Source organism: Pinus tabuliformis, chromosome 4_2 (assembly GCF_031772625.1).
Source record: "Pinus tabuliformis cultivar Carrire ecotype Pingquan chromosome 4_2, CPIR1, whole genome shotgun sequence".
NCBI classification, from domain to species: Eukaryota; Viridiplantae; Streptophyta; class Pinopsida; order Pinales; family Pinaceae; genus Pinus; species Pinus tabuliformis.
Window position 1 is genome coordinate 965953964 of NC_142304.1, and position 144179 is coordinate 966098142.

Below are 144179 nucleotides of genomic sequence, written 5' to 3' on the forward strand. Positions count from 1 at the left end.
TTTAAGTGACCAAATCGCTCATGCCAAAGTTTGCTCACTTCATCATTATGAGCAACAAATACTGAGGGAAGATTTGATGACCCAAAGTTGTGAAACTTATACAACCTTGTGGAATCATCAGCAAGACCAGTAGCTAGAATCTGTTTAGGATCTTTTAGATCCTTGATTACAACATCATGAGGTGAAAATTCAACAATTTTACCTTCACCTGAATGAGTTATCTGATAGACAGATAGAAGGTTGCAGGATAAGGTTGGAACACATAATACATCATTAAACTGACCATTGTCTAGATGAACAGTTCCAGTCCCTACAACATTAAGAGATCTATCATCACCAACATATATATTTTTGGTGTTACAATCATTTAAAGAAGAAAACATGGCTTGGTTTTTGGCCATGTGATAAGAGGCTCCAGAATCAATGAGCCACTCATGAGAATGAGAAGAAGAAGAAGATACATTTAATGCATAACCAGACTGAGATGATTGACAACGACATGCAGAAAGTGCCATTCCGGAAGTTGAAGTTGAAGTAGGCTCCACATGGATGTTATGTTTCTTCATTGCGGCTTCCAAGGCTTCCATCTTCTTAAAGCATTTAGATTCTAAGTGGCCATCTCGATTACAAAAGTTACAATGTCTATCAGTCTTCTTCCATTTGTTTTTATTGGTCTTATCATTTTGCTGAAATGATCTTTCATTTTGAGGCTGAGTTGGTTTAGGACCATTCTTTTGAGGATATGACTTCTTAGGATTCTTTGAATTTGGTTGCTGCTGGGCGGCTAACGCTTTCGTGGAAGAGTTTCCAAGATTAAGAAGACCAAGGTGTAAGAGTTTTTCTTGTTCTCTTATTAAGGAATCACAAAAGGAGTCAAAGGAAGGGGCCTTGTAGTCTTTTCCTTGACAAATGAAAGCTTCCCTTGTAGAATGGAAAGTGGAAACAAATACAGAGTAGGCTGGTCCCAACTTAGTAAGGATGGAATAAATAAGGTTACCATCTTCTTTCTTAACTTTAACACCTTCCAAGAGATATCTAAGGGTCTTGAATTTGGACAAGAAATCTTCAATGCAAGAAAAATTATTAGGATCCAAAGTAAGCAACTCATTTTCAAGTTGATGGGCTCTAATTTCATTTTTAATCCCAAAAACTTTAGCGAGTTTTTCTAATGCTTCATGAGGAGTCTCAAGTTCTGCAATGTGGAATCTAAGATCAGGAGAAATAGACATCCCTATCAAACCACGTGCTTGATCTTGTCTATTTTCCCATTTTGCAGCCTTGTCTTCATCTTTTGGTTTCTTCTCTTGGTCTGTGGCTATTCTGAAGAGACCTTTACTTCTAAGTAAATCTTCCATGTAGGCTACCCATTGGAAGTAGTTAGTGCTGTCAAGAATGACTTGGCATGGACTTTCCATTTTTTTTTAAAACTGAAGCTGAAGATGCTGAAAGTAAGTGTTCCAATGGATAGATCTCGAAAAAATAGGCGGTTTTAAAAAAAACGGCTCTGAAAAAGGCTTCCGGATGAAGAAGTTATGGCTTTTTGAAAAAAAATTGTTGACGTTGCCGGCAAAGTGCGCGAATGTGCGGGAATGAAAAAATCCGCCCCCACAAAATGGAGACTTGAACCCAAGACCTCTACTCTCTTAAAATAGCTTTGAACCAATTGATCTATACAAAAAATTTGAGAGAGAGAGAGAGAGAGAGAGAGAGAGAGAGAGGGGGGGGCCTTGGTTTGCGTGCTTGCCTTGAGAAAGCTCTTTTTCCCTACAAAACACAAAACACAAAACCCAACACGAATATGCAAAGAAAAACGAACCTTGCAGCTCGAAGTTAGCTTTAGCCAAAAAACTAGAAATTTAAAAAAAAAAAATCTCAAAGTTAGCTTTAGCCGAAAAACTAAATATTTTTCTCAATGTTTCTGATTTTCGGAGATCACACTAAGGTGCAGGGAAAAGAGCATACGCATGAGAAAAATCCTTCCTTTCTGTTTCTGATTTGCCCAGATCGCACAGAGTCGCAGGGCAAAGAGCATACGCAGAAATGAAAGGTATAGATCTGGTTAAAAAAAAAGGCTAAATAAACCGAAACCGAAATAAGCAGAGAGAAAATAACATTAAACTGCAAAAAACACTGTATACCTCCTGATCTGAAAAATGACACAGCTAGGGCTACCGGAAACCTTTTCGCGTGAAACGAAAGGGGTTCCTCACTGGAACAGATGCTCCGAATGCAACAGAGCAGTCCTCTCAGCCCGAAAGCAGTCAGAAACAGCAGATCTAGGAAACGACAGCCGCATGCAGTTCTATCGGCTTCAGATTTGGATCACCAACGGACGCGGCCCTCAAATAGCTCCGATACCATGTAGGAATTTACAGGGTAAGTTCCTCAGAAAGAACACCAAAAGGACACCGCTCACAACCAGATCACAGATCAATACGCCAGTATTTTTGACGTGGTTAAAACCCTCAAAGAGGGAAACAGTCCACGGCCTGTCCCAACGTGGGTACTACAGGCAATTTATTAATCAAAGAATGAAAATTTACATAAGCTTCTCTCATGCACGGATTACCTGAACAATGACCCTCCATGTGCTTTAAATAGAACTCATGGACCAATCGGGTGTCAAGCCACGGATCAAGTGTCGGTAATACCGAGGAGAGAATGAACTGTCGGATCACTACATATCGTGACCGTCGGATTGTAAGTTACAATATGTACAACGGTAAAGAAACACACTTTACCTAACTCTATACCTAACTCTAAACTAGATGAAGTTGTACTTAACTATTTCCTATGTGTCGGAATATCCTAACAAAACCAATAACAGGGAAGGTTGTGTACAACTGAGATGTGGTGTCCAAAGAGGTGAAAGATGTTATTAAACATGAAGTCCCATCAAAGGAACCTTAGAAGATAGAGTTTGAGCTAAAGGAGGAAGAATCAAACTCTACAGAAGAAGAGGAATCAGAAGATGAAGAGACACAAAGTCTGGTTGTGAGAAGATCAGTTCGAGAAAGAAGGCAACTAGAAAGGTATAGTCCATCTACTTTCTGTTCAAATTTTGCTTTATCTATTACTGATGATGATCCCAGAACTGTGAAGGAACCAATAGATTCAAAGGATGGAAAATTCTGGAAAGAGGCCATGGTTGATGAAATGGCATCTTTGCACAGAAATGAGGATTGGTATTTGGTGGAGTTGTCGGTTGGAAGGAAACCCATTGGCAGCCAATGGTTGTCCAAGAAGAAGACAAAGGCAGAAGGAAAGGTGGAGAAATACAAATCTTGATTGGTAGCAAAAGGTTATTCCTAGGTGCCGGGAATTGATTTTGGTGATATTTTTTCTCCTGTTGCCAAGGTAGCTTCTATTTGATTGCTTTTATCTATTGCTGCTACTTTTTATTTTTAGGTAGAACAGATGGACGTGAAGACAAAATTTCTTCATGGGGATTTGGAAGAGGAGATCTACATGAAGCAACCTGAAGGTTTTGCGGTGAAGGGTAAGAAAGAACTAGTATGCAAGTTAAAGAAGTCTCTATATGTGTTAAAACAATCACCAAAGAAGTGGTATCAGAAAATTGATACATTTATGCAGGGACTTGGCTTCACCAAAAGCAAAGAAGATCATTGTGCGTATTTTAAATTAATTGGTGATTGTGTTATTTATCTGGTCTTATATGTGGATGATGTGTTGCTGGTTGGAAATGACAAAGAAATTATCAAGGATTTGAAGACACAATTGTCCTCCAAATTCGACATGAAAGATCTTGGTGCTGCAAACTATATTTTGGGCATGGAAATTAAAAGAAATTAGGCAAAGAGGAAGCTCTGGTTAAGCTAGAGGAAGTATGTTGAGACAATACTATAGAGGTTTAATATGCAAGATAGTAAACTAGTGAAGGTTCCTATTCCAGTAGGTGTAAAGTTATCTGTTAAACAGTGTCCCAAGACACAAGAAGAGGAAGAGGACATGTCTTGTGTTCCATATGCAAGTGCAGTCGGTAGCCTGATGTATGCAATAGTATGTACTAGACCAGACATTGCACATGCAGTGCGAATATTTAATAGGTTTATGCCAAAGCCAGGAAAGGATCATTGGATAGTATTGAAGTGAGTTTTCAAGCATTTGCATGGCACTAATGATTATGGTTTGTGTTACCAAGGAAGACTAGGATTGGATAGAGTTTTTGATATCCGTGGCTTTGTTAATGCAGACTGGGCTAGAGATCTGGATCATAGAAGATCTACAAGTGGGTATGCATTTAACCTATTTGGAGGTGCAGTCAGTTGGATGAGTAAGAAAAAATTTGTAGTTTCATTTTCAACTACAGAGGCAGAATACATGGCAGCCACTCATGCAAGGAAGGAAGCAGTTTGGTTGCAGATATTGTGTTCAAGTATGGGGTTAGTACAGGGAGCTCTAAGGATAGACTGTGACAACCAAAGTGAACTTTTCTTGGCAAAGAACCCTACTTATTATTCAAAGACAAAGAACATTGATGTTCAGTATCACTTTGTGATGGATATGATAGAAAACAAAAAGGTGTTGCTGGTAAATATGGACACTTTGAAGAATACTCCAGATGTGTTGACAAAATTTGTGAGCTCTAAGAAGTTCTCTTGGTGTAGATAAACAATAGGCATTTTAGGGTTGGATAAATGACTAAGCTCTCCTATGGCCCCCTATGAAAAGAAAACAACAAGCGAGAGAATGTTGGGTTGTGTTATATTATTTCCATGACTATCCCATGTAGTTAACTTGGGGTGTTAGAGTGGGGGCGGAGCCCCCCCTTCGTTTTGCCGATTGCACGGGGGGGTGACAGGGGGTTTTAAGGGGGTGGGTAGCCCACCTCTACGAGGTCTAGGGCAGCGCCCCGAGAATTTATTTTTGGACCCTATATTAGGTTGGGCGGACCTACCTATGGTTTTGTGCATTGTTTTCGCACATGGTTTTGGATGCGATGTTTTTGGTCCATGGTTTTGGATGCGATGTTTTTTTTCCATGGTATTGGATGCTTTGGCATGTAAAATATGTATTGTAACATTGAAAGGAACACAATGAAAAATCCAGCTAGTAGTCCTGTTTTTGGGATCTAGGGGAAAATCTCTATGTATATGTGTTTTATGTGTTATGCTCTCACATTTGTTTATTTTTTGTTCTTACAATTCGTATGCAGGTAATTTTTGTACTAGGTTAAAACCTACAACATTACCAGACCTGCGACAACCATTGGAGATTGAAATAGATGTCTCGACTATGTTAGTGGTGCAATTCTTACTCAACAGGGGCATCTAATGGCTTACCATAGTGAGACACTTTCAAACACAATCTGAAAGTATCCCACATATGACAAAGAAATGTATTCCAATGTGTAGGTATTCCGTCAATGGAATCATTACATTATGCGGAAGGAAATGATCATCCACATAGACCACCGAACCCTACAGTTCATACAGGAAAAAGGGAAGTTGCACAACGATCGCCATTATAAATGGTCCAAATACCTGCAATAGTTCCATTTGAACATTAAGTATAAGAAGGGAAGCACCAATAATGTTACATACTACCTCATTAAACCACCAGTCATGTCATTGATCATTGTGCTTGAATCCTGTGTGCACGAGACTTTGGGGTGGCCACATCTGTACAGGAGTTATCGAGAATTTGTCTGCACATACCAGACACTCCTGGAAGGTAATAAAGTTCCAAATTTTCATTGCCAAGATGCACTATTATGCCACTTGGGACACATCTATGCTCAATTAAGAGGGTGTGCCAACATTATTTGGGAGGCGCACTATAGTCGGGTCATTGGAAGTTTTGGAGTAGAGAAAATAGTGGCCGTATTGAAGAAATATTTTTATTGGTTGAACCTTCATCAGGGTGTGGGGATGTACATTAGATCCTAAACCACTTGCACTATTTCAAAACCAACCATCATAAAGCAAGGCCTATATACTCCTCTTCCTACTAGTCAAACTTGGGAATATGTCTCCATGGATTACATGTCGGGCCTTCCTTCTACTAAGCACAAAAATGACTATTTTTTTGTGGTCATCGACATATTCTCTAAGATGGCCATCATGGAGGCCTACAAGAAGAGTATCACAGTAGAGGCCACTAGGAAAATCTTCTTTGAGTGAGTGTGGGTACACTTAGGGATCCCACAGTCCATTATCTCAGATTGAGATAGAAAATTCCTAAGTGAATTTTGGTCAAGTCTATCATCGATGTTGGACACCAAACTTACTAAGTCTACCAATTTCCACCCCATAACTGATGGCCAAGTGGAGGTCGTCAACAAGACGATCGTACGCATTTTGTACATGTAAACTCGAAGCATCCACGCACATGGGATGAAAGCCTCCCCTATGTCCAACACAACTACAACATAGCTCTCCATATCTCAACGAGCCAATGCCCCTTTCAGGTGGGGCTAGGATTTAAGCTATTATGTCCCATTGATGTGGCCATACCGTTTACAACTACTCAGGTATATTTAACTCGCATTTTAGTCCGAAGAACAAATTCATTGAGTGCATTGAACAAACCCAACAGAAAGTCCACGATATGCTGGATAGATCCATTGCTAAGTATAGGTAGCACCATGATCAACATCGAGTGCCACACAAGTTCAAGGTGGGTGACAAATTTTGGCTACATTTATAGAAGGAGCACCTTGATGGACCCCACTGTAAGCTTCACCCAATTCGATATGGGCCATACACCATCACCAAGGCTATGGGGGAAAATGCCTTTGATCTCATTATTCCACCATTCCTTGGTCTTCACCTAGTGTTCAATGTAGATTACCTTCATCCATACTCTCCACCATTGATGGACACATCTGACATTGCAGAACAACTAACACCAACAGAGGTAAACTCAAACTGCATGGAACAGGTCACAAATGATATGATCATTGACACACAAATAAAAAATACTCACCAAAACAAGATATAGCTATATCGAGTTGTTAAAGCAAACCAACTCCTTCACCAGGGCAAGTGGTTCACCAGGGACCAGGTTCAACAAAAATTTCCTCACCTCATGGAGGCACTTCATGCAATGGGCACCATTGCTTACTAAGGAGGGATGCATGATCTAGGTGGATATTAGTGGTCACCAACCTATTTTGCTTAGACCTCTAGTCAGTTTCATCTATTTCCTTATTTATTGCAACATTTACTATTTTTAGTAGTTTTTTGGGTCAAGAACTTCTGGAGCAGTTTTGACCCCCTAAACGATGTTTCTTTGAGGTCCGCAGTAGGGCCATAGCGTTAAGCATGGGTAGTGCATGTCGCAAATCCTATAGTACTATATGAGATTTTTCCAACAAGGTATATTACGTGCCAAACAAAGATAATATGACCAAGCTATGACCCGAGGAAATTGGTTGCCCAACTAACCCCAACAGGGCCCACAAACATTTGGTGTTTCATCTCTTGGGGCTAGGGTTTTCATTGATTAGGTTTTTCCCTTGTCCTTCAATAGTAAATAGTCCCTTGCTCCTCATTATAACATAAATCAGAGGCATGTAGCTGCCACATCTCTTCTCAGAGATAAGCTACCATCACCTAAGCTATTTTATTTCCATTCTCTTTGTAAGCATATTTCAATTATTTTGATATTAATGAAATGAAGCATTATTTTTGCTGCATCTTTTTATTTATGGTTATATTCGTAACTTGTTGCGTTTCTATTTAAGTTTGGATCAATCACCATTTTTCTTCTTGCGACATTTGGCCTTAAAATATTTATACTGGGGCGAATCTTTGGTGATGAACTTTATATGGTAGACCGATTCCACATAGATAGTAAATTTGTCATATAACTGGTCAAATTTCTCTTCAAGCCCTTTCCAACTCTAAGTTTTAGCTTTCATAGCCATGCCCAGGATGGTCTCTAGGTTCCAATTAAGATCAATTATTCGAGTGTATAGGTTTTCCCGAGCCCATGGGAAGCCAACATCTGGAATCCAATTTAATTCTGTATCAACGTCCTATGTGATAGTTTGGCGATGAATCTCTATCATGCGGTCCTCCATGTGCTTTATTTAATCTTTAATTACCTACGAGATTATGGAATGAAAGGTGAAGTTTTCTTGATGGACAACAATCTCTACTTGTGTCTCGGGGCAAATGTTTGCCTGCCTCCATTGGGAAAGGCTACAACCTCTTTTCCTTTTGTTGCTCCAGTGTTATTATTCTCTTCTTCATTCAATTGCTATTTCTTACTATCAATACTGATTTTTTCTTCTGAAAATTAAAGAAGATATAATGCAGAGTATAAGACATGAAAGACGATGAACACTAGAACATAAACTAAAGTAGACTACAAAATATTTATAGGACATATACCTCAACATCAACAATGTCAATGTCATATTTCTCTAGAAAATTAGGAAGCACGAATGAGTTTTCTTCAGTTAGGCAATAGTGGCCACTATGTGGCTAGATAACCTTTATAAATAAATAAAATAAAATGTCACCATAGAAAAGAACACCTTACGAACTTAGTATTCAACCGTTACGAAAAGCTTCGACACAATCATGCCAACTAAGTTACATGCTAAGAAGCTTAGGTTGTAGATAACTTGTGAAAACAAATGGAAATAAAAAGACAACATAATAAATAATGTATGACAGTTCATTAGAGAATTGCATCATAGAAAACAAATTCTCCTGTGGTTACCATACATGTGGGTGGGTAACATTCCCCACTATGCCATGATCCTTAAGGTAAACTCATAGAGTAAACATGTAAATGCATATGAGTTTTTGCCTTTTATTTTCTTCCATCTCCTCCTTTTCCCTTGTCCTTTCCATGAATTCTTCAAACACAAGCTGTAAGAGAGATATTGAATGAAATAAGTACAAAATAAATCCTAAAACTTACATACTTTTACCATTCTGAATCCAAATTTTTTCCTAAGGAAACCTTGTTGATAAAGCCATAAGATGCTTCCAAACATTCCAGGATGTCATGGTAAACCAATTTGTGTAGACAATTGTGCCTTGCCAAAAGGAGGTTCAAACCAGGAACCTATTGGCACAGAAATGACCCAACAACATTAGTGGAAATCGATTAGGCTAATCCCTTGGGCGAAGATGTTTTCTTCACATAACATCAGGATATGATTAAGTTATACTCATATTCTATTAATAACTATATTTTAGGTAACAAATATCTTCCATGTTTTGGATTTATAGTTGGAGATATAACTATTACTAACCTTGAGGTTTGATTTAGATACTGCAACCAAATCACATGATTTAGCAATAAAACCTTTAAGCTTGTCAAGATTCCATGCTGATGTTTTTGTGAACTGAAACAATAACATTTATATATTATAAATATGTACCTTAGCACTCCACTTATTATATTATAAACACAAATTATATACGTTTCTCGCCTTCATGACACCTTTTATCCTCGCTTTATCACTATGATATTGTCACCAATGTTTTGAAATCAAAGTCAAATTTAAATAAAATGTATCATGAACATGTAACAACCTTATAACAATAATTAGCTAGCCTGATAGTAAGTATAATTAAATTTGTAATTAAATTCCATAATTAAAACAATGATTGTTTCATAGTTCAATACTTCCTTCTCTAGCTGTTCTACAACATCATCAAACAATTTTTTAGGTGTCAAACTAGATGTGTTTTATGAAACAACCAAATAGGCTAGGCAATACTTAACCTTCAATGATTGGAAGGAAAATATATTTCAAAATTATGTAAAATGGTATGGATAAGAACACTATAAAAAAGAAATGTTGATGTGAAAAATGCCAAGAAACATATGAGTGTTACTAAAAGCATTTAAACAATGTAACAACATGTCAAAACATGCCACAATAATCACAAGATTATTGGCTATGACCATACCAAATGCCATGTGTTCCTCTATTAACTTTCAGAATTCATCATGGTTCTTACACTCCTTCGATTATAAGTGTTCCTATATTATAGAAGGATTTATGTTACTAGTCTAATATATCTATATATATATATATATATATATATATATATATATATATATATATATATCTATATATATTGCATAAAAAAAACCATGAAATACAAGATGGATAACAAATTCCCTAGTTTTGGACTTGTCCTTTGATTCCTCTTTTCTTATTCCTATCATTTCTCCAAATCACAGGTATTCTCCCACCAGTATAAAACCATCAACAAGGGTTAAAGCAAGAAGAACAAATTGAACATAGAAAATGAGATTAAGGGTTCACAGCCACCTGTAAAGTTTCCAATTCATCTATCTTATCCAACCATGAATATCTCGCCATCATCTTCTAGCCGATCTTGTACTTTTTTGCATTGAGTATTGGCTTGAAAAGAAAAAAGAAAACCTTCATTCTTAAATGTTTTAACTTAAAGGCACAAGAAATCACACTTTACCAAGACATCCACAAGGTGCGTGCCTTTATGAAATCAATAAACTATAAATATGGCTTATATTCAATGATATTCCTTTTCTTCTCTTCTCATGGCTTGTCCCGCTCTTAAACTCCAAAATACGTTTAATTTGAAAAATAAAAATGATGGTGCAACTTTGGTGCAATAGAAACATCCTAGATAAATATTTGCAATCAAATATTGGGAAATATACATGCATTTAAGATATATACAAATTAAAATAACAATACACTTTCAAATGTTGTTATTTTTTGGGGCAAGTACAAATTTGAAGTAATCTTGAGAGGTATTTTTGGTTTCTCTACTCATTCGCTTATTCATATATATAGTATTATAGTAACTAGCATAGTTGACATTATTTAATGCTCATTAGAAAGTTAATGCTAGGAAATATATGTCATTTAATGATTCCAAGGATTTTTTTTTTTTGTAATAATCAACCATGCACCCATTCAAAAAAATCTGAACAATTCACATACTAACCTCTCCATTCCAATTAAGAATAACAACTAAACTAATAGAAGGAAACAAGATTAGAATTTATAACTAAACTAACACAAGGAAATGAGATTATAATTTATAACTAAATAGTCTTTATTAGATCTAATAGAGTTTGAGAGGAAGTGGTTGAGTAATTATCTTAACCATCATACAATAATAATTCAATGCAAAGGAACTTAAAATTATAACACAAGCCTTATAATCTAACATCTTTTGGTAGTCTCCAAGGATAAAATAAATGGTGATATAGGAGCTAAAATATTGTTTCTTATACCCATAAGGTGAAGAAAAAAAACAATATAAAGCTTAAACTAATATATAAATATGCTATAATTTCCCTATCTGTTTATGGTACTTTCTAACATGACAGAAAGAAGTCTTCAAATTTATAGTTAGTTCTTGTTCAATATGAATTTTCTTATATGGTTTATTCCATCTCACGATTTACCCCCATCTATAGCTCCACTTCGGCAAGCAAATAAATGTAATTTTTTCTCATAACTACATGTAGATTTGAAAAAATTGATAGGACTAGAATAATTTATTGGTCACATCAATATACATATTAACCGGTAGTATTATATAATAAAAGGCTAATGAAATAAATCTTTAGCACTATATCTCTTATTAGCTAAAATTGGAGCAATTTTTTTGCTCCTTCCCTCAAAGGAGCCCCACCATATTCACATGGTCATTACGGATGAAGTAATCAATAAGTAGATCCCATGGTCATATTTGTTTTGGGAATTTCATGAGAATGGATTGTGTATAGGAGGGCTCATCCTATTATTGAATGAACATTGCTTTATGTAGTCGAAAATTAGGTTAGGCCGCGGGAAAAACAACTATGTCGAGCTTCTCTCATTAAAGATTTTAATGAGTTGGGGTCAAGAAAAAAATTCCAACCCTCACAAATATTTGGGCATTCATTGAATTTCATTAACTGGTTCAATGTTACACAAAGATGTCATAACCACACACGTTTACCTATACTTGAAGAAGTTTTGTAGTTAAAATTCCTATTTGACCATGTTTCTTGCTATCACATCTACAAGGAGAGAAATTATAAATCCAATATCATATCTAAGGAAGGAACTCGACAACATATCGACTCCTGGTAAGTTTTAGAGAATATTGATTGATAGGTCCAGGAATATAAAAACCAACATATCTCTGTAGATTGATCTTTCAACAGTTCAATAACAACTTTTTGGTTTTGTTTTATCCATTGAAGAATCAATCAATGAAAGAGAATCATCAAGGGGGTGTTGTTATTAAATTTTGATATGATATTCTTTAGAATATTTATTGAGATCATCAAAACCTGACATAACCACCAGCAAGGATGAAGTCACTCGACTACTTGACAAGTCCCTAAATTATCGAATGATGAATCATCGAATTTGAGTGGCTTAGAAAGATCTATTAGTAGAGATGCACAACTATCATTATCAATGAAAACACTACCAACTCCATTAATTTAAACAGATTAGGAATGTAGTAGATGGGACTCTTGATGAGTAATAGATCAGGATGAATTGAACATAGGATTTCCTTGAAAATTTAGAGTTATAAGATCTTCTTCTTAATCATTCCAAAATGAGCAATGAAACAAATCATGAACAATGGGTTCCACCTTCTCATTTCTAACTGTAAATCAACATCGTTCCATACTAGATTGTAATTAAAACCAATAAGATAAGGATCTAAATAATTTAGAGAAATGATTGCTATAATAGATTCATCAAACACATCAAGGTATAATGAATAGGGTATTACAATTCATTTTAATTCAAGATTTAGATATTGACCATTGATATTAGTATGCAAAAGAAAAGGATCAATATGGAAACTATCTTCGCCCTTTTTCACCTTTATTGGTGTGGTATAACTATCTTGTACTTAATTTTTGGGCGAGTCGAGGGAATTTAAAACCATCATTAATGAAACAATTTAATAAATCAAATCAAGATTCCGAGGGTTATAAGATTTCAAAGAAGGAGATTGAAAAGAATCTCTTGATGTAGTGATAATTCCTATCAAATCAAATTGTAGACACATCTTAGGCTCATTAAGATCTTGATAATATGGATCTAATTATGGTGGAATAAGAGGGTCATAAATATGATTTTCAAGTTTCCCAACTTCAACGCCAATACATGAGATCACTCTATTCTATAAAATAAGAGGAGGAGAAGGAACAAAAGGGGAATGTGATTCCTCCTTTGAGACTTGAGGTGCCTCATGACTAAGATGAGTTTGGAAAAAAAATTCTAGAATTAAAGTGGAGTATGGCTGAGATTCAGATTGTTCCAATAAAGCTCGAACTAAATAATAAAACTTTTCAGTCATGAAATTCCAATCAACATATTATTCATAAAACTCATAACAAATATGAATAAACCGATCCATAAATTCTTCTAATGATTTATCAGATTTCATTCTAGGTCGATTAATCCTTTTATAAGATTATTGATAATTTTACATGTTAAAGGCTTAATGAATCCACTTGAAACATTGTTCAAATAAATAAATAGAAATATATGGTAAGGTATGACACCATTGTTTAGCATGACCTTTAAATGTGAGGATGAACAATATGCAAGAAACATCTTCATAATTCACTTTATAAGAATTACAAAACTTAAGAAATTGAAGTGTATGTTCAAGTATTATGTTCCACTGTTACCATTTAACCTTAAATGTGACAAGTCATGAATTATTCTTGCAGGAATCATAAGATTTACTATATTGGAGAAACACCCTAAGATTATGATTTGGGAAGAATCCGTTTAAGATGAAATGTTCAAAACGTACTTCATGGGTCCAGCTTGTCATCTGGCACTCGTTTTAGTATGAAATCAATTGATGGTGTTGGATACCTCTAACAGTAGGGGGACTCCTTAATATGAATTCCCAACTAGACCCCAAATAATTTGGTGTAGGAACCCCATTCAGATAATAATCCTAGTCGTCGTAATATTGATCTTAAATATTGGCGTTAGTTCCAATAAACAACATAAGATAGCATGCACATAACCTTTGAAACAAGAAACTGAGTTAGCCTTTTGAAACACACAATTGTAATGTATATAAGGAACTTTCATGGACATGAAAAAAGAGAGTGAGACTTTAGAAGAAATGTAATAGTATTATCCTCATAAAGGCACAAACAAGCATAGAGAGAATTATCAGTCAACCTATGAAATAGTTCACAAAGGAACAACACTCATGAAAGAAAATAAGAATGCACATTTAAAGATGTATACCGAAGCCAACAAAATAGTTCATTCTCCTTAGTATATATAAACACAGAAAAACATTTTAAACATGAAATAATAGTCTTACAACATTCATGATACATTCTTTAAAGCGCGTCACCTATGAGATATTTAAAAGATTAATTGAACATTTCAAGATACACAATTACAATGATGCAACACTAGTCCCAATAGTGGAACATTAAGATACCACTTGCTCCTCCAAGGAATGATATTCTCTCCTATCCTAAACTAGAGAAGTGAAGGCTCCCACTCTCAAAGTCCTTTTACTTGAGGCATCAGGACATATTTATAACAAGTAAGGTGACCTTTCACCTCCCCATGTGACTCTTAACCTTCCTCATGACACTTGAGCTACCTAGTGACCTTTGAGCCCCAAAGTGAATCCCGAGCTCCAAAGTGACTCATGAGCTCCCTAATAACTCTTTATATTCCACATGTGACTCTATTATGCAACTATATCACAAAACATAAGAAAATATAGATCAATGAATTAAAAACTAGCCTCCTCGAGTGGGGAACCTCTTTTACATTACATAAATGAGAAATTCTTGGATGATACAAATAAAAATACCTCCTTGGTATATAGAGGAGTCTAAGGGGTCACAATGTAATGAGAGCCTACATAACAATAATAATATAAGCACACAACAATAAAAATAGTGGGCTTCTATGGGAACAAAATTAACAATGGGGGCTACATGGACATAACAATAAAAAAAAAAAATAAGGGAGCTACGCTAGTATTATAGGGACCTAACATTCCCCTATCCTTAAAAAAATTGTTGTCCTTAACACTTGAGTAGTTTTGGATGCTTCTATATAAAATTCTTATCCTCCCATGTGGAATCTTCAACATGTAAGTTCTTCCACTTAAGGAGATACTCTGAAATTGATCGATTTCATAGCTATTGGGTTATTGTTTCCTTGACTGCTTCAGGCCCAATATGATCTTTCCTTCCTTGTTAAGTTCTATCAATATTGTTTGAATTGTGATCTTGTCACCGATAACCTTCTTTAAGCACGAAACATGGAAAATTGGGTGTACTCGAGAAGATGCAGGCAACTCCAATTTTTATGCCATAATACCAATATTTTGTAACAATGTGTAAGGACCATAGTACTTGGGTGATAATTGATTATCCTTCTTAGCTTACTTGAGGAAAATTTGTTTTTATGGTTGTAGCCATAAAAATAACCAATCCCCCATGCCAAAACTTCTTTCACTATGATGTTGATTTTCCCATTGTTTCATTTGATTATGCGTGAGAATGAGGTTATCATTTAAGAGTTGGAGAACGTGTTTTTGATGCTTGATGTGATATTACACTTCTTGAACCTTAAAATTTTCTCTTAAAAATGATGTGATGGAAGGTGGATGATCTCCATATAGTTCCATAAACGGGGTCATTTTTTCTATAGTATGGAAGGAAGTGTTATTTCACCATTTAGCAATAGGTAAACACTTAACCCATTGTGTTTGTTTATCATATACAAAGCAAAGAAGACATCATTCCAAACATTTTTTTCACTATCTCAATTTTTGTGTGAAATTGAGGATGATAAGATCAGTTATGAGCTAATTGAGTACCAAGACAAGAAAATAATTCCCCCTAAAAATTTTCCATGAAAATGGGAGCTCTATCACTTTCAATAATCTTTGGGTTTCCACATAGATTTTGCATTATTGATATAAATGTGGTAGTAACTATATTGGATTTGAAAGGTTGAGATAATGCACAATATTGTACATGCCTAGTTAATTTACAAACTACCACCATGATGACACTCTTACTTTGGACTTGGGTCAACCTATTATAAAATTCATTGAGACCTCCTCCCAACACTAAGTTCGAATAGCTAAAGGTTGTAACAAACCTGAGCTCTTAATTGCCTCAAATTTATTTGGTTGGAAAACAAAAAATTCTACCACAAACTTTTGGATATCATATTTAAGGCCATCACAAAAAAAAATCCTTCTTGACCTTGTGGCAAGTTTTCTGAAATTGTGAGTGCCCTCATGAAGGAGAGGTATGAAATTCCATTTTTTTTTTTGAGTTGGGAAATCTTACATAGATAGAAGTTATCTTTGTACCATAATGAGCCATTTTCTAGATAAATTTATGAGACATATTGGGATATTTCTACACCTTTTGATTGAGTGTCCACACCTTTTTTCCATTCTTCCATTCCTGTGTTGCTTCAGTTATCTAGATAGGTTGGATAACAAAAATTACATAGAGAATTTCTTCCACATCCTTATTCCTTCTTGAGAGTGCATTCACAACACCACTTGCTTGTGTTTTTCATATATGATTTCAAAGGCATAACCCAACATCTTAGTGACCCATTTTCTCTGCTTTTCTAAAGATAATATTTGTTCCAAAAGGTATTTAATACTATCATGATCTGTTTTAACCTTCAAATGTTGCCCCATTAGGTAAGGGTGCCATTTATTTAGGGCATGTAGTATTTCCAACATTTCCTTCTCATAAATAGTTTTATGTAAATAGTTTCCAATGATTGGATGACTTTCAAAAGCAATATGTCTTCCTTCTTGCATTAAAAAAACACCAATTCCATTTCCAGAGGGATCACATTCCACCATAAAGGTTTTTGTGAAGTTTGGAGTAGCTAAAACTAGAGCAAGGCACATTGCCTCTTTAAGATGTTTAAAGGACTTAGTTGCTTCGCAAGTCCAAAAAAATGCACCTTTCTTTAGTAATGTTGTTAGAGGTGATGTTATTTTCCAATAATTATTAAAAAAATTATGATAATACCTTGTCAACCTGAGAAATCCTCGAAGATGCTTTAGGGTTATGGGGATTTTCCATTACTTGATGCCTTTAATTTTGTTAGGATTAACCTTAACACCCTCATGAGATACAATATGACCCAGGTATTCCAGCTCTTGTACACCACAGAAACATTTGGACCTTTTTGCATATAATTATTTCTCCTCGAATAGTTTGAGTACCCTATCAACATGTTGAACATGATCCTCCTAAGACTTGTTTTATATTAGTATATCATAAAAAAATACTATAAGGACTTTTCTAAGAAAGGGTTTGAAAATGGAATTCATCAAACCTTGAAACGTGGAAGGTGCATTAGTAAGGCCAAAATGCATGACCAAATATTTGTAATGACCTTCATGAGTTATGAAGGTTGTTTTCAAAATGTCTTTATTATTCATTCTAATTTGATGATATCCTGAACGAAAATCCAACTTGGTGAAGTAAACTACTCCATGTAATTCATCCACAAATTCAACAATTATAGGAATGTGAAATTTATCTTTAATAGTGAGCTTGTTGGCCTCCCTATAATCTATACATATACACCATGATCCATCCTTCTTGCGTACCAATACCATTAGAGTAGAAAAATAACTTTGGCTAGGTTGAATTATACCTGCCACTAGCATTTTTGCAACCATATGTTCAATTTCACACTTTTGGGCATAGGGACATTTGTAAGATCTGATGTTGCGAGGTTTGCTTCCTAGAATCAAGTGAATAACATGATCATGATCACGAATAGGTGGAAGGCCTTTAGGAGTCTCAAATACCTTGGAATGATTTTCCAATATTCTTTAGAGATTTAGAGAAGTGAATGATTTCGATCTTTAAACATCTAGTGAGAATAATTATGCAAGTATGCTTCATTATTATTTCTTCAAAAGATTTGTGATTCAATTAGAGCTTATTATATTCTCCAATTTCCCTGCAATTCCCCTTAATTCGATTTCTTATCCTTCCCAAGAAAATTTCAAGAACAATTCCTGAAAATTAAAAACTATCATCCCCAAATATTGTAATCATTGGACTCCTAATGCAACATCTACATGACCCATTGGAATGGGAATCATTGGAATACAAAAGTCATATTCCCCCATGTTTATATTGATATTATGACACTTCCCTTTATAGTTCCTCCATTTATAACCATCTCTTGACACTTTGGTGCTAGATATAAAAATAAATTGGATTCTTTGACTATCTTACAATGAATAAAATTATGGGTACTACTAGAATCGATCAACACTATTACCTCTTTTGTTGTTGATATATCATTTTATCTTGTGAGTTTGAGGGTTGGTAACTCCTACCAATGCATTACAATATATGATCAAATTCACTTCTTCTTTTCTGGGTTGGTTCTTGGTGTAGATCCTCTTCTTTTGGTGTTTCTTGTTCCTTTTCTTCCTCTTCTTCACAATCTATGTAAAATAATTTATTCTCAACACAATTATGACCCTTAGTTTATTTGTTGTCACAACTGTATCAAAGCCCTTTTTCTATTCTTTCCTCCATTTATTGTGGTGTCAACCTTGTAGGTTGTAGGAGGCTAGGAGCATAAACATTTCCATCTTTATAGCTGTTAGTGGTGGACTTCCTATTTTCCATAATTTTTCTTCCAACTTTTCTTTCCACCTTGAGTGCCTTTTCTAATGAATTAGGTTCGCTATGGAAAACCTCATGTTGGATGCTATCCTTTAAAGTCCCTATGAAGACATCAATCATTTTCTCCTGTGGAATGTCATTCACCTTGATATTCATTCTTTGGAAGTCCTCAATGTGCTCCGCTATTGAACCATTTGGTTTGACATTTATCAATTGGATAATGAAGGTATTGCTCTTCGTATCCTCATAATGTGCTACCAATTCTTCTGCAAAAAGTTTCCAAGTGACAACTTATTTACGAGAAAGAAGTCATCAATATCACACAAACTATTTTTTTTATAAATATAAAGATGTAATGCGTAGATTTTTTGCGTGAAAATTTGTCAACCCTTCTTGACATTCATCACCTCCATGTCTACTTTAAAAACTCCCATGTCTTCCTTTAAACCATCCTTCAAACCTTCCATGTTGCCTATTATCTTTTTCCTATAAACCATCTATCTTAGATTCTGTTTCATTTTTTGTTACTCTTTGCAAGAGCAGAATTTGTTGCACAGTGTCTCGTAATTTTGATATATCATGTGGCATGTCTTCCTCTTCTTCATGTGTCATAGTAGAGATTTCTCATTGCTTATTAGGTGCGTCTATTTTTATCCCAACATTTTGGAATCCGACAATGATATCTATGCTTCACTATGCCCTTTGAATCACTTCAAACTATTTTTTCAAACAAAAAATGTGCAAAATTTTTAAAAATACACACCTTTTTCTTTCCTTTTAGGATCTTGATATTGAAATTGTTGTATTTCAATAATTTCATCTCTCCAAGGTCTAAAAGTTTGTATTGTAGTATCCCTTTCAGTCTACTTTCCAATGCCATAATTCACATCAATATTGGATTCTTCAATACAAAGTTATTCTAAATCTTCCACGATGACGTGATTATGGACTAGTTCAATAGAGTGAACTTGTACATAATTCCACGTCTCAATGTTTCAACATTTATCCCTTAAATTGATATAGAACAAACTAGATTCTGTTTAATTTCAGTAATTTTTCACGAAATTTAAATATGATGTTTGTAGAGAAAGTTATTATGATTTTCCCTAGGTCTACTGTTTGAGACTAAATTCTGGAGCATGCAAAAATCCTAACTTCTTCGGACTATATCTTATAAAATATAGCAAACCAAGATCTGAAAACTTTATAAAAAAAACACCAACATTTCGGATCCACATGGTTAAATTTTTAATTTCTGAAGCATCATATAAAAAATGTTATATCGAAAATTCCAAGGGGACCTCTTTGAAGTAGCCAAACCTTAGAATCCAAAGCTCTGACACCAAATCTTATGAAACCATATCACAAAATAGAAGAAAATATAGATCAACAAATTGAAAATTAGCCTCTTTGAAGGGGGAAATTCTTTCACATTACATAAATGAACAATTCTTGAATGACACAAATGAAAATAACTCCTTGGTATATATAGGAGTCTAAAGTGTTACAATATAATTGGAACCTACATAAGAATAATAATGTAAGGGAAAAACAATAACAATAGTGAAATTTTATGGGCACAACCATAACAATATGGGGGTTACATGGAAACAACAACAATAATAAGGGGCTAAGATAATAATAAAAAAAGGGAGATACAATAGTATTATGAGGACCTAACAAACTCTTGGACTTCCAGTCACATTTTAAGACGTTATTTTTTTCAAAATACAAAAATACATATGACAAAATCGTGGCAATAGCCATAAGACAAAACAAGCATGCTTCACTTAGACTTGAGGAAATTGTGTCTCGGTGACTATGACAATAGCCCTCTAGTGAAATATTAATACTAAGATTTGTATTATTCTACTATATATTTGATCTTTTGTGGCAGGTCTGGATTGTATCTAATCTTCCACTGTAATGAATTTGGATATATAGTTTTGGAACGTGTTTGTATACTCTCCCACAACATGACCAACTTCATATGCAACTTTGTTGGCACAACTACATATTGTAGGATAAAATCCTTTGTCACTTCTAAGTCACCCTGCATGGTTTACAATTCAATCTGGTTCAAGAATTCCTCTATCTATTGTCTGATAGCATTCGTACTATTAACCACCCTTATAGCACAAACATAAGGTATTTTCTGCATCTGCATCAAGTCATCCAATCCATTTTACAATTGTACATATCTTAACATGGTGTTGGTTACATAGTTTTTGAGCTATTCATAGACCTATATGAACATTCTTATTTCTTCCTTATCCATCTTAGCATCTTGCCCTCCTTTCTAATCGACCCTACAGGTATATTGATATACTTAGCACCTGATACTTGGATCACATCTGTAGTTGCAAAATTTGTCTTCTAGACTCTCACACGCTCCTGTGATCCTTTTTTAACATCATAAAAAGGCACATTTCCTTATGCATAAGAATCATTTCCTAATACACCTATTTCATCTTCCAATGGCTTGACCTCCTCTAGTTTGAGCAATTGAATATCATTCCATGTTAGAACTCCTAGAAGACAACATTTGATTCTCAAGAAAGATATGATCAATATGTAACTTCGTAGTAGCTAATTCCTTCCTAAAATAATCTCATTCTTGCATTAGTAGGACTGTATTCTTTTGTGCAGCTACTAGAAAGGAAACATTTGCTGAGACAACTACTTTTAGATTATTACTGGTGTTTGGCACAATAATATTTTATATATTGATGGAAATAGGATGAACTAGATCATTTGTGTAATACCTTCTCCTTTCTTGTATAATTTGATGCTTCAGCTCATCGAAGGTGAAATTGGATATGTTCATCAGCCTATCATCAAGTAAAGGAAGAATCACCATTTCACTCAAAGGAATATAGCTATTCTTTAGAGGGGGTGGAGGTAGCATGCTCAAATTTTCTGTAATTGGATCAATATCTACCTCGTCTTCATTTGTATATTGGGCCTACAAGTCCTCCTCTAAATTTCTTGCAAATTCTTCCTCTTGATTCCTTCTACTTTCTTCTTCAACAAATAACTTCTATTGTTTTTCTTCTTCCCTTTACCTTTCTAGAGGTTCTTCATATCACTTCCTATTTCTTCCTCCTCTTTTGTCTTATGTATCTCTTCTTTCTTCTTCAATAGGTCCTCATGCTTCTTCTTTTCTAGCTCTTCTTTTTGTTTACTCTCCTCCCATTGTTATTTTTTCATTGCTTCTCCAAATTCCTTCCTTTGCTTTGCCACCTCAATTGCACCCGTAGTAAGTGGATCATTCTTGAACTTCCTTCTCTGCTCCTCTTTAGGATCATGCCTCTTCTTCCTCTTTGGCACAACATTAACTAGAGTAAGAACTTCTTGTTGGTCCCTTCTTGAGCAATATATGGTAAATATTCTATATGACAAGGGTGTGCCTCTTTACCCGTTCCACATGCTCTCAAAGCATTATACCAATTCTTGATAGCTTCTTCATCTTCCCAAGAGTTTGATAAAATGTATCTTGGCAAACTGTCACTTCCATACACCTCTAGGGTCATAACAAAGGAATATCATCTCATCGAATTTTATGCAATTAAGTTCCACACCCGTTTCTTCTTTTTCTACCTTTAGATTCTTCAACTCATACGACCCTACCTATAGAGGAAAGGTAATATGACAATAGTGATCTTAGTTGATAACCAATCTCTTGCATCACAATTTTATCAGTCATGTACTTCAACATGAGATGAGGAGGCTTATAAGATACAAACACACCAATGTATGTGCCTTCAGGAGAAGCAAACTAATATGCAATCTTGCTAACATCTTCTTTGGCCCAATATATCATGCAAGGTTCACTCACTTCAAAGATCATCATATAAAGCATGGAAATGAAGGGCAAGGATATATTTTAATATATTCCCTTACAATCGACATATGATAATATCTTGCAATAGATGTTGATAGAGAGTTGTTGTCTGGTCCATTTCCACTCTAGACCTTGAAACTCATTTCGGGCACAAATTCCATCAAGTTCATATGTAGACATATAATATTTAGGTTGCTCACCTTGTGAAACCCTTTTTGTCTTAGACATATTCAACTATAATGTACAGGCTAGTATCTATGAATAATTAAAGATACATTCTTCTTAAGATATTGGATATGCCATGTAAATTCATCCTTATTCATAGAACACTATGTCCTCTCACACGTACAATTTGCAACACATAGCCATGAGGTATTGGTAGACCTTCCTTAATGGCTTCATTCTATAAATTCATTAGGATTCTAGTGAAGTTTCCCTAGTTCTTGCCACCATAACTTGAGAAAATCCTTAGTGGAAAATTGCACATGATAATCTACATAGAATTTTGTATTTGAGTACTCTTCTAGTTTCAACTATTTATAGTGAGAGTGAAGGTCATGTGGTTTATAGGAGGTGAGGTCTTGCCCACTTGCACTAGTTATAATCATGTTCTTAGAGTTTAGATGTTGCAATATCCACCATTTCACTTTTGCACAAGGGAGAACTAGATACCTACAAGTAACCAAATTGAATTTGGACTTATGATCTTATTGTATGCTTCTTTGTTCTCCAAGTCCTTTGGGACCTCTTTCTCAATAAAAAATTGTTTATCATTTTCCACGTAACAATGGTGGACTTATCAATGAAGCACTTGGTATCTTACGTAATGGGAAGTTTCGCTCTAAAACTATTGATGACACCTTTGACAATACTTCTCATAACCTCCCTATTAGAATCTTTACGTGTGATGAGAGCCATTGTGTTAATGAAGGATGAGAGACTAATATGACCTATTTTTGTAGTACCTGGAAGTGGCAATCCACTCATGGAATTAAAAATAAGAATTAAATTTCTTTTTAATATAAAGAAATAAATAATAAGTAACATATTTCCAAAAAAACTGTAAAATAAAATTTTATCGCATACACCATAAAAAAAAATTGGAAAAAAAAAAGAAAACTATAAAACTAAGTAAATAAAAATAGACAAATAAAAAAGACATTAACAGAAGACTATTAGAAAAAAAATAAAAATTAAAAAACAAACTAGATTAAAAAAAAATTTAAAACTAACAAAAAAAATGAAAAACTACTCAAATTAAGATTAAAAAAATTTAAAAAAAAAAGGCTAAAAAAAACCTTAAGTATGCTCAAGTTAAAAAAAAAACCAATTAAAAATTAAAATTTAAAAAATATATATTTTTTATATTGAAAAAGAAATGCACATTTTCCTTTTTTAAATAAACATTTAATATTTTTTTAGATATATAAATATATAAAAAATAAAATAAAACTTGAGCCATTTTTATTTTAAAAAAATTAACAATTTAATTTTTCTTTTTTAATATTTATTTTTATTTTAGAAAAACATTATGCGAATGTTTAAAATAATTGTTTTTATTAACCATTTATTTTTATTTTTTAAATATTTATTTTTATTTAAAAAAAACATTATGCGAATGCTTAAAATAATTGTTTTTTTAAAATGCATAATTTTTGTATTTTTTTTTCCTTTAAATTTGGCCAACCTTGCTTGCAGCTCCGTTTCCCAGGGCCACGCCCCATGGGAAAAAAAAATTAAAATTATGTATTAAAAAAAAATGCTTATTAAAAAAAAATCTCATAATTTTTTTTGTTTTTCAAATTATATATATATATATATATATATTATTTTTTAAAATAAAAATGAGCAATTTTTTTTAAACAAATATATATTTTTAAAATAATTTTAAATGTTTATTTAAAAGAAAAAAAAATTAAGCACAATTTTTGTTGTTGTTTCTATTTTAAATAAAAATTATATATATTTTCTTAAAAAAAATGTTTATTTGTTTTAAATTTTAAATGTTTTTCTTTAATAAAAAATATATATAGTTTTATGAAAAATTTTAAATGTTTTTTTTTTAAATCATATATATATATTAATTTTAAATGTTTTTTTTAAATTATATATATATATATATATATATATATATTTTTTAAATGTTTTTGGTCTTTTTTTTTAATTTGAAAGTATATATATATATATATATATATATATATATATATATTAAATGTTTTTGGTCTTCCTTTTTTTTTAATTTGAAAGTGTATATGTATCTTTTCTAATTTTAATTGGTTTTTGGATATATATATATATATATATATATATATATATATATATATATATATAGTTTGAGTATATTTTTGTTTTTTATTTTCAATTTTTTTAAATGTTCTTAATCTTAATTTTAGTAGTTTTTTAATTTATTTTTTTGTTTTTTTTGGTTAATTTTTTATTTATTTTTTTAAAATGTAGTTTGTTTCTAATCTTCTTCTGTTCTTTTTATTTTGTTAATGCTTTTTAAAATATTTCTATGTTACTTAATTTTATAGTTTTTTTAAGTTCCATTTTTTTTTTCCAAATTCTTTTATGGTTTAGGAGATATATTTTTTCTTCTCTTTTTACATTTTCTATTTTTTTGGTCATATATATATATATATATATATATATATATATATATATATAAAGTAATCAACATTTAAATAAAGAAAAATAAAACAACTAGAAAATTTGTTAAGTAATCATGATTTAAAAAAAATTGAACATAAAATTTTTTAAAGTGTCAAAAAATGTGACATTTAAAAAAAAAGACCCACACTTAATACATTAAAGTGTCAAAAATAAGCACTCTAAAAAAAACGTTGATGTTGCATGAACACGTTTCAAAATCGGCATAAAAATCACTAACATTTAATATATATATATATATATATATATATATATATATACTTTTGATACATAAGATAATTTGAAGTGTCAAAAACATGCTCCGAAAAAAAAGAGGGTCACTTTTTTGCTACCTCTATGAAATGGGTAATTGTATCAATTCCCATTTCATAGTTTACATTGTTCAAAGTAACTAAGAACCCTGATTCTTTTAAATTCAAGGTATTCATGCCATTGCTGCCTGAGGAAGTACCTATTGAGGGTGACTTGTTGATTGGGTACCATTTTTGAAGATGGAAGATTGGGATTGGGCTATCATGAGAAATTTCCGCAATTGGAACCGAGTAAATACTTGGAAACAATGTACAATGTGGAGACGGGCATTACAAGACTTGAATTGATGAAGTGGGTGGCTGGTATTGAGTGCGCAAGGTTTCTTAATATGTTGTATGTCCCACATTTTAGCCGTAGTATTATTAATACCATTTTTGTGCACCAGTTGTTGGCGCTGGTTCATGACGGGTGCCTCTAGTTGGGAGGGCCCATCCCAATTGATGATATGTTGATCTGCAGAATCACAACACTACCATATCAAGGCATGGACCCCGCAAATGCTTTTGTGGGGAAGTCACAAGAGAAAATGCTCACGAACGAAATGAAAATTGACTTCAGGTTGGTGAAGAAGTCGCGGGGATATGCCATTAGTTTTATCTTGGATGAAGATGTGTGGTTTGCTGGACAGATATTGGTAGGAAAAATCATGAGAAAGTGTCATGCCAATGAAGTACTGACACCAATAATATCCTCAGCTATGCAGTGCAACCAAGGGGTCCAATTCAATTGGGAAAAGTACATCTCTCAAGAATTCTTAGATGATTTCCGCGAAGCACAGGAAGAAGGAAAAGGGTTCCACTATGCATGGTTGCTATTATTAGTCGTGCTAATAGATTGGAGAATGCCAGAGGATTCCCAGTTCCCAATGATAGATCCAGAGTTGTGCGAGGCTACCAAATTTGCCTCATTGTGGGCAATGAAGGACCCTTCCTATATCATTGAAAACAAGATGTTCTGGGTACTGTTTGAAACAGAATTGTGTATGGTGATTAACCAAAAACCATGGTTGTCTCTCACTCTGTTCAAAGAATATCAGTGCATTACAAATTTTAAGGCTGATTTCCATCATGTATACATTCGAGCGAGGCATGACCTAACGAAGAAATGGACGGCGTTGCCGTTTTTGGTCACCGAAGACAGTATCATGCAGTTAGTCCTTCAATGGTGGATTGACTGGCTCCTTCCAATGGATATTGTCCAAGGTATCACAAGGACTAATAAAGAAGGCATAGAAGGCACCAATAAAGCGATGTAGAAGGAAAAGAAGAAGGTAACCATCAACCTAGAGAAAAATATTTTGCAGGAACCAGAGGGCGAGCATGACAAAGAGCAGCATACCAAAGAACTGGATTAGGGTATGGAAGCCGCCATTGTAGATGCGGAGAATGTTGATTCTCCCTTTATTCTTAAACGACAACAAAATCCAAGTATAGGAGGCACACACAAGAAGCACAAGTGTAATAAATTTGCTAGTGCCGAGGCTATTGTCCTCACTGAGGGGGACCTTGATGAAATTGGAGATCCTGTTAGGACGTGACAGAAGAAATTTGGGGCCATATTGAAGATTAGTATTAGTCTATTTGACAAAGGTCTAAGCGAGTCTCACAGAGTTGCAGGTTCAGGAAAGCCAAGTTCAAGCGACCATGGCTCAAGCAAGTGTGAAGCCAACAACATTAGGTAGTGTGCACTCACTCCTCACTCAGAACTCTGCATTGTACCCTTGCCTGATGGATATTTACATTTGAATGGTGCTGCTAAATAGGAGAGTTCCTAGTTGCCCAAAGATGTAAGTATTAACCTCGTGGCGCTCCTCCTATCCACATTACATGAGCTACATGAGGGTGTAGCATATGAGCTTAAGGTGGGAGAGAAACAAGCTCTCATAGTGATCAAGGATGCGCATATCACCAGTCAACAGATGTGTGATGAAAAGCACAAATCTCCCCAGGACTGTGATGATGTAGTTGCAAGAAGGGCACAACTGGAGTAGGCCATTTCTAGAGTATACAGTGAGCTCCCCAAGCTCCAGATTTAGTCAGAGGTTTCTAATAAAGAAAAAGTGCAGCGGCAGGAAGATGCCTTTAGGGAATCAAAGGTGTAGGTGCATATAGTTTTCTTTGATCTCTAGCTCCAAATTACTGAGCTTCAATTGAAGCTACAACCCACCACACCATAGGAGATCAGAGAGTAGTGTGAGGCTTCCATTAGAATAGATAGCGCAAAGCTATGATTCTGAATCGAGGCAATTACTCAAATAGCATTTCATTGGTCAAATAAGTTTTCTATTTTCAGATCCTGTATCTTTTGCCAGGAATTAGCTAGGGGATTTATCTGGGGAATATCTGAATGCCAAATTCATTTTCTCTACGAACGGGCTGCCGCTTTTGATGAAAAAAGGTATGGTCTTGACCCATTAGTCCTCTCTGATCGAATCCAAACTAAATCTAAAGAATTGGTAGAAATTCTTTAATCGGTCAGAATGTTCGTCCATAGTTCCTTCGGATAGGCAAGTTAAACTTTGAATTGTTTTAATTCTCAAATCTTCAATCACTGTTATTGGTAAACGTCCCAGAGCAATATATTCATAATCCACCGCTTTGGTCCGCTCAACCATCTCTCCAAGATGGAAGAGTTCATGTGTAACAAAATGAATGGTGGAGTAAAGGTGTATACCATAGTATGTACGGATTGTATTGGCAATATAATGAATATTTCCATTATTCAGTTGGATAAAGAACAATCTAGTCAATTGTATTGTTCATTTCATTAAAAACAGTTCTGTATGACAAATTTTTTCTGCTTTTCTTGGCTAGCTCCGAAGGGTATCTATCCAGTAGTGGATCCTTTAGATTCAACATCGACTATGCTCCAACCTTGGATCGTAGGCGAAGAACATTACGAAACTGCACAAGGGGTTTAGCAAACTTTACAACATTATAAGGAACTTCAAGACATTATAGCTACCTTCATCCTTATCTTTTCGAATAATATGATCCACAACTCTTTTTCGAGATCCACGTGCTAGTACGTGACGATTTACTATACTAGCAGTTGCAAGAGTAAAATTTCTTTCCCGTTCTAACATAGAACACATTACATTAAAATAACCATCTCCTACCCAAATAGAACGAACAATAACAAAGAATAAGTAAACTAAAGGTTTGGTTGATATAACGTCTTAATACAATATTATCGATAAGTGAATTATGATCTATACGGAAAGATACCCATTTTATAAAAAAATTAATATAATATGACCGCCCAACCAACCGCGAAAACTCCGGGCTAAGCTGATACAAAGCGGATGGAGACAAGTTATGCCTGAGAGCATTTGCTGAAATATGTTCATATTGCTAGAAGAGCCAAAAGCTCAACGGGTCAGGTCCTATTGCAATTACTTGAAATGCATTTGGATAATATGTTTTTCCCTATTCGTGTGATATCAGTTCCCTAGAAAAGAACTAATATAGACGATTTATAGGAATTACCTTGTCGAGATCTCAATAGATGAATCAATCCAAACCTCAGATTTCAATTAGTCCTTGATGATTTTATCAAATCCCCAAAAGGTTCTCTGGGTAATAACCTTTTCATTTTCGCTGTGGAGACAAGGTATGTTCATTATACCTTTTATGACTTATTTGGGAATAAAGAATTCATGGAGTGGATGGAACATCACCGGAGAAACTGTAATTAATCCCGGTATTTGGAGTTATGAAGGTGTGGTCGGGGCACATATCATGATCTTTACATGGAAATGAAAGAATCGAGAGTAATTGATGAACAAAAAATATCAGAATCAAAAGTGGCTCTCGTCTATGGTCAGATCAATGAACCACCGGGAGCTCTCTTTTTATGATTACATTGGTAATAATCTAGCTAAGTGGGGGTTATTCAGAGCAGGTGCAATGGACAATGGAGATGGAATAGTTGTTGGTTGGTTAGGACACCCTATCTTCAAAGATAAGGAGGGAAATGAGCTTTTGTACCTACAGTCAAGGAGTGTAGCTAGTTGTTTGCAAAGACTCTCAAACTATGGGCCTCATTGCAGGACGACCCACAGGTGAAGAAGATTGAAGTTGTCATTCGGGATAAGTAGTTCTATCATGAGATAATGGAAATGACGCACACCTTAGCCCCTACACAATGGTTCACCCAGTTGAAAGAGCGGACATCCCTGCAAGGACAGACGGAGGAGTTACGGAAGAAGATGCAGATCATCATTGCACGAATGCCGCCATGGGAAGAAGAAGCAGGGCATCTCTCACAGACTTTGGAAGGCACGCTCAAGAGTATGCAGCAGATGCAGTGAACCAACGTCTTAGTAGCCGACGAGCCATTTATGGAAAATTTGGTCAAGGAAGTTTGATAGAAAGTCATTCAATGCAAGGAGGTGCTTCACCCATTTAATTCTTCATTCGCCATCGTAAAAGCAAAGATCCAGAGCATACCAACGGAGTGACTCGAGGGGGAGTCACATAATTGTATTGGGGGGTTGTTGGGATGGGGTCCCCTAATCAATTTTGTTAAAATATTGTAAGTCCCTGGATTTTGAGGACCAAAGCATGAGTAACACAGGTAAAATATGAGTCAAGGGGTTTTAGGAAGGTCAAAACACCTAATATTTTGGTATTATTTTTAGATCCACCCATGGTTTTTGGACCAGAGTATTGTAATAGAAAAGAGTATATAAAAGGGTGTCATAGCGAGTCTAAGGAAATCAATTAGATAAGTACTTGATGGATGAAATAAATTTGATCCTCTAATTGTAGATATTTCTGTGTTTGGGTGAAGAGGAAGGCTCCTGCAACTAAGTGCACGGAGACCTTGGTAAGTTCGCAACTGAGTGAGCAACCCCCTGTAGCTGTGTGCACATGGTCTGGAAAGTTGTATAAGGAATATCTCAACTAATACAAATATATTTGAAGCAATTATTTCTCTATTTTTATGCGCTTGTGTATTTTATGTATTTACGTGTAACTAAATAATATTTATTTGTATTTTATCTTAATTACTCTGCGAACATCTGGATCAACTATTAGATGTTATTTCATGTATGATTAGATGGTTATGCGAAGCTTGTAACTCTCTTTATCTAAAAATCACTTGAGTTTCATGAATAAGGGTTCGTGGAGGTCAGATCAAAATTAAAACTGTAGGAAATGACTTAAACCACATCACATAGCCTTCTAGATGCAAAAAACTGGTTCTAGAATCCCCTAATACCACCTCGGGTGAGACTGCATTCTGTGCTACGTAGGTTGTTGCCAAAAGGGATGGTAGGGTAGGGTTTTTTTGCTTAGCACAACTAACTCTGAACCTAGGTCCAAGCCCCTTCAAGCCAAAAAGTGCCAGTTTCATCGCTCATATAATATGGTCATTTTTATGATGTTGATAAGGTTCTTATTCGTGGATTCAGTAAGACCATTCCCCTGTAGAAAGTAATTATATGAATTTTTAAATATAATAACATTTTCCAATGCAAAATCATAAGTTATTAACAATGAAAAGTATGTTACATTTGTTGGCATTTTGGCACAGGTGTGGCGCTTTGATACAGGTGTTGTCCTTGATGGCAACTCTCTTTGATAACAGACCTCCGTTCAGACTACAGAATAGAGAGAAATCTAATATACGTCGGTTAATCAAGTCCAAGTTGCGTATACACGCTGGTTATATGCATGCTAAGTCACGTATACGCAGGAGAGATATATCGAAGGCGCGTATACACGCAGATGAATGAACATAAAAGGGCGTATATGTCGGGAAGTTTCCTTTTGGTCCATGGTAGTTAGTCCTCGGTACTTGTGCCCATGTCTTTGGACCAAAGTACCTCGACAGACGTGTAGATCTCTAGTTTTTGAAGTTGATGGTTTTGGATTTCTATGGTTTTGGCCCTTGGTATTGAACAAGGCCTAAGGCTATATAAGGAGAAGGAAATCATTAGGCAAAGGCATCTGAAATGTCTTGAATATCTGATGAAGTATTAGATCCAGTATACAGGGTTATGGGTTGATGATGCATTGCTTGATCTGAGCTAAGGAGAGATCTCACCGGAGAGATTGGGATCAAATAATTTGAAATGCACTATTATGATATGGTTGATTATGCGTATTTCTAGATCTGCATACTGACGCAATGTTATGTTCTGGGTCTAATTGATGTCTGGTACAGCTGCAAGTTGATAGAATTTATTTTTAGATCTGTACGCATGTTGGCTTCGGTAAAAGCACGTGTATACGCGGGTTTCTCTCATTGAAGTAGCGTATATATTTTGGAGCTTGATTTTTGAGTTACAGTTGGGTCTGACTGTTATTGCAGAGTTCTGTAGTCTGCTCTGTGTTCTGGTAACTGGTGTTTGATAGGGTTTCAGTGGTTCAGTGATGCTTTGTGCTTCAATGATTTGTTGTGAAAGTTGAATGAATTGTGGTCTTCAGATTGTAACGTTGTGCTTCAGGAATATCCAGTCTGAAAATGTATGAAAGGTGGTACCTGAAAGAAAGAAGATTGTAGGCCAGCACCTACGTACTAGTATCTTGGCTAGTACAAGAGCAAAGGGGGTTGGAGCTCCCTTCCAAGGAAGGTTGGAGAACGAGAGAAGGTTGTAGCCTTCTGCAGGTTGTAGCCTGCGTACTGGTATAAGGCTGCACCAGTACAAAAAGATTGTAAACTGAAGTTTCATATTAAAGAAAGATAGAGACAACTTGCAGCAGGTGGTTTTCACCCACATTGGGTTTCCACCTTATATCTTGGTGTTCATGTGTGTGGCTTTTGATCTGTTCTGTTATACTGCACCTGTTTACTGTTAATGTGGTGAATAATGTCCTGATGCACTTAACTGAAGAATAAGCTAACTAAATTATGAGTTTTCTTCTTATACGCTGTTTTATTTAGTCACAGTAGCGTGTACACGCTGGTTCACTTAACTGAAGTAGCGTATATGTTTCTGAGCATTGAAAAAGTTGATTGATCTGATAATACTGATTCACCCCCCCCCCCTCTCAGTATTATTTCCAACAATTGGTATCAGAGCAGGTCCTTCAGAGAAGCTTGATCGCTTGAAGGTAGATCGTTCATCATGAGCAACTACGAGAGAGAAGCATCAATCAGGCCACCGATTTTTGATGGGACAAACTTCAATTATTGGAAGGTAAGAGTTACTGCATATCTTCAATCTCTTGGTACAGAAGTTTGGGACCTTGTAGAAACAGGCTATGCTTTTCCTTCAGCTACTCCTACAGATCCAGCTGAGAAAAAGAAGTATGAAACAAATGCAAAAGCAGTCAGTACTCTATTAGGAAGTATATCCCAAACAGAATTCATGAAGGTAATGCACTTCAAATCAGCAAAAGAGATATGGGACAAAATGGTCACGAGCTATGAAGGAGATGAACAGGTAAAACAAGCTAAACTTCAAACTCTCAGGATTCAATATGAGACTCTCAAGATGTATAATGATGAAAGTGTTGCCAATTATTTTCTTCGGGTAGATGAGATTGTTAATTGTATGAAAAATTTGGGTGAAGAAATAAAAGAGGCTATAGTAGTTCAAAAGATTCTAAGATCATTATCCCCCAAGTTTGAATCTAAAGTATCTGCAATAGAAGAAAAGGAAAATCTCCGTGTTCTCACTATGTCTCAGCTACATGGAATTCTAACTGCTTATGAAATGAGAAAGGGAGGTCCATCAGACAGAAGGGAAGCTGCTTTTAAGGCATCAAGAAAAGAAGATTACTATGAAGCAAGTCATGTTCCAGAAGAAGAGGAAGAAGAATCAAATTTTGTCAGAAATCTTCAAAGGGGTTCTGGAAGGTTCAGAGGTAAGCTACCTTTCAAATGCTTTGCTTGTGGAAGAGTAGGTCATTATGCTGCAAAATGTCCTTATAAGGATAAAGGAAAAGAACCTGCTAGATGGAACAAGAAACAAAGTACAAATAAGAAAAGCTACTACACCCATGAAGATAGTGATGGTTTATCAAACAGTGATGAAGATGAACAAGGTAATAAATATAAGCTGTTAATGGCATTTGAAGATGATGATTATGAGGATGCTGTAGATGTGGATAATCTCTATAATGAAATTACTAGACTCAAGAGATGCATAGAAGAAAAGAATGTGATCATTGATACTTTGCAATTTCAAATTGATGAAAAGGAAAAACATCTTGAAAAACTAGAAGGTGAGATTGTTGGTCTCAGAAAAGAAATTGAGAAAACAAAAGCTATTAATCTTAAGTTTGTCAAAGGATCTGAAACTTTGGATGAGATTATCAATGTGCAGCGGTCTCCTCTAAACAAGACAGGTTTGGGCTATAATGGAGAAACCTCTCAAGCATCCACCTCAAAAAGTTATCTTGATGCAGCAAGAAGAAATGAGCAGAAGAACAATGAAGATAATCAGGTAAAGCAGGGACGAATTACAAACATAAACTATCAGGGACAATCCAACTTAAGGGTGAACAAAAGCTACAACCAGCCACAGGTAAAATCCTCTCAGTTTGGTTCAAGAATAAATGAAAATAGAAATTACAATCAGTTGGCTGGTAGATTCAATAACCGCAGAAGCTTCTTCAATGGACAATGCTTCTCTTGCCATAACTTTGGTCACAAAGCAGCTCAATGTGTTGCATATAAAACAATCATGACTAGGGAAGCTCAAAAACAAAGAAGTATGACAGGGACTACAAAAAGGACCTATAACAACTTTTCGGTTCTTGAAAATGAAGTTGAATGTTCTATTTGCAATAATTTTGGTCATGAAGACTCTGAATGCAGGAGCAGGTTTCAGGAGAAAAAGGAACAAGCCACAAGCACCAAAACATGGAGAATAAAGGAACCTCAAACAGAAAGATGTGGGATAGCATTTTATGCAGAAGGACAGGAAAATCTATGGTACATTGACAGTGGATGTTCGAAACATATGACAGGTGATAAAGAAAAACTTGAATCTTATTCTACTTTAGAAAAGGGAAAGAAAGTTTCTTTTGGAAATGATACTCCTGCAACTATAAAAGGAAAAGGTATTGCTCCTTTGAAAGAAAAGGTCAAGGCTGGAAATGTTTTGTATGTTGATGGATTGAAGCATAATCTACTAAGTGTCAGCCAGATGTGTGATCAAAAAACCGAGGTTATTTTCAGATCGAATGGATGTCTTGTTCGTGATCTTGATACAGGTAAAACAGTTCTCAAAGGCAAAAGAACTCCAAATAATCTGTACATATTTGAAGAAGGACAACAACAATGCTATCTTAGCAAGGATGAAGAGCACTGGTTATGGCATCGAAGGTTGGGATATCTAAGCTTCTCACAAATAAGGAAAGCATGCAAATATCAGGCAGTTCGCGATCTTCCAGATATCAAAATTCCAGACAACACCATATGCAAATCTTGTCAGTTTGGAAAGCAAACCAGAACTAACTTTCCAGAGAAGGAAGGATCAGCTAGCTTGCCTCTTGAGCTAGTCCATACAGATGTATGTGGTCCATTTAGGAAAAGGACACCTCGAGGAGAAGAATATCTGATATTATTCATTGATGATTTCTCAAGGTTTGTTTGGTTAGGGCTTATGAAGCACAAAGATGAAGCATTCGAAAAATTCAAATCCTTCAAAGCATTGGTTGAAAATGAATCAGGACACAAAATTAAGTGCCTCAGATCTGACAGAGGTGGGGAGTTCACCTCAAATGAATTTTTCGATTTCTACGATGAACATGGGATAAGAAGAGAATTCTCTACAGCTAGAACTCCTCAGCAAAATGGGGTTGTGGAAAGAATGAACAGAACTATCCAACAAATGGCTCGTGCTATGCTCGATGAATCAGGTACTCCTGCAACCTTCTGGGGTGAAGCTGCACATGCTGCTGTTATTATCCTTAACAAAACAAATGTCCGAGTAAACAGCACTCAAACACCTCATGAGATTTGGAGTGGTAAAACTCCTTCCGTGAAGCACTTCAAAATCTTTGGGAGCAAATGTTATATTAAGAATACTGATGAGCAACTTGGCAAACTTGAACCAAGAGCAGATGAGGGCATTCTTCTTGGTTATTCTCCACATAGCAAAGCATACAAGTGCTACAATAAAAGACTTGGCAGAATTGTTGACAGTATTGATGTAGTGGTTGATGAGAAGGGATATATTCCTAGGCAAGTTCATCATGAAGACATTGAAGAAGATGAAGGCTACTCTCAAAGGCGGAATGATGAAGAAGAAGAACCTCAAGAAGAAGAAGAATCTCAAGAAGAACCAGAGGAGCAGACAAGAATAGAAGAGAAGACTCCATCCAGATATGTTCAAAAGAATCATCCAGAAACTCAGATTATGGGGCAGAAAGAAGCAGGAGTACAAACAAGAAGGACACTTGCAGAAGCTTCAAGCTACTTGGCATTACTCTCCTCCACTGAACCACAAAATGTGAAAGAGGCATGCAAAGATGAATGTTGGGTCAAAGCAATGGATGAAGAACTTGAGCAAATCGAAAAGAACAACACTTGGGAATTAGTTCCTAGACCAAAAGATAAGAATGTGATAGGTACAAAATGGGTCTTCAAGAATAAATTAAACGAAAATGGAGAAGTAATTAGAAACAAGGCCAGACTTGTTTGTAAAGGGTATGCTCAGCAAGAAGGAATAGATTTTGAAGAGACCTTTGCTCCTGTGGCAAGACTTGAGGCCATCCGAATGTTCCTTGCTCTCTCAAGCTTTCAAAACTTCAAGGTTTTTCAAATGGACGTGAAATCAGCCTTTCTGAATGGAGACTTAGAAGAAGAAGTATATATTGAGCAGCCAGATGGTTTCATTCTTGGGAATGATCCAAACCTTGTATGCAGATTGAAAAAGGCTCTCTATGGACTCAAACAAGCTCCAAGGGCTTGGTACTATCGGTTGGACAAATATCTTCACCAACAAGGCTTTTCAAAAGGATCAGCAGATAGCAATCTCTATATAAAAGTTGAAAATAACAAATTGCTAATTCTTGTTGTTTATGTAGATGATATTATCTTTGGCAGCAATGAAGAGACTATGAGTCAAAACTTTGCCTCGGTTATGCAAAAAGAATTCGAAATGTCGCTACTTGGAGAATTGACATATTTTCTTGGATTGCAAATTCAACAAAATGAAGGAGGTATCTTCTTGTCTCAAACCAAATACCTCAAGCAGATCTTGAAGAAGTATGGCATGGAAGAGTCAAAGCCAGTATGTACACCCATGATTACAGGATGCAGCCTCAGTGCAAATGATGAATCAACAGCAGTTCAACAACCCACTTATAGATCCATGATTGGGAGTTTACTCTATTTGACAGGTACCCGACCAGATATTACACATGCAGTAGGAATTGTTGGAAGATTTCAAGCCAACCCAAAGGAAACTCATCTTCAGGCAGTCAAAAGAATCTTCAAGTATCTTCAAGGGACCCAAAACTATGGCTTATGGTATCCTAGAAATACAGATCTCACTCTTCATGCTTACACAGATGCAGATTGGGCTGGAAGTGTGGATGATAGGAAAAGCACAAGTGGTGGTGCTTTCTTCATGGGTTCCAAATTAGTATCTTGGTTCAGCAAGAAACAGAGTTCGATTGCCTTATCTACAGCTGAAGCAGAATATGTGGCTGCAGCATCTTGTTGCACACAACTTCTTTGGATGATGCAGACCTTGCAGGACTTTCAAATCACTTGCACTCCACCAGTTTCTATCTTATGTGATAATACAAGTGCAATCAGCATTCCCAAGAATCCAGTCATGCACTCAAAGACCAAGCACATACCAATCAAGTACCATTTTCTTCGGGAACAAGTGCTTGAGCAGAAGGTCAAGTTGGAGTATGTTCCTTCTAAGGAACAAGTTGCTGATATTCTCACAAAACCACTGCCCAGGGAAACTTTTGAATATCTCAGACAAAAGCTGGGAGTAGTTGATGCTTTATCCTGCTGTTGAAGTTTGTTTACAGAAAAGTTGGTATACGCAGGTTACGGAAGGGATATCCGCGTATATACGTCGTTTTATGCGGGGTAAGTCGCGTGTCTGTTGGATGCTTGTTGCAGAAAGTATATCCGCGTACATACGCAGTTTCATGCAGGAGAAATCGCGTATATAAAGTTCTGAACAGCAAGGGCAAACTCTGGAGTTCTAAACAGCAATGGGTATGTCAGAATTCTTCAGGCACAGTTTCAGGGGGTGCAACAGGCACAGGTTCAGGGGGAGCAGCTTAACAGTCTCATAAAGCATTGTTGGCATTCAGATGTTTTGGTTGTTGATTTCAGGAAAAGGAACTCAGAAAGAAATCCTGGTTGCTGATCTAAAAAGATGTTTATCATATGCTGCTGGTGACTTTCATAAGTCTTGGTCTAGATCTGTTGTCTCTATGTCATGTATCTCTCTTATGATATCTCTTTTATGGTGTCAAGGTCATGTAACGGCCTCTGTTGGTTTCCCCACTATGCCTGGGATGATTGTTGTAATATAATTGGTTGTTTCTGATGTGTCCCCTCTTGGTAGGGAGTATGGATGTATGTATTGAATCTTTTAGTAAGGTTCCTTATGGTGTAGATGTCTTGGTTCTTGTTGAAGAACATCTTTTACAGGTACAGATCTGGCCTACAGTCAGGGGGAGCATGATTCAGCACAGCCAAGCAGAGGTATCAGCATGTACTCAGGGGGAGCATAGCCCTTTGCCCTTGATGACAAAGGGGGAGAATGATTCTAAGGAGATTCTAAGGATCTTGAGGTTGCCATCAAGTCCAAAGGGGGAGATTGTTGGCATTTTGGCACAGGTGTGGCGCTTTGATACAGGTGTTGTCCTTGATGGCAACTCTCTTTGATAACAGACCTCCGTTCAGACTACAGAATAAAGAGAAATCTAATATACGCCGGTTAATCAAGTCCAAGTTGCGTATACACGCTGGTTATATGCATGCTAAGTCGCGTATACGCAGGAGAGATATATCGAAGGCGCGTATACACGTAGATGAATGAACATAAAAGGGCGTATATGTCGGGAAGTTTCCTTTTGGTCCATGGTAGTTAGTCCTCGGTACTTGTGCCCATGTCTTTGGACCAAAGTACCTCGACAGACGTGTAGATCTCTAGTTTTTGAAGTTGATGGTTTTGGATTTCTATGGTTTTGGCCCTTGGTATTGAACAAGGCCTAAGGCTATATAAGGAGAAGGAAATCATTAGGCAAAGGCATCTGAAATGTCTTGAATATCTGATGAAGTATTAGATCCAGTATATAGGGTTATGGGTTGATGATGCATTGCTTGATCTGAGCTAAGGAGAGATCTCACCGGAGAGATCGGGATCAAATAATTTGAAATGCACTATTATGATATGGTTGATTATGCATATTTCTAGATCTGCATACTGACGCAATGTTATGTTCTGGGTCTAACTGATGTCTGGTACAGCTGCAAGTTGATAGAATTTATTTTTAGATCTGTACGCATGTTGGCTTCGGTAAAAGCGCGTGTATACGCGGGTTTCTCTCATTGAAGTAGCGTATATATTTTGGAGCTTGATTTTTGAGTTACAGTTGGGTCTGACTGTTATTGCAGAGTTCTGTAGTCTGCTCTGTGTTCTGGTAACTGGTGTTTGACAGGGTTTCAGTGGTTCAGTGATGCTTTGTGCTTCAATGATTTGTTGTGAAAGTTGAATGAATTGTGGTCTTCAGATTGTAACGTTGTGCTTCAGGAATATCCAGTCTGAAAATGTATGAAAGGTGGTACCTGAAAGAAAGAAGATTGTAGGCCAGCACCTACGTACTAGTATCTTGGCTAGTACAAGAGCAAAGGGGGTTGGAGCTCCCTTCCAAGGAAGGTTGGAGAACGAGAGAAGGTTGTAGCCTTCTGCAGGTTGTAGCCTGCGTACTGGTATAAGGCTGCACCAGTACAAAAAGATTGTAAACTGAAGTTTCATATTAAAGAAAGATAGAGACAACTTGCAGCAGGTGGTTTTCACCCACATTGGGTTTCCACCTTATATCTTGGTGTTCATGTGTGTGGCTTTTGATCTGTTCTGTTATACTGCACCTGTTTACTGTTAATGTGGTGAATAATGTCCTGATGCACTTAACTGAAGAATAAGCTAACTAAATTATGAGTTTTCTTCTTATACGCTGTTTTATTTAGTCACAGTAGCGTGTATACGCTGGTTCACTTAACTAAAGTAGCGTATATGTTTCTGAGCATTGAAAAAGTTGATTGATCTGATAATACTGATTCACCCCCCCCTCTCAGTATTATTTCCAACAACATTGTAAAAAACAGGTGACGTAGGAATGACAAACCTGAAAATGGTGTTTTGTTGCAGAAAGCTGATGACTTCTTGATCGTTCACTTGTTTTAGCAGAACTGTCTCTGTCCATCACATGAAATAGTCTGTAGCAGTTAAAATGTAGCGATGTTGCCTTAATGAGTGCAGGAAAAGTTACCCAATGATATCTAAGCCCCACTGTTGAAAAGGTTCTTTCATTGCAATGGGCTGCAATGGGGCTACTGAATTCTGGTTTCTTTCGGCATATCTTTGATAGACAGGATACTTGTGAGCATAAGAATGAGCATATTTGAATAATGTAGGCCAGTAGAAGTCAGCCCCCATAAGCTTATGTGTTGTAGTGTTGCCTGCAAAGTGTTCCCCGAATGGTCCGTCGTGGAGATCATGGAATACATTTTTTGAATGGTGTGCCTCCAAACACCTAAGAAGTACTCTGTTGTGGTGATTTTTGAACAACACTCCATGCACCAACTGATAAGATAATGCTTTAATCCAGAGTTCCCCCTTCTGTTGTGTGGAAAAGTGAGAGGGCATTGTGGCATGCTCAAGGTATTAGTGCACATTCGTGTACCAAGAGTTCATTCTTGCATTAGGGGAGGTTCACTCAATGTTATACATCGCAATCTCTTACTCCCATCCTAAGATCTGTTCTTATTCCTCTTTTGTATTTACTACTTTTACTGCTATAACATCCCTAGTGAAAATTCCATGTAAAAATATATAAATACCATGAATGATCGGACACGTATTCCACACTGAATGGTGGGTAGGACATCCTAGTGGGTGTTCATTTTGTTGTTATGGCTAAGGCATTAAAGAGGCAAAAAGGTATTTTGGCACATTTATTTATGAAAATAATGGAAATTAGGAAAAAAAGGAGGTGGAAGGTCATGTAGGTTTTAACCCCGTACAGAAATTACTTGCATATGAATTCTAAGGCACAAAAAATAAGCAATGCGAGAGCATAACACATGAAACACATATACATAGAGATTTTCCCCTGGATCCAAAAATCGGGACTACCAGCTTCATTTTTCATTATGTTCCTTTCAATGTTGCAATACATATTCATACATGTCGAAGCATTCAATACCATGGACCAAAAGCCATCACGTCCAAAACCATGGAGCAGAAACCATCGCATCCAAAAACATGTGCGAAAATCATGCACAAAACCATAGGTGGGTCCAAAACCAAAATTTTCTAGGGCGCTACCCTGAACTCCATAGAATGGTGTTACATCCACCCCTCAAACCCCTTGTGACCCCATCGCTATGCAATCGACACAACGAAGGGGGGGCTTTGCCCCTCCCTCTAACCCCCTGGTTAACTATGTAGGCTAGTCGTGGAAAGAATATAACACAACCCAACAAGTCGTAGATTTCATGTGAGGAGGAAATTGAAAGAAAATAATGGAAAATGAAGAAAATAGAGGCCTCATTAATAAAAAGACTTCTAAGGATCAATGGGAAAGCTTGGTCGGTGAGGACTTGGTTAGTTCAATGTTGGAATTCTCTTCTATTCTCTCTCTCTCTCTCATACTCTTGGATACTTAGAGTTTTCTTGGAGCAATCTTGGAGGGTGTGGTATACTTAGATTTTTGGAGAAATTAGGCAAAGGAAGAGTAGGAAAGTGGAAGAGGGCATCGATATCAAAAACTACAACAGTTTTTTCTTGCAGGTATCAAATTGCATGTACATTTTCCTCATTATTTTTGGCATGCATGGTACATGCATGTGGTTTCTTGGTTATGATCTGTCATTGGCACAGAGGGTGGCCAAGATTGACAGTGGATTGCCTAGCCTTTTCATTTCCTGGATAGCCACGGTGATTATGGGTTTACTTGCATTGTTTTTTTTTAATTGGTTCTCATGTTCCTTAGTTTGGGTTGAGTTATTATTCCTAGAAGTCTTGGTTGAACAAGCGATATGGAAGCCTTGTAACATCTTGGGTTGAGTTATTAGTCCTTGAAGAGCTAGTTGGATAAAAGATTTGGAAGCCCTTGGTGGGTTGAGTTACTAGTCCTGGAAGCCTTGGTTGGACAAATTCTCTGGAAGCCCTGTATAAGTCGTGGATTGATTTACTATTTATAGAAGCATCAGTTGGACAAATGCTCTGAAATCCCTGGAAGGCTTGGATCTAGACCAATTCGATGATGGTTTTGGTGATGTCTGACCATGATGTGGAATCACTATTTGATGGGTTATGGTGGATGGCCTCTGGAAGCTCTAGATGAGTTTTGATTGATGTGTTTTATGAGAACCCACATTCACGCTTGGAATATGGCATGGGGGTGAATGAAACGCGATTTGGCTCATCCATTCTATTGTCGGGTCATACGTGGTAGTCCCATATTTAGTTGGTTCATTGCAGTCACTAATGAGAAATCATTTCCCTTGATTTTCATGTGTAAAGATACTGATGTATTTATGGAATTGATGGTTGTTATGTTTATTGTATTTTTGTTCCTATTATACTGGTTATATGAACATTTTATGGTAGCATTTATGTATGGATCTCACCATGTTTTGCATATATGTGATGGATAATGTGTCTATGTCGTAATATATGATAATGCATCAAATGGCATGAGGGAACAATAGTTCATAGCGATCCTTAGATAAGTATGAGATCCCTATACTTAAATATGTTATTTACAACTTTAGATTACATGTCGATGATATGTTTGACAAAATTCCTTTCATGGATAGTAGGGGTCTAGACAAGGTCTTGAACAAGTATTTGCTTTAGTACTATCATTTCCATGTTAATTTATTGATATAAAGAAATGGATCAATTTTGAATAGTGATTTGGGCTCTAGGCCCGAAAAAATGGCTCAAATTTGGGAGTCGGTGGCACAACACTGACAATTCTAGTCCACAGTCACTAGTAGGTAGGCCTATGAGAGCAAATTTAAGTTGTTGGTCACTCCCTTGCCCATAGCATGAGAGCACCTGTGGCTTAAGAGAGCTAAAACAACATTGGGACTGAGAGACATGTTGTTTGAGTGGATGAATTATCTTTTAAGGGTTCTGTTTATGATATTGGATGTTTTTATGTGATGTTCTATAGGTTTCACTTCCTTAATATGACTTAGGAGGTAGAATCATATCATAGTTCTCTCTCGTCACATGTTTACCCCGACTAGCCAGTTGCTTGGGTAGATGTGGGAGGAGGGTGTTATAAAGTGGTATCAGAGCATGGTTGTGCTCTCCTCGGGCTGTGTGTTGGTCATGCATTCATATTGGTTGCATATGTGTTCCGTATGCATGTAGTACATACTCTTTTTTCATTTTGCATGGTTTTGACCATGGTTGTAGTGATGTCACCATGTGAAGGTTGAAGGTGTTTTCGTTGAGTATGACTTCATGTGTGTACGGTTGATTATGAAGTTGTCATGCATGTATGGTCCTGGTTATGGTTGTGCATGAGTAGTAGGTCAAACATGCCTTGTGAAGTAATTATATGAAATTTAGGTCATCATGGTGCTATTGGTTGTTATGATGCTAATGTGTTGGCTGACATAGAATAGGAGATGCAGATCATTAAAGTGAAGTTGCAACATTGTACATGCCTTTTGATGTTATGGTTGCATACATGATAGATGATAGTTGATTATCATAGCCATATGCATATGTGTTGGATAGTCAAGGATGGTAGTAACATGTGGTTGTATGCATTGTTATTTTTGTTTTATGTTAGATAACTCAATGACTATGTTATATGTTGTTGATGATAAAGTTATATGTTAATTGATTGTTGTTATATGTTAGTTAACTTGATAGTTAGGGTTATTTCATTGAGATATTGATGTTGTAATTTGGATTGGTCATATGCGTGATGGTTATGTTCATTGCATTGAAGATCTTGATGTTATATGTATTGTGTTAACATGGTTTGACCTATGCATATGGTTATGGTTGTGATATTTAGGTATGAGACGACATATTTGCGATATGGTGTCATACTAATATATATTGATTGTACATATGTGATTGTTATGCATGAATGAAAAATGCTTATGAGCTTATGATGTGAACATCTTAGTTAGTTACTTCTGTCGATATCATGATTTAGGTTTGAGTTGATATGTTGAGAAGTTGTATCGTGCTAACCTCGATAGATTATGCAGACAAGATAGCCTCCGCTAAAAGACACTAAGGTATGAGTTCGCTTATGTCGTATATTTGGTGCTTGGTTGTTTGATTATGATGTCTATTTGGTGTTTGACTATTTGGTTCCTAGTTGATTTATTTAACATGGTATGTTTGCAAGTGGGTTGAATGTTCGATTAATTTCATAATATGAATATGCATTCCAATGATCTTGTTTTAAGATGATTGTACTAATACATGTGTTGAGATAGTTGATAGGTACTTGAGTGTAGTAGGTGATAGTTGTCGAATTATTTCTAACGACTATGAGTTGACGATGGATTATGGCATGTTTATTAGTCTTGGTAAAGGTTGATTTCAATTGATAGATATGATTGTCTTGATATTTGGAACATGTGGTTGACATGTGTGAAGAGTTGCAGGAAACATGCTTGATATTAATAGGACAAGGTAATGGTTTATGTGTTTATATAACTAACACTTGGGGGATGTGACAACACATAGTAAGCCTTGAATTGGAGCAAAGTAAAAAGGTAAAAGGAAGGAGTTCGAAAATAATTACTTTGCTATGTTTGGAAACCCTAATTCCAAATGAATGATTGCTTTTCCTACAAGAAGTCTTCTTAACCTTAATCTCATACGACATTATGATAGATATATTTACTTTTTCATTAGAATATGGCTACTATATCAGCATGTGCAATAATATTTGTAGAGGAAGTTTGTTTTTGAAGAATTACATCATGGAAAGAATCATAAAGCATTAGAAGGATTAGAGTATCCACCATCAGTTGTATGTCATTAGCAGAAGCCATCAAGAAAATATAGAAGAATTTGGACCATACAACACTCCACCATTCATGCAGTTACATTTTGGCATTCAAATCATCAGGGAAGTTTACTAGCTAGAAAGGATCACAAGGATCATTGATAGTGATTATAAAGGTTCTTCACTATATAGAAGAATCTTCGTAACATGACAAAAAATATATCTCTACAAAAATTATAAAAGCTATAATCAAAGAATCTTGTAGGCATGAAGATAATAGAGCTGCAACATGAAAATATAATTGAAACTTCTCATCTTAGAGAAGGAATCTCATCTCAAACATCGTTGTAGACATCATCCTCAAAGTTGAAACTCATTCAAATATACTATATGGAAAGCATAAAGGAAGAGGCATGTATATCTGTAAGAATGTCTCATTAGGAAGTAAAATTCATGTCTTCAAGTAATAATACAAGAAGAGTCTATTGTAGAAATATGCTTGAGAACACAAGCAGATATGTTTGGAAAGAACACTTCTGTTCAATTACTCGACAAAATGAAGCATGATGAATATGAAATAATTCTTCCATATACATAGAAGCATGACAATTGAGAAAGATGATATGTTTTTGAACTCTTCCATATAATTATTTGGTATATAGAAAAATGATGGATGGGAATAGAACATGATGATATTGATCCACATATGATTTGGTCTCTTGAAGAATGAAAGATGAACAACTTCGAAAAAAGTCGCATAAATCATGACAAATATGATCTTAAGTCTTTTTCATTAGTTCAATCCACATTGACTGATGCTTGAAAGGTAGAAAGAATGAAGTAAAATTCTGGTATGAAGGTGGACCATACAAAGGGATGTTGATCTCAGAGGGAGCTACTTGCAGAACATGAGGTAGAAATTCTGACTATAGATTAACCTGATAATGTGATATAACTAAAGCAAAATACTTTAATCTACTTCTACAATCAAACCTGTGGAAGCTTAATAGATTTGAGCAAGATCAAGCAAAACACATATAATCAGAACAAGAATCAATGCACATGAAACACAAAAGAATACTTAGGGAAAAGCCTCAGCTAAAAACCCTGCTATCTGTATTATCATACAAGGTGGAAATATCTCATAATTACACAAAACCTTAGCTCCCGTAGCCAGCTAGCTATTAGTACAATCCTCCTGGATGCTCATAGGCAAACAATGCTTCTCACAAACCTTCTCCTCTACCCTCCGTTGGAACTCAGAAATGTCATATTTTCATCCACCCTTTCCTTACATTTCATCATCCCATTAACCTTTTATCATATCATTTTCATAAATACATTTGGGTTTCACCTTCTTATTTTCCATTTTATTCATTTTTGTATTACAAGTGAATTTATGATTAATTATTAGAAAATATACATATCTTTATCTCAAGAATATGTGAGTTTTGTGATGTGTAGTAAATATGTGAAGAATTAATATCTCCTCCACCATATTAAGGAGATAATTATGCAATCCTATTCCTAAGGAGAAAATCATGGAGGCATATCTTATCCTATTCCTAAGGAGAAAATCATGGAGGCATATCTTATCCAATTCCTAAGGAGAAGATCATGGAGGATTTGGTTGGCATATCTTATCCAAGATATTTGAGAGATTTATTGAGAGATTTGTGGGATCATATTTTGTAATAATGGGAAAGTAGTTAAAAATGCTTGAGAGATTTGTGGGATCATGTTCTGGGAATGTAGTGGATGATCATTAGGAGTTTGTTACTCATCCCATTGTATAAATAAGAGTACAATCTCCTCCATTTGTAATCTGGAAGTTTTTGTAATCCTAGAATTTTGGAGTTTATAATTGAGATTTTGAAATAAAGGGTTATACTTCAATTTTTCTTCTACATCTGAGTCTCCATTGAAGTGGTGTGCTGGTGGAGTTATGGAGGGCTCCCATGGCATCACTTGCATGCCTATTTGTTTATTTTAGGTATAACTTATTTTATGTTTTTGTTTGATTTCAACTTTCAAGTTTTGTTAAATGATCTAATATTGGAAGAATCTTATTTGAAGGTGTTCTTGTAAGAGAACCGTAAGATGTCATACAATTATTAGATCTAGTTTTATTTCATTTCAGCTTTTCATTAGATGTTCTAATGTTGGAAGAGATCTTGTAGAATATGTTCTTGTAAGAGAATCATAGATCTCAAACAATTGTTAGATCTAATTTTGATTAGTCATTGAAAGAGATTTTAATGAATATGTTCCTATAAGGGGACTTTAAGATCTTGGACAAATTAGGAATCTTTCTAGATTTATATATTTTAGATAAGCACTTCTAAGTTTACCTTCCCGGGTTGACATTAAATTAATCTCTAATTTGCATCCGCATTTTAGACCACACATTTTGGCGTCGTTGCTGGGGAAGTGCAACTAGAAGGATTTAGTCTTTATTTTATGCATTTGTTTTTATGGACTAATTTGTGGAACTTGGTGACAGCAGGTTCATAAAGGAGTTCAAAGTTTGGAGCATTTCTATTTTTACACATAGATAATTTAAATTCAGTTTTTATTTTAAACCCCCCATTTCTCACTAATCCATCTATGGATGAGGGCTTTGACAATGTTGAACGGGTACTTCTTGGAGAGCAAGGACAATCACCTTGAGCCAACTCTAAGACAGGATTCTCACATACTTGAAAAACATAATGTAAAATTTTTAAATCTTGATGTGAGCATGTTCAAATTTTTAGTCTGTAGATGGCTTCACTGGAAGCATGCTTTTACTTAGAAAATAAAACATCTTCTAAGTTAATGTAGAATAGATTAGAAGAATAAAAATGAGATCTCATTAGAAGTCATTAGAAGTCATTAACATTAGAAGTTTTTAGTCTTGTTTTCAAAAAAATAAATCATCATGAATAAATTCAGTGGCACATCTTTGCATCTCTATGTCTTGTTTTTGTATCACGGGTGAGCCAGGAGCCTGATTATCATAAAGCCTTGCCTTCCGAGAGTCTAAACACCCCCATGACATTGCAGAAAGAGTGTAGATAATGCAAGGTTTTGTCGCAAATCTTAGTTTTGTTTTATCCATCCATGCTAACCTGCATAAATAAAAAAAATATCTAGAGATAAGTATGCTCTCTTCCTGTGATTTGTACGATATGGAAGATCAGAAAATCTATTGATTTATTCCAATAAAAATACTCTTGCTGGAGAACTAATCTGCAATGTGACAATAAAGAATTTTGTGAATGAGAAAAAGATCATCTTCAAAATGAAACCCCTTAAAAACGTCAGTTTTGAAAAGCCGTTTGTGATCAAACCAAGGAAAATATAGACAAACGAAGACATCGGTTTTTTCCATAATAAAATGAATTATATAACCCAGAAATCGTTTTCTTAAATTCCTAACGGTCTAAGAGGAAAATCATGATTCTTCGGGACCCTATTTTGGTAACTGCATTAAGAAAAAAACGGTTTTTACAATTAATATGCAGAGGAATTCAAAGTTACATAAAAGCCCGATTTTTCATCAATTCTAGAGGATTTTGTGTGTTTTTTAGGATATTAAAACAAAAACCATTTTAGTGTTAATTTATTTTTAGAAATTATATTAGTTTTAATTAATTTCCTTAAAAAAAAAAAAATTAATTTTGTTATTAAAAAAAAAAAATTGAATTTCATTCTTTTGTGTTTTTTTATTTAAAAAATAGATAAAAAAATAAATAAAAATAAAAAAATAAAAAAAAATCTCACAAAATTCATGCAGGTCTGAAAATAAAAAAATGGAACACTTGGAAACAAATTTTGAGGATCGATTTATCAAACATTTGGAGGATTCTATAAATAATGATTATATTGTTTCGATAGCTTCATGTTGGCATTAAACTCATAACAAATTTATGTTGAATACTTTTATATGACATACTAATATGTAGAACACAACAAATCTTTCTAATGCCAATCTTTTTGCCGAGCATATTTCATCTGACACCAACATGGAGTATTACTTTTCATGATTATTTTAAGAATGGATTGATTTTAATATCATGATTAAGTCAATTTCAACACTTTGATTGTCCTTAATATGTTTTATTTGGTCTGAAATTTTTGCGTAAGAATCATGAAGAAAATGGCCATTTCTTCTTGGACACACTTATGTTTTCTTTCTGCCAAGTTTTTTTTTACAGGTTACAGGATAATCAAGTGATCATAAGGAGATTACATTGTAATGACAATTGGTCTTCCAAAGACTAAATTCATGAAAGATTCTAAAGACAAATCCAACTCCACAACCATTAATTTGCACCTCCCTTTTTGAAGCAGATTTTGAATTCCACCAATTGTAAATCCATAAAGCATGACATTTCCAAATCCATTTTTCACAGCAAGAGTTCATCTTCATACACCATGCATTTCCTTACATCCAGTTTTCCTTTTGAATAAAACTCCTTTCCTTTCCATGATTACATTGCCTTGTTTTCCTCACCATGCTGATCCACACTGCTTGTTTGTGAGTTCTTTCCATTTATAGTCCTACCAAATCTTTTTGTAAAAACTCGCGTTGATTGATGTGGGATTCCTTAAGGCCCACCTTTCAACAAGTCTTTCCCATCGACATCAGCATCTTATCGGGAAATAGACTAGAGTTCCTTTTGAGTACCAAGAGGCTTGCATGCCTTAATGGCAAGTTCTCTCACTGACGATCATGGAATACATCAATGTCCCTTGATCTTCAGATCTTGCAAGTGGCTCGACCTCGACACATCCATTCGCACTTCGCAAGATGTACTCCGGTACCTTGGCACTCATTGACATCAATGGTGAGTTGCCTCGCATTGGTTAACGGCATGCATCAATGGCCAGTAATCCAATGATTTCTATTCATGCTCGACATCGACACATTCATTCGCATGTTTAGAATTGTAGCATCAGGTTTGTAGCGGGTGAAGACTATACACTTTTTCATGACTCCCTCAGCAGTTACAACAGTATGAATTCTGATCTATGAGAGTACCACAGTTCCACTTTCAGCATTTATCTTTTCCATGATTCAACATCAGCAGTTCAGATTCCTTCATTTCTCAGGATTCAGTAACAACAACATCAGTCACATTTTCCTGATCCAATAGTAGCAGCAACTAAATTCCTCTTACATAGTTCATCATTCTTGGGTAAGTAGAGGTATGTTGTTTTCTAATCTTTAATCATGCAATTCCTTATATGCTAACTTGAATATTTTGGAAAATTCCCTCACCATGCTACATTTCCTTTCATGAGCCATGTTAAGTTGCATGAGGACATGCAACTAATTCAATTGGGGGGGGGGAAATATATTCACTACATATTCACTTCCATGATTCCATTTCTTCACCACTATCACTCCATTTACCATTCACCAAAATTTATTTTCCAATGATACTTTGTTGCACTTTGCTTCAAACGCAATCTTGGCATGCTTCATTAATATTAAAAAAGGGCTTTTCTTATGCACATTGATAGATTATGATTTCCAGTGAGTTTTTACATTATTATTGAAGAAAACAGAATAGAAAACGAAATGAATGTTGTTAACACAAGAACCAACATTCTTTGTATTCATGGTTGTCACACAAGAACCAACCATAAGAAAATGTAAGTTGTTCACATATCATGCAAACATTCATTATTAAAGACATCATCATGTAAAGCCAAAGTTGTTCAAGATGCCAAATGTTCTTAAAGATACCAATGCATGGTTGCATGAGGACATGCAAAAAGTTCAGTTGGGGAGGATGTTGGAACTAAGAAATGTCATATTTTCATCCACCTTTTCCTTACATTTCATCATCACATTAACCTTTTATCATATCATTTTCATAAATACATTTGGGTTTCACCTTCTTATTTTCCATTTTATTCATTTTTGTATTACAAGTCAATTTATGATTAATTATTAGAAAAAATACATATTTTTATCTCAAGAATATGTGAGTTTTGTGATGTGTAGGAATTATGTGAAGAATTAATATGTCCTCCACCATATTAAGGAGATAATTATGCAATCCTATTCCTAAGGAGAAAATCATGGAGGCATATCTTATCCTATTCCTAAGGAGAAAATCATGGCGGCATATCTTATCCAATTCATAAGGAGAAGATCATGGAGGATTTGGTTGGCATATCTTATCCAAGATATGTGAGAGATTTATTGAGAGATTTGTGGGATCATATTTTGAAATAATGGGAAAGTAGTTAAAAATGCTTGAGAGATTTGTGGGATCATGTTCTGGGAATGTAGTGGATGATCGTTATGAGTTTGTTACTCATCCCATTGTATAAATAGGAGTACAATCTCCTCCATTTGTAATCTGGAAGTTTTTGTAATCTTAGAATTTTGGAGTTTGTAATTAAGATTTTGAAATAAAGGGTTATACTTCAATTTTGCTTCTACATCTGAGTCTCCACTGAAGTGGTGTGCTGGTGGAGTTATGGAGGGCCCCCATGGCCTCACTTGCATGCCTATTTGTTTATTTTAGGTATAACTTATTTTATGTTTTTGTTTGATTTCATCTTTCAAGTTTTGTTAAATGATCTAATATTGGAAGAATCTTATTTGAAGGTGTTCTTGTAAGAGAACCATAAGATCTCATACAATTATTAGATCTAGTTTTATTTCATTTCAGCTTTTTATTAGATGTTCTAATGTTGGAAGAGATCTTGTAGAATATGTTCTTGTAAGAGAATCATAGATCTCAAAAAATTGTTAGATCTAAGTTTGATTAGTCATTGAAAGAGATTTTAATGAATATCTTCCTGTAAGGGTACTTTAAGATCTTGGACAAATTAGGAATCTTTCTAGATCTATATATTTTAGATAAGCACTTCTAAGTTTACCTTCCCGGGTTGACATTAAATTAATCTCTAATTTGCATCCACATTTTAGACCAGACACCCTCCAAGCCTCCTATTTCCTTGCACTATTTCTCCTAGGTGATCATACTGTTACCAAGTGTAACACTGATCACTCACACTGATCTCACAACTTGTAAAACTACGCAATCCTCAAGGAATTTTCCCTTGACAGCATGGATGAGTTTCCTTTATATGAAAACACATGCAACTAACAGTAACATGTCCTCAAACAGTTTGTTTGATCATAATGATGTACCTTATAAGCCTGCCAAAAAAGAAAATGAGTTTGTTGTTCATAGACACAATGTAGGGAGTCCAGCCCATCCAAAGTACATAAATCTACCCACTCACTTGTCTTCTGCCCAATGTTATGAGCATTGCACCCTAATGAAACAATTTTCTGATATTTTTGATTGGGAGTACAATGATATTAAGACCTACGACACCAACATCATTCAACATAAGATTCCACTGGAGAAGAACACCATCCCTTTTAAGCAGAAATTAAGACCTATCAGCCATCTCTTATTACCTCTAATTGAAAAAGAAATCAAGAAGCTGTTGGATTCCAAGATTATAGTTCCCCTAAGGTATTCAAAGTAGATAGCTAACCTTGTGGTAGTAAGAAAGAAGAATGGAGAAATCAGGCTTTGTGTTGACTTAAGGAATCTAAACAAATGCTCTAAAAAAGACAACTACCCCCTGCCTAAGATGGAACACTTGTTGCAAAAAGTTTCAGGGGCTAGAGTCATGTCCTTCTTAAATGGATTTTCAGGTTACAATCAGATTGTTGTACATCCAAAAGCTCAAAAAAATACTACCTTCACTAATCCTTGGGGCACTTTCATGTACTCCAAGATGCCTTTTGGACTAATGAATGTTGGCTCTGCTTTTCAGAGGGCCATGGACTTGACCTTTATGGGAGAGAAGGACAAGTTTTTCCTTATTTACCTTGATGACATAACAGTCTTTTCCAGCAGTCACGAGGACCATTTGTAGCATTTGAAGAAGGTGTTTTTAAAGTGTAGACAGATTGTAAAACCAAAGAAGTCACAATTTTCTCTAGAAGAAGGCAAACTTTTGGGAAATATTGTTTCTGTTGAAGGTGTGAAGGTTGATCCAGCAAGAGTTCAAACAATTCAGACATTATCCATCCCAAGGTCAAAAAGGGACATTCAATCTTTCCTGGGTAAGATTAACTTTGTCAGGAGGTTTATTCCAAACTTTGCATAGCTAGTGAAGCACATCACTTCCTGTTGCACAAAAGTTGTCACCTTGACATTCTACAATCTGTGTGAGTCCATTACCACTCATACTTTCCTCCTTTGCAAGTTTTAAGCCTCAGTTCCTCATATCAAGCCTTGAAAATAAGAGAAAGCCCTCAAAAGTCTATAAAACTCTGGTTTCGCACATTCTCTTACCATTACTCGCGGTCCCGCACCTAAAGGTCATGTCCCCTACATACCTGACGCTCCGTATCTGTGTTATGGGTGCAAACCCCTGTAAAAGTAAAAAAGGCGCAAGTATATTCTCAAAAACTCACTTTGAGTCATTTCTAGAAGCTTCTGGAAGGAATCTTGAGGTGGCAAGTTCACTCCCTTAAGGTTCATGCATCACATACCTTAAGGAGCTAACCCCTTGATGTGATGAGCATATCACTTGGAAGGAGGACTCTATCCCTTCATAGGTGGACCTGTAATCTCCTTCCTCTGCACTATAAAATGAAGCATTGGGCCAGTTACTTTGGAGGAAAAAATCTGAATATTTTTGAGGTGAAATGTTGTTGGAACTTAGTCTTCTTAATTGAGCTTTTATGAGGAGAGATTACATACCTCTATTATCTCATTTGGAAGAGTGTAAGGCATGTAAAAGTAAAGGAGATTCCTATTTCGGACCCTGGGAAGAGCTTTTTCAACATCAAGGCACCAAAGGTTGTAAGGTTCTTCTACTTCAAAGTTGATACAAATAAGTTTGTTTTTCTCAATAAGCTATGTTTTATGGTTTATTTTATGGTTTCCTTGATCAACATAATGAACATGATTTACGATATTAGCTATGCAAGTGTTATTTGATGTTTTCTTGTTTGTGTTTGTAGGTTCTCAAAAGGAAACTCTTTTGGACGGTTGAAGGATGGCTACTACAAACTAGTGTTGGACTTAAGGTAGGGTCTAAACACCTCTATAGTTTTTATTAATTAATCACAATATGTTTAGAGAAATATAGATTTGCTTGTCTTCTTGTTGCTAGATATTGTTTGATACTAGGGAGATCAGCCTTGTTCACAAGATCAATTTATCCAGCCAACACTTCCATGCTGAAGAAAGAATCAGAAATAAAATGGACAGATGGTGCAAGAAGCTCTTTTGAAGCCATCAAAAAAGCTATTATGGAAGCTCCCACTCTAATGAGTCCAGATTATACTAGGGAGTTTTATATCTTCTCTTTTGCCTCTTATATACACTTGCAGCAGTTCTATTGCAGAAAAATGATGAAGGGGTAGAGCACCTTGTGGCCTTTTTTAGCAAAAGTCTGAGGGATGTTGAACTAAGGTATGACCTTATTGAAAAACAAGCTTATGCTCTCATAAAATCTTTAAAGGCATTCAGGATTTATATTTTTCATTCCAATGTGATTGCATATGTACCTTCAGCCTTAGTAAAAGATGTTTTAACTCAGCCAAATATTGATGGAAAGAGAGCTAAATGGATTGCAAAATTCATAGAGTTCAACATAGAGGTGAAGCCAACCAAGCTTGTCAAAGGCCAAGGCTTGGCTAAGCTTATTGCTGAGGAAAATTGCAGTTTGTTAGACATCAATTACATGGGTTCAAATTCAGGTGGTGAGGGACAGAGGAAGCAGCACAAGAGCAAGAGAAGAATCGGTCTTTGGCTGAAAATCTAGCCACCTATGAATGGTATTCCATTGTAGCTCATCTTTTGCAGAAGCTAAAAGTCTCTCTAAGGCATAGCTCAAGTCAAGCCAGGGCCATTAAGCTTAGATCATCCAAACTCTACATTAACGAAAACATGTTTTATTGGATAGACCCATCAAGGATCCTCTTGAGATGTCTACACAAAGGACAATCTGTGGAAGTCATGCACCAATTCCATTCTAGCATCTATGGAGGGCATTATTATTGGAAAACCATAGCCGGGTATTATTGTCCTACTATGGTCTCTAATGTGTTTTCTTTTGTGAAGTCTTATGACAAATGTCAAATTCTTACATGACGACAACTGCTAAATTCTCTACCTTTGAAGATAGTGCATGCCAATGGTTCCTTCCAGCAGTGGGGCTTGGACTTCGTAGGTGAGATCAATCCACAGTCCAATGGCCATCACAAATGGATCACGGTAGCCACTAATTATTTCACCAAATGGATTGAGCCTATACCCAATAAAATGCTAATCATTAGGTTATCATAAAGTTCTTGAATGAGAATATTTTCACTAGATTTGGTTGCCCAACCAAACTAGTCATTGATAATGCAGCAACGTTTAGGGTAGAAGAATTGGTGGACATGTGTGAAGCAATGGGCATTCAATTGGTGCATTCTACCTCATATTATCCTCAAGGCAATGCCCTGGCAGAATCATCTAACAAGAGTCTTGTAAGGATAATCAAAAAAATGTTGGAGGACAACAAAAAGAGCTAGGATTCCAAGTTGAATTTTTCACTATGGGATGACAGAGTTACCAACAAGAAGTCCATAGGAAATTCTCCATTTAAGCTGGTTTATGGCATTGCAACTATTTTTCCTATCCAGCTGATTCTCCCTGTGGCCAAATGTTTGCAAGAAGAATAGGAAGAAGAGAATGACATAGCAAGGAGAATAAGTAACTTGGTTGAATTACAATAGATCAGAGAACAACTGGTTGAGAAGTCAAGAATTCATTAGAAAAAGATCAAAGAAACCTTTGATAGAAAGGAAAAAATGGACAATTTTCAGGTTGGCGACTAGGTTCTCAAATGGGATGCATTGAAGGAAAAGAAGGGAAACCATGGTAAATTTGACACCTTATGGATGTGATCGTTTATCATTGCTAAAGTTCAAATGAACAATACTTTCATTCTGCACAATTTGGAGGGAGAAGGTGTTTTTGATGGCCCAGTCAATGGGCGGTTTTTGTAGCTTTATTTCATATGAGGCTTTAAGGCCTTAATATTGTCATTGGTTTTTTCAGATTTTTGTTTTCTATGCATATAAACTCCATGCCCAATGGAACACTAGGAGATAAGTTTGTTTTGGTTGTTTCTGGAAAGGCAGTAGTCTGTAGTTCTTGAAACCTCACAGGGAGGCTTTCATCCCCTGAAGGAGCTAGTGTTAGCCCTGAGGTGCTGATCCAAATATATCTAAAATGGATCCAAGAACTCTCTGTTTAAAAATCATTTAAAAGATCAAAATAATCCCAAGAGAAAACCCTCCAAAAGGCGGAAAAACACTATTGGGAAACTAAAACATAGAGAAAATAGTGAAAAATAGAGCAATGGAGGCTTGAACAATGAATGCACAATAGCCATCAAATCTGACCGATCAACGGTCTAGATCTGATCAGGATATCACAATCGACACAGGAAGATGGAGGATATCGGCGCATATCATATATGTGTTGTGATGGAAATCAACAGAGTCAACGAGGACCATCGATCAAGTGCGCATATTGATGGCCCACGTTGCATCACAGAATCGCAATCGGCCAACACAACAGAGCACTCACTAAATGGCCGAGGTCATTGCGATAGGCAATTGCGATCAATCGTATCATGATATCGCATTAGAGCTTCACAGAGGAGAGGGACATACATACATACATACATACATACATACATACATACATACATACATACATACATACATACATACATACATACATACATACATACATACATATATATATATATATATATATATATATATATATATATGCGATGTCATTAACCGGACCCGGTGGGAATATAAACACTATTGTAAAGGATTTGAGATCCTCTAAATAACATTTTTATATATTTTCATATATTTCATTATTTAACGAAATACAGAGGGAAAACACCGATGCGATAAAACACGGACCTGAAGAGGTTTGGAAATGAAAATGTATATTGTTTCAAGTTCGGAGGAAGCAATTTTTATGTTATTTTCATTGTTTTAAATATATTTCCAAAATACAAAGGGAAGCCTTGGAACAAGGCCGAAGTGACTTGCGACAACAATTGAGGACATACTTGATAGGAGAATAGACTAGATTTAAGGACTTTTGAAGTCCAAATGAACAATGTTTTTTGGGCAGATTTTCACAGTTTGAATGCATTTCTTTGTGTTAATAGAAAGTGGTTCAAAGGCCCGATGCACGCATCTATGGAAGAATAGGTGGCCACCTCCTCTTAAGGTGTTATACAATGATTATTTAATGCTAGATGAGGGATTCAAGTGGATAGAGGCCAGGAAACGGAAAGCCAGAAAGGGGAAAACAACAGCACGGCGCAGCCAAACCCACAGAAATGGTCATGGAACATCATTGGCACGAGCACACTATCTTCTAACTACTTGATTCCATAATCAGACAAACATGAAAGAAGAATCAATGCACACGAAACACATAAGAATACTCAAGGGAAAGCCTCACCTAAAAACCCCACTATCTGTATTATCATACAAGGTGGAAATATCTCAGAATTACACAAAGCCTTAGCTCCCACGGGTAGCCAACTATCAGTACAATCCTCCTGAATTCTCATAGGTAAACAAGGCTTCTCACAAACCTTGTCCTCTACCCTCCAAGCCTCCTATTTCCTTGCGTTGTTTCTCCTAGGTGATCGTACTGTTACCAAGTGTAACACTAATGACTCACACTGATCTCACACCCTGTAAAACTGCGGAATCCTCAAGGAACCTTCCCTTTCCTGCATGGATGAGTTTCCTTTATAGGAAAACACATGGAACTGATAGTAACCTGTCCTTGACATTTAGCTCAACTAGGCCTTTCTCTGAATATACATGCATGAGTTTCTGATGAGAGAATCTTCAGTTATCTGGAGTACACTAGTTGGATGCATGCATGCATTAACTGACTTAAGTCACAATTAGTTCCTCAAATAGTTTGGAACTAATTTAACTAGACTTAACTTAGTAAACTGAGCTAACTAATTACAACTCAAATACAACTCATCCTTATCTCCTTAATTAAGGGACAATCTCCTCAATTTAAGGGATAATTGTTGCATGACTTCACAAAGACTTCTAGCTAGAATTTCCCCAATTAATTAACCCAAGATGAATTAATTAATTATTTTTCAAGCAACTAGTGAGACTAAATCGAATTTTAATTCTCAATTTTAATTCAAGGACAAATTAAAATTGTAATATTCTGGATTCTATTTTTAACATTTCTTGTTGCTATTTTCAACACATGACATCTTAAAGGATATCATAAATGGGTAATTCTGATTTTGATAATTTGGTATTGATGATTCATTTGAGATATTACTCAGCTGCTTGGAAGAACATGTTGCGGAGGTATAGATTAGAAAGATAACAATTGATATTATATATCTACAATTACTTGATTTAAACTCAATTATTTATGAGATCGATTGAGTGGAAAACATTATTTTTCATGTAAGATTATTAATGACATAAATATGTACATTAGGAATGTAGGAAAGGTAACAAGTCACAAGATAGCCTATTGGTCATGTTGGATCCATTGACAATAACTTTCCTAATGTATAGAGGGAGCTATGATTAGCTCTGAATTAATTGGTTTGGAAATATCCTATTCATTATGAAGGTAGTGATTAATAGAAAGTGATGGAAAAAGTTGAAGGCCAGAGCCCTATCATAAAGGAAGAGCAAGAAAAATTTTAACTCCACAATGAATATGAAGGTCAAAGCTCAGATATGATATGATGATAAGAGAGAGGATCCCTTGCAGCTACTACTATGATCTCCATGGAAGAAAAGGTTGTTGGCATTTTGGCATAGGTGTGGCGCTACGGTACAGGTGTTGTCCTTGATGGCAACTCTCTTTGATGACAGATCTCAGTCCAGACTACAAGAATGAAGAGAAATTTCATATACGCAGGTTCATTAAGCCCAAGTTGCGTATACACGCTGGTACGCTATATACTAAGTCGCGGATACGCAGGATAGCTATATACAAAGTCGCGTATACACGCAGTTTCATGAACAAAAAAGTGCGTACATGTCGAGAAGCTTTCCTTTGGTCCGTGGTAGTTAGTCCTCGGTACTTGAGCCTATGTTTTTGGACCAAGGTATCTCGACAGTCGTGTTGATCCCGAGTTTTGAAGTTGATGGTATTGGGTTACTATGGTTTTGGACCGTGGTATTATGAAGGGCCTAAGGCTATATAAGGAGAAGAAGATCATTAGGCAAGTGCACTGAAAAAGTCTTGAATATTTGAAAAAGAAAGAGATCTAGTATGCAGGTTCTGGGTTGCTTGATCTAAGCTAAGGAGAGATCACACCGGTTGATGGAAGACTAGATCTAAGGATAGATCGGGATCAAATGGTTTGAAATGAACTATCGGTATATGGTTGATTACGCATATTTTTAGATCTGCATACTGACGCAATGTTATGTTCTGGGTATGACTGATGTCTGGTACAACTGCAAGTTATGAGAAATTATTTTTAGATCTGTACGCAGGTTTTCTTTGGTAAAAGCGCGTGTATACGCGGGTTGGTTTCATTGAAGTAGCGTATATCTTTTGAAGCTTAATTTTTTGGGTTGCAGTTGGGTCTGACTGTTATTGCAGAAGTTTGTAGTCTGCTCTGTGTTCTGGTGACTGGGTGTTGACAGGGTTTCAGTGGTTCAGTGATTCAAAGATTGATGATGCTAGTATGATCTGTTATGAAAATTGATGAATTGTGGTCTTCAGATTGTAATGTTGTGCTTCAGGAATATCTAGTCTGAAAATTGATGAAAAGTGGTTCCTGAAAGAAAGAAGATTGTAGGCCAGCACCTACGTACTAGTATCTTAGCTAGTACAAGAGCAAAGGGGGTTGGAGCTCCCTTCCAGGAGAGTCTGGAAAATGAGAGAAGGTTGAGCCTTCTGCAGGTTGTAGCCTGCGTACTGGTATAAGGCTGCACCAGTACAAAAGATTGTAAACTGAAGTTTCTTATTAAAGAAAGATAGAGACGACTTGCAGCAGGTGGTTTTCACCCACATTGGGTTTCCACCTTATATCATGGTGTTCATGTGTGTGGCTTTTGTGTGATGATCTGTTCTGTTATACTGCATCTGTTTACTTTTAATATGGTTAATAATGTCCTGATGCATTTACTGAAGATAAACTAACTGAATCATAAGATTTCTGGTTATACGCTGGTTGCTTTAGACACAGTAGCGTGTACACGCTGGTTCACTTAACTGAAGTAGCGTATATGTTTCTGAGTATTGAAAAAGTTTTATTGATCTGATAATACTGATTCACCCCCCCCCTCTCAGTATTATTTCCAACAATTGGTATCAGAGCAGGTCCTTCAGAGAAGCTTGATCGCTTGAAGGTAGATCGTTCATCATGAGCAACTACGAGAGAGAAGCATCAATCAGGCCACCAGTTTTTGATGGGACAAACTTCAATTATTGGAAGGTAAGAGTTACTGCCTATCTTCAATCTCTTGGTACAGAAGTTTGGGACATCGTAGAGACAGGCTACACTTTTCCTTCAGCTACTCCTACAGATCCAGCCGAGAAAAAGAAGTATGAAACAAATGCAAAAGCAGTCAGTACTCTATTAGGATGTATATCCCAATCGGAATTCATGAAGGTAATGCACTATAAATCCGCAAAAGAAATATGGGACAAAATTGTCACGAGCTATGAAGGAGACGAACAGGTAAAGCGTGCTAAACTTCAAACTCTCAGGATTAAGTATGAGACTCTCAGAATGTATAATGATGAAAGTGTGGCTAACTATTTCCTTAGGGTAGATGAGATTGTTAATTGCATGAAAAACTTGGGTGAAGAAATAAAAGAGGCTATTGTGGTTGAAAAGGTTCTAAGATCATTGTCCCCCAAATTTGAATCTAAAGTGTCTGCAATAGAAGAAAAGAAAATCTACGAATTCTTACTATGTCTCAGCTTCACGGAATTCTAACTGCTTATGAAATGAGAAAAGGAGGTCCATCAGACAGAAGAGAAGCTGCTTTCAAGGCTTCAGGCAAAGAAGATTATTATGAAGCAAGTCACGTGCCAGAAGATGAAGAAGAAGAATCAAATTTTGTCAGAAATCTTCAAAGGGGTTCTGGAAGGTTCAGAGGTAAGTTACCTTTTAAATGCTTTGCTTGTGGAAGAGTAGGTCATTATGCTGCCAAATGTCCTCACAAAGATAAGAATGACAAGGGAAAGGAACCTGTTAAATGGAACAAGAAACAGAATGAAAAGAAGAAAAGCTATTACACTCATGAAGATAGTGATGGTCTTTCAAATAGTGACGAAGATGAACAGGGTAATAGATATAAACTTTTAATGGCTTTTGAAGATGATGACTACATGGATGCTATAGATGTAGAAGGCTTTTGTGAAGAAATGAATAATCTCAAAGTTTGCTTAGAAGAGAAAAGTGCTATTATTGATTCTCTACAATGTCAACTGGCAGAAAAGGAAAAACATCTTGAAAAATTGGAATGTGAGATTGTTTGTCTTAGAAAGGAGATTGAGAAAACAAAAGCGATTAATCTTAAATTTGTTAAAGGATCTGAAACCTTGGATGAGATTATCAATGTGCAGCGTTCTCCTCTGATCAAGACAGGTCTGGGATATAATGGAGAAACATCTCAAGCTTCTACCTCTAAAAGTTATCTTGATGCAGCAAGGAGGAGCGAGCAAAGACCAAATAAAAGTCATCAGGTGAATCAGGGACAGTTTACCTCAAGAACAAATAAAGACTATCAAGAAATTCGGGGACAAGCTGCCTTAAGGACAAACAGAAGCTACAATCAGCCACAGGTAAAATCTTCCCAATTTGCCCCAAGAATGGATGTCAATAGAAGCTACAATCGGTTGGATGATAGATCTGATTATCGCAGAAATTTCTTTAATGGCCAATGTTTTTCTTGCCATAACTTCGGTCACAAAGCAGCTCAATGTGTTGCCTACAAGACAATCATGACTAGAGAAGCTCAAAAGCAAAGAAGTATGACTGGAACCATGAAAAGGACTTATAACAACTTTTCGGTTCTTGAAAATGAAGTTGAATGCTCTATTTGTAATAACTTTGGTCATGAAGACTCTGAATGCAGGAGCAGGTTCTGGAAGACAACTCAGAAGGAACAAACCTCAAATGTCAGAACATGGAGAATAAAGGAACCGCAACCAGAAAGATGTGGGATAGCCTTTTATGCAGAAGGTCAAGAAAGTCTATGGTACATTGACAGCGGATGTTCGAAGCATATGACAGGGGACAAAGAAAAACTTGAATCATATACCGCATTAGAAAAGGGAAAGAAAGTTTCTTTTGGAAACGATATCTCTGCAGCCATAAAAGGAAAAGGCGTTGCTCCGTTGAAAGAGAAGGTCAAAGCTGGAAATGTTTTGTATGTTGATGGATTGAAGCATAATCTTCTGAGTGTCAGTCAGATGTGCGATCAAGGAACAGAGGTAATATTTAGATCAAATGGATGTTGTGTTCGTGATCTTGATACAGGTGAAACAGTGATCAAAGGAAGAAGGACTCCAAATAATCTATACATATTTGAAGAAAGACAACAACAATGCTATTTGAGCAAGAATGATGAACACTGGCTATGGCATCGGAGGTTGGGGCATCTAAGCTTTCCACAAATAAGGAAAGCATGCAAATATCAGGCAGTTCGTGATCTTCCAGATATCAAAATTCCAGACAACACCATATGCAAATCATGTCAGTTTGGAAAGCAAACCAGAACTAATTTTCCTGAGAAGGAAGGATCAGCTAGCATGCCTCTTGAGCTAGTACATACAGATACATGTGGTCCATTCAGAAAAAGAACACCTCGAGGAGAAGAATATTTGATATTATTCATTGACGATTTCTCCAGGTTTGTCTGGTTAGGACTTATGAAGCACAAAGATGAAGCATTCGAAAAATTCAAATCCTTCAAAGCCTTGGCTGAAAATGAATCAGGACACAAAATTAAGTGCCTCAGATCTGACAGAGGTGGGGAGTTTACCTCGAATGAATTTTTCGATTTCTGTGAAGAACATGGGATAAGAAGAGAATTCTCTACAGCTAGAACTCCTCAGCAAAATGGAGTTGTGGAAAGAATGAACAGAACAATCCAACAAATGGCTCGTGCTATGCTTGATGAATCAGGTACTCCCGCAACTTTCTGGGGTGAAGCTGCACATGCTGCGGTTATTATTCTCAACAAAACAAATGTCCGAGTAAACAGCACTCAAACTCCTCATGAGCTCTGGTGTGGTAAGACTCCTTCGGTGAAGCACTTCAAAATCTTTGGGAGCAAATGTTATATTAAGAATACTGATGAGCAACTTGGCAAACTTGAACCAAGAGCAGATGAAGGCATTCTTCTTGGTTATTCTCCACATAGCAAAGCATACAAGTGCTACAATAAAAGACTTGGCAGAATTGTTGACAGCATTGATGTTGTGGTTGATGAGAAGGGATACATTCCTAGGCAAGTTCATCATGAAGACATCGAAGAAGATGAAGGCTACCCTCAAAGACAGAATGATGAAGAAGAACCTCAAGAAGAACCAGAGGAGCAGACAAGAATAGAAGAGAAGACTCCATCCAGATATGTTCAGAAGAATCATCCAGAATCTCAGATTGTGGGGCAGAAAGAAGCAGGAGTACAAACAAGAAGAACAATTGCAGAAGCTTCAAGCTATTTGGCATTACTCTCTTCCACTGAACCACAAAATGTGAAAGAGGCATGCAAAGATGAATGTTGGGTCAAAGCAATGGATGAAGAACTTGAGCAGATCGAAAAGAACAACACTTGGGAATTGGTTCCTAGACCAAAAGATAAGAATGTCATAGGGACAAAATGGGTCTTCAAAAATAAATTGAATGAAAATGGAGAAGTAATTAGAAACAAGGCCAGACTTGTTTGTAAAGGGTATGCGCAGCAAGAAGGAATAGATTTTGAAGAGACCTTTGCTCCTGTTGCAAGACTTGAGGCCATCCGAATGTTCCTTGCTCTCTCAAGCTTTCAAAACTTCAAGGTATTTCAAATGGACGTGAAATCAGCCTTTCTGAATGGAGACTTAGAAGAAGAAGTATATATTGAGCAGCCAGATGGTTTCATTCTTGGGAATGATCCAAACCTTGTATGCAGATTGAAAAAGGCTCTCTATGGTCTCAAACAAGCTCCAAGGGCTTGGTACTATCGTTTGGACAAATATCTTCACCAACAAGGTTTTTCAAAAGGATCAGCAGATAGCAATCTCTATATGAAAGTTGAAAATAACAAATTGCTAATACTTGTTGTGTATGTAGATGATATTATCTTTGGCAGCAATGAAGAGGCTATGAGTCAAAACTTTGCCTTGGTTATGCAGAAAGAATTTGAAATGTCATTACTTGGAGAATTGACATACTTTCTTGGATTGCAAATCCAACAAAATGAAGGAGGTATTTTCTTGTCTCAAACCAAGTACCTCAAGCAGATCTTGAAGAAGTATGGCATGGAAGATTCAAAGCCAGTATGTACCCCCATGGTTACAGGATGCAGCCTCAGTACAAATGATGAATCAGCAGCAGTTCATCAACCAACTTATAGATCCATGATTGGGAGTTTGCTTTATTTGACAGGTACCCGACCAGACATTATGCATGCAGTAGGAATTGTTGGAAGATTTCAAGCCAACCCAAAGGAAACTCATCTTCAGGCAGTCAAAAGAATCTTCAAGTATCTTCAAGGGACTCAAAACTATGGCTTATGGTATCCTAGAGATACAGATCTCACTCTTCATGCTTACACAGATGCAGATTGGGCCGGAAGTGTGGATGACAGGAAAAGCACAAGTGGTGGTGCATTCTTCATGGGTTCCAGATTAGTATCTTGGTTCAGCAAGAAACAGAGTTCGATTGCTTTATCTACAGCTGAAGCAGAATATGTGGCTGCGGCATCTTGTTGCACACAACTTCTTTGGATGATGCAGACCTTGCAGGATTTTCAAATCACTTGCACTCCACCTGTCTCTATCTTATGTGATAATACAAGTGCAATCAGCATTTCAAAGAATCCAGTCATGCATTCAAAGACCAAGCACATACCAATCAAGTATCACTTCCTCCGGGAACAAGTGCTTGAACAAAAGGTCAAGTTGGAGTATGTTTCTTCTAAAGAACAAGTTGCTGATATTCTCACAAAACCACTGCCCAGGGAGACTTTTGAATATCTCAGACAAAAGCTGGGAGTAGTTGATGCTTCATCCTGCTGTTGAAGCTTGTCTGTTCTAAAGAAAAGTTGGTGTACGCGTGTTGTATAAGGGATATCCGCGTACATACGCTGATTTATGCAGGTGAAGTCGCGTATATGGAGTTCTGAACAGCAAGGGCAGATTCTGGTTGGAGAAGGTCTGAGATGGGTATGCCAGAGTCCTTCAGGCACAGTTTCAGGGGGTGCAGCAGGCACAGTTTCAGGGGGAGCAGCTTAAAGTCTAATAAAGCATTGTTGGCATTTAGATGCTTTTGGTTCTAGTTCACAACTGTTGTTGGTTTCAGGAGAAGGAGCACAGAAGGAAATCTTGGTTGCTGATCTAAAAGATGATTATCAGATGCTGCTGGTGACTTTCATAAGTCTTGGTCTAGATCTTTTCGTCTCTATGTCATGTATCTCTTTTGTGATATCTCTTTTATGATGTCAAGGTCATGTAACGGCCTATGTTGGTTTCCCCACTATGCCTGGGATGAATGATGTAATGTAATTGGTTGTTATATGTAAATTTCTGATGTATCCCCTCTTGGTTGGGAGTATGGATGTATGTATTGAGTCTTTTGGTGATAGGAAGGTCCTTTATGATGTATAAGTCTTGGTTCTTTTTGAAGAACATCTTTTGCAGATCTTGCCTACAGTCAGGGGGAGCATGTTCAGCACAGCAGAGCAGAGATATCAGCATGTTCTCAGGGGGAGCACAGCCCTTTGCCCTTGATGACAAAGGGGGAGAATGATTCTAAGGATCTTGGGGTTGCCATCAAGTCCAAAGGGGGAGATTGTTGGCATTTTGGCACAGGTGTGGCGCTACGGTACAGGTGTTGTCCTTGATGGCAACTCTCTTTGATGACAGATCTCAGTCCAGACTACAAGAATGAAGAGAAATTTCATATACGCAGGTTCATTAAGCCCAAGTTGCGTATACACGCTGGTACGCTATATACTAAGTCGCGGATACGCAGGCTCGCTATATACGAAGTCGCGTATACACGCAGTTTCATGAACAGAAAAGAGCGTACATGTCGAGAAGCTTTCCTTTGGTCCGTGGTAGTTAGTCCTCGGTACTTGAGCCTATGTTTTTGGACCAAGGTATCTCGACAGTCGTGTTGATCCCGAGTTTTGAAGTTGATGGTATTGTGTTACTATGGTTTTGGACCGTGGTATTGTGAAGGGCCTAAGGCTATATAAGGAGAAGAAGATCATTAGGCAAGTGCATTGAAAAAGTCTTGAATATCTGATAAAGAAAGAGATCTAGTATGCAGGTTCTGGGTTGCTTGATCTAAGCTAAGGAGAGATCACACCGGTTGATGGAAGACTAGATCTAAGGATAGATCGGGATCAAATGGTTTGAAATGAACTATCGGTATATGGTTGATTACGCATATTTTTAGATCTGCATACTGACGCAATGTTATGTTCTGGGTATGACTGATGTCTGGTACAGCTGCAAGTTATGAGAAATTATTTTTAGATCTGTACGCAGGTTGTCTTTGGTAAAAGCGCGTGTATACGCGGGTTGGTTTCATTGAAGTAGCGTATATCTTTTGAAGCTTAATTTTTGGGTTGCAGTTGGGTCTGACTGTTATTGCAGAGTTCTGTAGTCTGCTCTGTGTTCTGGTGACTGGGTGTTGACAGGGTTTCAGTGGTTCAGTGATTCAAAGATTGATGATGCTAGTATTGGTTGTTATGAAAATTGAATGAATTGTGGTCTTCAGATTGTAATGTTGTGCTTCAGGAATATCCAGTCTGAAAATTGATGAAAAGTGGTACCTGAAGGAAAGAAGATTGTAGGCCAGCACCTACGTACTAGTATCTTAGCTAGTACAAGAGCAAAGGGGGTTGGAGCTCCCTTCCAGGAGAGTTTGGAAAACGAGAGAAGGTTGTAGCCTTCTGCAGGTTGTAGCCTGCGTACTGGTATAAGGCTGCACCAGTACAAAAGATTGTAAACTGAAGTTTCTTATTAAAGAAAGATAGAGACGACTTGCAGCAGGTGGTTTTCACCCACATTGGGTTTCCACCTTATATCATGGTGTTCATGTGTGTGGCTTTTGTGTGATGATCTGTTCTGTTATACTGCACCTGTTTACTTTTAATATGGTTAATAATGTCCTGATGCATTTACTGAAGATAAACTAACTGAATCATAAGATTTCTGGTTATACGCTGGTTGCTTTAGACACAGTAGCGTGTACACGCTGGTTCACTTAACTGAAGTAGCGTATATGTTTCTGAGTATTGAAAAAGTTTTATTGATCTGATAATACTGATTCACCCCCCCCTCTCAGTATTATTTCCAACAATTGGTATCAGAGCAGGTCCTTCAGAGAAGCTTGATCGCTTGAAGGTAGATCGTTCATCATGAGCAACTACGAGAGAGAAGCATCAATCAGGCCACCGTTTTTTGATGGGACAAACTTCAATTATTGGAAGGTAAGAGTTACTGCCTATCTTCAATCTCTTGGTACAGAAGTTTGGGACATCGTAGAGACAGGCTACACTTTTCCTTCAGCTACTCCTACAGATCCAGCCGAGAAAAAGAAGTATGAAACAAATGCGAAAGCAGTCAGTACTCTATTAGGATGTATATCCCAATCGGAATTCATGAAGGTAATGCACTATAAATCCGCAAAAGAAATATGGGACAAAATTGTCACGAGCTATGAAGGAGACGAACAGGTAAAGCGTGCTAAACTTCAAACTCTCAGGATTAAGTATGAGACTCTCAGAATGTATAATGATGAAAGTGTGGCTAACTATTTCCTTAGGGTAGATGAGATTGTTAATTGCATGAAAAACTTGGGTGAAGAAATAAAAGAGGCTATTGTGGTTGAAAAGGTTCTAAGATCATTGTCCCCCAAATTTGAATCTAAAGTGTCTGCAATAGAAGAAAAAGAAAATCTACGAATTCTTACTATGTCTCAGCTTCACGGAATTCTAACTGCTTATGAAATGAGAAAAGGAGGTCCATCAGACAGAAGAGAAGCTGCTTTCAAGGCTTCAGGCAAAGAAGATTATTATGAAGCAAGTCACGTGCCAGAAGATGAAGAAGAAGAATCAAATTTTGTCAGAAATCTTCAAAGGGGTTCTGGAAGGTTCAGAGGTAAGTTACCTTTTAAATGCTTTGCTTGTGGAAGAGTAGGTCATTATGCTGCCAAATGTCCTCACAAAGATAAGAATGACAAGGGAAAGGAACCTGTTAAATGGAACAAGAAACAGAATGAAAAGAAGAAAAGCTATTACACTCATGAAGATAGTGATGGTCTTTCAAATAGTGACGAAGATGAACAGGGTAATAGATATAAACTTTTAATGGCTTTTGAAGATGATGACTACATGGATGCTATAGATGTAGAAGGCTTTTGTGAAGAAATGAATAATCTCAAAGTTTGCTTAGAAGAGAAAAGTGCTATTATTGATTCTCTACAATGTCAACTGGCAGAAAAGGAAAAACATCTTGAAAAATTGGAATGTGAGATTGTTTGTCTTAGAAAGGAGATTGAGAAAACAAAAGCGATTAATCTTAAATTTGTTAAAGGATCTGAAACCTTGGATGAGATTATCAATGTGCAGCGTTCTCCTCTGATCAAGACAGGTCTGGGATATAATGGAGAAACATCTCAAGCTTCTACCTCTAAAAGTTATCTTGATGCAGCAAGGAGGAGCGAGCAAAGACCAAATAAAAGTCATCAGGTGAATCAGGGACAGTTTACCTCAAGAACAAATAAAGACTATCAAGAAATTCGGGGACAAGCTGCCTTAAGGACAAACAGAAGCTACAATCAGCCACAGGTAAAATCTTCCCAATTTGCCCCAAGAATGGATGTCAATAGAAGCTACAATCGGTTGGATGATAGATCTGATTATCGCAGAAATTTCTTTAATGGCCAATGTTTTTCTTGCCATAACTTCGGTCACAAAGCAGCTCAATGTGTTGCCTACAAGACAATCATGACTAGAGAAGCTCAAAAGCAAAGAAGTATGACTGGAACCATGAAAAGGACTTATAACAACTTTTCGGTTCTTGAAAATGAAGTTGAATGCTCTATTTGTAATAACTTTGGTCATGAAGACTCTGAATGCAGGAGCAGGTTCTGGAAGACAACTCAGAAGGAACAAACCTCAAATGTCAGAACATGGAGAATAAAGGAACCGCAACCAGAAAGATGTGGGATAGCCTTTTATGCAGAAGGTCAAGAAAGTCTATGGTACATTGACAGCGGATGTTCGAAGCATATGACAGGGGACAAAGAAAAACTTGAATCATATACCGCATTAGAAAAGGGAAAGAAAGTTTCTTTTGGAAACGATATCTCTGCAGCCATAAAAGGAAAAGGCGTTGCTCCGTTGAAAGAGAAGGTCAAAGCTGGAAATGTTTTGTATGTTGATGGATTGAAGCATAATCTTCTGAGTGTCAGTCAGATGTGCGATCAAGGAACAGAGGTAATATTTAGATCAAATGGATGTTGTGTTCGTGATCTTGATACAGGTGAAACAGTGATCAAAGGAAGAAGGACTCCAAATAATCTATACATATTTGAAGAAAGACAACAACAATGCTATTTGAGCAAGATGATGAACACTGGCTATGGCATCGGAGGTTGGGGCATCTAAGCTTTCCACAAATAAGGAAAGCATGCAAATATCAGGCAGTTCGTGATCTTCCAGATATCAAAATTCCAGACAACACCATATGCAAATCATGTCAGTTTGGAAAGCAAACCAGAACTAATTTTCCTGAGAAGGAAGGATCAGCTAGCATGCCTCTTGAGCTAGTACATACAGATACATGTGGTCCATTCAGAAAAAGAACACCTCGAGGAGAAGAATATTTGATATTATTCATTGACGATTTCTCCAGGTTTGTCTGGTTAGGACTTATGAAGCACAAAGATGAAGCATTCGAAAAATTCAAATCCTTCAAAGCCTTGGCTGAAAATGAATCAGGACACAAAATTAAGTGCCTCAGATCTGACAGAGGTGGGGAGTTTACCTCGAATGAATTTTTCGATTTCTGTGAAGAACATGGGATAAGAAGAGAATTCTCTACAGCTAGAACTCCTCAGCAAAATGGAGTTGTGGAAAGAATGAACAGAACAATCCAACAAATGGCTCGTGCTATGCTTGATGAATCAGGTACTCCCGCAACTTTCTGGGGTGAAGCTGCACATGCTGCGGTTATTATTCTCAACAAAACAAATGTCCGAGTAAACAGCACTCAAACTCCTCATGAGCTCTGGTGTGGTAAGACTCCTTCGGTGAAGCACTTCAAAATCTTTGGGAGCAAATGTTATATTAAGAATACTGATGAGCAACTTGGCAAACTTGAACCAAGAGCAGATGAAGGCATTCTTCTTGGTTATTCTCCACATAGCAAAGCATACAAGTGCTACAATAAAAGACTTGGCAGAATTGTTGACAGCATTGATGTTGTGGTTGATGAGAAGGGATACATTCCTAGGCAAGTTCATCATGAAGACATCGAAGAAGATGAAGGCTACCCTCAAAGACAGAATGATGAAGAAGAACCTCAAGAAGAAGAAGAACCTCAAGAAGAACCAGAGGAGCAGACAAGAATAGAAGAGAAGACTCCATCCAGATATGTTCAGAAGAATCATCCAGAATCTCAGATTGTGGGGCAGAAAGAAGCAGGAGTACAAACAAGAAGAACAATTGCAGAAGCTTCAAGCTATTTGGCATTACTCTCTTCCACTGAACCACAAAATGTGAAAGAGGCATGCAAAGATGAATGTTGGGTCAAAGCAATGGATGAAGAACTTGAGCAGATCGAAAAGAACAACACTTGGGAATTGGTTCCTAGACCAAAAGATAAGAATGTCATAGGGACAAAATGGGTCTTCAAAAATAAATTGAATGAAAATGGAGAAGTAATTAGAAACAAGGCCAGACTTGTTTGTAAAGGGTATGCGCAGCAAGAAGGAATAGATTTTGAAGAGACCTTTGCTCCTGTTGCAAGACTTGAGGCCATCCGAATGTTCCTTGCTCTCTCAAGCTTTCAAAACTTCAAGGTATTTCAAATGGACGTGAAATCAGCCTTTCTGAATGGAGACTTAGAAGAAGAAGTATATATTGAGCAGCCAGATGGTTTCATTCTTGGGAATGATCCAAACCTTGTATGCAGATTGAAAAAGGCTCTCTATGGTCTCAAACAAGCTCCAAGGGCTTGGTACTATCGTTTGGACAAATATCTTCACCAACAAGGTTTTTCAAAAGGATCAGCAGATAGCAATCTCTATATGAAAGTTGAAAATAACAAATTGCTAATACTTGTTGTGTATGTAGATGATATTATCTTTGGCAGCAATGAAGAGGCTATGAGTCAAAACTTTGCCTTGGTTATGCAGAAAGAATTTGAAATGTCATTACTTGGAGAATTGACATACTTTCTTGGATTGCAAATCCAACAAAATGAAGGAGGTATTTTCTTGTCTCAAACCAAGTACCTCAAGCAGATCTTGAAGAAGTATGGCATGGAAGATTCAAAGCCAGTATGTACCCCCATGGTTACAGGATGCAGCCTCAGTGCAAATGATGAATCAGCAGCAGTTCATCAACCAACTTATAGATCCATGATTGGGAGTTTGCTTTATTTGACAGGTACCCGACCAGACATTATGCATGCAGTAGGAATTGTTGGAAGATTTCAAGCCAACCCAAAGGAAACTCATCTTCAGGCAGTCAAAAGAATCTTCAAGTATCTTCAAGGGACTCAAAACTATGGCTTATGGTATCCTAGAGATACAGATCTCACTCTTCATGCTTACACAGATGCAGATTGGGCCGGAAGTGTGGATGACAGGAAAAGCACAAGTGGTGGTGCATTCTTCATGGGTTCCAGATTAGTATCTTGGTTCAGCAAGAAACAGAGTTCGATTGCTTTATCTACAGCTGAAGCAGAATATGTGGCTGCGGCATCTTGTTGCACACAACTTCTTTGGATGATGCAGACCTTGCAGGATTTTCAAATCACTTGCACTCCACCTGTCTCTATCTTATGTGATAATACAAGTGCAATCAGCATTTCAAAGAATCCAGTCATGCATTCAAAGACCAAGCACATACCAATCAAGTATCACTTCCTCCGGGAACAAGTGCTTGAACAAAAGGTCAAGTTGGAGTATGTTTCTTCTAAAGAACAAGTTGCTGATATTCTCACAAAACCACTGCCCAGGGAGACTTTTGAATATCTCAGACAAAAGCTGGGAGTAGTTGATGCTTCATCCTGCTGTTGAAGCTTGTCTGTTCTAAAGAAAAGTTGGTGTACGCGTGTTGTATAAGGGATATCCGCGTACATACGCTGATTTATGCAGGTGAAGTCGCGTATATGGAGTTCTGAACAGCAAGGGCAGACTCTGGTTGGAGAAGGTCTGAGATGGGTATGCCAGAGTCCTTCAGGCACAGTTTCAGGGGGTGCAGCAGGCACAGTTTCAGGGGGAGCAGCTTAAAGTCTAATAAAGCATTGTTGGCATTTAGATGCTTTTGGTTCTAGTTCACAACTGTTGTTGGTTTCAGGAGAAGGAGCACAGAAGGAAATCTTGGTTGCTGATCTAAAAGATGATTATCAGATGCTGCTGGTGACTTTCATAAGTCTTGGTCTAGATTTTTCGTCTCTATGTCATGTATCTCTTTTGTGATATCTCTTTTATGGTGTCAAGGTCATGTAACGGCCTATGTTGGTTTCCCCACTATGCCTGGGATGAATGATGTAATGTAATTGGTTGTTATATGTAAATTTCTGATGTATCCCCTCTTGGTTGGGAGTATGGATGTATGTATTGAGTCTTTTGGTGATAGGAAGGTCCTTTATGATGTATAAGTCTTGGTTCTTTTGAAGAACATCTTTTGCAGATCTTGCCTACAGTCAGGGGGAGCATGTTCAGCACAGCAGAGCAGAGATATCAGCATGTTCTCAGGGGGAGCACAGCCCTTTGCCCTTGATGACAAAGGGGGAGAATGATTCTAAGGATCTTGGGGTTGCCATCAAGTCCAAAGGGGGAGATTGTTGGCATTTTGGCACAGGTGTGGCGCTACGGTACAGGTGTTGTCCTTGATGGCAACTCTCTTTGATGACAGATCTCAGTCCAGACTACAAGAATGAAGAGAAATTTCATATACGCAGGTTCATTAAGCCCAAGTTGCGTATACACGCTGGTACGCTATATACTAAGTCGCGGATACGCAGGCTCGCTATATACGAAGTCGCGTATACACGCAGTTTCATGAACAGAAAAGAGCGTACATGTCGAGAAGCTTTCCTTTGGTCCGTGGTAGTTAGTCCTCGGTACTTGAGCCTATGTTTTTGGACCAAGGTATCTCGACAGTCGTGTTGATCCCGAGTTTTGAAGTTGATGGTATTGTGTTACTATGGTTTTGGACCGTGGTATTGTGAAGGGCCTAAGGCTATATAAGGAGAAGAAGATCATTAGGCAAGTGCATTGAAAAAGTCTTGAATATCTGAAAGAGATCTAGTATGCAGGTTCTGGGTTGCTTGATCTAAGCTAAGGAGAGATCACACCGGTTGATGGAAGACTAGATCTAAGGATAGATCGGGATCAAATGGTTTGAAATGAACTATCGGTATATGGTTGATTACGCATATTTTTAGATCTGCATACTGACGCAATGTTATGTTCTGGGTATGACTGATGTCTGGTACAGCTGCAAGTTATGAGAAATTATTTTTAGATCTGTACGCAGGTTGTCTTTGGTAAAAGCGCGTGTATACGCGGGTTGGTTTCATTGAAGTAGCGTATATCTTTTGAAGCTTAATTTTTGGGTTGCAGTTGGGTCTGACTGTTATTGCAGAGTTCTGTAGTCTGCTCTGTGTTCTGGTGACTGGGTGTTGACAGGGTTTCAGTGGTTCAGTGATTCAAAGATTGATGATGCTAGTATGATCTGTTATGAAAATTGAATGAATTGTGGTCTTCAGATTGTAATGTTGTGCTTCAGGAATATCCAGTCTGAAAATTGATGAAAAGTGGTACCTGAAGGAAAGAAGATTGTAGGCCAGCACCTACGTACTAGTATCTTAGCTAGTACAAGAGCAAAGGGGGTTGGAGCTCCCTTCCAGGAGAGTTTGGAAAACGAGAGAAGGTTGTAGCCTTCTGCAGGTTGTAGCCTGCGTACTGGTATAAGGCTGCACCAGTACAAAAGATTGTAAACTGAAGTTTCTTATTAAAGAAAGATAGAGACGACTTGCAGCAGGTGGTTTTCACCCACATTGGGTTTCCACCTTATATCATGGTGTTCATGTGTGTGGCTTTTGTGTGATGATCTGTTCTGTTATACTGCACCTGTTTACTTTTAATATGGTTAATAATGTCCTGATGCATTTACTGAAGATAAACTAACTGAATCATAAGATTTCTGGTTATACGCTGGTTGCTTTAGACACAGTAGCGTGTACACGCTGGTTCACTTAACTGAAGTAGCGTATATGTTTCTGAGTATTGAAAAAGTTTTATTGATCTGATAATACTGATTCACCCCCCCCTCTCAGTATTATTTCCAACAATTGGTATCAGAGCAGGTCCTTCAGAGAAGCTTGATCGCTTGAAGGTAGATCGTTCATCATGAGCAACTACGAGAGAGAAGCATCAATCAGGCCACCGGTTTTTGATGGGACAAACTTCAATTATTGGAAGGTAAGAGTTACTGCCTATCTTCAATCTCTTGGTACAGAAGTTTGGGACATCGTAGAGACAGGCTACACTTTTCCTTCAGCTACTCCTACAGATCCAGCCGAGAAAAAGAAGTATGAAACAAATGCGAAAGCAGTCAGTACTCTATTAGGATGTATATCCCAATCGGAATTCATGAAGGTAATGCACTATAAATCCGCAAAAGAAATATGGGACAAAATTGTCACGAGCTATGAAGGAGACGAACAGGTAAAGCGTGCTAAACTTCAAACTCTCAGGATTAAGTATGAGACTCTCAGAATGTATAATGATGAAAGTGTGGCTAACTATTTCCTTAGGGTAGATGAGATTGTTAATTGCATGAAAAACTTGGGTGAAGAAATAAAAGAGGCTATTGTGGTTGAAAAGGTTCTAAGATCATTGTCCCCCAAATTTGAATCTAAAGTGTCTGCAATAGAAGAAAAAGAAAATCTACGAATTCTTACTATGTCTCAGCTTCACGGAATTCTAACTGCTTATGAAATGAGAAAAGGAGGTCCATCAGACAGAAGAGAAGCTGCTTTCAAGGCTTCAGGCAAAGAAGATTATTATGAAGCAAGTCACGTGCCAGAAGATGAAGAAGAAGAATCAAATTTTGTCAGAAATCTTCAAAGGGGTTCTGGAAGGTTCAGAGGTAAGTTACCTTTTAAATGCTTTGCTTGTGGAAGAGTAGGTCATTATGCTGCCAAATGTCCTCACAAAGATAAGAATGACAAGGGAAAGGAACCTGTTAAATGGAACAAGAAACAGAATGAAAAGAAGAAAAGCTATTACACTCATGAAGATAGTGATGGTCTTTCAAATAGTGACGAAGATGAACAGGGTTATAGATATAAACTTTTAATGGCTTTTGAAGATGATGACTACATGGATGCTATAGATGTAGAAGGCTTTTGTGAAGAAATGAATAATCTCAAAGTTTGCTTAGAAGAGAAAAGTGCTATTATTGATTCTCTACAATGTCAACTGGCAGAAAAGGAAAAACATCTTGAAAAATTGGAATGTGAGATTGTTTGTCTTAGAAAGGAGATTGAGAAAACAAAAGCGATTAATCTTAAATTTGTTAAAGGATCTGAAACCTTGGATGAGATTATCAATGTGCAGCGTTCTCCTCTGATCAAGACAGGTCTGGGATATAATGGAGAAACATCTCAAGCTTCTACCTCTAAAAGTTATCTTGATGCAGCAAGGAGGAGCGAGCAAAGACCAAATAAAAGTCATCAGGTGAATCAGGGACAGTTTACCTCAAGAACAAATAAAGACTATCAAGAAATTCGGGGACAAGCTGCCTTAAGGACAAACAGAAGCTACAATCAGCCACAGGTAAAATCTTCCCAATTTGCCCCAAGAATGGATGTCAATAGAAGCTACAATCGGTTGGATGATAGATCTGATTATCGCAGAAATTTCTTTAATGGCCAATGTTTTTCTTGCCATAACTTCGGTCACAAAGCAGCTCAATGTGTTGCCTACAAGACAATCATGACTAGAGAAGCTCAAAAGCAAAGAAGTATGACTGGAACCATGAAAAGGACTTATAACAACTTTTCGGTTCTTGAAAATGAAGTTGAATGCTCTATTTGTAATAACTTTGGTCATGAAGACTCTGAATGCAGGAGCAGGTTCTGGAAGACAACTCAGAAGGAACAAACCTCAAATGTCAGAACATGGAGAATAAAGGAACCGCAACCAGAAAGATGTGGGATAGCCTTTTATGCAGAAGGTCAAGAAAGTCTATGGTACATTGACAGCGGATGTTCGAAGCATATGACAGGGGACAAAGAAAAACTTGAATCATATACCGCATTAGAAAAGGGAAAGAAAGTTTCTTTTGGAAACGATATCTCTGCAGCCATAAAAGGAAAAGGCGTTGCTCCGTTGAAAGAGAAGGTCAAAGCTGGAAATGTTTTGTATGTTGATGGATTGAAGCATAATCTTCTGAGTGTCAGTCAGATGTGCGATCAAGGAACAGAGGTAATATTTAGATCAAATGGATGTTGTGTTCGTGATCTTGATACAGGTGAAACAGTGATCAAAGGAAGAAGGACTCCAAATAATCTATACATATTTGAAGAAAGACAACAACAATGCTATTTGAGCAAGAATGATGAACACTGGCTATGGCATCGAAGGTTGGGGCATCTAAGCTTTCCACAAATAAGGAAAGCATGCAAATATCAGGCAGTTCGTGATCTTCCAGATATCAAAATTCCAGACAACACCATATGCAAATCTTGTCAGTTTGGAAAGCAAACCAGAACTAATTTTCCTGAGAAGGAAGGATCAGCTAGCATGCCTCTTGAGCTAGTACATACAGATACATGTGGTCCATTCAGAAAAAGAACACCTCGAGGAGAAGAATATTTGATATTATTCATTGACGATTTCTCCAGGTTTGTCTGGTTAGGACTTATGAAGCACAAAGATGAAGCATTCGAAAAATTCAAATCCTTCAAAGCCTTGGCTGAAAATGAATCAGGACACAAAATTAAGTGCCTCAGATCTGACAGAGGTGGGGAGTTTACCTCGAATGAATTTTTCGATTTCTGTGAAGAACATGGGATAAGAAGAGAATTCTCTACAGCTAGAACTCCTCAGCAAAATGGAGTTGTGGAAAGAATGAACAGAACAATCCAACAAATGGCTCGTGCTATGCTTGATGAATCAGGTACTCCCGCAACTTTCTGGGGTGAAGCTGCACATGCTGCGGTTATTATTCTCAACAAAACAAATGTCCGAGTAAACAGCACTCAAACTCCTCATGAGCTCTGGTGTGGTAAGACTCCTTCGGTGAAGCACTTCAAAATCTTTGGGAGCAAATGTTATATTAAGAATACTGATGAGCAACTTGGCAAACTTGAACCAAGAGCAGATGAAGGCATTCTTCTTGGTTATTCTCCACATAGCAAAGCATACAAGTGCTACAATAAAAGACTTGGCAGAATTGTTGACAGCATTGATGTTGTGGTTGATGAGAAGGGATACATTCCTAGGCAAGTTCATCATGAAGACATCGAAGAAGATGAAGGCTACCCTCAAAGACAGAATGATGAAGAAGAACCTCAAGAAGAAGAAGAACCAGAAGAACCAGAGGAGCAGACAAGAATAGAAGAGAAGACTCCATCCAGATATGTTCAGAAGAATCATCCAGAATCTCAGATTGTGGGGCAGAAAGAAGCAGGAGTACAAACAAGAAGAACAATTGCAGAAGCTTCAAGCTATTTGGCATTACTCTCTTCCACTGAACCACAAAATGTGAAAGAGGCATGCAAAGATGAATGTTGGGTCAAAGCAATGGATGAAGAACTTGAGCAGATCGAAAAGAACAACACTTGGGAATTGGTTCCTAGACCAAAAGATAAGAATGTCATAGGGACAAAATGGGTCTTCAAAAATAAATTGAATGAAAATGGAGAAGTAATTAGAAACAAGGCCAGACTTGTTTGTAAAGGGTATGCGCAGCAAGAAGGAATAGATTTTGAAGAGACCTTTGCTCCTGTTGCAAGACTTGAGGCCATCCGAATGTTCCTTGCTCTCTCAAGCTTTCAAAACTTCAAGGTATTTCAAATGGACGTGAAATCAGCCTTTCTGAATGGAGACTTAGAAGAAGAAGTATATATTGAGCAGCCAGATGGTTTCATTCTTGGGAATGATCCAAACCTTGTATGCAGATTGAAAAAGGCTCTCTATGGTCTCAAACAAGCTCCAAGGGCTTGGTACTATCGTTTGGACAAATATCTTCACCAACAAGGTTTTTCAAAAGGATCAGCAGATAGCAATCTCTATATGAAAGTTGAAAATAACAAATTGCTAATACTTGTTGTGTATGTAGATGATATTATCTTTGGCAGCAATGAAGAGGCTATGAGTCAAAACTTTGCCTTGGTTATGCAGAAAGAATTTGAAATGTCATTACTTGGAGAATTGACATACTTTCTTGGATTGCAAATCCAACAAAATGAAGGAGGTATTTTCTTGTCTCAAACCAAGTACCTCAAGCAGATCTTGAAGAAGTATGGCATGGAAGATTCAAAGCCAGTATGTACCATGGTTACAGGATGCAGCCTCAGTACAAATGATGAATCAGCAGCAGTTCATCAACCAACTTATAGATCCATGATTGGGAGTTTGCTTTATTTGACAGGTACCCGACCAGACATTATGCATGCAGTAGGAATTGTTGGAAGATTTCAAGCCAACCCAAAGGAAACTCATCTTCAGGCAGTCAAAAGAATCTTCAAGGGACTCAAAACTATGGCTTATGGTATCCTAGAGATACAGATCTCACTCTTCATGCTTACACAGATGCAGATTGGGCCGGAAGTGTGGATGACAGGAAAAGCACAAGTGGTGGTGCATTCTTCATGGGTTCCAGATTAGTATCTTGGTTCAGCAAGAAACAGAGTTCGATTGCTTTATCTACAGCTGAAGCAGAATATGTGGCTGCGGCATCTTGTTGCACACAACTTCTTTGGATGATGCAGACCTTGCAGGATTTTCAAATCACTTGCACTCCACCTGTCTCTATCTTATGTGATAATACAAGTGCAATCAGCATTTCAAAGAATCCAGTCATGCATTCAAAGACCAAGCACATACCAATCAAGTATCACTTCCTCCGGGAACAAGTGCTTGAACAAAAGGTCAAGTTGGAGTATGTTTCTTCTAAAGAACAAGTTGCTGATATTCTCACAAAACCATTGCCCAGGGAGACTTTTGAATATCTCAGACAAAAGCTGGGAGTAGTTGATGCTTCATCCTGTTGTTGAAGCTTGTTTGTTCTAAAGAAAAGTTGGTGTACGCGTGTTGTATAAGGGATATCCGCGTACATACGCTGATTTATGCAGGTGAAGTAGCGTATATGGAGTTCTGAACAGCAAGGGCAGACTCTGGTTGGAGAAGGTCTGAGATGGGTATGCCAGAGTCCTTCAGGCACAGTTTCACGGGGTGCAGCAGGCACAGTTTCAGGGGGAGCAGTTTAAAGTTTAATAAAGCATTGTTGGCATTTAGATGTTTTTGGTTCTAGTTCACAACTGTTGTTGGTTTCAGGAGAAGGAGCACAGAAGGAAATCTTGGTTGCTGATCTAAAAGATGATTATCAGATGCTGCTGGTGACTTTCATAAGTCTTGGTCTAGATCTTTCGTCTCTATGTCATGTATCTCTTTTGTGATATCTCTTTTATGATGTCAAGGTCATGTAACGGCCTATGTTGGTTTCCCCACTATGCCTGGGATGAATGATGTAATGTAATTGGTTGTTATATGTAGATTTCTGATGTATCCCCTCTTGGTTGGGATTATGGATGTATGTATTGAGTCTTTTGGTGATAGGAAGGTCCTTTATGATGTATAAGTCTTGGTTCTTCTTGAAGAACATCTTTTGCAGATCTTGCCTACAGTCAGGGGGAGCATGTTCAGCACAACAGAGCAGAGATATCAGCATGTTCTCAGGGGGAGCACAGCCCTTTGCCCTTGATGACAAAGGGGGAGAATGATTCTAAGGATCTTGGGGTTGCCATCAAGTCCAAAGGGGGAGATTGTTGGCATTTCGGCACAGGTGTGGTGCTACGGTACAGGTGTTGTCCTTGATGGCAACTCTCTTTGATGACAGATCTCAGTCCAGACTACAAGAATGAAGAGAAATTTCATATACGCAGGTTCATTAAGCCCAAGTTGCATATACACGCTGGTACGCTATATACTAAGTCGCGGATACGCAGGATAGCTATATACGAAGTCGTGTATACACGCAGTTTCATGAACAGAAAAGTGCGTACATGTCGAGAAGCTTTCCTTTGGTCCGTGGTAGTTAGTCCTCGGTACTTGAGCCTATGTTTTTGGACCGAGGTATCTCGACAGTCGTGTTGATCCCGAGTTTTGAAGTTGATGGTATTGGGTTACTATGGTTTTGGACCGTGGTATTGTGAAGGGCCTAAGGCTATATAAGGAGAAGAAGATCATTAGGCAAGTGCACTGAAAAAGTCTTGAATATCTGAAAAAGAAAGAGATCTAGTATGCAGGTTCTGGGTTGCTTGATCTAAGCTAAGGAGAGATCACACCGGTTGATGGAAGACTAGATCTAAGGATAGATCGGGATCAAATGGTTTGAAATGAACTATCGGTATATGGTTGATTACGCATATTTTTAGATCTGCATACTGACGCAATGTTATGTTCTGGGTATGACTGATGTCTGGTACAACTGCAAGTTATGAGAAATTATTTTTAGATCTGTACGCAGGTTTTCTTTGGTAAAAGCGTGTGTATACGCGGGTTGGTTTCATTGAAGTAGCGTATATCTTTTGAAGCTTAATTTTTTTGGGTTGCAGTTGGGTCTGACTGTTATTGCAGAAGTTCTGTAGTCTGCTCTGTGTTCTGGTGACTGGGTGTTGACAGGGTTTCAGTGGTTCAGTGATTCAAAGATTGATGATGCTAGTATGATCTGTTATGGAAATTGATGAATTGTGGTCTTCAGATTGTAATGTTGTGCTTCAGGAATATCCAGTTTGAAAATTGATGAAAAGTGGTTCCTGAAAGAAAGAAGATTGTAGGCCAGCACCTACGTACTAGTATCTTAGCTAGTACAAGAGCAAAGGGGGTTGGAGCTCCCTTCCAGGAGAGTCTGGAAAATGAGAGAAGGTTGAGCTTTCTGCAGGTTGTAGCCTGCGTACTGGTATAAGGCTGCACCAGTACAAAAGATTGTAAACTGAAGTTTCTTATTAAAGAAAGATAGAGACGACTTGCAGCAGGTGGTTTTCACCCACATTGGGTTTCCACCTTATATCATGGTGTTCATGTGTGTGGCTTTTGTGTGATGATCTGTTCTGTTATACTGCACCTGTTTACTTTTAATATGGTTAATAATGTCCTGATGCATTTACTGAAGATAAACTAACTGAATCATAAGATTTCTGGTTATACGCTGGTTGCTTTAGACACAGTAGCGTGTACACGTTGGTTCACCTAACTGAAGTAGCGTATATGTTTCTGAGTATTGAAAAAGTTTTATTGATCTGATAATACTGATTCACCCCCCCTCTCAGTATTATTTCCAACAAAGGTAATCGATGAAAGAAGAAAAGAATAATGCATATGATTGTGATAAACTCTCCCTGATTGAGAGGGAGAAAAAAATATCCTTCATAATTGAAAAGGAGTAAGAACCACCTCCTTGGTTGAGAAGGAATGATGGTTGACACCATATTATCCATAGGTGTCATGCACCAGGCTTGGACTAGCCATCATATGACTAGTGTATCACACTGAGAGGGAGAATGGGGGATTGGATAAGAATCTAGGGACTGGCGCTCCTTGAGGATTGGAAATCAAATATAGGAAGTAGAATTTTTGACCGACACTCTTTAAGGATCTAACAAGGTATCCAATAGAAGAGTGGTCAAAGAGGACTAATATTATTAGAGGATTGGTAATCCAAGATAATAATAAATCCTAGAAGGACATACCTTGTGAATATTCAGATGGGATATGTGCCTTGAGAAGCTTAGGTGTCCATATGTATTCCTCCTAACATTGTTCTCTAATATTGTGGAGAGTTAGAGCTTGATATTCCAAAGGCCTCACTATGTTGCTATTTGAAGATATTGGTCATGATTTTGATGCTGAGAATATGGCTTACCAATCTCACTCTTGTTAGAACATTTCAGTTTGAGAGTACCATTGTACCTATTATGAGGTTATGAACACCTCCCTAGTTAAGTGGGAGTCTTAGAAAATGTAACTAGTTTTGGTCTTCATAATTGCTATTGTATTTATGTCATTATATATTTTATGTCAAATATTATAAAGAAGAAAATAAATATTGTTTTTCAAGCATGTGTTTCATGCTCAAGTCAATTGATCATCTATATCAAGCATATTCTTCATGCTTCTAAAGTTTAATGAGTCAAAAGAGCATTTTTCATAAGTCAAAAAATTCTCTTAGTGTCAATTCCCATTTGGACATTGCAAAGAGAGTGGAAAAATAAATTTATTTGAGTCAAAAATGTTTTTTTTGTACCCAAAACACCAACTCAGCCCTACCTCATCAAGTCAACCCTGTAAGGGGTAATTCAACCTTTTGGATCTGTATAAATAGAGACAGTTTGACCTCATTTGAAGAACCACAAAAGAAAGTTTTATCTCTAAGAAAATAAGACCAAAATTCAGGAGAAGGAGAAAGAAAGAAAGAGAGATAGAAAGAACAAAAAAACAATGTTTTTACCCTAAAATCTACCCTAAATTTCTCACACATGTGAAATTATCAAGTTTTTGTAGGGACCAAAGTTAAAAATTCACTATAGGTCTATAATTCAGAAGATGGGGGCCGAAATTATGAAGCTAGACATGGTTTGGAAGGTTTTGACTTGAATTCACTTTGACTTGCTAGAAGAGCTTGGAAGGAGGGTTGACTTAGGTCTATTTACAGTGCTGGATAGCACCAACATACATGGGATCTCCATGATATGAGGTCCTAATTAGAACTCACACCATTTGGTGTAGTAGTCCCATCTGTAAATATTACCCAACTACCTTTTACTTAAAGTTCTACCTTGTGTTATCACCTAAATCTACCCTAGGCTGATAGAGGGCAAAAATTAGGGTAACCACAAACCACGCTCAGGCTGGTAGCTAGCCATACTAGAAAAGGAGAGGGATATCTGTGAGTCACGTTCACTGAATAAATGCTTGGAAATGATCTGAGGTGACTTGAAATGCAATATTTGCCTTAGGCTAGTAAGTGAATGGGGATTTGTGAACATATTTTAATGAATGGCCGAGCTTCTAGGATGTATGGGACTAGCGCTCAGCAAATGAACAGAGAAGTTAATACAAAGGCACATATTATTCCGTGAGGCAAGGTAGGCGGAAAATTTAGAAATTTAGTTAGAGTCACCGCGGCATGAATAGATTGCTGAAGAAAGTGAAAAGGGCATAGTAGTATGAACCCTTTTCAACAGAAGAAATGACACTATACATGAAATTTTCCCACGGGCAGAGCAATAAAAATTGAATTCTACCTAATATCACTTAGAAAATTTCACAGAAATGAAGCATGAAAGGAAATATGGAACATAACAGAATACATATGAAACATCAGAACACATTTGCTACACTCACAACCACAAGAATCTCATGAAACAGAGTCGTTGCCTTTCATTAATTCTCTGTCAAAATTACACAGTGGAGAAACAAAGTTTCTCTCCCACAGTCTCCCAAAAGTTACAAGCCAACCAACCCTTTGCAAATAGCTTGCTTACAATATATAGACTGAGTGAGGAAGAGATAGAATGCCCAAGGGTTTGGGAGTGAATCGAATAATTACAAAATGGAGCTGGAGAGCCAACCATTAGCTATAGGTGCAATGCTCACAAATGACATTTGGCTTGGGTGACCCTTTGAATTCCTCTGCCACTTGGATGGATGCCAATCTGGAGAAAAAGCTATTTAAATGCCGCTTTGGGTGCCAAAAAAACCGAAGTGTAGATGACCGGGCCCACTTGGAGAAGTCGTGAACCGAAATTTCGTGAAACGGGAGCAAAATGGCACCTTTTCCCCTGTGCGCCGCGCCAAATTCTCTGTGCATCACACCACTTTAGAGCCTGTTTTGGGGCTGTTGCAGGTGTCGAAAATGTGCCCAAGTGGGCTTGATGGAAAGCCTGTCCTGACTACTTTCTAACCCAACTAGAATTTCTGAATTTGATGCTCATTTTCCCCTCCAAAACTTCATTCTCCCAAGACTGCTTTCTATGTTTCAAAAAAGTGGCTGAGAGGCCATTTTTTGGTGTTTTTTGACCTTTAGGAGCCCCAGATCTCCTCAAAATTTCTTGCCCGGACACCAGTAGTCGTGATTTTCGATTCTGAATCCAAAAATGCAAACCAATCCTCGATTGGAGCCGTAGATTTTTAGCGTTGTGCCAGTGGCGCGGCGCACAGAGAGGAATTTCCTGTTTTTTTACCCAAATAATTAAAATTTTCTCAAAATTTCCCCAAATTTGCTGCAATTTGGACTGGAGGTCCCCTATAGGGTGACATGTTGAGCCAAGGAAGCCTCAGCCAAGATTCTAAGTCTATATTGCTCCTTAGCCTCATTTGCTCTCCTTGCTGCTTTCCTCAATCTAGCCTTCAAGCTCTTTATTCGGGCCTTGGCGCTCATGTTTCGTGCTCGGTAGTGAAATGCCATATGCCTCAGCAGTGCAAGGTCTTTGTCTGCTTTGTCTAGTAGCCTCTCCAAGTGCATATTGGCTCTCTCAAGGTTGGCCTCCCGATCTTCATTTACCTCTTGCTCCAAGGAAGTGAGCTCAATCCTTTCCCTTTGAGCAGCTTGGCGATGCTCACGAATGTCTCGCAGCTCCATGATCGCCTGCTGGTCTTCTAGCTATTTGTTCCTCTATTCCAGGTACTTTATGTTCCACTTGGCCCTCTCCAAGTCGAGGGACAAGGTCTCTATCTCTGACTGCTGCTCCTAGATTACCTCTCTAAGCTCCTCCTTTGTTGGCTCTCTGTCGGTGTCGTCATCGTGGAGGAGAACAAACTCGGTCTCTCTTTCACCTGATGGCACTCCCGAAGGTCCCTCATCGTGCAATGGCTCTTTGCCTGTACTTTGCTGTACTGATGTCGGAAGCGAGGCCCCTTTCACCCCGGGTGGAGATAACACTCACTTTGTTGCTGCAAACAATGGTCTACTGCGCTTCTGATATGAAATATACACTGGCATGGTGGCAGCCTCGTGGCACTCAAACTGATGTGAAGGGCCCCCACCTCATGCTCTGCCTCTGATACTATTGGTGGAGCGCTGAAGAAATCACGGGAGATGAAGTCCTCCCAAGCAATACCTTGCAATCCCAACTAATGGTCCACCAAAATCCTGATGAGAGAAAAATGATATACACTGTTTAGCTACTGTCGCGGGGTCTTGTGCTGCATAAATTTCTTCATATTCTCTATGTTGTTGCACATGAAAAATGGGAGGTTCATCATCTGCACCCTAGTGAAGTGCATGAGTAACCTGATGTGATATGCATAGAGGCGGGAAAACCTCCCCTCACAACTGAAATATTTCATGATCAATCTCATGAGTGGGGCATACTCATCTCTCAAAAACCTGAACGGAAATACTTTAGTGAGCTGGCTCAAACAGCTGTTCTTGATGTAAGGATCATAGTAATGCCTCTCCACCTTCTTTTTCTTATGCCACTGCTCCCCAATGTTTGGTATCCCTGTTGCTATTGATATGGCCTCCGGTGTCAAGGTGAAATTGACCCCAACCAATATGGTTTGACCTCCTTGTAGATGTAGTGAAAAAAGGCGGGCCAACTCATGGTGTACTATGACATTTGCCACCCTTTGGAAAAATTCATAACACGCTAAGTGCTGAAAACAAGACATGGCAAGTGGGCATGCTTGTAGCTCTGTGAGGGTGTTTGGTTCATCTCTGAGATTTCTACCACTCCCTTGATGTCTCCTATGGGCCCTCTCTCCTGAAGATGTGTCACTATGTGTATCCCCGTCATAATCTGATGAAATTCCTGATGCCATTATTGCTGTGTGTACCCTGAGTTTTCTTTTGCTGCCCTCTGAATCTAATGAAACTGGTGGTTGCCTTGAGAATCTGTCACCAAGGGGACAATAAAACAGGGAGTGTTAGGAGGGGAATGATGAAAGGGGAATAGGGATTTAAGAGGAGAAATTTATCAGGGATTTAGGAGTATTTTGGGTATAGTTTTGATGGGATAGGGTTTGGATTTTGTTGAGGTAGGGTTTGGGTGTTTAGCCATAGGAATCAAGGGAATTAAATGAATATGATCACAGTGGAGGTAGGGTGATTATTAGGGGAAAATGCTACAGAGGGATTAGTTTGATAGGGGTAGGGTAGGAGCATGTTTTAGCAATGATGTTACTGTAGCAAAACCCTAGCTTTTTGACCTTCTTTGTGTCATTTTTGGGTTTACTTAAAAAAAATTGCATTTGATTTCATGGTCACCAAAATCATATTTCTCTTTGAATTAAGGATCAATGGTGAAGGTATCTAGGGCCACCTTTGCAATTTTGAGAGCCATTCATAAAAATTTGGGCGATTTGGTGGTTTTTTAGGCTCACAGGGCTGTGCGCCGTGCGCTTGGCCCAGTGCACTGCGCACCAGGTATGCACCGTGCTAGTGCAATATTAGCACTGTGACTACACTCCCAGTGCGCCGGGTGCCCTGGGTGCGTCGCGCCACCTTGTGTGTGCGCCGCGCATTTCAAAATGACACAAATTTGCTTGGAAAATGAGGGGTGGGGCTTTAGTGGAGATTTTTAGGGGGTTTTCTTGGGAGACAAGGTGGAATGGAGGTGAAAATGACGAGGAGTGAGGGGACAAGGGGAGGGGAGCAAAACCTTGGTGGCGTCTTCACAAATTCGCAACCCCGTTTATCATTTTTGCTTGATGGTTATTTTCATGGATGGCCAACGTGCTTTGGATATCATTCAACATCTTAGAAACACCAGACCATTAACCAAATTGACAAAGAAGAGGTTTCATTTCAGCCTACCTCTTGCTTGCTAGCCTTCAACCAGGATATGAAACAAATTTGCAAGTGTTTTGAGCTCCCTGGCTGTGCGCGTCGCACGCCAAGCCTAGTGCACCGCGCACCCTAAGTGCGACGTGCCCTTGTTGATTTTGCACTGTCGGCTGGCTGTCAGTGCGTCGCGCCCTTTGTGTGTGCCGCACGCCCTGGTGTATGTGCCTCGCGCCTAGAAATCAGCCTTCACTCACTCGAATTCCTCCAGGTTAGCTCTGTTTCTTCAACAATGCCTCTCTCAAACTTACAATAGCGCAATGACTTAGTTTTGGGCCACAATAAGCATATATAGACTTTGAGGAGAGATGAGTTTGATTTTCTTTTATTGAAAACCCACTTTCTAATGTTTGTGTTTGCACCTTTTCATTGATTTTAAACACCCTGATTTTCACCTTTTTTCTTTGAAATTTTGGCTCTTCTGATGAAATTTTTGGCATTTCCTTGCGGGGACTATGTGACTGGTCATCTGGTCATGGAAACCATGACTGCACCTGAAAACTCAACTTGTGCATTTTTTGGAACATTTTATCATAAATGACCTCTTTTGACTTTTCCTTTGAAACAGAGTTCTGAAGAGGAGCTTGAAGTCTTTTCACTTGACGATGAAACTCTTTGAACCATAGCTGTGTAAGAACCTCAATCTGGCCTACATGGCTTTACTGGATAGATTTTCCAAGACCAAATCGATGTATTCCTAGACCCAAACTTAAAAAATGACCTTGGTCCCATAAAGGACTAGACCTTGACTGTCATGGACTCTAGTGATTACCGACAAAAGACCTGAGCCAGCAGGAACCAGACTTGAGGGAAAAATAACTATCATGACCTTCTTCGTCAGATTTATGGCATGCCCCTAGCAGAATGCAGCTGAGTGAATGAAACGGGACAGCTAAAATGAAATGCATAAATAGTTTTGATCACTGACGGAGGACTGACCAGATCGACTCTAACATTGGCTCCAATGGGGGATAGTGGCTCCTTGGAGTTGCCAAGAACAGCAGATCTCTGGAGGAGCTAGACAGTGCCTATTGTCCATTGGGCTATGGAGTCATTATCACTATAAACAATATAGGACTCTGACTTATTTAAAAACTGGAATAACTAAGAAACTAACTCAAACTTGACATTGAAATAACTTGAAAACTAACTTTACAAAGTGAAACCAAACTACAAAAAAATGATATTTACAAAGACAGTGGAAGCAGTGTTGATTTCGCAATAATGGTACCGTTTGAGCAACTGACCATTGATCGGCCCTCCAGGATAATCTTCCCTATTCATTTCCCTCATAAGAAAAGCATTCAGACCCCTATATGCTACAACTTTGAAATTCCCTTTCCAAATATTTTCGAACTTTCCATGCTTACCTTTCTCTTCATTCCTTGCATCCCACTTCAGCACCACATCATCCACCTGAAACTTGTCTGCTTTCGCTTTTCTGTCATAAATCTTCTTTATCTTTTCCTGCAGTTTGGATGTGTTCCTGAAAACTTCCTCTCTTGTTTGCTGTAAGTGGATCATTTGATTTAGCCTTCTCTGCATGGGATCTTCCTCATTGCTTGCCTCCTGAAGAAGTTTGACCACTGGGGCAGCAAGAGAAGCGGGAAATACTGTGTCTACTCCATAAACCAGCTCAAATGGTGACATGCCAATATTTTTTTTTTGAGTGATCCGATCCACCCAAAGTGCATGAACCAACCTCTTGTTCCAACTCTTTTCGTATAATTCCAGCATCTTGTTGATGATGTTGACCAAAGATTTATTCGAAGATTCTGCCAACCCATTTCCTTGAGGATGATAGGCAGTTGAATGACCCAAAGTGATATGATACTTATGAAAAAATTCTACCATCCTCCTTGACTTAAAAGCTGTTGCATTATCAGTGATCAATTTGTTTTGACAACTGAATCCAGACAATATTTTATTTTCGAGAAAGGAGATAATTATCATGTCTGTTGCTTGTCTGGTAGGAGCTACCTCAATCCATTTTGTAAAGTAGTCTATCACCGTGAGGATCCATCTATGCTGTCCGGAAGAAGCGGGGTGAATTTCTCCAATGAAGTCTAATCCCCACTGCTGGAAAGGAGCACTCACCTCAATAGGCTTAAGCGGCAAAGGTTGTAATTTCTATTCCCTTCAAAAATCTGACATCTACGACAGCACTTGACCATCTTATGCACATCAGCAAACAAAGTAGGCGAATAGTATCCTGCTCTCAAGATTTTGTTCGTTGTTGATTTCCAAAAGAGGTGACCACCACACTCTCCTCCGTGAAAATCCTCCATGACTTTCTTCGCTTCCTCTTCCACCAAAAAGTTTAGCAAAATTCCACCGGGATCCTTCCAATACAATGCAGAATTCAAAATACAAAACTTGGTCGCCTTCATTTTGAGTGTTCTTGCCTTGTTTTTAGTCATGCCGGGCGGTGGTGACAGATTTTTCAGCACATATATTATATCAACATACCATGGGGACAAAGCAAACATTTCAGATACCTGAACTGACATTCCTTCCTCATTTTCATCTGACAAGGCAGCAATTAGATTTATGTCCAATGCGTGCAAGTTTGATTCAGCCATCAATTTCGCCAACCCTTGTCCTTTGACCAGATTTGTGGGCTTTATTTCTACATCATATTCTAGCAAAGCTGCAATCCATTTTCCTCTTCTCCCTTCCGGATCAGTCTGTACTAAAACATCTATAACAACAATATTGGGAACATAGGCCAAAATGTGAGAGTGTAGAATAGACACCCGGAAATCTTTCAGTGCCTTAACTAATGCTAGAGATTGTTTCTCAATGATGTCGTACTTTAAAGATGCATCTCTTATAGCCCTGCTAAAGAATGCAATGGGTCTTTCATGATCATCCCTATTCTGCAATAATACTGCTGCCATAGGTGTTAAGAAGCAAATGAAAACAATATAAAATCCTGATTATAGTTTGGGCCGACTAGAACTGGAGCTGAAGAAAGGGCCAATTTAACCAAGTTAAAAAACTTTACAGCCTCTTCTTTCCATTTCACTTGGCTGTCCTTCTTGAGCATGTTGGTCATTTCCTTTAAATGTTCTGCAAGATTAGGCACGAAACGACGCAGAAAATTCATCTTACCATTGAAAGATTGTATCTCCTTTTTGTTCCTGTGCAGATCAATTTGTTGAATGGCTTGCACACGTGTTAGATCAATACGAATGCCATCTTTTGAAATAATATGCCCAATAAATTTACCTTCCTCCATGGCGAACAAACTATTTTTTGGATTCAGCAATAGACCATATTTTCTACATTTTTGGAAGATAGTTTTTAGGTGGTGTATGTGTTCTTCATCAGATTTTGAAAACACCATCAAGTCATCCAAATACACGACCAAAAACACATCTTTCTCATTCACAAAAGCTAAATCCATTGCCCGCTGAAATGTGGCACTTGCATTCTTTAAAGCGAAGGGCATTTTAGCATAATGGAAGGTTCCCCATGGAGTGGTGAACGCTGTTTCGTTTCTGTCGTCTTCATGGACAAAAATTTGGTTATATCCTGAATAACCATCACGCAATGACATACGAGATGCCCCCACAACTCGCTGAAGTATATGGTCCATCTTGGGCAGGGGGTAGTTGTCCTTCAATGATACTCTGTTTAAATTTCTGAAATCGATGCATAGGCGGATCTCACCAGTCTTCTTGCGTACAGGCACTAAATTAGATATCCAATCTGAAAATCTGATAGGCACAATGATATATGATTTATACAACTTGTTTACCTCCTTTTCAATTGATGGCAGCAACTTTGGATTTATTCTTCTTAGCTTCTGTCTGAATGGTTTTTGATTGGGCTTGATCGGTACTGTGTGCTGAATAATATTTGTATCATAGGTCTTTAAATTTGAATAATCCCAAACAAACACATCTGCAAATTAGGCCATCAAACTGATGTATTTGTCCTTGATTTTTGGCGGCAATGCTTTAGACAATTTTACCATTTTAGGAGTGGCAGTTGTTCTTATGTTAACCTCTTCTACACCCTTTTTTGTTGGCTGCAATGTTTGCTTTCGGGCTACATCATCCTGGTCAAATAGCTCTTCTAGAGGTATTAAGCCTTTCGGAATCACATTTTTTTTTAGCTGCAATACGTCCATTTCATTGATATGTGCTTCATCTACACCATTCCCTTTGTCTTCATCGTTTTTCACGTCAATTGATGTCTCTTTGCATTTTCCTTTGTTGAGCAGAAAATCCTTAATCTCCTCATCATCTTGAAACACCTGCTAATATCGCTGATTTTCTGGAATGGTTTGACGATGCTTGACATGGATTTCGAATTTATTGTTGGAGTTCATGGGAATTTTCAGACTGCCTGCCGCCTTAGCAAGAACATCAGCAATACTATTTTGCATACAAGGTACACATGTCAAGGTGTATTCTGAAAATAACTTTAAGATGTCCAAAACCGCATTGCGATAGGCCTGCATCCTAGGATGTTTCGCTTGATACTCACCTCTGACTGTTTCATCACTAATTCTGAGTGGCCATACACTAAAATCCTTTTTGTGTTCAACTTTCTAAGAATTTTGAGGCTAGCAATCAAAGCTTCATATTCTACTTCATTATTTGAACATTCAAAGGCCAGCCTGTAAGAGCAAACCCTCACGTTGCTGGGCACTTTGTTTGGCATAGAGAAAGGACTTCGTACCCAAATTCCGATCCCAACACCATCATTGCCTACAGCTCCATCAAAATCCATGGTCCATAAGCCTTCTTCCTCTTCCTGCAAGTGCTGGAAATCTGTTTGTTGCTCCTTGATTGCTTGATGTCCGTCATTTTCAGCTGATTGCCCAATCTTTTGCTGCTTTTCTTGTCTTTCTTTCTTCAATATTTCTCTGAAATTTTCTGTGATTTCCGGAATGTCATCTGCTTCTACTATCTGGCTATCTATCTCATTTAAACTATCTGAAAACAAAACAAAAGACTCTAAATCTGTATGTACATAATTTATAGGATGATTTACAGGTTTCTCCTTGCTTGTGATCATATATTTCATCTTTTGCTCCCTGTATAACTTCCTCATCTGTCCAAACACCAGGATTGTCGCATAGGAGAAATCGAGTTGTAGTGTCCCTTTCAGTTTTGCTACCCAAGACCTTGAAAGAAGCATGCCAAACCTTGGAGGAATGTCTGCTACCACTACATCCATCAAAACATTTTTCATAGGAAGCTGGTCCAAACTCACAACTAAGTCTTTGATGAGCCCTATACATCTTACTCTGCTGGAATCAAATGAATAGAGATCATGATATTGCCGGGTGATGTCCAGACCAAGCTTATCCATGATAGCCTTGGGCATGAGATTGTGAGAAGCTCCAGAATCGAACATGGCATTATGCAACACAAAATCATGCAATCTCAAACTGATATAAAATGGAGGCACATCGCTATCATGAGACTCACCATTTGTTGCCGGTCCAAAAATCATTTCAGGTTGATCATCCTCCACATTCACCATATCGGACATTGGGTCTAAATTCAACATTTTGGAAATCTGTCCTCTATAGCTATTATTCTTCATTATCTCAGTCAAGGGGATGGATACCTTTAACTTAGAAATCTCATTCTCTAGGCTAAAGGTGGGAGTCTTTTCTGCCTCTTTGACTGGGATCTCCTTCCTTTCCTTTTCTTTGGATATAGCTGGTTGTTGTGGTTGTTCTACTGATTTGGATTTGCTGCTCTCCGGACCAACTGCCTCCTTTCCTTTTCTCTGTGTGGCTGATGAGTCATTTTTCGCTGCTTCAACCTCCTTCTTTTTCTGAATCGGTTTGGCTGGCACATCTCTATTCCTAAGTGAATATCTCTACTATTGTGCAGACAGAGCATTCATATAACCCCTTTGATATTCTTCTGATTCTTCTTCCAAAACCGTGTCACTAGCTAGAATAAAATCCGTGTCTTGGTGTGTAGCTGAATTCACTGCACATTCTTCTTCTTCGGTGATGTAAGTAGGCAGCTCATCTGGAGTGAAAAGGTGGTTCTCTTTGCCTATTACATTTCCATCCTCATCTGATTCAGGTCCATGTACAAAATTCTGCTGCAAAGGTGTTTGTACCGGCTGTTGTGCAGCTTGCTCTTGGTTTCTTTGATCTTTCTGTCTAATCCTATATTGTGGCTGTTGCTGGCCACGGAAGTTAGGATTCCTAACTTGTGGCTCAGGCTTGTCAAGTTTTACCCTTTCAAGCATTTGTTCTACTTTTTTAAGCAGCTGGTCCATTGAAGAAGATTCTTCTTTCACCGTAGTTTTCTTCTCTGCTTTCGCTCTAGCTCTTCTTGACAGCAAATTTGCTTCAACGCTGACCGCTATTTTCTGCATATCTTCCATGGTAGCCGGTTCTCTCTCTCTCTTAATTGGTATGCCATATCAGCATCGAAACCATCTAGAAATTTCATCATGGCTAGTCCTACAGGTGGTTTCAGATGATCTGGGATTTCATTATAAACCGCATTAAATCTAACACAGTAATCTTGAACCGACTCACCAGCATTTCTTTTGATTTGTTCATATTCGGCTAGAATTTGGAGAGGATTCTTCTTCACTTCCCACCGATTCAAAAATTGTCTCTGCAGTTCAGCCAAGGTGTTGATACTCGCTGTTGCCAATCCTCTGAACCATTTCCTTACATCACCCGCGAATGTCTGCACAAAGAGTCTCATTGCCACATTTTCTTCATCAATCTCGTGCAGTTCATAAAAGTCTGCCATTTTGTCTACATGTTGTTGAGCAGTGATGCCATTTGGAGTGCCATCAAAAAATGGGATTTTACTTTGATAATATGAGGGCATATCGTCTAAAACTTGGGGCAGAACAAGGGGTGCGAACCGGGCAGCCATCGCTCTCGGTGGATTCAACCTTGGGGGTGTTGGAGGAGTGTGTGCAGTTTGCGAGGGAATAACAATTGGAGTTTGGGGCTGTTCCGCAATATAATTGTCTATCAATCGATTAGCTCTTTCTGTTTCTAAGTCTACAAGGAATTGCGGATTGGGAACAGTATAGTCGGCAGCCCTTTCGGACTTAGACTCAAACAAGGATATCTCAAACCTTTCGTCAAACTCAAGTTCTTCAAGATACTCAAAAATGTCGGGACAAGAATGGGATTTGAACACGGGAGGTATGGCGCTTTCTTGACGAAGGAGTTTTGGAATCAAATTGGGATTTTCGTAGATTTGAGGAGGATCCAGGTCTGGATTGGCTCTGGTATATCGTCTTGAAGCCAGCGTGCTATTGAGAAAAATCACGGGACACAGCCAATTTAATCAGCCTATCCAATCCTAAGCTCATCATCCGGAAGCCTAGAATTATGATGAAACATGGGGATTTGATTTCAGTTTGATCTGGTCCCCAGCAAAGTCACCACTATGTTATCCCTAAATCCACTCTAGGCTAAAGGAGGGAAAAAAATAGGGTAACCACAAACCACGCTTAGTCTGGTAGCTAGCCCTACCAGAACAGGAGAGGGCTCTCTCCGAGTCACGTTCACTGAATAAATGCTTGGAAATGATCTGAGGTGACTTGAAATGCAATATTTACCTTAGGCTAGTAAGTGAATGGGGATTTGTGAACAAATTTTAATGAATGGCCGAGCTTCTGGGATGTATGGGACTAGTGCTCAGCAATGAACAGAGAACTTAATACAAAGGCACAGATTATTCCGTGAGGCAAGGTAGGTGGAAAATGTAGAAATTTAGTTAGAGTCACCACGACATGAATAGATTGCTGAAGAAAGTGAAAAGGGCATAGTGGTATGAATCCTTTTCAACAGAAGAAATGACACTGTACATGAAATTTTCCCACAGGCAGAGCAATAAAAATTGAATTCTACCTAATCTCACTCAGAAAATTTCACAGAAATGAAGCATGAAATGAAATATGGAACATAACAGAATACATATGAAACATAAGAACACATTTGCTACACTCACAACCACAAGAATCTCATGAAACAGAGTCGTTGCCTTTCATTAATTCTCTGTCAAAATTACACAGTGGAGAAACAGAGTTTCTGTCCCACAGTCTTCCAAAAGTTACAAACCAACCAACCATTTGAAAATAGCTTGCTTACAATATATAGAATGAGTGAGGAAGAGATAGAACGCCCAAGGGTTGTGGAGTGACTCGAATGATTACAAAATGGAGTTCGAGAGCCAACCATCAGCTACAGGTGCAATGCTCACAACATGACATTTGGCTTGGTTGACCCTTTGTATTCCTCTACCACTTGGATGGATGCCAATCTAGAGAAAAATCTATTTAAATGCCACTTTGGGTGCCAAAAAACCGAAGTGTAGATGACCGGGCCTACTTGGAGAAGTCGCGAACCGAAATTTCACAAAACGGGAGCAAAATGACACTTTTTCCCCTGTGCGTCACGCCAAATTCTTTGTACGTCGCGCCAATTTGGAGCTTGTTTTGGGGCCCTTGAAAGTGTCCAAAATGTAACTAAGTAGTCTTTTTGGAAAGCCTGTCCTGTCTACTTTCTAACCCAATTGGAATTTTTGAATTTGAAGCTCATTTGCCCCTCCAAAACTTCATTCTCCCAAGACTTCTTTCTGCGTTTCAAAAAAGTGGTAGAGGGGCCATTTTTGGGTGTTTTTTGACCTTTAGGAGGTCCAGATCTCCTCAAAATTTATTGTCGGGACACCAGTAGTCATGATTTTAGATGCTGAATCTAAAAATGCAAACCATTCCTCTATTAGAGCCCTAGATTTTTAGCGTCGCGCCAGTGGCGCGGCGCATAGGGAGGAATTTCTTGTTTTTTTACCCAAAAAATCAAAATTTGCTCAAAATTTCCCCAAATTTGCTGCAATTTGGACTGGAGGTCCCTTATGGGGTGACATGTTGAGCAAAGGAAGCCTCAGCCAAGATTCTAAGTCTATCTTTCTCCTTAGCCTCTTTTGATCTCCTTGTTGCTTTCCTCAATCTAGCCTTCAAGCTCTTTATTCGGGCCTTGACACTCATGTTTCGTGCCCGGTAGTGAAATGCCATATGTCTCAGCAGTGAAAGGTCTTTGTCTGCTTTGTTTAGCAGCCTATCCAAGTGCATATTGGCTCTCTCAAGGTTGGCCTCCCGATCTTCATTTACCTCTTGCTCCAAGGAAGTGAGCTCAATCCTTGCCCTTTGAGCAGCTTGGCGATGCTCACGAATGTCTCGCAGCTCCATGATCATCTGCTGGTCTTCTAGCTATTTGTTCCTCTGTTCCAGGTACTTTATGTTCCACTTGGCTCTGTCCAAGTCGAGGGACAAGGTCTCTATCTCTGACTGCTACTCCTGGATTGCCTCTCTAAGCTCCTCCTTTGTTGGCTCTTTGTCGATGTCGTCATCGTGGAGGAGAACAAACTCGGTCTCTATTTCGCCTTATGGCACTCCCGAAGGTCCCTCATTGTGCAATGGCTCTTAGCCTCTACTCTGTTGTACTGATGTTAGAAGCGAGGCCCCTTCCACCCTGGGTGGAGATAACACTCACTTTGCTATTGCAAACAATGGTCTACTGCCCCTCTGATATGAAATATACACTGGCATGGTGGCAGCCTCGTGGCGCTCAAACTGATGTGAAGGGCCCCCCACCTCATGCTCTGCCTCTGATACCACTGGTGGAGCGCTGAAGAAATCACGGGAGATGAAGTCCTCCCAAGCAATACCTTGCAATCCCAACTTATGGTCCACCAAAATCTTGATGAGAGCAAAATGATATACACTATTTAGCTACTGTCGTGGGGTCTTGTGCTGCATAAAGTTCTTCATCTTCTCTATGTTGTTGCACATGAAAAATGGGAGGTTCATCATCCCCACCCTAGTGAAGTGCATGAGTAACCTTATGTGATATGCATAGAGGTGGGAAAACCTTCCCTCATAGCTGAAATATTTCATGATCAATCTCATGAGTGGGGCATACTCATCCCTCAAAAACCTGAACGGAAATACTCTAGTGAGCTGGCTCAAACAGTTGTTCTTGATGTAAGGCTCATAGTAATGCCTCTCCACCTTCTTTTTCTTATGCCACTGCTCCCCAATGTTTGGTATCCCTGTTGCTACTGATATGGCCTCTGGTGTCAAGGTGAAAGTGACCCCAGCCAATATGGATTGACCTCCCTGTAGATGTAGTGCAAAAAGGCGGGCCAACTCATGGTGTACTCTGACATTTGCCACCCTTTGGCAAAATTCATAACATGCCAAGTGCTGGAAACAAGACATGGCAAGTGGGCATGCCTGTAGCTCTGTGAGGGTGTTTGGCTCATCTCTGAGATGTCTGCCACTCTGGTGATGTCTCCTATGGGCCCTCTCTCCTGAAGATGTGTCACTGTGTGTATCCCCCTCATAATCTGATGAAATTCCTGATGCCATTATTACTGTGTGTACCCTGAGTTTTCTTTTGCTGCCCTCTGAATCTAATTGAAAGTAGTGATTTCCCTAAGAATCTGTCACCAAGGGGACAATAAAACATGGAGTGTTAGGAGGGGAATGATGAGAGGGGAATAGGGATTTAAGAGGAGAAAGTTATCAGGGATTTAGGAGTAATTTGGGTATAGTTTTGATGTGATGGGGTTTGGATTTTGTTGAAGTAGGGTTTGGGTGTTTAGCCATAGGAATCAAGGGAACCAAATGAATATGATCACAGTGGAGTTAGGGTGATTATTAGAAGAAAATGCTATAGGGGGATTAGTTTGATAGGGGTAGGGTAGGAGCATGTTTTAGCAATAATGTTACTGTAGCAAAACCCTAGCTTTTTGACCTTCTTTGTGTCATTTTTGGGTTTTCTTAAAAAAAAATTGCATTTGATTTCATGGTCACCAAAATCATATTTCTCTTAGAATTAAGGATGAATGGTGAAGGTATCTAGGGTCACCTTTGCAATTTTGAGAGCCATTCATAAAAATTTGGGCGATTTGGTGGTCTTTTAGGCTCACAGGCCTGTGCGTTGCGCACTTGGCCCAGTGCACCACACGCCAGGTATGCGCCGCGCCAGTGCAATATTAACACTGTGGCCGGGCTCCCAGTGCGCCGCACCACCTTGTGTGTGCACTGCACACTGCAAAATGACACAAATTTTCTTGGAAAACGAGGGGTGGGGCTTTAGTGGAGATTTTTAGGGGGTTTTCTTGGGAGACAAGGTGGAATGGAGGTGAAAATGATGAGGAGTGAGGGGACAAGGGGAGGGGAGCAAAACCTTGGTGGCATCTTCACAAATTTGCAACCCCGTTTATCATTTTTGCTTGATGATTATTTTCATGGATGGCCAATGTGCTTTGGATATCATTCAACATCTTAGAAACACCAAACCATTGACCAAATTGACAGAGAAGAGGTTTCATTTGAGCCTACCTCTTGCTTGCTGGCCTTCAATCAGGAAATGAAACAAATTTGCAAGTGTTTTGAGCTCCCTAGTTGTGTGCGTCGCGCGCCAAGCCCAGTGCGCTACACGCCCTGAGTGCGTTGCGCCCTTGTTGATTTTGCACTGTGGGCTGGCTGCCAGTGTGTCGCGCCCTCTGTGTGCGTCGCGTGCCCTGGTGTATGCGTTGCGCGCCTAGAAATCAACCTTCACCCACTCGAATTCCTCCAGCTTAGCTCTCTTTCTTCAACAATGCCTCTCTCAAACTTACAATAGCACAATGACTTAGTTTTGGGCCACAATAAGCATATATAGACTTTGAGGAGAGATGAGTTTGATTTTCTTTTATTGAAAACCCACTTTCTAATGTTTGTATTTGCACCTTTTCATTGATTTTAAACACCCTGATTTTCACCTTTTTTCTTTGAAATTTTGGCTCTTCTGATGAAATTTTCGGCATTTCCTTACGGGGACTATGTGACTGATCATCTGGTCATGGAAACAATGAATGTACCTAAAAACTCAACTTGTGCATTTTTTGGAAAATTTTATCATAAATGACCTCTTCTGACTTTTTGTTTGAAACAGAGTTCTAAAGAGGAGGTTGAAGTCTTTTCACTTGACGATGAAACTCTTCGAACCATAGCAGTGTAAGAACCTCAATCTGGCGTGCATGGCTTTACTGGACATGTTTTCCAAGAACAAATCGATGGATTCCTAGATCCAAACTTAAAAAATGACCTTGGTCCTGTAAAGGACCAGACCTTGACTGTCATGGACTCTAGTGATTACCGACAAAAGACCTGAGCCAGCAGGAACCAGACTTGAGGGAAAAATAACTATCATGACCTTCTCCGTTAGATTTATGGCATGCCCCTAGCAGAATGCAGCTGAGTGGATGAAACAGGACACCTAAAATGAAATGCATAAAGAGTTTTGATCACTGGCGGAGGACTGACCAGACCGACTCTAACACCTTGGATTAAGAAATTAGCATGAGAGAGAGGCACACATGTACTTTTGAATAATTAGGGGAGTGTGCCATGTGAATATTCAGTGGTATATGTATCAAGGTTTTTTCACTATAGGGGAGATAAAGTGAGCCTCTAAAATAGAAGTAATAGTACTAATATAATGGAGACACACACATATGGATAAGAAGGACTCATTTAACATCAAGTGAAATAGTTCACATAGATGTGATGATCATTACAATCATTACATGACATTTCTAACAAGTTTAGCACTAAAGTCACCGAAACAGTTCAATTACTTCATTACATGTGAAAGCCAAAATTAATCAGAAACATTAAAAGAGTAGTCTTAAAACATCCACAATCCATGCACGAAAATGTGTTGGCCAAATGTCTTCAAGTATTAAGCAAAATTACCAAGATACATAAGTACAATGAGCATCACTAGCTCCAATAGTGGAGCGCTAGAGCAACTAATTGCTCCCCACAAAGGCCTCCACGTCTGCACCATCGAACATACAACTCATTGTATTACGCACTACGCCCTGTGGATCCCCAGGGTGAAGGCATGAGAAATCAAGGCCAGACTTGGCTGCCACTCCTCCACTGTCGAAGGTCCTACGAGAGCTAACACAAGAATTGTCATCCTCAGATGGCTATTCCAACCAGAAGGGTAATGCTCCAAAATTCAATCCCCAAACAATGGCATTTCACGTCAACACTGACAGAGGCACGTTGTTGATTTGCAATGGCAAAGGGTTGTCACTATTAATTTGTAGAGGATAACTATCCCCACATGCAACAACACACATATTCAAGCACTTCGAATTATCCATTATGCCAGACAACGCTCTCAAAATCCTTATGTGACTTACACAAGAAATGATGGGCACCAATATGGACGTTGCTCCATCACCAATGGTCCAGCAAGAACTCCATCGATCAGCTCTCAAATTCTCCAATCTCGGTCACACTTCACCAAGCTTGGCCTAAATAAATAGACAAACCAAAACCAAACATTCAACAAACTCTTTATCATCTCAAAAAAAAATTGAGATAATATTTTGATTGAATATAACTATACGGATAAACCCGATATATTTCAGAGATAAATAAAGATGATTTTTTATTTTTTTTCCTAAAGTGTATTTTATTCTAACTTATAATCATTTAAATTTAAAATTTAAATAAAAATAAAAAAAGTTAATTGAAATCAATATTGAGACACCAAATTGATTAGAATATTCAAAATATGAATATTAGAACTATTTCATGTATGTTTTATTCAGTTTATAGAATAGAAGTACAAGCATGGTACGAGAAGAGATGTTTTTTTAGAAGTTGCAAATGGATGTACTATTATTTGATTAATAAGTAATATAATATGTTTAATATTATTTATTTTTTTAAATATTTGTTTTTTTTAAATGATTAGTTATATTTTACAATTTATTATGAAAATGATAGTAACATTAATTTAGTTCTTGAGGTTTTGGATTGATGGTGAATGTGTGCACTGTTAAGGCACTCATTGCAATATGTCACTGGTTCAAATCCCCATGGGTGCTTACCTACCAAAAAAAAAGATAGTAACATTAAGTTAATATAAAATATTATACAAAATAAAAAATATAATAATAAAAAATTAAATATAAATTAGATAATGTTTATATACATAATTTTTTTTACTGAAAATTACTATTTTTTTATTAAAAAAAATATGTTATAATTTTATCTGTTTTGTTACCTTGATGTTGTCAGGCCAGGCAGTAACTCCTAAAAACAAATCAATTCGTATATTATTCCTTTAGGTTGGTCTTTGTTATATGCATGAGGGAGAGACTCTTCACTTCATCTCACGATAATTGTTCACATTTCTTATTATTTATTTACATTAGTTTCATTCACCCAATCCCGATGATTAGGTGTCAACATTCCCCCTCTTAATTTTAAGGGATGTTGGTGAGTCCAAGCATCATTCTGAATCGTTCAAGCTTTTCTCTTCCAAGTGCTTTGGTGAAGATGTTTGCAATTTGCTCATTAGTCGAACAATGACGTAGATGGATTGTTTTGGCCTCAACATGATGTTGAATTAGATGATATTTAGTATTGATGTGCTTTGTTCGATTATGGAACTTTGGGTTCTTCGCTAACCTTATTGCAGAGGTATTGTCAATCATGAGTGAAGTTGATTGTACTTTTTTTACCTGCAAATCTTCAAAAAATTTTGTGAGCCACAAAATTTCTATTGTTGCCTCAGCTGCTGCCACGTATTCTACTTCTGTTGTGGAATATGTTGGAACTAATTGTTTGCATGATCTCCAGGAGACAGCTCCTGATCCAAGACTCATAGCATATCGTAAAGTAGATACCCCAGTTTCTTTGTCTCCATCAAAGTCTGAATTAGAGTATCCAATCAAGCTAAAGTCGTCCACTTGTGTATACTTGATTCCAAAGTCTTGAGTTCCCTTCAAGTACCTTAGAACTATTTTTGTAGCAGACCAATGTCCCTCACAAGGCTTTTGCATAAACCTGGAGAGTATTCCAACAGCAAACGAAATGTCTGGTCTGGTAGTAGTTAGGTAGTTGAGACTTCCTACAAGCTATCTATAATTTGTTGCATCGTCAAATTCTTTTCCTTCAATAGATGTGAGCTTTAAGTTTTGTTCCATTAGAGTAGTAAGAGGATTGCATTCTATCATGCGAACCCTGTTCAACAGATCTCCAATGTATTTCTTTTTAGAAAGAAATATGGATTTCGGATGTTGAGTTACTTCAATACCAAGATAGTAATGAACATTACCCAAATCAGTCATTTCAAAACTTTTCCCCAATTCATTCTTTATGGATGCAATGTAGCTTTCATCATTCCTTATCATCAAAATATCATCTACATATACCACAAGGTATACAACTATTTTGCCAACTTTCTTGACAAATAAAGTTGCATCATCAAGATCATAATGTTTGAAATTGAGTTTCAGAAGATGCTCAGTTAGTTTTTCATACCAAGCTTGCAGTGCTTGTTTGAGGCCATACAAGGATTTCACAAGTTTGCATACTTTATGTTCATGTCCTTTCATAGGAAATCCTTCAGGCTGGGACATAAAAAAATTCTCTTTTAGATCTCCATTCAAGAAAGCAATTTTTACATCCATTTGATGGACTTTCCAACCATTATGAGTTGTTAGGGCAAAAAGTGTCCGGATAGTAGCCCATTTTGCTGTGGGGGTAAAAGTCTCCTCATAATTGACCGCTTCTTTCTATGCAAAACCTTTTGCCACAAGCCTAGCTTTGTGCTTGTCAAGTGAGCCATCAACTTTATACTTGTTCTTATAGACCCACTTGCGGCCAATTGGTTTGGTTCCTAATGGAGGATCAACCAGCTTCCAAGTGTCGTTCTTTATGAGGGCATAATACTCCTTTTGCATTGCTTCATTCCATTCATCATGAGAAACAACTTCTTTGAAGGAAGTTGGTTCAAAATCTATAGACAAATTCAATTGACAATCATAAGAAACATCCATATCAATAGGTGAATTAGAGTCATCTACATCACCTCCATTTTTCCAGTTTGAATTTCTTGTTCATGTCTTTCCAACCTCATCAGGATGAACACTTTCAAGTGTCTTTGTTAGCCACTTTGGGGGACCTTTCTCAAATGGTCTAGGCTGCTCTGTTGATTGAGTTGGGACTGAATCAAGATTGAGTCTTCCAATTCTATCAATCAAATCACTTAAAGCATCATCCGTTGTTGGAGTTTCATGCGAGGGAGAGTGTTCTTCAAAAGAAGATTCCACATGTTGATCTGGTATAGGAACCCCCCTTTCAAGATGTGGAATCTGATTATCGAATTCTTGAAATGATTTTGCATTTGCGAATCTATCCAAGCGATCAAGTTATCGCTCAACAACATTGTCAATTTTGGATGATTCAAGAAAAATTACATCTCTAGATACAACAAACTTTTTATTGACTTCATCAGAGAGGCGGTATACTTTGGAGGTGTTTGAATATCCCACGAAGATACATTTACGACTTATTGCACCAAGTTTATTTCTATGTACCCTTCGTATCAAGGCATAACAAATGGAACCAAAGACCCTGAGATGCTTTACCGAAGGAACATGTCCATACCACATTTCATATGGAATCTTGTTTCTAATAGCATTAGATGGACATATATTCTTTATATATGCAACACATAGAATAGCATCATCCCAAAACATTATCTTTATTTTTTTTTAATAAGAGCATGGATCGTACCATATCTAAGATTGTCCTATTCATTCTTTCAGCTACACCATTCTATTGGGGATTATAAGGCACAATTGTTTGATGTTTGATCCCATGTTGGCGAAGATAGTTTTCAAATTCATTTGATGTGTATTCTTTTCCATTATCAGTGCGAAAAGATCCAATATGAGATTGTGCATCATTTTCAATCCATTTATGAAAGTTATTGAGTGTTTGAAAAGCATTAGATTTGTTATTTTTCTGTGATTTATACAGGAGGGATTGATACAGAGTTATGGGATCCTTTGGTTGGTATTGGGACATTTGATCTGACTAGTTATGAGATTGAGGTTACACTCTTTTTGGGGGAACTATTGGATGGAAAAGAGCACACATTTTGTTTCGGCATGACCAATGCTCTGGATGTTTGGTTTATAGATGCGAACTTGCACCTATGGCTTGATGGGAATTCTAGCAGTGCAATCATAGGGCAATTGATTGGACATGAGGAGCCGAAGTTGGAGTTGTCTCTGGTGTCAAACTTCAAAGAGCTAGATGGATCATTTCACACATTTGGCAATAGGAGGATCTCTTTCACTGGCTGGGTAGAATCCTCTCATGGCAAGCTCATTACTAATACTTCGCAAGAGTTCACATATGATGATTTAATGACTTTTCAAGCACTTGGAGAGCGACAGATTGTGAACCAAATGATAGCAACCAATAGTAAGGTTATTGTAGAGGAAGCCACAAGAATGGAATTATCCTCTGAAGTTGATGACTTCTTCACTTTATATTTAGATTTCAATGCTCCTATGGCTATAATAAATGTTTCAAATGCACTTAATAAAAATGTATCCATTGTTGACTCTAGTGGAACGTTCTTCAGCTCTCTGAATAATAATCAAAATGCAGGGGGAGACGATACGATCACCAACACCCAATAGACGTACAATTATCAAAGCACTCAAGGTTGCTATTCTAGGCAAGTTAAAGCAATCAACACAACACTTGTTTCAGACTTATCAGAGACTTTGTGTGGCAACACATCCTAGCGAGAGATAGTTTGTTTTTTCCAACTTCATGCCACGTGCAAAATAGTTTCCTTTTCTTCTACTATTTTATTTATGGGCAAATGGTAATTGATTGTCATAGTTTTCTTTGGCAACAATTTTCTATAACATTAACTTACATTTAATCCATCGTATAATATGAATTATCAATATAATTTTACAATAATTAGAAACAATTAGAACGCCTTTAGCCAGCTCAAATTGCTCATTAGGCTTGAACCAACATCTATTCTAGAGAAATTCAACAATTCTAATTTAATAATCATATCGGCCTCTCTTTGTACCTTTTGGGACAATTGGTAGTATACTTTGTCAATTTTATCAGCACGTTAATAGATATATATATATATATATATATGTATATATATATATATATATATATGTATATATATATATATATATGTATATATATATATATATATATATGTATATATATATATATATATATATATATATATATATATATGTATATATATATATATATATATGTATATATATATATATATAGATATATAGATATATAGATATATATATATATATTAAAAATCATCTTTGTAAATTGTAAATTGATTTAGTTAATTTTTAATTAACCAAAAAAAATAGAAATATATTTTTATTAGAAATGAGGATTGTTTTACATTAATATAAGTTTATTGCAAGTGTTATTCAAGTTGGATTTTGTTCAAGCTGGATTGTTAACTCCTTCACAACTGCCTTCTAGACATAGGAGCCAGCCATAATCTAATGCCCAAGGCTATCATGGATGAGTTGGGTCTTGACATTACCAAGTCTTTTCATGACCTATTTTCTTTTGACTTTAGAAAAGTGAAATGTTTGGGATTAATCAAAGACCTAGCCATCACCTTGTCTCAGCTACCAATGAAGAGCATGATGATGGATATTGCGGTAGAAGATGAATCCCCCAAGTTTGGCATGTTGCTTTCTAGAGGTTGGATCAAGAGATTAGGTGGAACATTGCAAAATGATCTATCCTATGCTACTGTCACAGTTTTTGGAGTTGAGAGTAGGATAATATATAAAGAAGCTCAATTGGCTTATATCATCAGTGATGAAAGGAATCCCACTAATTATCCCATCTATGCTATCGAAACTGATTTTGGAGCCTATATTTTTCAGAGTGAAGAATCCTGGTTGGCCTCCATGCAGATTAGGAAACTAGTTTACTAGATCACTGAGGAAGAAGGCCCACAAATTTGGGACATGTTCTTTGATGGAGCTCGCTCTAAAGAAGCTGCAGGGGTAGGGCTATTCCTTGTGTAAACCACACAGTAATGCATTCATTTATTTTTCAAGTTAACTTTTCAGATCACAAATAACATATTAGTGTATGAAGCCTTGATATTGGTCTTAAACACTGCTAAAGAAATCGGCATCAAAGCTCTTAAGGTGTTTGGAGATGCAGACCTTATCATTCAGCAGTTGAAGAAAACTTTCCAGGCAAAGCATCCGAGGTTGAAAGCATACAAGGATGAGGTATGGAAGCTCAAGGGTTCTTTCACTAGTTTCAGCATTTTTTACATCCCTAGAATGAAGAACTAGCTTGCTGATTCCCTTGTTGTGTCTGATAGCGCATTTATTCCTCCTTTGCTTCCTAAATTGACTTATGAATTTCAGGTGAAATATACACCATCTCTGCCTGAAAATGTCAAATATTGGAAAGTTTTGAAGATGATGATGAAATTAATAGGTTTTTACAAGTCAATGATGAATTTTTGCAATGCACATTGACCAAGAAAACGAAACCTTTGAAGAATGCAACCAGTCTAAGCTAAAGGACAAGATTGGTCAGGATAACATTGTTCAACTACCTAGTAACCATATGCCCAAAGGATTGGTGCCCCTAGAGAAATTGATTGATCATAACGATGTACCTTAGAAGCCTACCAAAGAAGAAAATGAGTCTGTTGTTCATAGACATAATGTAGGGAGTCTAGCCCATCCAAAGTACATAAATCTATCCACTCACTTGTCTTCTACCCAAAGTTTCGAGTATTTCACCCTGATGAACAATTTGATGATATTTTTTCTTGGGAGTATAGTGATCTTGAGACCAATGACACCAACATCAATCATCATAAGATTCCACTGGAGAAGAACACCATCCATTTTAAGTAGAAATTAAGACCTATCAGCCCTCTCTTATTTCCTCTAATTGAAAAAGAAATCAAGAAGCTATTGGATGCCAAGATTATAGTTCCCCTAAGGTATTCAAAGTGGATAGCTAACCTTGTGGTAGTAAGAAAGAAGAATGGAGAAATCAGGCTTTCTGTTGACTTCAAGAATCTGAAAAAATGCTCCAAAAAAGACAACTACCCGCTACCTAAGATGGAACACTTGCTGCAAAAAGTTTCAGGGGCTAGAGTCATGTCTTTCGTAGATGGATTTTCAAGTTACAATCAGATTGTTGTACATCCACAAGATCAGGAAGAGATCACCTTCACTATTCCTTGGGGCACTTTCATGTACTCCAAGATGCCTTTTGGACTGATGAATGTTGGGGCTACTTTTTAGAGGGGCATGGACATCACCTTTGTGGGAGAGAAGGACAAGTTTGTCCTTATTTACCTTGATGACATAATAGTATTTTCCAGCAGTCATGAGGACCATTTGAAGCATTTGAAGAAGGTGTTTCTTAAGTGTAGACGGTTTGGAATTGCTATAAACCCAAAGAAGTCACAGTTTTCTCTAGAAGAAGGCAAACTTCTGGGACATATTGTTTCTATTGAAGGTGTGAAGATCGATTCAACAAGAGTTCAAGAAATTTAGAAATTGTCCATCCCAAGGTCAAAAAGGGACATTCAATATTTCCTGGGTAAGATTAACTTTGTCATGATGTTTATTCCGAACTTTGCAAGTCTAGTGAAGCACATCACTTCCATGCTGAAGAAAGGATCAGAAATAAAATGGATAGATGGTGCAAGAAGCTCTTTTGAAACCATCAAACAAGCTATCATGGAAGCTCCCACTCTAATCAGTCCATATTATACCAAGGAGCTTTATATCTTCTCTTTTGCCTCTTATGATACATTTGCAGCAGTTCTATTGCAGAAAAATGATGAAGGGGTAGAGCACCTTGTGGCCTTTTTCAACAAAACTTTGAGCGATGCTGAACTAAGGTATGACCTTATTGAAAAACAAGCTTATGCTCTCATAAAATCTTTAAAGGCATTCAGAATTTATATTCTACATTCCAAAGTGATTGCATATGTACCTTTAGGCTCAGTTAAATATGTCCTAACTGGGCCAAATATTGATGGAAAGAAAGCTAAATGGATTGCAAAATTCATAGAGTTCAACATAGAGGTGAAGCCCACCTAGCTTGTCAAAGGCCAAGGCTTGGCTAAGCTTATGGTTGAGGAAAATTGCAGTTTTTTAGACATCAATTGCATGGGTTCAAATTTAGGTGGTGAGCAGACAGAGGAAATAGCAGAAGAGCAAGAGAAAAATTAGTCTTTGGTTGAAAATCTAGCCACCTATGAATGGTATTCCAATGTAGTTCATTCTTTTATATTTTTTATATTTTGCTACATATATGTCAACAAAAACATGTAGAATAATGAATTAGATATAAAAAGCATAAAAAAGACATAGATTGAACCATATAACAACAATCATCTAGAAGTTATAATCTTCATCATCCATGTCCACAAGTTAATAACATAGTAACATACAACATATTGAGTCTATAAGTCCCTCTAGGGCATAGCTCAAGTCAAGCCTAGGCCATTAAACTCAAATCAGCCAAATTCTGCATTAATGAAATTCTGATTTATTGAAAAACCCCATCAAGGATCCTCTTGAGATGTCTAGACAAAGGACAATTTGTGGAAGTCATGCACCAATTCCATTCTAACATTTGTGGAGGGCATCATTATTGGAAAACCACAGCTCACAAGATCTTGAGAGCTGAGTATTATTGGCCTACTCTATTCTCTGATGTGTTTTCTTTTTTGAAGTCTTGTGACAAATGTCAGACGCTCACAGGAAGACAACAGCTAAAATATCTACCCTTGAAGCCAGTGCATGCCAATGCTCTCTTCCAGCAGTCAAGCTTGGACTTCATAGGTGAGATTAATCCACATGCCAGTGGCCATGTCAAATGGATCATGGTAGCCACTGATTATTTCACGAAATGGATTGAGGCTATACCCTTAAAAATTCTAATCATCAAGTTGTCATCAATTTCTTGAATGAGAATATTTTCACTACATTTGGTTTCCCAACCAAACTAGTCACTGATAATGCACCAGCTTTTAGGGCAAAAGAATTGGTGAACATGTGTGAAGCCATGGGCATTCAATTGGTGCATTCTACCTCATATTATCCTCAAGGCAATGGCCTGGCAGAATCATCTAACAAGAGCCTTGTAAGGATAATCAAAAAACTGTCGGAGGACAACAAAAAGAGTTTGGATTCCAAGTTGAAGTTTGCACTATGGGATGATAGAGTTACCAACAAGAAGTCCATAGGAAATTCTCCATTTAAGCTAGTTTATGGCACTGATGTTGTTTTTTCTATCTAGCTGATTCTCCCTATTGCCAAATTTTTGCAAGAAGAACAGGATGAAGAGAATGACATAGCGAGGAGAATGAGTAACTTGGTTGAATTACAACAGATCAGAGAACAACTAATTGAGAAGTCAAGAATTCATCAGAAGAAGATCAAAGAAACCTTTGATAGAAAGGCAAAAATGGACAGTTTTCAGGTTGGTGACTGGGTTCTCAAATGGGATACATTGAAGGAAAAGAAGGGAAACCATGGTAAATACAGGACCGTTTGTCATTTCTCAAGTTGAGATGAACAATACTTTCATTTTGCACAATTTGGAGGGAGAAGGTGTTTTTGATGGCCCAGTCAATGGGTGGTTTTTGAAACTTTACTTCATATGAGGCTTTAAGGGCTTAATATTGTAATAGGTCTTCTCAGCTTTTGTTTTCTATGTAAATAAAATCCACGCCCAATGGAACACTAGGAGATAAGTTTGTTTTGGTTGTTACTGGAAAGGCGGTAGTCTGTAGCTCTTGAAACCTCACAGGGATGCTTTCATCCCCAGAAGGAGCCAGTGTTAGCCCTAAACTGGATCTAAGAACTCTCTAAGTATTTAAAAATCATTTAAAAGATGAAAATATCACAAGAGAAAACCCTCCAAAAGGCAGAAAAACACTATTGGGAAACGAAAACATAGAGAAAATAGTGAAAAATAGAGCAGCGGGGGCTTGAACAATGAATGCATAGCAGCCATCAGATTTGACCGATCACCAGTCCAGATTTGATCGGCAAATCGCAATGGAAACAGGCAAATTGAGGATATCGGCACATATCATATATGAGTTGTGATGGCAATCAACGGAGTCAATGAGGACTGTCGAACAAGTGCGTAGATCCATAGCCTATGTTGCATCGTAAAATCGCAATCAACCAACACAACAGAGTGCTCACCAAATAGCACAAGGTTATTGCAATATGCAATTGTGATCAACTGCATTGTGATATTGCATCGGAGCTTCATAGAGGAGCGGGTTAAATATGTGTGTGTGTGTGTGTGTGTGTGTGTGTGTGATGTGATTAACTAGACCCGATGAGAATAGAAACACTATTGTAAAGGATTTGAGATCCACCAAATAACATTTTTATATATTTTCATATATTTCGTTATTTAATGAAATACACAAGGAAAACACTGATGTGATCAAACCCAGACCCGAAAAGGTTTACGAATGAAAATGTATATTGTTTCAAATCCGAAGGAAGCCATTTTTATGTTATTTTCAATTTTTTAAACGTATTTCAAAAATACAAAGGGAAGCCTTGGAACAAGGCCAAAGCGTCTTGCGACAGTGATTGAGGATAGATCTGATAGGAGAATAGACTAGATTTAAGGACTTTTGAAGTTTGGATGAATAGTGTTTTTTTGGTGGATTTTCATAATTTGAATGCATTTCTCTGTGTTAATAGAAAGTGGCCATTTCATGGATTTCAAAGGCCTGACGCACTCATCCATGGCAGAATAGGGGGCTGCCTCTACTTACGGCGTTATGCAATGATTATTTAATGCTAGAAGAAGGATTCAAGTGGACAGAGGCCTAGAGACAGAAAGCCAAAAAGAGGGAAAAACAATAGCACGGTGTAGCCAAACCAACAAAAATGGTCATGGAATGTCTCTGGCACGAGCAAGCCAACTGACAACGTAGAAATTATACCAAAATTTGGTTATGATGTTGTTAGAAAAGAGCCCTCTGAACTCATGTTTGTCTGATTATGGCATCAAGTAGTTAGAAGATAGAGGGGATAGATTAAGACATCCCGAGCTTCAGAGAGCCCACGAGAATTGTAAAAAGCCTACAAATGGCTGAAAGCTAGAAGAAATAGTGGTTCAACTTTTGGAGACTGTGGAGACTCTGCTCCTCTCAGCGTCTCATCTTCATTCCATTAATATAAGCTTCTTTTGTTGTTACATGTTCAATTTCCATCTCCTCCTCTGCTCTAAGCTTGCACTTGAATATGTTATTCATGTTTTTCTTCTATGTCTAAATGCCAGATAACTATCATCTTATCTCTATGTTGATAAATTAGATTTGCAAGCTTCATTTACTTTCTGTAGCTCCCCATTCATATGTATTTATGTATGCATCTGCTAGTACAATCAGTATTCTCCATCTATCCATTAAATCTATAAAATATTGAGCATTAGTAGTCTAAAGCCTTGTCAAGCTCAGGGTGTTCATACATGTTTGGAGTGAAAACAGAGTTGAAATAGTCATCTGACTTGATCCAAACCCCAATCCATTCCAATAGTTCATAGAACGATATTGAAGATTTATATGTTTCCAGGCATCTCTGAGCTACAACCTAGGAGAGCTTCCTAGAGTGTTAATAGGTCCTTCAATGTTTTCCACATTGAATATGGAGTATTCTTCCCATGGAGACTTGAGACAGTATGGTCTCGAACTCCCTCAAGGATGATTCATCTGACCCTTGCCACACACATCTTCCATTCAGCCAACTCTTGTGCATTAGTTTAACCTGGCTTTGGGATTTCTTGACCAATGAAATCCTTCAACCCGTTGTCTTCTAATATAGCCTCCATGTGATCTTTCCATGCTATGTAATTCGAGCTACCTTTCAAGGCATACTCGAGTCTCAAGCCATAGAACGCCATTGACCAACCTGAAGTATGAGATGAATTCAATTTGTACCTGCAATCCTGAACTTCAAACTTTGGATTCTCTTCTCTGTATACTCTTCATAGCTCTGATAACCTTTTCTCCAATACCATGTAGAAATTCTGACTGTAGATTAACCTGATAATGCAATATAACTAAAGCAAAATACTTTAATATACCTCTACAATCAAACTCATGGAATCTTAATAGATTTGAGCAATATCAATCATACAACATATAAGCAGAAGAAGAATCAATGCACATGAAACACACAAGAATACTCAAGGGAAAGCCTTAGCTAAAATCCCCACTATCTCTATTATCATACAAGGTGGAAATATCACAGAATTACACAAAGCCTTAGCTCCCACTGCTAGCCAGCTATCAGTACAATCCTCTTGGATGCTCATAGGAAAAAAAGGCTTCTCACAAACCTTCTCTGTGCCCCCCAAGCCACCTATTTCCTTGCGTTGTTTCTCTTGGGTGATTGTACTATTACCAAATGTAACACTGATCACTCACACTGATCTCACACCCTGTAAAACTGTGGAATCTTCAAGGAACTCTCCCTTGACTACATGGATGAGTGTCCCCTATAGGAAAACACTAATAGTAACCTGTCTTTGACATTTAGCTTAACTGGGTCTTTCTCTAAATAGACATGCATGAGTTTCTGATGAGAGAATCTTCAGTTATCTCGAGTACACTAGTTGGATGCATGCATGCATTAACTGATTGAACTCACAATTAGTTCCTCAAATAGTTTGGAACTAATTTAACTGGACTTAACTCAGTAAACTGAGCTAACTAATTACAAATCAAATACAACTCATCCTTATCTCCTTAATTAAGGGATAATCTCCTCAATTTAATGGATAATTGTTGCATGACTTCACAAAGATTTCTAGCTTTAATTTCTCCAACTAAGTAACTCAATATGAATTAATTAGTTATTTTTCAAGCAGCTGGCGAGACTAAATTTGAATTTAAATTCTCAATTTTAATTCAAGGACAAATTAAAATTGGAATATTTTGGATTCTATTTTTAACATTTCTTGTTCCTATTTTCAACACATGACATCTTAAAGGATATCATAAATGGGTAATTCTGATTTTGATAATTTGGTATTGATGATTCATTTGAGATATTACTCAGCTGCTTGGAAGAACATGTTGCAGAGGTATAGATTAGAAAGATAACAATTGATATTATATATCTACAATTACTTGATTTAAGCTCAATTCTTTATGAGATCGATTGAGTGGAAAACATTATTTTTCATGTAAAATTATTAATGACATAAATATTTACAATAGTAAGGTAGGAAAGGTAACAAGTCACAAGATAGCCTATTGGTCGTGTTGGATCCAGTGACAGTAACATTCCTAATGGATAGAGGGAGCTATAATTATCTCTAAATTAATTGGTTTGGAAATATCCTATTCATTATGAAGGTAATGATTAATAGAAAGTGATGTAAAAAGTTAAAGGCAAGAACCATATCATAAAGGAAGAGCAAGAAAATTTTAAACTCCACAACAAATATGAAGGTCAAAGCTGAGATATGATATGATGATAAGAGAGAGGATCCCTTGCAGTTGCTACTATGATCTCCATGGAAGAAAAAGTAAACGATGAAAGAAAAAAATAATGATCGATATGATTGTGATAAACTCTCCTTGATTGAGAGGGAGAAACAAATATCCTTCATATTTGAAAAGGAGTAAGGAACTCCTCCATAGTTGAGAAGGACTGATGGTTGACACCATATTATCCATAGGTGTCATGCACTAGACTTAGACTAACCATCGTATGTCTACTGTATCACACTGAGAGGGAGAATGGAGGATTGGATAAGATTATAGGGACTAGTACCCCTTGAGGATTGGAAACCAAATATAGGAAGTAGAATTGTTGACCGACACTCTTTGAGGATATAACAGGGTATCCAATAGAAGAGTGGTCAAAGAGGATTGATATTATTTTAGGATTGGTAATCCAAGGTAATGATAAATCCTGGAAGGACATACCTTGTGAATGTTCAGATGGGATACATGCCTTGAGAAGCTTAGGTGTCCATATGTATTCCTCCTAACATTGTTCTCTAATATTGTGGAGAGTTAGAGCTTGATATTCAAAAGGCTTCACTATGTTGCTATTTGAAAATATCGGTCATGATGTTGATGCTTAAGAATATGGCTTACCAATCTCACTCTTGTTATGGGAACATTTCAGTTTGAGAGTACCATTATACCTATTATGAGATTATGAACACCTCCCTAGTTAAGTGGGAGTCTTAGAAAATGTAACTAGGTTTGGTATTCATAATTGCTATTGTATTTATGTAGTTATATATTTTATGTAAAAGATTATAAAGAAGAAAATAAATATTATTTTTCAATCATGGGTTCATTCTCAAGTCAATTGATCATCTAGATCAAGCATATACTTCATGCTTTTAAAGTTTAATGAATCTAAAGAGTACTTGTCATAATTCAAAATATTTTCTTAGTGTCAATTCCCATTTGGACATTGAAAATAAAGTGGAAAAATAAATTTCTTTGAGTCGAAAATGTATTTTTTGTACCCAAAACACCAGTTCGGCCCTACCTCATCAAGTCAACCCTGTAAGGGGTAATTCAACCTTCTGGATGTGTATAACTAGAGACAGTTTGACCTCATTTGAAGAACCACATAAGAAAGTTTGATCTCTAAGAAAATAAGACGAAAATTCAAGAGAAGAAGGAGAAAGAAAGAAAGAGAGATAGAAAGAACAAAAAAAACAAAGTTTTTACCCTAAAATCTACCCTACATTTCTCACATGTGTGAAATTATCAAGTTGTTGTAGGGACCAAAGTTAAAAATTCACTATAGTTCTATAATTAGGAAGATGGGGGCCGAAATTATGAATCTAGACATGGTTTGGAAGGTTTTGACTTGAATTCACTTTGACTTGCTGGAAGAGCTTGGAAGGAAGGTTGACTTAGGTCTATTGACAATGTTGGATACCACCAACATACATGGGATCTCCCTAATATGAGGTCCCAATTAGAACTCACACCATTTGGTGTAGGAGTCCCATCTGTAAATATGACCCAACTACCTTTTACTTAAAGGTGTACCTTGGATTAAGAAATTAGCATGAGAGAGAGGCACACATGTGCTTTTGAATGAGTAGAGGAGTGTGCCTTGTGAATGTTCAATTATATATGTATCAAGGTTATTTCACTATAGGGGAGATAAAGTGAGCCTATAAAAGAGAAGTAATAGTACTAATATAATGGAGACACACACACATGGATAAGAAGGACTCATTTAGCATCAAGTGAAATAGTTCACATAGATGTGATGATCATTACAATCATTAGACGACATTTCCAACAAGTTTAGCACTAAAGTCATCGAAATAGTTCAATTACTTCAGTACATGTGAAAGACAAAATCAATCATAAACATTAAAAGAGTAGTCTTAAAACATGGACAATACATGCACGAAAATGTGTTGGCCAATGTCTTCAAGTATTAAGAGAAAGTACCAAGATACATAAGTACAATGAGCATCACTAGCTGCAATAGTGGAGTGCTAGAGCCACTACTTGCTCCCTAAAAGTATTATCTCAATATCTCTAATTCCTCGTGGGAGAAGCCAAGGTTAAAATTCCCTTGCTTGAGTAGTGAGGATCCTTTTACAACTTGAGGCACGACATTTCACATCCTCATGACTCGACTTTCTAACTTCTAGTGAGTGTTGGACTTCTAAATGACTTTTGCAATTATATATGACTCTTGGAATTACATATATTTTGGCCTTATATACATGGCTCTTTTGTCCATACATGACTCTTAGACTTACAATTATTTATCTTTACAATGATTTCATGATTACATCATAACTTCCACATCATCATATGGTGAGGACATGACAAGTCACTATCATTGATAGCATGGAATCATAGTGACTGATGACATGGAGTTTCTTCAATAGGTGACATGGATGACACTCATGTCTTTGATTTTACATGAAGTTTTTGGTTTTTGATGTCTTCACCATCCAAAGGGTATTTGATCTCATGGAGTCTTTAGGGTTACTTTGATCATCAAGATTCCAATGTCTTCTTTGTTTTCAAATACTTCCTTTGAATGCCCTCGTTGCCCAATATTCTTCATGCATGTTTGAAATGTTGTTCTTTAAACACCTGCAACTACAATCACTCATGTAAAGAAAACATTAGCCTAAAAAATATCCTATTGTAACATGTTTCATGAATATTTTTTGTTCATGTCTTAACAATGCCCTCAAGAGGAGCAACGAGAACTTCTAGGCAAAAGGGCGTACTTCAAAAGGTTGAAGGGTTGAGGAGATGAAGCTTCAGAATGTGCTCATGTGCTCAAGAGGAGTGAGAGAAACTCAAGGGAGGGCGCAACACATAGGTCCAAAGGAAGAAGGATGAGGCTTTGGGCTTCCCAACTATGTTGTGCACTCAAGGGAGAGAAGGAGGGCACATGGCATAGAGTTGAAGGCTGAAGGGAAAGACTTTGAAGCTTAAGGGTATGCTCATGCTTTTAAGAAGGAAAATTAGCGTGAAATGAATCATTGAAGGCTAAAGGGGTAAGGATTCAAGTCTTCAGAGTCTGCTTATACGCTCAAGGAGGGCACACTTTTTCGAGTCGAAGGAGTGCACTCAAAGGAAGACTTGGTTCTTAAGGCACAATTCGGAACAAGGAAGGGGAAAACTGCTAAGGAATGCACTACGCGTGCTTAAAGGGTACAATGCACGCTCCTAAACAATGAATGATTCCGTCTCAAAGCTTAAGAGTGTGCTCTTGTGCTCCTAGTCTTAACAAGATCACTTTGCAATCAAAATTTGTTTAAGTATGGAAGATAAAACAAGGGGCATACATAATGAGTTTAGAAATAGAATCATGTGTGACTTATACTAACTCATCAATAAAACTTATACAAGCTTGAAAAATAATAAATAAATATCAAAACCCCAGTTTGCAAACAGTCCCAAGAACAACAAACGAAATGTGTTTGACTGCAACCAAAAGTTTCGTTTTGCGACAAACAAAGGTGTCATAACCATGAAATGTATTAGATATGTTATAATTAATGTGAAGGCACATAAGAATTATGAGGAACACTTGAAACATATAGAATGACTTGAAATGAGAGTTGACGACCAAGGCTACACTTGATATGACAATTGAGTACACTCCAAAATTTAAATGTAGTGAAACTTTGGAGCGTGCTATAGCAATGATTACACTTGCTAGCACACTAGGTGAAATTTGGCTTCTCTGCCTAGGAATAACATTTATGTTAAAGAGTTAGGTCTTTAAGAAGTATTGATTCACTAATTAGATCTTCTTCACTTCGCTCTTTCGACATAGTTGCATACATAGTACCTCACTTGCTTCTACTTGGTTTAAACACACAAAAAAGAGATTGCAAGTCACAATTGTTTCAATCTAGGAAAGGCTAATGTGTGTGGCGAGTTTTAGATATTCAAAGTATGGGTTTCATCTCTCGTGTTTCTGTACTACCAACATGCCCGAATAATACCCTAACGGAGCCACTACAGGGGCACAAATGTTGCTTCGCTTCCAGCAAGCTAGTCAAAACCTTGCCAAAGTTGCTTTCTTCACCTCCCTATGTAGGAAGTGTTTACCTTATTTCACCCTTTATTTATTTATTTAATTGTACCATGCTTCGACATTTATCATTTTAAACGGTGGAAGAGGGATCTCAACTTATTAAGGGCAGAGGAGGTTTCCCTTTCAGAGAAGTATTTTGATAACCTTTGATATTTCTTTGCTCACTTTACCACAACTAACCATTACAAAACAATATATGACATGTAGATTTTCTCTAATTACAATATGTGACTCATAATACACCATGATCATGAGTCTATTCCACAAACTCACAGAAAATTTAACTGGTTTTCCATCATCCTTTAATCTTTGTTGAAACTACACTAATTCCATCTTCACTGTCATTTCTTCATCATATCTTGCAAATTTGTGTATTGTTGGAATGACCAATTCCAACACTCACTCTAAAAATGTGACAATAGTTAGTGAGACCAATGTCACTTCCAATAACTAGAAGTACTATGACAAGTCATAGTTATTATTAAAATCAACATTGAAATCATCAACATTAGCCCCAAACTCCTGCATTTCAACTTGATGAGACAGTGCTGAAACCTTTATAATTCTACCAGGAATTTCCAACTGCCCATTTAGATTTTGTGCAACTCAAGAATTTTCAAATTTTCATACAATTTGAAAAACGGAAATAGCGACTACTTTTTCCTATGGTGGTTCATGTTAATCATCCATCCACCCGATCAAGATATTTTACTAATTCATGTAGAGTCTAGCAATCCTCCCCACCAAATCCTCCATCGTCGAAGACAAATAAATCACAAGAAGATCGCACTCCTTCATAATCGTCTCCGTTGCCCGCTACCTTTCAATTCTCACCTCAGATCTCCCCTTCACAATCTCAGAGGCATAAAGACTTGCAGGTTGCACCAATTTCTCAATGCCTCGCTACTGAGGAAACAACAGATCCAATAACTGCCAGCTTGCATAGCCATTTCACTAATTAATTTGACAGGGTAGTCATTTCCGGCACTCAACGATCCCCTCACACCATCACAACATTGTGGTGTTGAATTCCAGCTAGTCCCGAGTAGAGGAGGCCCACAAACCAAAGCAGTGTGGTCTTCATAGTGTTGCAATCCATTCTTTCATAGTAAAATACAGAAAGCTTAATAAATGGCACATAAAAATTAATAGGACCAAGCATATGAAGTTCCACATGCACACTGAATATTAGGTTCACAGACGCGCAAAAATACATATTTGCAATCTTGCTTATATCCCACTGCCCATCCCAACTGAGGAAAAAGATTTGAAATCGCCTTAATGTGCTCGATTGTTGTGGCCACCACTCCATAGACTGCTCCGGAGGTAGAGAGGTTTATATCGCAATCTGTTTCGAGTGACCTGCTAGCTAAATCTTGCTCCTCAACAATGGCCTGCGCGTCCACACTATCGAACATACAGCTCATCGTATTACGCACTACGCCCTACGGATCCCCAGGATGAAGGCACGAGAAATAAAGGCCAGACATGGCCGCCACTCCTCCATTGTCGAAGGACCTACGAGAGGTAACACAAGAATTGTTGTCCTTGGATGGCTATTCCAACCGGAAGGGTAATGCTCTGGAATTCGATCCCCAAACAATGGCATTTCACGTTAACACTGACAGAGGCACGTTGTTAATTTGCAAAGGCAAAGGATTGTCGCTATTAATTTGTAGAGGACTACTATTCCCACACGCGGCGACACACATTAGCATGCGAGAATTCAAGCGCTTCGAATTTGACCGTTATGCCAGACAACGCTCTCGAAATCCTTATGTAACTAACACAAAATGATGGGCACCAATAGGAACGTTGCTCCATCGCCAATGGTCTAGCAAGAACTCCACCGATCAGCTCTCAAATTCTCCAATCTTGGTCACACTTCACCAAGCTTGGCCTAAATAAATACACAAACCAAAACCAAACATTCAACAAACTCTTTATCATCTCAAAGAAAAGATTGAGATAATATTTTGACTGAATATAACTATACGGATAAACCCGGTATATTTCAGAGATAAATAAAGATGATTTTTTTTTTTTTCTTCTAAGTTATAATCATTTAAATTTAAATTTCTAAATTTCTTAATATTTGGAGTATTATTAATTATTTTAACATTTTAATTTCACAAAATTATAATATTTATGAAAATTTTAAATTTTAATACTTTTAAAAATAAAAATAAAATACTAAAAGAATATAAGAATATTTATCTGATTAAAATTTTGATTATATACAGGAGACTAACCCACATATCAGGAAAATTATTGATCATTTAGAAGAGGAGGCTCCAGCTTCGGATCCTGAAATGGAGGACTGGGAGAGTTTCATCCCCGATCCAGGACATACTAGAGGAAGGTTGTCACTATACAAACAGTCTCTGCATGCTTACTGGGGCATGAAACGACTCCTTGCTAAAGCCATGGAGCAAGTAGCAGTTGAAATGGTGGAATTAGCTCAGGGTTTCCCTACCTTTAAAAGGGAACTAAGGAACATCCAGATGACTCTGATTATGCAGGACCGAAAGATGGATAAAATTCTACAGCTGTTCAAGGAAAATGGCTTTGAGATCAAGACCGAAAGCGGACCAAAGCTGGACACCCCGAATAAATAAGAGATGGACAATGCTGTCAAGAGGTTTTTTATCGTTTTCAGTTTTTGAATTTTTGTAATCCTGAATGGTAATGTCTCAAACACGAAACAGTTTGCTTGTGGAACATATAGTTGGATATTTTGTATGGTTAGATAGTTTGGACATGTATTTTTTGTGGATGGCGGTTAAAAACTATCGGTGGTTCCCGGTTTCCCTTAAGGGCGGGCAATGACCTGCTCATGTTTGTATATTTTACCATATGTTGAAGTAATAGAATTTCGCCTCAGTTTACAAAAAAAAAAAAAAAAAAAATTTGATTATATAAATTTTAATGAATATTCTTCTTCATCACTAAAAATATATAAAACTTACAAAAACATTTGCCATTATATCAATTTATAAAAACAGTGAAAGCCTCCCAAAATTTTTGATAAATATGTGAGAACAGTGTTGCGAGTCAAATCCACGTCCATTCATCACCAATGTAGTAAATTCATGAAAAGGACGAACACACAGGTGATGCTGTCCCTGAATAAACAACAATTAATGTCAACCTCAAAAGGGACACTCCTACATGTAGTAAACATTGGTATACGGTAAACACATCCTTAATTCAATAAGGAAATTTAAAATGTAAGTGGGTCTTTATATTATTTAAAGATTTAGGTATTTTGTTTTTAAATGAAAAGTCGATATTTTAAAATATTAAGATTTAGGTATTTTGTTTTTAAATGAAAAGTGAATATTTTAAAATATTAATAAGTAATGATAAATGTAAATGCGTATGCCTACGGAGTTTACAAAATTTAAATAAAAATAAAAGAGTTACTGGACATCAATATTGAAACACCAAATTGATTAGAATATTTAGAATATGAATATTAAAACTATTTCAGGTATGTTTTATTTAGTTTATAGAATAGAAGTACAAGCATGGTATGAGAATTGATGTTTTTTGTTTTTTTAGAAGTTACAAATGGCCATGTACTATTACTATTATTTCACTATTAATGTTGAATATTATTTTTTTCTGTTAAATATTTGTTTTGCTTTGAAATGATCAGTTACATTTTACAATTTATTATGAAAATAATAGTAACATTAATTTAATATAAAATATTATACAAAATTAAAAATATAATAATAATAAAATAAGTATAAATTAAATAATATTTATATACATAATTTTATTATTAAAAATTAATATATTTTATTAAAAAAATATTTTAATTTTGTTACCTTAATGTTAGTGGTGAATTATAATATTCTAAATTAGTTAATATTAATTTTTAAACATTTAAATATTTATATTTCTTTTAAAACTTAATAAACTCAACATGACACACTTACCATTAATACTCAAATAAAATGGTTTGTTAATTCCTATTGCTATGTGAAAATACACTTTTTATAACATTTTCATTAATATTGGTTCTAAAATAATATGTTTTAAGTAAATGATACTTATCTTATAAAATGTTGGTTGATAGTAATTAATTCCAAAATAATATGCTCATCTTTAATACTAATAAATGCTAAAATCAAATAAATTCATTGAAATGTAAAAATATTTTATTATATATATTTTTACTAGATAAGGTTTTCTCTGTGAAAGGAACTTCCCTCTAACCAATGTAGCCCAAGAAAATGCCATATATTTTTTTGAAAATTCACAATCATTTTGTTCAAAAAACTTTGCAGTGTTTTCATCCATATATGTGGACTAATATTTATTGGGTAAGTTATGTGAGCATTTGATTAAGTCAATCAGTTTATGAATGCAACTAAATATTATACTATGTCTTCATTAGTTATTTAATAAAAAAATTATATCATTTCACATATATATAAATAAATTAAATTTATATTAGTTTTTAATATTTAAATAGTTTATTTTATTATAAAACTAAAATTTAAAGTATAATATTTTAATATATATTTTTATTAAATTTTACATTTAAATAAATTTATAATAAATTATTCAAATATATATGAATGTCTATTTATTTATTTTGAAAATTTATTTTATTATATAACTATATTCACTTTATTATAATGCAATTTATTTATTTTGAAAATTTATTTTATTATATAACTATATTCACTTTATTATAATGCAATTTATTTATAGTTTGAAGAAAATAAGAACAATTACATTAAATGTATTGTATATAAGTATAAATCGAAAAATCTTTAAGTTGGATTACAAGAAATTCTAAATAGCACAAGACAAATAATAAGTTCATAAAAAGCCGAACTTTGTCTATCTCTTGGCTTTAAATAATTATACGAGTGGCAAGCTAAACTGCCTAACCACCCTGCCCCACCGAAAACAAAAACCTAACCATAAACAAAGCTCGCCATTTTTGACCAAATTGTATGAACTCAGAATGTGGCACCATGATGCTTGAACAAAGTCAAATTTCTGGGCAGTTGGGCATGGGAAGCTGATCTCCACTTCCGATCTATATTATATTGTTGTTTTATGAATTTTTAAAATTAAATTTAAAAATATATACACAATTTTAACTAAAAATTATTATATTTAAGCATAAATAGATAAAAGTTTTTATACATCTTTAAGTTACATTATAAAATATTATAAATATCATCCTACTCACTAATAATAAGTTCATAACAAATCGAACAGGGATATTCGCTTGGTCTATCTCTTAGCTTTAAATAACTATAGGAGTGGCGAGCTAAACTGCCTACCCACCGCCGACCCCACCCAAAACAAAAAACCTAACCCTAAACAAAGCTCGCCATTTTTGACCAGATTGTATGAACTAATGTGCACCGTGATCCTTGAACAAAGTCAAATTTCATGGGAAGCTGATCTCCACTTCCGATTTATATTATGGCACTCTCTCCATTGACTTTCTGCTTTTTCATGTTTATTACGCGTTGTCTCTGACATCAGTACCTTCCCATGTTTATTTCTTTAATACCTTTAACCTTATGTGTGTATTTTCAGATGGAAGCACAGCTCATATTCTTCAAATATTAAACTTCCATAATATCCAATGGTTGAGATTGTTTTTCAAATTATTCACACCACATACTCAATTTTTGTATAAATATGAAAATGAACCTTTGTCTTTATTGAAAGGTCTTTAGTCTAAAAGCTTAAAAGAAATTTGGTAGTGTTTTTAAAGTGATCAGTCTCACCCCATCAAGAACCTTCAAATTCTTTGCGTACTTTTTAGTGACAAAGATGGAATGATCATATATCATAGGGTTAAATTTAATTTAATTTTTAAATATGGATGGTAATAAGAAATATTAAAAATGAATAAATTATTATTAAATTATTAAAAATTAATATTATTAATAAAAACTATTTATTTTTTAATAAAATATATAATTTTAATTATCAATAATATTTATAAATATTATGAACACATTTCATACCATATAAAATATAAATTATACCAATGTGAATTAATAAAATACATTCTTACATATTTACTAACAAATAACATTTTCGTAAATATACATATAAATATGAAACTTGGAACATTAAATAAGACACCTATATTTAGTTACCATAATTTATAAGTTATGTAAATTTCAATTATTTAAAATTATATTTTTAAATAATAGCTGATTAAAAACATATTCCCAACCTTAAATATAAACATAATGTTAAAAACATTCAATAACACCAGATGATCCTACTTCGGATGGGTTCAATATGGTTTTGAAGTTGATAACAACACACAACCTTACTTTGAATGGGTTTCATGTGATTTTGAGGCTAGGGTCTCAATCATAAAATATTTTTCCATAATATAGAAGTTTTTTTTTTTTTTATAATATTTAGTTTTTCTTAAATAAAATAAATAGATTTTTAAAAATAAAAAGTATAACAATCACTATATTAAAGAAATGAGTTTATAATGATTTAATTTGTTATTATATAGATTTGTTAAACAAAATGTAATCAATCATCATAATTAACCATAAATAAAGATAATTTTTTCCTAATTATTTTATTTAAATTTTTTCAAAATCTAAAAAATATAAAACATATTTTAAAATTATATATTATTAACATTATGGTCTTAAGTACCCCGGATACGGGTGGCGGGACGGCAACGTTGGGCATGCCACATGCTATGCATGGGCTGCCCCGTGTAGACAATACGGCTTCCATATGAAGGCCGTCAACCGGCACTTGAACCCCCAGCTGCGATTAATGGAATTAATGGTGCGGGCGGTAGGTTTATGGATCTGTACAGGGCACTTAATGCGCGCCTGTTTCGAGAGCATGAGGCAGAGCATAACAAGAGCGATGGAGGGCGTAAGAAATGTATGTCTGGAGAATTTGGGAAAAGAAGGAATTGCAGAGAGCCGAGGCGGTGGCAGCTCCGTCGGGTTTCTTGTGGTTACTATCACTGCCATAGCCTCTCTGGTTACTGGTCTTGTAGTCGGTGGCACTTGGCTCAATTGCTGGGTGAGAACTGGAATTGGTCCACCTTGCCACCAAGGAACGGGTCTCAGAGAGGAAATTGGGTACCAGAGAAAGATTTGGGAAGTAATAGGTTCAGTCTTCGACTCCAAGCTCACCTGCACACACACAAGAGCAGAGTCAATTTCACCATGGTTAAACTCCGTCAGCGACAGCCGTGTAGGAGAGGTCCAGCTAGAGGCTCTTCCTCGCGAGCTCCAGCAGTGGATGAGCATCACCACTGTTGTTGCTGCTATTGCCATCGAAGAGCCAAAGCTACTCCACTTCCCATCAGCCAGTTTTTGGAGGTTGGAAGTGCTAATGAGGACAACTCAGAGCCTCCCTCCTTTGGCTCAGTGGTTTTCACATTGCCAAGTGCTGAGAGCAACCCAGGGCTCAGTGCCCACATCTCAGTTATGTTCACAAGAACTCTGGAAGAAAATGGGGAAACTGCCCCTCAAAACTCGCAGAAGAAGCAAGCGGAGGGCAAAGGCAAAGAAATTGTCCAAGGAGTACAGGAAGCAGGGGAACAAAGCTCCGCTTTGGAGCCACCAGCGTCTGAGGCTGGACAGCACGAATCGTTTCCTCCTGTGGGACCAGCTCCTCCGGATATTGATGAAGAAACATGGCGAAAGATGTGGGAGGGTAGACCAGAGGGAGAGGGCTGGGCGTATATCGTGGAGGACAACAGCCTTGCCGACGAAGCTGATGCCTTCTTCGCGTCCCTTCCTTCTTCCTCAACACATCGTAAGGATTAAAATTGACACGGGTAATTCTCTCTGGCGCTTTCGTTTTGATGGCTGGCAGTGGATGCCTACATATTCGCCTTCTGTAATTTTGATTGGGAGCTGGTCTGGTCTTACTTTCAGTTGGTCAATTCTCAATTTCAATTTTGTCTGGTTGCTAAGTCAATCCCATCTGGCAATTCGCCCCTGGTTGTTAAGTCAATCCCATCTGGCAATTCGCCCCTGCGTGGGTAGTAATGTTTTGAATCCTCTTCCTGGGGCTCCAAGGGGAGCCCGCTGACGTCTAATTCTGGTTTTGCATATGTGGTCTGGTGCTGCCCCTGCGTGGGAGCGTTACTTCTGTGCTTGGTCTGTTTGGTTTTGTGAAGGCTTTCCGGAGAGGGAGACCTCAGAATTTTGTTCTTGGTTCCCAGAGAGCTACCAGAAGCCCTGGAAGACTTGCTTCACAGTTTGTAATTTTCACTTGTACAGTTAATATATGAATTAGATAGCCTTTATGTAGAAAAAAAAAACATTATGGTCTTAAGTTCGTCCTTTGTATATTTTATTAAAATGATGATACTAAGCAAATCTTCACATGTGGTTGTTGCTAGAGAAAGTAGAATTGTGGTTCTCATACAATGTGACTGTTAAGTTTATCTTTTTTTCTCTTGTTTAGGAATGTATTGGGTTTGGCATCAATTCTAGTGATTTTGATTAAATATGGTAGATTCTTCGTTATATTTTCTGACAACCAAGAAGGGAAGCAAACGACTTAAAATTGTCCTTGTTGAGCTTGCTTTAAAGAAAAACATACATACTTTAACTTATCATTTTACAAAGAATTTTACAACAACTGTGAAGATCAATGGAATGGAGCTTTCTACCGTGGAGGTCCTGCAAGCAATCTGAGGGATGCTGCAAACAAGGCTGCATTCGAAGAAATTATGGCAATTAACCCTCAATCTTGTGACTTATACATAGTTATCCCTACTTGACTAATAATATGCTTACTTTCCTTGTGATTTCAATAATGTTATATGTTATTGGTTTTCAAGTTGTGGAAACATGGGATTTATTGATGGAGTGCATATGGTTTTTAACTTCTCGAAATCTAGGATTTATTGATGTAATGGTTATATAGGGGTATGCTTCAAAGTTTTCTTTTGGTAATATTGTTGGGTTGTGTTATATTCTTTCCACGACTAACCTATGTAGTGAACTGGGAGGTTAGAGAGGGGGCAGAGCCCTATTGCACCGATTGCGCAGCAGGGGAGTCACAAGGGGGGTAGTAGCCCCCCCTGTCTGGGGGGTTTGTGGGGGGCGAGTAGGCCCCCTCTATGGGGTCCAGGGTAGTGCCCCGGGAAAAATTTTTTTGGACCCTATATTAGGTTGGGCAAACCTACCTATGGTTTTCGGTCCATGGTTTTGGACACGATGGTTTTCGGTCCATGGAATTGGATGCTTCAACATGTATATATATATATGTATTATAACATTGAAAGGAATATAATGAAAAATCAAGTTGGTAGTCCCGGTTTTGGGATCTAGGGGAAAATCTCTGTGTATATCTGTTTTATGTGTTATGCTCTCCCATTGTTTATTTTTTTGTGTTTTAGAATTCATATGCAGGTAATTTTTGTACGGGGTTAAAACTTACATTTGGTATCGGAGCTGTTTTGGCTTCAGGGGGACGCCTTTGTTACTAAGGGGTTTCGCTCGGGCCTATGGTGGACTCTATTCAGTGGGAGATCTGCAAAATCGATTCTGGTTGTGAAAGAAGATGGCGAGCAGTGGAAAGATAGAGATCAAGAAATTTAATGGTCAGAGTTTTGAGTTGTGGAAACTCAAGATGGAGGATTTGTTGGTGGATAAACATCAGTGGATCACGGTAGATTCGGGTACTAAACCAATGGGAGTGTCCGATGAAGAATGGAAGAAGTTGGATCAGAAGGCAAAGAGCATAATACGATTGTGTATCTCAGATTCAGTATTGCTGAATGTATCAGGGGAAGCTATGGCAAAGGTTTTGTGGGACAAGTTAGGGACTTTGGGACAAGTTAGGGACTTTGTACCAATCTAAGTCTCTGGTGAATAAACTGTTCGTGTGGAAAAAGCTATATAACCTAAGGATGAAAGATGGAGACTTGGTGACAGAGCATTTGAACGCATTTGATACTGTGGTAAGTCAGTTAGCATCTGTTGAAATTAAAATTTCAGATGAAGATAAGTGCATCAGTTTGTTGTGTTCTCTACTAGATTCGCTAGATAGTCTAGTTATTGCAATAGGTAGCAATGCAACTACCTTGCAGTTTGATGAAATAGTCTCATCCTTGCTGACGAAGGAGATGAGACGGAAAAACATGGAGAGCCAGAATGGTGATGCCTTGTCTATACGAGGATGGTCCCAGAATAGAAACAAAAATAAGTCATCGAGTGGGAGATCTAAATCTAGAGGGAGATCTAAATCTCCTGGAAAACCTATAAAGGTGGTGTGTTGGAAATGCAGAAAGGAAGGGCACTACAAAAGGGACTGTAAATCTAAAGCTCCTGATAAAGGAAAGGGATCTAATGATACTCCTTCTACAGAGGCGAAAACCACCTCAGATGAAGGTGGGGATGTGTACTGGACTTCTTCAAGTACACATGTAGATCATGAGGCATGGTTGATTGACTCAGGTACATCCTTTCACTTCACTCCCCATAGAGAGTGGTTCTGTGAGTATGATATATATGATGTTGGTGATGTCTTCTTAGGGGGTGATAAGGCTAGAATCATTGGTCGTGGAAAAGTAAAGTTGAAGTTGCAAGGTGGAAGGGTTAGAACACTTCTGGGTGTTCCGCATATTCCTGAATTAGCCAAAAATCTGTTTTCTGTAAGCAAGATGGATGATGCAGTGTAAAAACAGTGTTCGAGAAGGATACATGCAAGATGGTTCGAGGAGCACTGGTATTGATGCGGGGAGTTCGGATTGGAACTCTATACAAGCTACAAGGTAGCACTATTGTTGATGGGTGCAATAGTTCTGTGGTTCCTGAAAGTGGAGCTGAAAATCTAGTGGTCTCTGGAGGGAAGACCATGTTGTGGCATTAAAATCTTGGACATATTGGAGAGAAGGACCTTCAAATACTTCATGGTAAAGGTATGGTAGAAGGTATGAGTAACAGTTCTCTGGATTTTGATTTCTGTGAAAATTGTGTATACGGGAGGCAGAATCGTGTGAGTTTCCCCTCTGGTGGTAAGAGGGCGAAACAGATATTAGAGCTTGTGAACAGTGATTTGTTTAGACCTGTGAAGGTTCCATCACTGGGTAAGTCTGTGTACTATGTATCATTTATAGATGACTTCTCAAGCGATACATGGATATATTTCCTTAAGAACAAATCTAAAGTCCTTGACATGTTTAAAGAATTTAAGGCTCTAGTGGAAAACCAGACAGAGAAGAAGATGAAGGTGCTGAGGACAGATAACGGTGGAGAGTTTTTCAGTAAGGAATTTGAAGAATTCTGTAAGAAGTGTGGTATAGCACGACAGAAGACTACTCCATATACACCTTAGCGAAATGGAGTTGCAGAAAAAATGAACAACACGTTCATGGAAAGGGCAAGAAGCATGCTCAGTGGTGCCAGGTTAGGACCGGAATTCTGGGCAGAGGTGGTGGAGACAGCATGTTACCTAGTCAACAGATCACCTTCATCAGCATTGGAGGATAAGACTCCATAAGAGGTATGGACTGGTAAGAAACCCTCTCTTTCGTGTCTAAGGGTATTTAGATGTGATGCATATGTACATGTTCGAAAGGAAAAATGAACTAAGTTGGATAGTAAATCTGAAAAGTGCATCTTTATTAGGTATAAGGATGGTGTAAAGGGTTATAAGCTTTTGAACTCAACAACAAGGAAGGTTGTGTACAACCGAGTTGTGGTGTTCAAAGAGGTGAAAGATGTTATTAAACATGAAGTCCAACCAAAAGAACCTGAGAAGATAGAGTTTGAGCTAAAGGAGGAAGAATCAGACTCTACAACAGAGGAGGAATCAGAAGATGAAGAGCCACAAACTCCATGTGTAAGAAAATCAGTTCAAGAAAGAAGGCAACCAGAAAGGTATAGTCCATCTGCTTTCTGTTCAGATTTTGCTCTATCTATTACTAATGATGATCCCAGAACTCTGAAGGAAGCAGTAGATTCAGAGGATGGAAAACTCTGGAAAGAGGCCATGGTTGATGTAATGGAATCTTTGCACAAAAATGAGGCTTGGGATCTGGTGGAGTTACCAGCTGGAAGGAAACCCATTGGTAGCAAATGGGTGTTCAAGAAGAAGACAAATGCAGAAGGAAAGGTGGAGAAATACAAATCTCGGTTGGTAGCAAAAGGTTATTCCCAGGTGCCGGGAATTGATTTTTGTGATATTTTCTTTCCTGTTGCCAAGGTAACTTCTATTAGGTTACTTTTATCTGTTGTTACTGCTTTTGATTTTGAGGTAGAACAGATGGTTGTGAAGACAACATTTCTTCATGGGGATCTGGAAGAGGAGATCTACATGAAGCAATCTGAAGGCTTTGTAGTGAAGGGTAAGAAAGAACTGGTATGCAAGTTAAAGAAGTCTCTGTATGCGTTAAAACAATCACCAAGGATGTGGTATCAGAAATTTGATACATTTATACATGGACTTGGCTTCACCAAAAGCAAAGCAGATCACTCTGTGTATTTTAAATTAATTGGTGACCGTGTTATTTATCTAGTCTTGTATGTGGATGATATGTTGCTGGTTGGAAATGACAAAGAAATTATCCAGGATTTGAAGACCCAATTGTCCTCCAAATTCGACATGAAAGATATTGGTGCTGCAAACTATACTTTGGGCATGGAAATTAAAAGAGATCGGGAAAAGAGGAAGCTCTAGTTAAACCAGAGGAAGTATGTTGAGAAAATACCGCAGAGGTTTAATATGTAGGATAGTAAACCGGTGAAGGTTCGTATTCTTGTAGGTGTAAAGTTATCTGTTGAACAGTGTCCCAAGACACAAGAAGAGGAAGAAGATATGTCCCGTGTTCCATATGCAAGTGCGGTTGGTAGCCTGATGTATGCGATGGTCTGTACTATACCAAACATTGCACATGCAGTGGGAGTATTGAGCAGGTTTATGTCAAAACCAGGGAAGGAGCATTGGACAATAGTGAAGTGCGTTTTTAGGTATTTGCGTGGCACTAGTGATTATGGTTTGTGCTACAAAGGAAGATCAGGATCGGACAGAGTGTTGGATATTTGTGGCTTTGTTGATGCAGACTGGGTTGGAAACCTGGATCATAGAAGATCTACAGGTGGGTATGTGTTTAACCTATTTGGAGGTGCAGTCAGTTGGATGATTAAGAAACAATTTGTAGTGTCACTCTCAACTATAGAGGCAGAATAAGTAGCAGCCACTGATGCAAGAAAGGAAGCAGTTTGGTTGCAGAGATTGTGTTCAAGTATGGGGTTAGTACAAGGAGCTATAAGGATAGACTGTGACAACCAAAGTGCAACTTTCTTAGCAAAGAACCCTCCTTATCATTCAAAGACAAAGCACATTGATATTCAGTATCACTTTGTGAGGGATATGATAGAAGACAAAAAGGTGTTGCTAGTAAAGGTGGACACTTTGAAGAATACTGCAAATGCATTGACAAAATCTGTGAGCTCTAAGAAGTTCTCCTGGAGTAGAGAAACAATGGGCATTTCAAGGCTGGAAAAATGACTAAGCTCTCCTATGGGCCTCTGTGGAAAGAAAACAACAAGTGGGAGAATGTTGGGTTGTGTTATATTCTTTCCACGACTAACCAACATAGTGATCCGGGGGGTTAGAGAGGGGGCGGAGCCCTCCCTTTATTGTTCCGATTGTGTAGCGGGGAGGGTTACAGGGGGATTTGAGGTGGGGCTACCCTCTACGGGGTCTGGGGCAGTGCCCTGGGAAATTTTTTTTTGACCCTATATTAGGTTGGGCGAACCTACTTATGGTTTTGGATGCGATGGTTTTTGTTCCATGGTATTGGATGCTTCGGCATGTATATATATGTATTTTAACATTGAAAGGAATATAATGAAAAATCAAGCTGGTAGTCTCGGTTTTGGGATCCGGGGGAAATCTCTGTGTATATGTGTCTTATGTGTTATGCTCTTGCATTTTTTATTTCTTTTGTTTTAGAATTCGTATGTAGGTAATTTTTGTACGGGGTTAAAACCTACAAATATAATGCTACTCATAATAACATGAAAAATGATGGTTTTCCATCTTCGTGTATGTTGTCTACATATAAACTAATGATAGTTCAAGATCTTATGCTTATTAACATTATACTTTCATGAGAACTAGGTTTTTATTTTTTCTGCTAACATTTTGATAGACTAAAATACATTGACAAAGTAGCTTTGAGGTTAGGTTTCCTTTGTGTTTCCCTAAAGTGATTATTTTGGATTGTCATTCAAAATGCGAGGCAATGCTTTTACAGGGCTTCCCGAGCACATACATGTCAATCGCTAGGTCACCTCTCATAAAGAGATGGGAAAATACAACAATAACTTTCAGGTTTATATAATAACCTTCTGTTATGTTAGGATTGCATTACCTAATTAATTTCCAACAATTAACAAGTAGATTGACTTACTACATTCAAAATTTCATTTTTCTTTTTATAATTTTCGCTAATGGTTGTTAAGGCTCACAACTCAAGGCTTATTGGGAGTGATGTGACTGGTATTGATTTGGGTACCACCAACTCATGTGTGGCCATCATGGAAGGGAAGGTTAGTTGTTTATGCTTGAATACTAAATTCCTTATTGTTTTCTCTAGGTTGAGTTGACAAAATAATTAGTATTTTTATTTTCATGAATTCTTGTCATTATGCTATTTTTTGAATATCTATAGAACCCAAAAGTAATTGAGAACTCAGAAGGGGTCAGGAAAACACCACCTATTATAGTTTTGAATCAAAAGTGAGAGATACTTGTAGGTATTCCTTCCAAGCATAAAGTTGTGACAAATCCCACAAATACTATGTTTGGGAGTAAGTGTTTGATAGGAAGGTGTTTGATTTAATATTGTTAAAGAAACTAATGGTGATGTCTGGGTATAAATATATGGGAAATAATACTCTCCCAGTTAGATAGGTGAATTTGTGCTAACCATGATGAAATAAATTGTCGAGGGTTACCTTGGAAATATTGTCTCGAATGCATTCACTACTATGCCTACCTATTTTAATGATGCTTAGCACCAAACAATGAAAGATGTTAGTTAAATTGCAGGATTGGATGTCAAAAGAATCATCAATAAGCCTACTGCAATAATCATAAATGTTCTAAGTTATCCATAGTTATCCCTAAGTGACTCGTAATATCCTTACTTTTCTTGTGCTTTCAATAATGTTATATGTTATTGGATTTCAAGTCATGGAAATCTGGGATTTATTGTTGGAGTGTTCCTAGTTTTTAATTTGTGAAATGTAGAATTTATTAATGTACTTTTTATATAGGGATACACTTAAGAGTTTTTTCAATAATATAATGCTACTCATTATAGCATGAAAAATGACGGTCTTCGATGTTCGTATACGTTTTCTGCATATAAACTATTTATAGTTCCAGACCTAATTCTTATTAACATTATACTTTCATCAGAAATAGTTTTTATCTTTTTTGCTAAACATTATACTTTCATGAGAACTAGATTTTTTATTTTTCTTTTGCTAACATTTCGACAGTCTGAAATACACTTACAAAATTGCTTTGGTGTTAGGCTGCCTCTATTTTTCCCTAAAGTAATTATTTTGGATTGTCATTCTGAATGTGAGGCAATGATTTTACAGGGCTTCCAGGGAACGCACGTGTCAATCATTGGGTCACCTCTCATACAAATATGGGAAAATACAAGAAGAACATTCAGGTTTATAAAATAACCTCAATTTGTGGTAGGATTGCATTGCTTGATTAATTTCCATCAATTAAGAAGTAGATGGCCTTAATGCATTGAAGTATTCATTTTTCTTTTTAGAATTTTCAGTAATGACCTTGTGAGGGCTTACAACTCAGGGCCTGCTGGGAGTGATTTGATTGATATTGATTTGGGTACCGCTAACTCATGTGAGTCCATCATGGAAGGGAAGTCTAGTTTTTTATGCTTGAATTCTAAAGTCCTTATTATTTTCTCTAGGTTGATTGACGAAATAATTAGTATTTTGATTTTCATGCATTCTTCTCATTATACTATTTTTTTGAATATTTGTAGAATCCAAAAGTAATTGAAAACTTAGAAGGGGTCAGGACAACACCATCTATTGTAGTGGTGAATCAAGAAGGAGAGATACTTGCAGGTACTCCTGCCAAACATCAAGTTGTGACAAATCACAAAAATATTGTGTTTGGGAGTAAGTGTTTGATAGGAAGGTAGTTGATTTAATATTGTTAAAGAAACTAATGTTGATGCTTTGGTAGAAATAAATGGGAAAAATACTCTCTCAATTAGATAGGTGCATTTGTGCTGACCAAGATGAAAGAAACTATTGAGGGTTACCTTGGAAGGATTGTCTCGAATGCATCCATTACTATGCCTGCCTATTTTAATGATGCTTAGCACCAAGCAACGAAAGATGTTGGTAAAATTGCAGGATTGGATGTAAAAAGAATCATCAATAAGCCTACTGCAACAACCCTCGATGCCAGGAGTTATCCATATTTATCCCTACATGACTTGTAATATGCTTACCTTCCTTGTGCTTTCAATAATGTTATATGTTATTTTTTTTCAAGTCATGGAAATCTAGGATCAAGAGAATATCCTTGAGGTGGCACTATGTTCATTGTGCATTGTCTAGTATCCCATTAACTCATGTAGGTGGATTATTTCCATCTCCCCCTCCACATTTGGAATTGGATATGCAGACTCAAATGTGCACAAATGAGAGACCACTCTTGTTAATTACATAGACAATACACTAAAAAACCAGTTGATACACATATCTTTGTTGTGTTCCAAAGATATAAGATACCAATTCTAACCTAGTACTGTGTTTTGTGAAAAGCTATGGTCCAGGGGAGAGAATCTCCCAATATGGAAATCTTTGAGGGAATATCAGATGACAACAAGGAGTGACAAACCTTAAAATGTGCATATTTTCAAAACTAAAACAATTGTTTCAAGGTTTCATTGTCACCACATAGTAGGCATTTAAGGTGTAGAATTAGTAGGTGTTCAAGCTCATGTTATTCTTCTCAAATTTATGCCTTAAAAAAATTCTATTTACAACATCTTATACAATTGCTAGTTAATAATCCAACTGTTTATCAATATCATTTTTCGTTTAAAAATAAAGTTTTTGTACATTAAATTATGATGAATTTTTTTTCCTTGAATTTTTCTACAACTAATTTTACTAATTTTTAATACTAACATTTTAACCCATCAAAATTCTTTTAAACCATGAAATATGACTCTCATATTTTTTTCTCTAGATAATTATAAACACCGACCATAAAACTTTTTGTAATAGCTCACAGAGAAGTTCAACTTTTTCTTTTCATTATATTCTAAAAGCTAATAAAAAAATATTGTTCAACTTTTTCTTTTCATTATATTCTAAAAGCTAATAAAAAAATATTTTAAATATGTTGATATTTCAGAATCAATATTTGGATGCTTTAGTTTAAAAGTTTATTATAATGGTTTATCTTTATTTATTTAATTTTCTCATTTTTAAAATTTAAAATTTAAAATCCTATTTTATTAAAAGCCAAAGGAATAAAAATAAAACATACTAAAATAGGAGCATTAAGATCAATCGGTTCCTACGAGGAATTGTTTCTTTACCGATTTTTGTCGTCTATGAATTAACGTATTAGAAATCACCACCTGTTTTCATCGAGTCACTCCATATTCGAAATGCACAATTCTTCATTGACACCGCTTTTTCAAAGGTCAAAGTAATATTACAGTATTGTAATATTAATTTGACCTTTGAAATATATTATTTTAAATGCCAAATTAATATTACAATAGTTTTCGTATTACGATACTTAACCTAACACGAAACTCTTTTAAGAAAGTCAAAGTTCATCAAAAGATACGTATCGATGTGAAAGAGATTTGAATTTGTATTTACGTGGTCTGGATGCTGACAAGCTTTATATTAGTTCCCATATTTGTGAGAATTTTTTCTCTTTTAACTCAAAGCTCACATATGCGGAAAAAAAAGGTAATAAAACTGTAACATAGTAATTGAAAAAGCAAAATTATGATTTTGAAATAAAAAAGATTATGAGATTAAAAAATTATTTAGAATATTATGAGATTTTTTTAACATCAAGTTCACATGTGTATAGAAAAAATAAAAATAAAAAACTTAAAAAATAATAATTGAAAAAAAAAAATATTCTGAAATATTTTAATTATATTAACAATTTATTATTTATAATTAATATAAATAATGTTTTTATCACTTTTATGTTGAACTTTCAAATGTAAAAATCTTTTAATTATATTGAAATTTTATAGATTTTTAATTATATTGAAATTTTATTATGTATAATTAATATAGGGAAAAATTGTTTTTATTCCTTTTATGTTAAACTTGGAAATATAAAAAACGACTAAAACTTGTAAACATTTTATTTTAAACCGAACATATTAAACATCAAACATATTAAACATCATGATTAACTTTGACCTAAACATAATATTTTTCCCACAGTACGGCTTTGATAGTCGTTGTCGGAGTCGATATTTTATATCTTTTTCTCACAGGATGGCTTCATCGGTGTCTATATTAGCGTGATGTCTTTATCAAAACTTGGTTGCAGAAAAGTCCTTCCCACACAAGGTTTCAAAAATTTAATTGACTTATTTAAAAGATTACCTGACAGCAAAGAAAAGATAAAATTAAACAAGTGATCCGTTAAAAAAATCCAAAACCCTTTGCCAACTGACCTATCAGCTTTACATCCACGGACATTCCACAAAAGTAAGCCGATGATCGATTTATAAAAGGCCAAAATCCTTTGCGAACCGACCTTATCATCTTTTATATATATATCTATATATATATATATATATATATATATATATAAGAGTTTATATTATATATACTCTGTCAATTTTATCAGCGCGTTAATTAATATATATATATATATATATAAACATGTTTGTAAATTGTAAACTGATTTAGTTAATTTGTTTTTAAGAAAAAAATAGAAATATATTTTTATTAGAAATGAGGATTGTTTTACATTAATATAAGTTTATTGCAAATGTTATTCAAGCTAGATTTTGTTCAAGCTGGATTGTTAACTCCAGAATATAAATAAAATTAGACCATTGATATGCCATCAATACATCACTTTAAGACTGTCAAAAAGATTACTCACATTGATAACAAAAACATAACAAAACAGAGGTAGACAGAGTACAAAAATCTTGGAAAAAATTGAAATTCTGAAAAAGGCAGAAAGAGAAAGAGATTAGAATGTCTCTCCTTTATATTTCAAAATAGCCTTGGCCACAAATGATACCATCAACCCTGAATTCATAAAACACATGCCCATAGGAGAGAGGCACACCGCCCTTGGAAAGAGCGTTCAAGTTTTATTCGGAGTATACATGATGAAATGACACATCAAGTAAAGAAGCCAATGACACAACAGCTAAGGAAGTCTTCAAGTCTATTATTCATTGCATCCAATTGCATAGATTAGGGACATCCAGATGGCTCTTACCTTGTATCCACTAAATTAAAGAGGGGGAGTCTCCAATGATCTCAGCCTTCTCAATGCTTATCCAAGAGACACATTGGAAAGCACCCCATAAAGCAATCATCTATGCCCTTCAATTGTCTCTAAACCCAGCAAACCAGGAAAAATGATATAGAGAAGAGGGATCAATACAAAGATATACACCACAACCACATCTCCCCCCTGAAGATGCGCCGTCAAGAAATGTATGGGGAATATACCATCCAAATCAACAAAAGTGATTGATCTAGAAAGAGCCTTGGAATGCCATGGGCCAATTTCATTGAAGTATGCAACAATCTTGAGGGCCACCATCTTGATATGTAGGACTTTACCCTTGAAAATGAGGTAGTTCCTAGCTTGCCAAATCCCCCAAAATGTATAAAATGGGACAACCATGTAAGGACTTGCATGGTGGGCCCATTATATGAGACAATTTGTAATAGAAAATACTTCACAAGTGACGTTTACTCCGAGGAAATGGGATACTAAAATTTCATTGGGGTAAGATTTTGATAAAATCTGAGAATTTTTTTTATAAATTTAGATTATAGTTATTAAATTTCTCTATTTTCATTATCAAAAATATAATTCATTGTTACTGATATTTTTGAATTTTTTAAACCAAATTCTTACTCTTATAAACAGAAATTCCTCCACATCAGATAGACGAGACTGTGAATGTTGGGGAGTCTTTGTAATCGTGATCTGAGATAGGACAATACTGGTGACAGTTGAAAATCGATTTGTTTACTAAAATATGGGTCCTTTCGTGGAGTCTTTGTCAGCTACTTGACCGTTTGATGAGATGCAGACAGCCACCAATAACTGAAAATCTATTTCTTCACTAAAAGATGGATAGATGTACATCAGTGATAAAAGTACATAGATACGCGCAATGGCAAGAATGCATGTTGTGCTTAAAATCCGAACAAATTATTATAAAATAAAATCTAGGCAAACGATTGCATCAGTGGTAAGAAAGTGTGCTAGTGAGTTTCAAGAATACTTGTGATATGTAAATATATATTTATATCTTCGATTATAATTTCATAAATTTGAATTTTAATGCAAATTCTTGCCAACTTCTATACAAAGCGATCATTAAAAACAAAAATAAGAACTTTATATTTATAAAAACAAAAATAAAAAAGGCATAATGATATATACTAGTATATATTTTATATAAAATTAAATATATTAAATAACAATTTATTAAATATTAATGTTTTCATGTTAGTTTAATTAATTGAGTTTTTATAAAATTAAATATATTAAATAATAATTTATTAAATATTAATATTTTTAGTGTAATTTAATTAATTGAAACTTTATTGTTAAAAATATTTTTGTTCTCTCAACACTTTTAGAATCAAATTTTAAACTCTAAAAATAAATTATATAAAATTATAACCAGCAAAAAAAATCACATAAAATTATAATAATAACAATTTATTCAATACTAATAACTAAAATAATTTTATGATAAAATTAAATATATAAAATAATAATAAGTATAATGATTTATGATAAAGTTCAATCCACTTTGATCCAACATTCACTATATTAATGTCTATAATCTAAAAATTATGATGGTGTAAAATCATATCAAAGTATAATGTTTATAATTTCATAATTATAATTATGTAAAATCTTATAAAACCATATTGATCAAATTTTCTCTATTAATGTCTATAATCTAAAAATTATGATGGTGTAAAATCATATCAAAGTATAATGTTTATAATTTCATAATTATAATTATGTAAAATCTTATAAAACCATATTGATCAAATTTTCTCTATATTAATGTTTATAATCGCATAATCATGATTATGTAAAATCTTATAAAAGTATATTGTTTTATACCATGCCTTTAATTTTTTGCTGTCACTTTGTGTTTAACCATTATAAACCATTATTGTGGTTTCTTTTCTTAAAGTTTAGTATATGCTAAAAATAATATATGGACATAATATAGAGGATGTGATGGTTTTTGTCCAAAGGTGTTTTTTAAATAAATATCAATATTTTCAATAAGAAGTGAATGAAATTTAGACAATGATAAAACTTTGAAATTTGATTTTATTTATCATTATTATAGTGTTGTAATAGTACAAAGAGTTTTTTCATTATTTTACAATATATAAGAATCATTACTCTATTGTTTTAGTATTTTTAACATTATTTTTCTTTAATATTGTATTTATGGTATAAAAATTGTTTTTTTTTTAATGTCAAAGGAAGACAATCTCTTCATCAAGTAGAAGTAGTCTCAAATCTATCACAGTTAAAAGAGTTTGTTTCATTTGATCCTTACCCACTTAAATTAATAAATATAATTAAAAATGGAGAAAGCAATTTCTTCTTATTTTAGTATTCAAATCCTGGTATGCTCCATCAATAACAAAAGAGCTACCTTAAGGTATCATATTGAACAAAAAGTCATGATTTCAAGGTAAACCTTCCATTCTTAACCTACTTTGAGATTTGTTCAAACATCCATGCCCTTATCTTATAAAAAAAATAAATCGCTTTCAAATGACCAAGAGAGGAACACCTTGCTTCCCTCTTAAAAAATCAATGGATTGGGATTTCAAAAAGAGAAATCATGCTCGCTTCTTATGCATTATTAAACCCCTAAAAGAAACTAAATTTAAACTGGGATTGGACCCTTCCTCCATTTAACTATAAAAAAAGAGCATAAGAAAAAAAGCCCGAAACCTTGAGCCTGAAAGATGGAATATATATGAATTCTGAGAAAATAAGGGATAATTCATTATTTATAGGTGAATCATCCCTATCCCAACTATCCTGAGGAAAGAAAGAGAATTTTTGCATTCACTATCTTTTTCATTCTATTTTTTTACTACTACCATCACCCTCAAGTCATTATTGGAAGCATTCAGATAGTTATATTTAGATAAGTCACCAAAAAAATTGGCTAGATGCAATAATGCAAATATCCTTGAAATACATAACATGAAATATTCTTGTAATGTCCTTTTCCTAAACATGTAATTTTTTTTTTGTATTAAATTTGTTGATGTTTCTTATTTCTAAAATGCGTGAGATACTAGACCCAAATATGGCATCCAATAGAATTCTGAAGTGAAAAGACCAAGTGACTAATTGAGAAGACAAAAGAGTAGTATCATATAGAGTAGTATTATATAGGGAAGTATTATAGAAGGTAGTATTTGAATTCTTTTTGTTGCTTTAAAATTAAGAAGATTAGTGGTATATTGGGAACTATTGTTATGTATACAAATGAGAATTTTCAAAAAATGGTTATCAAAGATGTTTAAGAATGGTATTGGCATTGTCTCAAGTAACCAATATTTTTTGATATTGTGAAGGGTTTTGGAACTACTCAATACCTTATATTCAAACTCCTAAGGAACAATATATTATCATCAGCAATATTGAAATTTATGGGTCCTTACATTGAGAGGTTTGAAATATTATTACAAGAAATAGTGTAACCGATGGGTCATTACACTAAGAGGCACTCATCATCTCACTATGACATACATTTTCTAATGTAATGTGGGTAATGTTGGTACATGTCAACTCAAGAAAATTAATTAATTATAATGTTAATTCACAACTAGACTAAAAAATATATATGTTAGCTTAGATTCATCGAGAGGGACCAAATCACTTGAAGTGAAAAACTTAATTAGTTTGCATGAAATAATGTGTTTAGTGTCTACATGACTATATTTTACTCAAAGTATTCCAAAATTATGGTATTTTAATTTTGTGTTTTGTAGTTGGATGGCTTGATACTTGTTGTCCCATTAGACAATATATCAATGTTTGAGATTATTTTTTGAATAATTAGGAATCAAATTATAAAGGATTTTAATTTTTTTTATGAGTGATCCCATTCTCCTTTTTTTAAATATATGATATCTTAACTACAGTGAGAAGAGTAAAGCATTTTGTTAATATGATTTATTATTTCCTTCTAAAATTTAAGTGTTATTTATTCATCTTTTCCTACGGGAAAAAAATGCAATTTTATTTCTAAAACAAAATTATATATTCATGTGTCTCATGGCATTCAAAAATGTGCTCAAAATCCATTTAGAGGCATATTTATTCATACACGTCCTTTTATTCATACTAGTGAACTATAGTAGAAAAAATAAAGTTATTCCTTAGATGAAAAGTACATAATAGTCGCATCATTAAAAAAATAACATTTGAAAGCAAATCTTTATCTTAAAACGATTATAGCCAAGGATCATGGGTGAATTAATTTCAGAGGCCACATTGAAGTATGGATATAATCTAGTGGCATTGTTTCTATTTTAATATTTTCATCTACTTGTTGAAATAGGTTGCACCAACTTGGACCATAATTTTTATTAAAGCACCTCCAAAGTATGAGCCTTATTCATCTAATCCTTCCTTGACAAGTGTTATGTAACCTAATTTAGGCACATGTATTCCATTGGCATTGAGGAATAATAGTATATTATCATCATATTTCTTTATTTTGACATTATTATCTATTAAGGTATGCATATAATCCTTCCATACTTCTACAGGGTCTTCCCTCAAGCCAAACTCCTAGGTGAACCATTGTTGTTGACATTTTGTAGACCTCTCTTGATTCACAATCTGTCTAAGGGTATAGAAACCTTTACCTCTAGGTTCTTGTATCAATTGAGAGGATAATTTGTGCAATCCCTATCTACTTATTCAAGGATCAAGACCAATTTGTACTTCATCACCTTTTCCTACATTTCAAATTAGCTAGTTACCTACCAAGTGAAAAACTAAATTCATAGCTTTCTAAATGATTAAGGCATTATGAATTTGTTTTCATAGGTTCCTTACCCAATCCTCTAGTATAGTTTGGGAAACATACCTCTAATTTTTTGGACCCATAACCTGTTTCCTTTTATCAGCCTCCGTTATCACAAAAAATTGATCATCTAGCCATAGTGTACTAGATGGATCAAAGTACACCATGTAGGGCCAATTTTACCATAGTAAAATTGCTTTCACTGTGATAAATTACTTAATAAACCACATTTTTAAAGTCATTTATAATTAAACCCACGAAGAATAATTAGATAAATCACTATTTATTTAATTATCTTCTAGGAATAATTAATTAAACCATTTCTTAATTAATATTCCTTGTCACATTTGACCCAATTATGAGAAATAAATAAATAAATCATTAATTATCTTTTTTTTCTCAAGGAATAATTAATTAATCACTAATTAGTTATTATTCATTTTCATGTTTCAACAATTCCCTTAGGAATAATTAAATAAATCATTATTTTTTTATTATTCCTTAAGCATATTCATTGATATGATAAATAAATCATTTATTTATTTATTATTTATAAATAAAAGTTTAAATACCTTTTCCCTCTAACCAAATATGATAAAATATTCTAGATGGTTATTTCTAGAATGGGGTTAATAATATTTTATTATTACTCATTATTCGAGGATAACTTAATATTTTGTTATAAATAGAAGGGTTTTCCATTCACTATTCACTTTCAATTATTTTCATTGTTGCACTCACTCTTGTAACTTTGATTATTATCACTTTTGCACACCATTTTTCTTTTCCATTTGAGTTCTGAGTGAGCTAAAACATTTTAATTTCTGGGTTTACACATTATAGAGGAGAGAGGCTCTACAAAAGCTGAAGACGTTTGAGGATAACTAAGAACCCATCCCATAGAGGGGGATCGGTAACATTATTTGTTCCCTTCACAGGTGTTGTTTAATAAAACATATTCTTTATATATCTGGTTTCCATTGGATTATTGGAGTTACTTGCGCTCACTTTACTATTCCATTTTGTTGTTTAACTATGATTGTGACATAGATCAAGTCTTTGGCAGGTTCTGATTCTATCATTTGTTGCAGATCTACAATGTTTGGCAGCCATTTTCATTGTTAAGGTTGTTTGTCATCCATAACTTTAAGTGGTTACTTTTTTTACACCTTTAAGAAGAAAACACAATAAGAAAATTGGTGACTCCACTGGGGATTTAATTCTCATTCTGGGTCTCCAACATATTGGTGACTACACTGCGTTTTTAATTTTGATCCGAAAAATCTGGGTGACCTTCAGTTTCCAGCTTAGGGTTTTTCTTTTTTCAGTCTCTTAATGTCGTTTACTTGATTTTTAACCCTAGATCAGGCAAATTTCTAACTTTCTTATGTTTTCTGGTCTTTTCCGCAGGTCACAGGAGCCAGTCGCGACAAAGCCAACAATTTTTTCCGAGACTTTCTGACAGAAAATCAAGGAGCAAAAATCACACTTTTTCCCCCAAAAGTGTGATCTGGAGGTCCAGAGTGCACTTTCTCACCTAAAAAAGTGTGATATCCCAGGAATCATGTCAGTACTTGTGATTTTGGGTTTTCTGGGATTTTTTCTGATCTGTTTCTGGGTTTTTTCGAGAGCTGTCTACTGGGTTGGTTGACCATAGTCTCACCTTGTTTAGGCCTTGATCTACTCTGATTTACTCATTGAAGTGGATTTCAACCCCTTAGGGATTCTAGTACGCTTCCACCTTTAGTTGAGTAAGAAGTATGAGTTTTTGCAGAGCCTTTAGCCATATTTCCAGATCTGTACCTTTTTCTTTTAGATATTCAAAGATAGGGCGTTTCCATCTAAAGTTTCATCTTAAACCTTGCTTGGTCATTTTTCTTAGGGTCCCATTGGCTTCCCTAGGTTTCACACCCATCTCCCTATCTTCTTGCATCGATTTTCCTCTATGGTTTTTTGTTGTTGCTGCACCACTTTCCAACAACATAGTGTCATTTGATCATAGTCACACCGATGCTTAGATATCTTGACATTTTTCATGTTTTTTCATTAGATTTTGCCACCAACTAGCATAGTGTTTGCAAACCCAGTTTGGGTGGGGTTTAGAAAGTTGATTCGTTGTTTATTTTCTATTTTTAATTTAAGTTTATTT

General features: G+C 36.7%; 1 pseudogene; it reads left to right on the top strand.

The window, feature by feature from the left end:
* Window positions 1-30027: 30027 nt before the first annotated feature.
* LOC149172851 (peptide-N4-(N-acetyl-beta-glucosaminyl)asparagine amidase A pseudogene) lies at window positions 30028-104712 on the top strand (annotated as a pseudogene).
* The last annotated feature ends 39467 nt before the right edge of the window (window positions 104713-144179 follow it).